Source organism: Thermobia domestica, chromosome 14 (assembly GCF_964235325.1).
Source record: "Thermobia domestica chromosome 14, izTheDome1.hap1.1, whole genome shotgun sequence".
NCBI lineage: Eukaryota > Metazoa > Arthropoda > Insecta > Zygentoma > Lepismatidae > Thermobia > Thermobia domestica.
The window spans coordinates 170,418,714-170,562,892 of record NC_137467.1 but is presented as its reverse complement, the minus strand read 5'-3'; the positions used below and the strand labels follow the sequence as shown (position 1 = coordinate 170,562,892).

Below are 144,179 nucleotides of genomic sequence, written 5' to 3'. Positions count from 1 at the left end.
CCTATTTCTAACATACACATTAAAAATAAGATGAATTATATGTAATATTCCATTAAATCAAAATCCAGACACAAACCAGTTCAGAATGCTACAAGAGCATTGCTAAAACAAACTTAAGAAGAATTAATTTCTCTTATTAACTTTATACCAGTTGTTCTCTGTAATTTATTATTATACTCATTAAACAATTTCTGTATTATATCTATCCATGTATAATTTCCTGGAGTACTAAATTTTTTCCAATTGTTTTTTTTAAAAGGTCTGTTAAAACGTTCTACTGTGTTGTTTCACGAAGACACATGCTCAAAATTGAAAAATTCATAAAATATCATCTCTCTATTACTTACGGTTCCCGAGATATGGCTCCTTCAATCTCCCGAAATCCGAACTTTTTGGGCCAATATCTCGGGAACGGTAAGAGTGATGCGAATAATTCGAGCACTTTCTCAGATAGTTTTTGATGCTCTATCGAATGCAGGGCTCAAAATTGAAAAATACGCAAATAAGAGACTCATACACACACACACACACACACAGAGAGAGAGAGAGACATAGATAAATCAGTAACGAGCTTTTTAAGTTCGTTGAAAATAACAAGATGACATATATGTAATATTCCATTAAATCAAAATCGAGATACAAAAATACGTACATTTAAATTTCACGATAAGGGCCAGAATACCTTATTCTCAGAAAGCCATAACGTCAGTATTTGTTAATACTTATTTTCACGAAAATAAGATGTTGGAATATGCTATGGGAAAGAGCTCATGGTAATATTTGTTGCAATTTCAGTGTTCAATCTTATTGGAAGAGCAGTGAAAGTAAAATTGTTCACAGAAAGAGATATTTTCTTGTCTTGTCTTAAAAATGAGACGAGATATACGTTTTTCAAATTGAAGATGAGACGAGAAAATTCACTGTTCTAGTAGTATATGATTCATTGTATCAAATATATAAAATGATAAAGTGGTTGTGGGAACTCAATGAAGAGCATTATGAACGTTTCAAAAACATGCAAGTCGTTACACAGTATACTTGAATAATAAAAATGTACAGTGGAAAATACATAGTTTCGTTTTCAATTTGTTTTGTTGGAAGAAAAGAGTGTGAACAAAATGGCATCAAGTCAGGGGTGGAAAATTTACCGGTTCTTGTGAAAACGCTCCGGACCGGTTTCTGAACCAGTTCTGCGTTGTTGTTCATTAGCCGCTTCAGAAACCATTCTATTTTTTATTTTTTTTTAGGAAGTGGTTTTCGAACCGGTTCTGAGATGTTAAGGGCAGAGAAGAGCGGTTCTTGAACCGGTTCTGAGACAGAAAATGAAGAACCGGTTCTGAGATGTTAGGAAAAAGGTCAAACCGGTTCTGGGACAGTGGCGACTTTAGCGCACAGGTTGGCTAGGCACGGGCCTATCCAAAAATTTTGAATAATATATGAACGGTAAAAGATACAATAAATATATTTTCTGTTATTTATATTAATTGTAGATAATTATTTAACAAATAACATCAGCCACTACTGTAAAAGTTATTTCCTACTGTCATTGATCAAGCAACTGTGTAGGCTATATGTATCCATAAGCGACGGAGCGGGCCTACCCAAAATTAAAATCCTAAAGCCTCCCCTGTTCTGGGAACGGTTCTGAGTTTCGGGTGTTGTTCAGGAACCGGTTCACGAACCGTTTCCATACGAAGTGATTCTCGGCTCAGCTCAGCGTAAAATACCTTAAAACTTTTTATTTAAATGTTAAAGAAACACTATCAAAACAGCATTTAGATACAAAGTAAAAAGGATGTTTACTACTATACGAGAATTAGTACATTGGGTAACTTTTGCTTCCTTAGCATGTAGCGATATTATTTTACTCTATAGATACCGGTATAAATTCATTCTTGTAGAACTCAAGAGTTCTACAATATTCAAGAATACTGCAAGAGTACTGCAATACACTGAAAAAAAAGTTACTCTTAGGAGTCGAGATTAAGATTACGCGTACTTAACGCTGCAACATTAACCGTTCAAGGATCCTCTTTTCATTTTATTTCTGTGTTATTCTCTCCGTCTGTTAGTCTTAAAAAATTTAATCACTAAACAATTCGAAATTTTTAACCTAATAGTAATAATGAGTGAAGAGTTATGTGTACTATTTCATCTTGGAGTTCCACATATGTTGTAACGAATAGCTTGTCTCTGCCCGAATGGTAAACAAGTCGCTATTTTTGAGTTGGTCTCAAAACGGATGTGCTGATTGACATTCGTTGTAAAATAAAGATAACAGATAACATGTTATTTGAAGGGTACGGGGAAAAAACAAGGAATGTCCATGTATGTGCTTTTTCGGGTCCTTTGTCCTATCTGTTGGTGACTCTTGGCACTATTTGACTATCTATGCCATGCATGCGTAGATGTAGAAATGTTCATGTAAAAAGTGGCAAAAGATTTCATAATCCTATTCTTTGTACGCGGTTTTCAATATTAAAACGCCGTTATCTCAAAAATGCAGTTTTGTGACATTCCTTGTTTTTTCCCCTTACCCTTCATTTGTTCTTTCAGTTTGTATACATATAATAATCTTAAGCACGCAGAGTTTCAGGTTTTCCAGAAAGTATATCCGACTTACTAGTTATTTACATGGAGCCTTATGCAGAGTCATTTTGACGTATGATTACCGTCATATTAAAGGCCTGACTACTGCAGGAAACATATGTTAGTCGAACTCTTCAGTATGGCACTAATCATGCGTCAAAACGACTCTGCATAAGGACTATAGTGTCTAAGTAAATTTCCTCCTCTAATCTCTGTGTTTCTCATCTGTTTCTATCTGTTCGCTAATATCTTTCGCAGCATTTTCCCAATTGTATTGGCACTTAGCTTCTAGTTATTTTATTTTATTTTATTTTATTTTATTTTATTTTATTTTACTAGCTGAAATACCCATTCTTGGCATGGATCAGATATAATATCTATGTAAGCAAACTGAACAACTAAAGGAAAAAAATATCGGTAATTTTCTACTACTTTTACATATCCCGGTAAACACCCTCTGAGACCTCCTGGTTTGAATTTTGATAAAGGACGAAATGCCTCTGGCCTCCAGCCGATGCAGGCTGTATTTGGAAGTCAACGCCTTTTGGAGTATCACCATTTATCTCACCGACCGGGAAAACTATGGATTTGACACTAATATCGGTCATTTTGGATTATTTTTACCTGTCTCGGTACTCCCCCACCCGCAAGTGACTCACGGCCAAGATAGAATGGTAGCTGAATTTGAAAGCCATCGCTAATGGAAGTGTCACCATTGATCTCAGCGACCGCGAAAACTATGAATTTAACACTAATATCAGTCATTTTCTAGTACTTTTACATGTCCCAGTAAACACCCCCCTGAGACCCCTCTGGTTCGAATTAAAAAAAAAACAGTTTGTCTTGGTCTGGAGCCTGAACCAAGCTACCCGTGGCCAAAATTTCGTAACTCTCTTTCCTTCCACTCATCTGGTTCCCAGGCGTCACACAGACACACAAACAAACTCCTTATTTTATTTATATTAAATTTATTTATTTATTTTTGAGACGAAATGTTCATCAGCATCACACACGAAGCATTTTATGAGTCTTTTTCAAAACTCTTTATTCAAGGAAAGATCATGGTGGCTCAGTGGTAGAGTATTCACCACTGGTGCCTGAGAGCTCCCTGGAGCTCGGGCCAGATGGACTTTGTGGTGGGGAAACACCGTGTCAGTGGGTTTCTTAGGGTTCTCCCGGTTATTCCCATTTGATTCATATCTCCATTTCATTCATTTCTCATTATCACTGTCTTTTTTAGTCTAACCGGCGTATCTGTGGGACGTAAAACTCAAAGGTTTCATTTCATTTCTTTTCTTTATTCAATGACCACAAAGTATACTTTTCTTCCTCCTAAATTCTTCTCAGCGCCCTGGAATATAGATCCTAAAATATTAGTTAATTACAGGTAAGTATAAAATGTCTTACTTTCCCAAATTATCATAGTGAATGCTATTTATTAAGTCATTTACAAGAAATAAGAAAAAGTTGTGTGCAGCGTAGTGAAGACACGTAAATGTCCATATTGAAATAACCGTAATAAATCTACTTAAATAATAAGGAAATATCATTAAGATGTTGTTGTTCCTGTCATCCACCTAAAGAATCTTATTTAATTCACTTTCTAATGTTTAAGATACGTGCAAACAAAAGTGAAACAAGTTGTCATTGACCCTTTCCATTTCATATCTCCCTCTTCCATGATTCATAACTAATAACACAACTAGAAAATAACGTTTGTTTAACTTGCAGATGTTAAACCAACACACAAGAAATTATTTTCTACTACTCGTGTTCTCGCTTTCCAATTGTGCTTAGCATAATAAGGTAAACACGATCTGTAAATAAAACTGTATGTATTCAAGGCCTTTTCAAGTATAAAATGTATTCTATGTGGTAGAAAATGAATTGTGTCTTGGCATAGTAGAAACGAATATCCTAAATCCTAACTATATATAAAATTACGTGAACTGATATAAAATAAAGGGGTACTTCGGTTGACGTGGAAAGCTGAAATTCGGTATGATTGTAGCTTTCCGGGACTAACCGAGAGGAAAATTGCCAAAAGTCTTAGGGGGTCTAAAGGAGGGATGAAAAACTTCCCCATATTATTTAAGTTTTTTTTTTTTTTTTTTTTTTACATATACTCTCATGTTTTAGGTACTTGGAATTAGAATAAAAACTTGAAATTCAGTGTGATTGCACGTTTTCGTTAGCATTACCTAAGTAAGTCAGTAAAAATAAAAATTTCCAACTTTAGAGTGGTTTTATGGAGAACTGAAAAATCTTCTTCATCTCATGTATATGGGAAACCTTTAAACCCCGAAATTATTAGGAACTATGAATCTTTTTTAATATTGCAGCCCCCTAGTTGGGGGGTGTAAGGAATTTATTTCCGCTGGGGTGTCCGAAAATTTTAGACGGTATTTGGGGCTGTAGATAAATCACTGGTTGGAAGTCATATAATTTAGTCACGTGATATCATGTCATGAATCAATGACCTCTTCATTTTGTCATGGATAGTTAAAACAGTTCTAATCGTAGAAAGGAGTTTCGGTTATTGTGTGGGTCCGGAAAACCATTTGACGTATGTAACTGGATAGGATTCTGTCTCGTGTTGGGGCGCTACATTATAATGGTAAGGTTCGTTTCCTGGCTGGTCTAGTTAGCTCGGGGACCCCTTCTATCAGCTTATAGGGTTATCTTCAATCTGTCCCTACCTGAAAGCGGATGCTAAGTTACAGGTTCAGTGGTCAATTTCTGTTCAGTGCGTGGTTACTGTAACAAGAATAATTGAATTCCAGGGCCACGTCTCGCTTATGGTTTCTTTAATCTTCTAATCTTACCTAAACTGGATTCGAATCTGGTACAATGACCATCAGTGATCGGCGCTTGGCACTCCTCTTGACTGGAATCTGGTGTTTCAGATCACTAGGTTATTTTTTAAGTTAACTAATTTAACGAACCTTCCTCAGTACCCTATGTTTCCTATTTTTACTCGTTTTACTTAATTTTACTCGTTTCACTCATTTTTACAGTTTTCCCAGTAACTCTTTAAGAACAGGGCCAAGAACACATTGAGGACAGTAAAAATCACAATACTCCTCGCGCGTTCTTCCCTTTCCTGAACTAAAACAACAAAATATGGTGAAAATGCAATTTTTGGTCTTCCATCTACTATGTGTTCTCAAATCTGTAAAACCAAATCAAACAAAGATCAATATTAATACACAAGACGCTCAATCTCTTAGCTACTCATGGCATGACAATTGAATGGATTCGAATAACTCTAGTATATACACCAATCATCATTTGTCATATTTTACCGAAATACGTCATGACTTTTCCGACAACCTGATACTTTAAATCAGTAAGTACGCCAGAAAGTTTTACTTGAGGGGGTGTTCAAAATAAAAAGGGGGGTGCTCTCAGAATAGTGATACACATTTTTTGAACAGTCAGTATATTTTGTTACACAACTATTGCAATACTACTACTACTACTACTACTACTACTACTACTACTACTACTACTACTACTACTACTACTACTACTACTACTAATAATAATAATAATAATAATAATAATAATAATAATAATAATAATATCAGTTCTTCGCAGTGATAGGTTCAGTAAAGGAAGTTCACACATTTGAGCATTTATTAAAATTATTTTTAAACTAAGTAATACAGTGAAACCTCTCAAAACGGACATCGGTGGAACCGATTTTGCCCGTAAATAAGAGGCGTCTCTAAAAGGAAGGGTTCTCTCTCATAACACCAAACCACACATGTTTATGGCATGGAAGAATAAGAAAGTTTGTCCTCTTATGAGGGTGTCTACTATTGAGAGGTGCCTGTTAAGAGTGGTTTCACTGTATTAGGAATTAACTACCACTATTTTAGCCAGTAATTACATGTGAATTGATCACATACGAATTATTGTATTTTTTTAAAAAAAATTCTGCCCTTATTTCAATATATTCACCCCCAGCAAGTTTTAGTAGGTGATTTTTTCCAAAAATATTAATTCCCTCTTCCCATGCTGAAATCACATTCGTTTAGTAATTAATACTATACATAGTTGCAATTCCATTATTTTAATATTCTAATCCTATTGTTAACGTTAATTATTGTAATATTATTTGATCTCTTAATCTCCGTTCCTGCCCCATCTTGGCTACGTTATTGGCTCTGAATATCTTTCATAAGAAAATTATTCATTGATTTAATTGTTTTCCAGAAATCCAGTTTTTCAATTTACAAATATTTTGTATCTTTCTGTTTTGTCTTTTTTAATATAACCTAATTTTAATAATAGGGGATGATAGGAGAACAGTAGAAATAAATGCAGAGATATTATTAAACGCTTGCAGGGATATGGGTTTAGAAGTAAATGCAGAGAAAACTAAATACATGGAAGTGCGTCGGGACCGTAATACGGCAAATTGTGGAGGCGTTAAAATATTAAATAATACTTTTGATAAAGTGGATACTTTCAAATATTTAGGATCAATATTAACAGACGAAAATCATATTCACGAAGAAATTAAATGTCGACTAAAAGCAGGGAATTCGTGTTACTATTCGGTTCAAAATCTCTTGTCGTCGCGAATTCTGTTGAGGAATTTGAAGCTTAAAATATATAAAACGATAATCATGCCTGTTGTTCTGTATGGTTGCGAAACATGGTCGCTTACTCTGAGGGAAGAACATAGACTGAAAGTATTTGAGAATAGGATCCTGAGAAGAATATTCGGACCCAAGAGGAACGAGAATGGGGAATGGCGAAAGCTTCATAACGAGGAACTACATACTTTATACGGTTTACCCAACATTGTTAGGGTCGTCAAGTCTAGGAGGCTTAGGTGGGCAGGTCATGTAGCTAGAATGGAAGAAAGTAGAAACGCTTTCAAAGTCTTGACTGGTAGACCCATAGGAAAACGACCATTAGGAAGACCTAGGCGCAGATGGGAGGATAATATTAAGATGGATCTCGCAGAGATAGGAATACAAAGTAGAAACTGGATGCAGTTAGCTAAGGATAGAAGTCAGTGGAGAGCTTTTGTGAACGCGGCACTGAACCTCCGGGTTCCATAGGCCATAGAGTTAGTTAGTTAGTTAGAGTTAGTTAATTTTAATAATCCCAGGGCTCATAGTGGTCTGGTCTCTTGTAAATAGTTGAAAAGCGACCAAAAGCACGTGAAAAAGTTACCAAAATCTCATCATGCCCCTTTTTTCCTTTATCAATTTCTCCATCACTTCTCTCTCTCTTTCTCTCTCTCTCTGTCTCTCTCTCTCTTTTTTTTTTTTTTTTTTTGAGCTTCCTTCTTTCTTAGGTTTTCTAAGTATGCTTTGTAGTTACGGTAAGCAAACTTAGCAGATGCAAAAAGCTTCTGAGTAAGTGGAACCAGGTTTGGCCTATTTCCGAATTTCTTCATCCCAGACATTATATTTAACTTAGCATTCCGAGTTCTCAAAAACGTGAAATATTCAAATTCATAACTTATACCTCACACATACAAGAAGCATAATACAAGACGAACATGATGAACCACACAATCACAAACACATACAACGTTGAGTGGAGCGTTAACTATTACGAGAGAAAACTAAAAGACTATTATGATAGAAGAAAGAATAGACACAAAAGAGTTTTCAACCTCACCTTGAGAGCTTAACCATCCACCAACCATCCACTGTGCTTTAGAAAGAATAAAAGCTGAAGTGAGAATAAAGCTGACTGTTTCAAATGTGGCAGTGAGTATTGAAGCTTTCAGAAGAGTAATGCGTAACAAGTTTCTGCCTTTTTCCATTTGTTTTTATATTTTTCTTAGAAAACTGCCAATGCAAAACATAAATCACATGAAAAAGTCACTTTACCTCTCAAACATGTAACTTTTAGTGACAAATTTGAAAAAAAAAAAAAAAACTTTTAGTGACCAACTTGAAAAAAGTAAATTTTAGTTTAAAAAAAGTGACTCGCTATGAGCCCTGTTACGCTCAATGAATTTACATGAATAAAAATATACTTTACAAAAAATTAAGCTAGCAACAAATGCGTTCCTGCATAACACTAGATTCAGTCTAAAATATATATAATTCTTACTTCGATCGATCTCTTAATTTCTAAAAACGTTTTGACTAGGCCTATATCCTTCTAATTTCTGTCCTTTGATACACCACTTCCAGAGCAGTCCCGAAACCAGCCACAGAGCTTTGGTGGGGAAGGGAAGCATGAATATGTTAGGAGGGGCTATAACGATAATGGTTCTTAATCACCTTAATTTTGAGCCATTAAAACACATCAATTATCTTTTATACACTTAGTTTAATAAATGTGATGGAGAAGTGTACATTTTACTTCTACACAAATTTTTAAGATGTCTGCTTAACTCACACATTAATTCTATTTATTTTTGTTGTCATGACGACGACATCGAGATTTAGATCACCTAAAAAAATTTGAATAATCTTTTTATATATTAACATCATAACTATATTATTTCATTTTTTCTTTCTCTTCTTCTATTAGCAGAACCTGCCTAGTATATATTTAAAATATTTAAAACACATTACAGCCCAAAATTACAAGTTAATAATTGTTACAAGTAAAAATATACTAAATACCGTTGTAGGGCCAAGTCATTAAAAATTCTCTTACAAATATCTAAATTGTGCATTTTGTATTGAGATCTGGAGGGGCCATGAAAAGTTTAGGGAGGGCCAGGCCCCATAGCCCCCCTGGTTGCGGGCCTGTTGTAGAGTAGCACTTACCAACTGAATCTGGTATAGGCTTATTACTATATTGTTACATTTTTCCTTATTGAGGAGGAGGTAGGTGCATGGACCGCTCAAGACGTCAATTTCAGTCATCTACATCTGTCTGTCAATCTCTTTTCTCGGGAACGACCGCGGAGCCCAGGAGGGTAGGTATGAGCGGTCTGTATTGTCAATTGTTTCGATCGAAAGACCGCCCAAAACAATGAGGTCATGTGGTTCTCGAAGCCGTACATGAGAACGAGGTCTCTTCGTATTTTCAAGTGAAATAAATAAATAAAAATATTACCTTCTTTCCTATACGCTAAACCTTTTTTAACTTGATGTAATAAATAACCTATATGATACTGATTGATACAATTGAATTTGGGGGGAGTACTCCTTTTCCATCTAGGGGTGTGTGTAAAGGAATTTTGAGGGGTGTTAGGGGGGGTGTTGGGGGTGTGTAGATTACTCCCTGCTTTAAATGTTGTTAATACGCGAAGTACATTGATCTCGTTACTTATTCACTTACTTTCTTATGCTCATCAAAACCATTAGGGTACTTCCAGTAGTTATGAAAGGTGAAATGTAGTATTCAACCTTAGTGCAGCGTACAAGTAACAAACAAACAAACAAACAAACAAAAAAAACATGATGGTATTTCCCTTCCCTAACCCCTTAGAATAGTGTGTGTTGATTCTTCAATAAAAAGACTTGAAATCCAATCAGAAACTTCTTAAAATATAAAATATGTAGCCAAGTCTCGACCTTGCAATAATAATAATAATAATAATAATAATAATAATAATAATAATAATAATAATAATAATAATAATAATAATAATAACAATAATAATAATAATCATCATCATCAAGGAATAACAGAATTACAATACCAATTAGGTAAAATACCTTCTAATTAAGAAAAAATAATTGCCACGGCGGGATTCGAACCCGGGTCTCTGCCATACGAGTTTCATGCTTTACCAATCTAGCAGAAATTCCTTATACAAAGATAAGAAAATAAACTAGTAGTTGCTTAAAATACAAATAGAACTTTCTATTTCTTTCTACACGTGTTGATACAATTTAAAGAATGCGAAAATAATGTCTGCCGTCTTTTCTTCTTTGGAAATTAAAAGTTAATTTGACGAAGAATAGTAATGTAAATCGGGACCATCGTTATAAACGATGAGGTAGCCTCAACTTGAAAAATGTTTTGTGATATTTTCCTCATTGACGCAGGTCTATATAACTTCTTTTTGAGTTAAAGAAGGAAATCTCGAGTAAGTCAATGTGACACTCACACAAGGAACGTCTCCTTATCTTTAGTATCTTGTGTATAATCTTACTTAAAACTATCTAACTAGCTAATAGTTTGACTGGAAGCTGAAGTGACGAGGTAGCTAAATGGTTTCCTATTTGAATTTCTATTCGGCGGCCCCGAGTTCAAATCCCGGCCAGGTTTAAACTTTTTTCAAATGTTTCAATTTCAATACGTATTCAGTGTGACAAGCAAGATCTCCTCTCCAGAAAGAAAAAGATGTTGGAATGAAGAAAACTGTAGAAGGTCTGTCAATGGAGACAGTAATTTACAAACTCATTTCCAGCAGTTGTTCTAGATTTGATATTTTCGTCTACTTTCAAGCATTTTCTGATTCATGTGTGATCAGTGTTTTTATTTCTTTCAATATACAGTATATAGTGAAATAATACATACACAGCAATATTGAGATTAACATATGATGTTCATTGGATAACACGCTCTGAACCAGAGAGGTTGATCTCAGAGTGGAAAATGTCTACTCACAATTTTACTTGCATAAAGACCTGACTCAGTGCTACCAACTGCTGTCTCTGCCGAGAGAAGTTACGTGTAAGTTGGGTTACATCTGCTCAGGCGTTCTTACAACTGCAAATTACCTGGACCCCACGTAACGGAATTAGAGCTATTAGGGGTGGAGATACTTTTGTGGTTCAGTGTACTATCAATAGAAAGTGTCTTCCCACTTGCGACAGTCCTATTAGCGACAGGAACTGTTAACTGTCCTATGAGCGACCGATTCGATCTGTTAACTGCTCTATGAGTCACCGATTCGTTCATACTAAGACAATGGAAGAAGATAAGGTTCTCCCTTCTTCAACTTGTTTCATGCTAATGTAATTTAGAACCTAACAAAATGTACTATGAAAACTTTCGCTCTACCTGAATTTAATACGTGAGAATGCTCTCAATACATTAACAATCTTTTATACGTTTTTCCTAATATTATATTTTTGAATTAATTTCTATGAATACATTGACTCTATCAAGGGGAAAACTAACTAAATACATTTAGAGTAGCTCCACCTTTGTCTAAGATTCTAATATAATTAAAAATTTCATGTTAAAATGATACGGAGCATAAGTTTAGATTGAATATGTTTATGGCATAAGAAAAGAAGTCAGAAAGAGGTAGGGGCGCCCGAAGAAAATTTTCTAGGGAGGGGCATCTCCATAGTTACTGTATCACGTCTGGTATATCTGGTATTTAATATACGTGGTTTGCTATATTACGTATACATTTTTGTTAGTCATGGGGGCGACCCCTGCCTTCCCATCGGGCGCCCATAGAGAAAAGGTGTTCACCACTTGAGGATATCAAAGAAATCTAAAATACGGTGTATTTGAAGAAATCATTACACAAGTTACAAATCTCTCGCAGGACTTAACAGTTCGTCTAGTTATAAGGGATTATTTCAGATTGCTACACGACAAGCTTTTATGTATAAGTCAAAACAAGGAAGGGAAGGCAAAGTAAACAATTAGTTTACGTTTTAGTAGCTTACAATAGGGGGGAAGGTAGTTTAAAGAGTTTGTTTACCTTTTGGATTGTTTAGAGTGAACTGCATTGTAATTGGTGGGATTGGTTGAGAATAGCCAATCAGATGTAAGGGATCTCAAAAGATGTCTTTTATCATTGACTTTTTTTTATTTTATTCATAGAGTCTTAGGAAGTCTAAAAAGTAGATAGTTGGCGAAACTGTTACACGTTTAAGTTTTTCAAAATAAAATATATTACTGTGCTTAGTATGTGATTAGATTTGAATCAAATTAAGTACAGAAAACAGCGCTTTCGAAGAAAGCGGATATTACAACTGGATTTTCAATAATTACATAGGAATATACTTTTCATGGAAATATCCCTCTTGTCTCGTTAAGTTATTTGATATGTTTTAAGTCAAATTTAACTCAAAATTAAAATAAGTTTTATTTGCACTCATAGTAGAGGAAAAATATATTTGACGAACAGTATCACTGGCACGTACATATTTCATACCAAGGTTGTTCGGGCGCTAATAACGCCAGATGCAAACATATTTTACGAGATGGAATCATATCATCTTCCATCATCTAAATGTAAATGAATCGGTCGCTCATAGGACAGATAACAGTTCCTGTCGCTAATAGGACTGTCGCTTCTGGGACTAATTCCTTAAAATACTATTAAAATACTTTAATAATATGGAACACCAACGTCATACCATCAGAATGGAAAAATGTATTAATCATCCCAATTCCAAAAACAAAACAGTCAATTGGCACAGTAAAAAATTATAGACTGATTTCATTGCTTCCTTGTGCATATAAAATCTTCGAAAATCTCATAGTCAACTGTTTAAATTGGTTTTTAGAATATAATCAAATCTTGCATAATAATATCACTGGATTCCGCAAACATACTTCAACCTATGATGCTTTAGCTTTAATAATATTGGATATTCACTACGCATTCTATACAAGAAAATACCTATTAGCAATTAGTGTTGATCTACAAAAAGCATATGATTCAGTAATTTTGGACATACTTATAAACAAATTATATGAGTTAAATATATATAATAAAATTATTAGGACAATACATAATACATTAATTAATAGGAAAATCTATATAAAAGTTGGCAATACTTATAATATGGCTCGTACTACATCAATAGGGCTACTTCAAGGTAGTAAATTAAGCCCTATACTTTTCAACATATATATATCAATGATCTAATTAAGTTTAATAATGAATCAACTCAATTAGTTTCGTTTGCGGATGACATATTAGGTACTACGGTGACAACAAACTTTTACATTGGGAAAAAGAGGATAGAAAACTTCCTTAAGTCAACTTATTGGACACAGCAAAATGGATTTCAAATAAATTGGCAAAAAATTTTATAATTTTTACACGACAAATATCTATACCTATAACAACAAATAATATACAAAATAACCAATTATCAAACGAACCTCGTATTAAATATTTAGGATTATTATTAGATAAAAATTAAACTGGAATAAGCATTTACGGTATCTTTCACAGGAAGCGATTAAAGTTTCAAGACTTTTTCAGTGCATAGCAACAAATTAGTATGGTATTAATCATTTCAGCTTATTATTTTTTCTACATATTTTAAAACAAACTGTAGTGGGTAAGTCTACTGTATGTATGGAGGAGTATTTGGATATAGTATACATGAAGCTGCATCAGTTCCCGAAGGAGCAGGACGTTCATACTTTTAGGGATTATTCATTGAGTATGTACGAACTTACAAAGAGGGTAACAAAGCGACTTTTATTTACTTATCTACTGATACGAAAATAAAAAAGAACGTAGCTGCACTTTATATCTGCATGTGTAGTGCCCTTGCACTTTATTTATGACTATGTGGGGGGGAAGGGAATTTAACACATATCGCATGTCTTGTGCACATGGATACTTCTTACTATTGCACTATGTAGAAAATTTATGGTATTTCATGTAGAAGTGGTAATAGAACACAGAAGAAACGCAGATCAGGGGGTTCTCATGTATACTATTACCGAGTATTTTATTCTAACAATACTAAACAATTTTATAAACGATTACAAAACATCATTTATGATTTACTTAAAATTATTTTCTCACAACCAAGCTTTTGTCCAAAACAAGCACTTTTAGCAGAAACCAACTCACCAACACTAACTATATTATTACAACGAGCGGCAGAAAGATTCATTATATCAAGATTTAGTCGTATTTCCTCATTAATAATCAATAAAATACAACACAGAGAAAATTTATTTCATAGAACAAAATAGATAATAGCAGACCATGGATCTACTTAGCATATAATGGTCTTAAATATTTAATGGAATATTCATAATGTTCCATTTCTTCTTTGCTTTACCTGGCAATATACAATTAATTTATTAAATATTAACGCTAATATCCCAAATTTCACCAAAATAGAAAATCTAGAATTACATATTAAACGATATAAAAATATTTGGGAAGAACAAATTCAAAAATTACGTTTAGATATTGTTTTAATTTATACAGGTGCATCCAAATACCCAGATTCTTCAGTGGGTGCTGCAATATTTATTCCATCAAAAAAAAACTAATTCTGAAATATAAATTATCATTATCATTATCAATCTTCGAAGCAGAAACGTTTGCCATTCGTCAGGCATTATTACAGATCAAAAAATATAACATACAAGGTCTGTATGATAAGTAATGAGACTCGCCGCGCCGCGGCGCGCGTGTCGCTGGAGCGGGTTTGTCGGTGGTGGAGGATGTAGGGGGGGGTCCGAGCAAAGCAACGCACCGCGCGTCAGTTGGCTCCGAGCCTTAGTGGAGCGCGGACAAGCCTTGGACAAAGCCCTTGTGAACATTCTTGTCACGGCGGAAAATCAACAAACATGGAGGGTTCCATCGAACAGCGTTATGCGATCAAATTTTGCGTTCGCCTGGGGAAAACGGCTACTCAGACGCTTTCTCTCATCACGGAGGCCTACAAAGAGGAAGCCCTATCCAAAGCCCAGGTGTTTCGTTGGCACAGTGCGTTCCGGAACGGCCGGGAAAGCGTTGAGGATCTGGAGAGGGCTGGACGCCCGACAACAGTGACTACGGACGAAACTGTGGCAAAAGTGAGGGATCTCCTGAACTCAGACCGTCGATTATCGTTGAGATTGATTGCTGATGAACTCGATATGAACCACACAACAGTGCACAAGATTGTGACGGAACAATTGGGAATGAGAAAAATCTGTGCGAAACTGGTGCCGCGAGTGTTGACTGACGAACAAAAGCAACGACGTGTTGATTGTTGTCAGGAACTGTTGAACCTCATGAACAGTGACCCTAACTTTGAAGATGACGTCATAACAGGTGACGAGTCGTGGGTGTTCCAGTACGACCCTGAAACGAAACGTCAAAGCGCGGAGTGGCACACTCCTGCGTCCCCGCGCCCCAAGAAGGCCAGAATGTCGAAGTCAAAGGTGAAAACAATGTTGATTGTTTTTTTTGACAATGTGGGGGTGGTCCACAAGGAGTTTGTACCCCAAGGACAAGCCGTCAACGCCGCCTTCTACAAACAAGTCCTTGAGAGACTGCACAGGAGCGTCAAGCGGAAAAGACCGGCGATCGCTAGCCGGTGGAAGTTGCATCACGACAATGCCCCTGCCCACACCGCCTTCTTAGTGACCTCCTTTTTGACCCGGATTGGGGTGGAAGTCCTTCCACAACCACCCTACAGCCCAGATGTGAGCCCGGCCGACTTCTTCCTCTTCCCGAAGCTGAAGCCACGCTTGAAAGGAACCCGTTTTGCAGACGTCACAGCCATCCAAGCAGCCGTGACCACATTTCTAAAGGACATGCCGGCTGCTGACTTCCAGGGGGCGTTTGCAGCGTGGAAACATCGATTGCAGAAGTGCATCGACGCAAGAGGAGAGTACTTCGAAAGCTTTTAAGTCCCTGTACAGATCAGATCAATAAAACAATGTTTCCAGACCTGGTCTCATTACTTATCATACAAACCCTGTATTAATTTCATGCATTTGCACCGATTCGCTCAGTGTTCTTCAAACATTGCAAAATACTCATTAGAATGCAAAGGTTACTTGGACAATTTTAAACATGAAATATCTTTTCAAACACTTCAAAATAAGAATTACATTGTACAGTTTTAATTTATGCCTTCTCACATTGGCTTAAAATATGGGGACATTATTGATAACACTGCAAAGTCAGCAAGTAAAAATGGAACATCATAGTATATAAAAATTACTTATAAAAGTTATTATTATATTATAGACAGGAGTTTTTCAATGGTAGTAACACAATGGCAACAAAGTAACAAACTTTTGCCTGGACATACTTACTGGGAAACACTCGAAAATCATTCCCATAAACCCAGAGAATTTATGGAACAATGGTCAAGAAAAAAAAATCATTACATATTGTAGAATCCTTTTAGGCACAGCACTTACCCCAGATAAATTATTTCAAATAAGAAAAAAAGATACTTACCACTCTTCATTTGATAAGGGTATAGGTACTCTTAATCACTTATTATTCGAATGTAGATATTTACAACACCAAAGATCTATATTTCTCCAAAAATTAAATTATTATATTGGAATAGGTCCATATTCTTACAAATATATCATGGCAACTTATAATTGGAAAGCAATTTGAAGTGTAATACAATTCATTCTCCTTAATGGTATAAATTTATTATATATGGTATAATGGTATAAAAAATTACTTTGGTAAAAAATACGAAGGAATATTTAAAAAATCTTGTTAAAATAAACAATCTTTAAGAAGATAATTTGGTATACATAGAACAAGAAAATTTGAATATGACAATTACAAGTATTACTCGAAATATTCCTTCTATAGAAGAAGATTGACATCTAAGTAGAAGCAATAAATAGAGATTACCTAGTAAACTTAACATTTATGGCCTACTAAGACTACATTTAAGTCGGAGGCACTTACATTAAAAACACTGATAATAGTTAAGAAGAAAGAAAGAAAGAAGACCGCAAAGTATCCTGGGAAAAATGAGAGCACAGTCTGAATCGAGAGTCCTCTGGGGGAACAAGATGGCGACGGACATCTTTACACCTGTAGTATCATGCTCTTTTAATTGTGCAAGTGTGAATTTGTACATAATTTTAAATTTTGACAAAATTTAGTTTCTTGACAATTTTTATATATTATTACATCTTTTTTATACGTAATGAGCCTCTAACCCCCAAATAATTTTACAAATTGTGTGAAAACAAATCTACTTAGAACAGGCCAATTCGTCCATGCTGGAATGCGCCATTTTATACAAATCTACGTTTTCAAAAACAATTAAAAATAAATTTAGTGAAGCAGTCCACTGGGCTATAAGGCCGGGACTTACTTTATAAATCTCCCAAAAGGGAGATAACTAGAACTTGAACTAGAGTCCTCTGAAGAAATCATAATTCGAAGTCTCTTACTGGTAATGTTAGAGACATACAATTTGCTATTTGGACTTACGAGGGAACCTATCCAAGTGTAACTCTGACTTCGAGTCGAGACTATGGCCGTTGGATACCTTGTCCCAAAGGAACATAACACGAAAAGGGATACATCCTCGATCGCAACCGTTGCGGAGATATAAGCGTGAAAAGTTAGAAATTGAGCTCTATACTATACATTACAAAGTCAGATTTCGGGTCAGATTTTTCGGAAACGGTCGAGTAAGGAAACTCAGCGAATACATATCAAATTAGTGTGGGGAGCACAACACCTTTAGAATGAAAAATTTGTGTTCCCGGGGAATTCGCAGGGTCCCAGGCGGGGTCCAACTCAAAATTTGCCAATGGAACCGGGGGTCAAGTAGCATATTGTATGAAAGCTATTGTTAAATAAAAGAATGTAGAACAAACCTCAACTCTCTACGATAACCCTGTCAAACGGGCAACTGGTCAAAATGTCAATACAATCTACATCAGAAAATCTATGGTCACGCTTCTAAATCCGTTAAGTTGCGACAATAACAAAACAGAAAAACACGTTTAAAAGTGCAAGATATTGAAGTAAAGCAAATTGCTGCAGAGTCTCTCTCTCAAAAGCACCCTCCGATATAAATTTCTGCACCATTATTCCAGTTTTCTTTAACCCCACTCCTCTCCAAGTTGCCTCACAGTTTCAAGGTTACTCCGTTTCGTCTTTACCATCATGTTTCTCGTTCAGCAAATCCCGCGATAGAAATTTCACAGTGCAATCTGTGAATTTGGGTGTCCGATGCGCGAAGCATATACCGTTACCTTTTTTACCTTCTCACCCTCCACGACGATTGCGTTTGACAATGTATCTTTTCTCTTCTAGGACACGAAATCCAATGGTCATGATTATTCTATGGTCCATTGGTCATTCGAAGTCAGACTTATACTTGGATAAGGTCCGTTGAGCGACTCTGTGAGAGACTCTGCAGCAATTTGCTTTACTTCAATACCTTGCACTTTCAAACGTGTTTTTCTGTTTTGTTATTGTAGCAACTTAACGGATTTAGGAGCGTGGCCGTAGATTTTCTGATGTAGGTTGTATTGACATTTTGACCAGTTGCCCGTTTGCACAGGGTTATCGTAGAGAGTTGAGTGTTCTACCTTCTTTTATTTAACAATAGCTTTCATACAACATGCTACTTGACCCCCGGTTCCATTGGCAAATTTTGAGTTGGACCCCGCCTGGGACCCTGCGAGTTCCCCGGGAACACAAATTTTTCATTCTAAAGGTGTTGTGCTCCCCACACTAATTTGATATGTATTCGCTGAGTTTCCTTACTCGACCGTTTCCGAAAAATCTGACCCGAAATCTGACTTTGTAATGTATAGTATAGAGCTCAATTTCTAACTTTTCACGCTTATATCTCCGCAACGGTTGCGATCGAGGATGTATCCCTTTTCGTGTTATGTTCTTTTGGGACAAGGTAACCAACGGCCATAGTCTCGACTCGAAGTCAGAGTTACACTTGGATAGGTTCCCTCGTTAGTAGAAATAATATGAAACGTATTTAAGCGTTTTTTTCTTATATTTGACCTAAAAGAGAAGAAAATGGGGTGGTTAAGGGAAAAAAGGGGCGGGATTTATTTTCGGAATGAGTTAACCACGCGTTAGCCATATCTCGGAATGCGATAACCAAACCAAACTACATAAAACAACTTCTAACAAATCTCCAGTACTAATAACATCTTTCCAATATGTCCATCATCTTGCCAATGTAGAAATGTTTTCAAAAGTTGCCTTTCCGAGTAATTTTTTTTCGGTTTTAAAAAGTGCATATTTTTCATAATAATTTAATGATAAATTTATATCGTCTATTATGCTTTAAAATAACTTGGGCTTCAATTTTATATTTTCAGAAGGAAATATTACAGTAAAGCAAGAGTTTATGTGTTATATATACGCACGAATACATATACACAGGAAAACCATATCGAAAGATGCAAATGAGAATTCCGTAATGACAATTCCTAAGGGAAGTGTTAATAAGAATACATTTCATTTCTTCGTTTATGCATGGGTAGCCAGGAGACATCTTGAGAGGTTACGTATCTTGTGTAACAGGTACGCTTCTTATGTTCAGTTATACATTATAGTTCTTATTTTACGACTTGACTTTATGTGTGATTCATAATTACCACAGAATATATCATAATAATCTGCACATTCTTCTTCTTCTTTCTTAAAAAGAACTACGTAACATGTTTAATGTAGCTATTTGTCATTGCAAAGATCATGCTACGGATATTGGATACACGCTGTGAGGAAGAAGTAATGGAGAAGTTACGGAGGAACTGTTTCCGTTTAGGATGAGTAAAGGCACAAAATGCGCTGTTGGGTTATCAAAGTTTTCGAAGGCAGATTTATAGAAAGGGGGTAAGAAAGTGAATGTAGTATATATTGTTTTAGAAAGCGATTTTGGCTGAATGAATGTTATGAGAATTCTAAAGAAGACTCTCTCTCTATCTATCTACACACACACACACACACACACACACATATATATATATATATATATATATATATATATATATATATATATATATATATATAAGAAGCCCTTTCCAACGGTACCACTCGCAGTTCCATATCGTATACCTGGAGCGGAGAAATCGGGAAAAACGAAATTTTTTTGAAAAAAAAAATCACCTCCTCCGAACACTTGCGCCCCTCGGGCCCGGCCCCAGTTTTACGTAGGGATAGCAGAAAAATTTGGGAAATACCGAGTGGAACACACAATCCGTATGCAAAGTTTCAATCTGATATCCTGAAAACTGAAGACATGAAATTTTTTTGAAATTTGCCTTAAGAAAAAATAAAAAAAAGTCACGTCTCTCCGCCCCAAGTTGACCATCCGGTTCCAAAACGCATCTGCGGTGTTCTTTGGTATATTCTTGACTAGACTAATAAAGAAAATCCGGCTTAAATACCTGTTATAGAACCTAAATATGTGGTGAAAGACAATACTACGCCATGGTAACAAAAGTTTAAAAAAAATCCTAAAAGGGTTAAAACATTTATCCTAAAAGAAACAAGGGGAGTTCAAAATTTATTTAACGATGCCAACGGCCAACTCCACCTATCCATTTTTCCATTATCATTCACTTGGTTCAATCATTGTCTCTCTTGGCCTAAAGGGTGTATTTGTTGGACGTTGAACTTGAAAGATTTCATTTCATATTTTTCTTTGACTTTACTGTGTACTATGGCCCTTCTAGTGCCATAATGAAAAGCTTGATGCTGTTATATACATCATCATCATCATCATCATCAGTTTCGTCTTAATAGATAGTGTAGTGATCGTAAAACATAAATTTTTAAATATATATGATTTTTTTTTTATTTTCTCGAAAACTACAAATAAGAAGTTACACTTGTATTTTTATATAATTTTACTTGTCTAAGAATGCTCTATCAATTGATGTAGTGGCTTCGGAAGGAGGGTGTTCGGGGTTTTAACCCCCAATGAACTACATTGAACTCTTTACATTTCCTAAATGGTCAATAAAAGACTACTAAACTCAAATATAAAACACAATTTTGTCTCTAACACTTCATTTCTATAAAGAGACTAAGATTATCAATACGAGATTAGTAAAATACGTCTCTTTATCATAATCATAGGTATGCTGCTATTACTTGCAGGTCACTAGCTGCAATTGACAAACTTCTATGCTCGACGGTCGTCCGATAACGTCTTCCCCTTCACGTATCATTTTCCTATTTTGATATCGTCCATTAATTGTAATTGTCTTAGTCCTCTCCCTCTTTTTCCTGCCACTATACCCTCTAGCACGTCCCTTATGATACAGTTCCTTCTTATCTAATGTCCCAACAAGTGTCTCTCCCTCTTCTTAATAATATCTAAAATTGTTTTTTTTTTTTATCTCGTACCATTTCTAACAGCCTCTCATTCGTTTTCCGCTCGATCCAGCTACTTCGCTCCATTCTTCTCCACATCCACATTTCGAAAGCTTCCAGTCGTTTTTCATCTTGCGTAATGTCCGTGTTTCTGACCCATACAGTACAATACTCGACACAAAGCATTTTATAAGTCTTTTTTCTCAACTTTTTATTCAAGGTACCACTAAATAGTATCTTCTTTCTCCTAAAGGCTTCTTTCGCCATTCCTATCCTTGCCTTTATTTTATGTTCACACTTCATATCATCACTAATAATACTACCCAGGTATCGAAAACTAGTCACATGTTCTATTTTCTCCCCTTCTATATTTGACACCGATCCCTTCGATCCATTCACCGTAGGTTTTGTCTTTCTAACAATTATTTTCATCCCATATTCTTCGCATCCCTTCCTCAAACATTTTTAACATCTTATTGATGCTTTCTTGAGATTCTGCAACAAGCGCCATATCATCTGCAAACTGTATACACCTAATCATTCTACCTCCTTCTGAAATACCAGCTTCATTATGTGGGCTCCTTTTCATTATCTCTTCTAGATAGATATTAAATAAGTTGGCGAGGGACAACACCTTTTTTCGAACTCTTCTTTCAATTGTACTCTCCTTTGTCATTTCCTTCCCTATTCTAACACTTACTTGTCGCTTCATATATAAGATTCTTACGAGTCTTCGATCTTTCCATTCCAACCCAACCTTCTTCACAACTTCCAACAACAATTCCCAATTCGCATGGTCAAAGATCTTTTGTATATCAATAAATACAAAATAAACCTCTTTCCCTTTCTCTATAAACCTTTCACCGATCAGCCTTAATAATCCAATTGCATCTCTTGTGCCCTTACCTCTCCTAAACCTGATAGCACTAAATCGTGTAGTATTTATGTTCTACGTTCATCCCTATAACACTGCCATTAAGGCATGTCGTCAATACTGTGCAAAAATAACCAGTTACCAGATTGAGATATTTACAGATATACAAACTCCTGAATTTATGTGAATTTCCGAGCTTAAACCCTTCTCTTTTAACGAACTTCTGTGTACGCCACTATTATGTTTCTAAAGTTTGGAGATTTTTTTTGTTTTTCGCTAATAAGATATTATTATTATTATTATTATTATTATTATTATTATTATTATTATTATTATTATTATTATTATTATTATTATTGTGGGACGATGTGGCTCAGTGGTAGAGCGTTCACCTCTGGTGCATGGGGGTCCTCGGTTCGATGCCAGCTCGCACCAAGTGAACTTTGTGGTGGACAAACACCGTATGCGTGGGTTTTCTCGGAGCTCTCCCGTTTCCTCTCACTTTCTTCATTCCACCATTACATTTATTTCTTATCATCACCGTCTCCTTTAGCCTAGCCGGCATGACCGTGGGATGTAAAACTTAAAGATTTCATTTCATTTATTATTATTATTATTATTATTATTATTATTATTATTATTATTATTATTATTATTATTATTATTATTATTATTATTATTACTGTGCGAGATGAAAAGTTCATTAAACTGAAATCTCATGTAAAAGAAAGAAAAGTGAAATTTTTATTTACTCCTGTAAATGAGCGAAAGAGTCGACAACATTTGTTAAAGACCTTTTATATAACACTATAGTCATGAGAAAGATTAACTGTATAGAAATGTGTATCTTGTGACAAGTCTTCTGTTCGGGAGCTTGGAAAGTTTTTTCACATGATTCGTTGATTTCCACTTAATACATTACATGTATACTTCTGTGTACTCAGCACACATACGACAAGATCAAACTCAAGAGACCATAATAAAAAAAAGGGTTATGAGTGAAAGTTTTCAGAGAACGGAGGGGCTCAGAGAGAAGGAGGGAGATTCTTTGCTTGACTATGACACGTGAGTGACTAACACGGTAGCGGTGATCAGTAGCGGTGATTTAGCCATTGGATTCGCCCGCAGAACCAATAATGGGGCCTTATTTAATGAAGGTCTGTTTTCTCTTATGCTCATATTATGACAAACATATTTTTTGGTATATTAATAATTATTATCATCAGAAGTACTCTGCCATTATTGACAGGTCACTTATGGCAAATAAAAGAGGATAAACGTATACGAATCAGGAACCTTAGTAACCTCTTTGTCTTAGCCAGGGCCGGCCTAGGGAATTTGCTACCCCGTACAATACCACCATTTGCCACCCCTTTCTTCAGAAAAGAAGTAATCTTAAAATCCACGATTTTAAGTATGCTACCCTATCTGAACAACGAAGGAGAGGGAAAGAGCACTCGTACTCAGAAAGACTTAAACACTACAAATACAATTTCCTTGTGTCTATTTTTTCTTTAAATAATCTATTATGTTTGTGAAATATAAAACAAAATACACCTTTAGAGGAAAGATAGTAGTCTGTCTTATTCACTTACAATTTATCTGTTTTAATACCGTCCATCAATTATGGTCTCTTTCGCTCCCTTCCTCTCTTTCCTGTCACCATACCCTCTAGCACATCCCTCATGATACAATCCCTTCGTAGCCAATGTCCATACCAGTTTTTCTTCCTCTTTTTAATAATATCTAAAATCGTTATTTTCTCCACCACCATTTATAATACCCTCTCATTAATCCAGCTATTCCTATCTATTCTTCTCCAAGCTCATATTTTAAATCTGCAAAATTGTCTGCATACTAGTGACATCTATTGCGATCAATCGAGCAACTACCCATTACCTTGACAGGTGTAGTTAAATTTACATTGAAGTTGCCACCTGACGTGACATTTTACTGTTGACAGATTGACATATTTTTGTATTACAATGATCTATGATATGATGAATTATCTATGGTAAAATTAAATGAATAAATAATTAAAAAAAAAACAGTGTAGAAATGTTTTTTAAAAACTCCCACTACATTTCACGCTATCTTGAAGCCTCGAAATTCTGCCTTTCTTTCTTTCTCGTTTCCAGCATGATAAGCACGACATCTACATACGTAACAGGCTGTGAAGCACGCAACTTGTCTTCTGTATTCGCCTCTGATCTGCCTTGAGATATAACAAGCAAAGATGTATCTTTCTTTGTGTTTGCCATCCGTAGGTTGCGTAGCAACCAACCCAATAATAAGCTTTGTTAAGATGCCGCGGTGCAATATTAAATTTTGGTAATTGAATTCCATAGAGACGAGAAGGAAAAAAAAAAAAAAGAGCTTCAACAGAGTCTCAGAGTTTGTACTTAGCACGCGTCTGCTCCTATTAACTGTACCTGCTACTAATTTATCATACGTTTCATTAGATAAAATATGGAGATTTCACATTGTACTAAGTAACATGAGAAAAGATGAGTCCCTTTGACTATCGGACTAAAACTACACCAAGCTAATAAGGGATAATAACCTGTGCTTTGAGTAAAGTATTTGAATAGACTAAAATACTCAGTAGCTATGAGTACAATTCTGGAAGAAAACACACGAACTTTGGTACAGTCATGTATTACTACAATTTATGTGAAATAAATTCCATTGAGTGAAATAAATTGTTGAAACATTCAAAGGAAAGTAAAAAATTATCAGTAAAATCGTACAACAATAAACTGTGCAGCACTGCCTTTCACCTTTTCATTTTATAAGATCATACTATTTTGGTAATGCTACGAAAGTTTGATTTTATTTGCTTCAATTTTTTCTTCTACCGTAAAGAGCATATGGCACAGCGTTGCCAAAGTGTGTGTAATTGCACAAAATGTGTGCAATTTTGGCTTGTTTGTGCATTTTGTGTGTAATGCCAATCTGTGTGCATTTTGTGTGTAATTTGGCATAATTAAAAATTTTGATCATTGATGATTTTTACGAAGTTCCTTTCATTAAAATATTCATTATTTCCACCATTTTTTTTCCCTGAAAATTGCCTTCTAAAAACTACGAGTTCCAATGCCTGACTCCAGGCCAGCGCAATAAAACCACAGAGAAAATAACAAGTTATTTGTTATTATTGTTAATCTCTTGTTATTTTCTCTACAGTATGATAAAACCTATCTTGCTTCCTTGGTACCTCACTTCTTGTTTTTCAGAGGCGGGTGTCATGACATCCCCAAGCAAAGACACTTTGTTCAAGCAAGCAATGTGAATGAATGTTGACCCTCAATGTTGGCCAAAACATGAGGCGGAGGTGGTAAGAAGTCTTGTTTTCTCACCACTTGTGAAGAAAATGCCATTTTGCAAACAGATGAACGACAGACTGGCCGATGTCCAATTAAAAACATTAAGTACGTTGAAAGCAATGGCGCAGACTTTCCAAGATTTATGTGGGTGCATATGAACGGCGGGTCATATTAGCCTATATGTTTTCAGGGAAGTCTCGATGTTTGATTGATTTAATTTTAGTTAAATATTTTATGAACATTGTCATAAAGGCCTGTGCTGTGAGAAAGTAAAATATATCGGTACTATAAGGACAAATTGGGGCTGCCCTAGCTCAGTCGGTAACACGACTGATTTAAACGCAAGAGAAACTGGTTCAAATCCGGGTTCAAGCTAAAAATCTTGTGGGTGCGCCGCACCTATAAGATTATTTATGTTGGTGCCGGAGCACTGGAGCACCCACGTAGTCGGCGCGCATGGTTGAAAGTAAAATGAAAGTGACAATGGGCGAGAATGTGACGGTTTTACAATACTAATAATACTAATAATACTAATACTAACACTACTACTACTACTACTACTACTACTACTACTACTACTACTACTACTACTACTAATAATAATAATAATAATAATAATAATAATAATAATAATAATAATAATATAAATCAAACGCTGAATCCTTAAATAATGGCTGGTCAATGTACACTCATGTTCAAAATGATTGTCGCATATCTATAACGGTCGTGTTGTGTTAATATAATTGGATAATAAACTCGCAAGGCACTTTTAGTACTGTTACTATGTGTATAATCGGGAAATGTATATTTGTGCTAAATTTCATAGAAAAAAAATTATAAATACGAAAATTAGAATGAGTAGGCCTATATCAAAATGTTGCTAAATGTACAAGAAAAGTTTTTTCGTTATATTGTTCTTATTTACAGATCTTTTGACATGCAATTTACCACATACATGTCTCTGCCGATTATACACATAGTAAGAGTGTTAAATGTACCCTCCGATATCATTATCCAAATATATTCGCTCAACAAGCCTGTTATAGATATGCGACAATCATTTTGGACATGAGTGTACGTATAGGTATGTACGTCATTAGACATAATATACATATAGATAGGTAGTTATGTATTGTGTAATGCTGTGTGCACTGTCTTACAGCTTGTGTGTAAAATTGTGCAATATGGACGGAAGGTGTGTGTAATTTTGCTTGTCGTGTCTGGCAACACTGAATGGCATCTCAGCTGGCAGTGAGCACCAACGAATTACCAGGGACGTTCAAGTTATAACCGGAATTCAGTTTTTACATAGAGAAGACAACATGGGGATCAATTAATTACTGGTCTTTCTCAAGGTATGATCTTTCCCCATGTACACGCATACACATGTCCCATCGGTATGACAATGCCCGTATCTCTGCGGCATAGAATTCTTTGGGACGATCTTTCAGCCATTTCAGGACACACCTTTTTGACTTCGTCGTTTCTGTGAAAATTTTGTCCTCGTGTATATAACGTGTATATAACCACACACTAAAAGTCCTGAAGTATGTGATGGCAGGTTTGGACGCATATTGAAAAATTGCCTTCGAATAATGGTTTTAAAAGGTATGACAGTTTCTGACTTTGATAACTTTAACTCACGTAGTATTTGCATTGTTGATGTTATATTCACTTCATTCGAATAACCAAGGGCTACGCTTACAGACCACGTATTACACTTACCAGTTTACTCGACACGCTGGAAGTAACGGAGGGGTTTCTTTCTTTCTTTCTCTCTTTCTTTCTTTCCTTTTTAAAAAAAATCCCTTCTGAACATTAGTTTTCATATACATTAACCCAGAAAAAATCATAAGGTGAAATTTTGCTCATACCTTTGGGAATATGTGTATAACAACATACTAAAAGTCCTTAAATATCCGGTAACGGGTTTGGCCGCCATATTGGAAAATTGCAAGGGCGCCGATTTCTCTGTAAATTGGGGGGGGCATTCAGATGCAGAAGGTATATGTAGGAGGATTTTAAGACAAATTGCATTCAAATTATGTCAAATATTGTATATTCATAAATGGGGACCCACATGAGCTTTGGGGGGGCCGGGTCCCCAGCCCCCCAGAATCGGCCCCCTTGGAAAATAACCGCCAAATAGTGGTTTTTAAAGGTAATAAAAAGTTCTCAGTTTAATGGCTATAACTCACATAGTATTTACACTATTGATGTTACTTTTAGTTCATTCGAATAACAAAGGACTATGCTTACAGACACTTACCAGCCTACTACACACATGAGAGAAGTTACAGAGGATTTTTTCTAAAATTCATAAATTTTTCTTCTTCAGATTCCTTTTTCTTAATCAGTTAACTATCTCTTCCTCTGAGAGTAGCAATTAATCTTACATTAAATACACAATAATACACACAATATAACATCCAAGTTTCATTCAAATCATAGTGATAGAATCGGAATTAACAAATAAAACTCCGTTAAGTACTACTCTGACTGCGCGTAGGCCGAATAAGACATTCAAGCTACATTCCTCAACTGTTATGTTTACTTCTTCAACGTTAGTTGTCACATCTCCAGAGAAGTTCTTTGTGAATCTGAAGAGCAAATCTAGATTTTTAAAAAATACTTTCTAACCATCTCATGGCTGCTGGCACCAGTGTTCTTCAGCCTCTGGAGATGCACATACCCAGATTTGCGTACAGCAATAGTACTCTCTCTCTCTCAAACAGCCATATCCAGTATCAATTACTGGGGAAGATATTGATCTGCTTGTACTTCAACTTGTCACTTAAAAAATCCTCACCGCCATAATGCTAGATTATTACGTCTTTTCATACCTGGTAAAGTCTGCTCAAACTTTTTATTCTTCTCCCCACATACATCTCCACTCTAACCAAGAAAGTTCTATCGCTTTTTCACCCACCACCTTCGAACATCGATATGTCACCTAAGACGTACCTGGAAGATCAAAAATAGTCCCCATCAGCATTGACGACCTTCTGCCAACGTTATGGAAGGCCATGGATTCCATCGCTTGGATAGAACTTGGTGGGACGTAAAGCGGAGAAGTATCAAGTGCATTTTGCAACTCTAATTGGGATTTTGAACTGGCGTTCCCTAAGGTGATTGTCCAAGGAATGGAACAAGTGATGAGCGGACGGTGCAATGTCCAAGGAGTATGGCAGATACAATAGTGTTTCACATCTAAGACATAGAATGGTGCCCCGCGTTATCCTCTCCACGTGGGACTTAGCGTTGTTCTGTAACAGGAGGACCTCTTTGTGATTCAGAAGTGCTGGCTTCAGAGTTTTGAGTTTCTTGAACACGGCTCAACTGCTGACAGTACACAGTTGCATTGATGCTTTGACCATCTGGTAGTAGTTCCCGATTCACGATGCCGCGAGCAGTCCACCAAACAAACAGAAGGACCTTGTTCTGGTGCAGTGTTGGCTTCGGCGTTTTAGAACCGGTTCATGGGATGCTAACTAATGACGACGGCGCCGTGGAGCTTCGTATAGGACCCATTTCTCATCACATGTCAACACGCTTTCAAGAAATGGCTACTTCCTCAGACGAAACAGCAAAGAAACACAGGTGTCTGCTCGCGTTGCCTTCTGGCCAGGAGTCAAATCATGTGGGACCCATAGACTCAACTTGTAGTGCATCCCAAGTTGATGGCGGCTGTGCCGAATGGTTTCTCCACTCACACTGAATTGCAGTCTCAGTTCCTAAGATATCTGGCCACTGTTCGCTCAATTGCTGCCTGAAGATAATTTTGTACATGTGCTGCTCTTCCGGCACGTGGTGCGTCTTCGAATGTTTCGTCACCGTCCTCAAAAGTTGTTAAACCGCTGCTGCACTGTTCAAGTAGTCACAACATACTCGCCAAAAGCCTAGCATATCTTCCGACCCGCTGCAGCGACATTTGACCCCAGTTTCAACTCGAACAGCATACATGCCCTTATGACGCTCTGCTGAGGTCTCATGTTCACTCCATCCTTACGCACGTTAACGGTGAACCTGAACTTCCACAACCAGGTAGTATGTTGGATATTCCCACACCAACAACTGACCTTCGCCTTATCTACATTCGCATTCAACAACTCGCGACAGAACTTTCTTGGTAAACTTAACAGTTGAGGAAGGTAGCTTGAGAGAGTGCCTTATTCGGCCTACGTGCAGTCAAGGAGTAGTACTTAACGGAGTTTTATTTGTTATTCCGATTCTATCACTATGATTTGAATGAAACTTGGATGTTATATTGTGTGTATTACGGTGTATTTAATGTAAGATTAATTGCTACTCTTAGAGGACGAGATTGTTAACTGATTAAGAAAAAGGAATCTGAAGAAGAAAAGTTTAGGGATTTTTTTTAGAAAAAAAAATCCTCTGTAACTTCTCTCATGTGTGTAGTAGGCTGGTAAGTGTCTGTAAACGTAGTCCTTTGTTATTCGAATGAACTAAAAGTAACATCAATAGTGCAAATACAATGTGAGTTATAGCTATTAAAGTGAGAACCTGTTATTATCTTTTAAAAAACCCTATTTGGCGGCCATTTTCCAATATAACGCCCAAACCGGATATTTCAGGATTTTTAGTATGTTGTTATACACACATTCCTAAAGGTATGTGCAAAATTTCACTTTGTTGTGATTTGTTTCTGGGTTAATGTATATGAAAACTAATGTTCAGAAGGGAAATTTGGGCAACTTTTAAAAAGAAACCCCTCCGTTACTTACCACGTGTCGAGTAAACTGGTCGGTGAAAGGGCGAAGTGGCGTATCTTGATTTTTATAATTTTACAGGAGAGCGATTTAAAATGTCTCGTTCAACGTTATATCTTGCTTTACATTTCAAAATACGCCATTTTTAGAACTTTTATACCTCTGTTAATATAAGGAATTCCGGTATGAAATTTATAGCTGATAGAGAAGGTTAAATGAGAATAGATGGTGGTCATAACTCAAAATCACGTTTTCAAGTTACGCCACTTCGCCCTTTCACCGAAGCGTAGCCATTTGTTATTCGAATGAAGTGAAAATAACATCAATAATGCAAATACTACGTGAGTTAAAGCTATCAAAGTTAGAAACTGTTATAACCTTTAAAAACCACTATTCGGCGGCCATTTTCCAATATGGCGTTCAAACCCTTCATCAGATACTTCAGGACTTTTAGTATGTTGTTATACACATCTTTCCAAAGGTACGTGCAAAATTTCAGGTTGTTATGATTTTTTCTGGGCTAATATATAAGAAAACTATTTTGAAGAAGGGAAATTTTAAAAAGGACATCCCTCCGTTACTTCCCGTATATGAAGTAAACTGATAAGTGTAATATGTGATCTCTAAGAATAGTCCTTTATTATTCGAATGAAGTAAAAATAACATCAATAGTGCGATCAATACAATGTGAGTTATAGCTATTAAAGTGAGAACCTGTCATTACGTTGAAAAACCACACTTTGTCGTCCATTTTCCAATGTGGCGGCCAAACCCTTCACCGAATATTTCAGGACTTTAGTATGTTGTTATATACACCTTCTCAAAGGTATGTGCAAAGTTTTAGCTTGTTATGATTTTTTCTGAGTCAATGTATAAGGAAACTTATCGAAAGACGGAAAATTTTGGGGATTTTAAAAAAGAAACCCCTCCATTACTTCCCGCATATATAGTAAACTGGTAAGTATGTTGCATGGTCTGTAAGCGTAGTCCTTTGTTGTTTGAAAGAAGTAAAAGTAACATCAATAGTTGAAATACAACATGAGTTATAGCTATTAAAGTGAGAACTAGTTATTACTATTTAAAAAGAAACACGGTTTGGCGGCCAGTTTTCACTACTACTACTACTACTTATACTTATACTATGGATTCGTATAGCAAAACTGCACGCGTAACGTAAGTAAAAAAACTTTTTAACCTCCTGAGACCCTGTGTATTGCATACAATACGTTTTTCGAACACCCGTCATGGCTACGAATATTTAAGAACATGCCCGAATCTCGGTTATTGTATTTGGAAAGTGACGAAATTACTGCAGAAAAGGCACCTGGTTTTTGTTTTTACCTACAGGTGGCTCTATTGTCTGCTGAAGGCGGGAAGAAGACAATTGGGGTTATGGACGCATCTGATCCAGGTATATTGATTGAATAATTTCTCAGTAAATAAAACATTGTGCAGTAAATTTCAAGTTTAATGATTTACATATTTTATGCTTATATTATGAAGGGAAATATACAATTTTCCTTGTGTATTGTATGCAATACATAGCAATTTGAGACCAAAAATACTGCATACAATTCGACCCATTGCCGATCAATAGGAAAGCAGTATGATAAAATTGTTTTTAAATATGTACTATTGGGTCTATTGTTACCTAATATACAAAATTTCATCAAAAGTTCTTGATAAATAAATGCTCGGATCTCAGGAAAGTATTATTTTCATCTTATTTTAATGAAAGAAAGTGTTATGATTTTTTTTTTTTTTTTAAGGAAATGAAAACTTCCCTTGCTCCGGGTTTGAATCCACGCCAAAAGCTATTATGATTACTAGCCTCTTGTGCTAACACGCTCGGCTACGAGTACCGTGAGCAACCGGTCGTCTTTGATTTCTGCTATATAAATGCTACGTGGAGAGAAACCGATAACTTCAACCAATCAGAACAGCGTATTTAGCTCCTATGGCTAGAGTCGAGCTTGATTTTAAAAATATGCCTTTCACTTCGGAATACAACTAACAAACTAAAATCACAGTGGAATTTGGGAATAAACTCGAAACTTTTTGTTACTAACCATGGGGGAGGAGTGAAGGAACAAGCATCTCCTACCGGGTCACTACTGTTTGTTTCTTTGGGTTGATCAAAATGTAATTAAGATGGAAAAAATCCCCATCATTTCCATCCCCTCGGTAATTAGGATCATGATGTGTATTGTAATTTAGTGCATAAACATCTCAGCTTTTCATTGCTAGTGTCATACTCGTAAAATGAAAAGACTGATAAGAACATATCACACAGATACCCAGAAATTTTCGTTGGGAGGAGTTGAAGCTTTACACAGATCCAATACTACTACTACATAATACTGGACGGGTATTATTCTGGAGCTGATAAGATGATAAACAAAGACCGGATTTTAAGGTGCAAAAATGTGGTAGGAAAAAGGGAATAAAAGGGGCTGAAAAATTGTTCAAAAAGGTGCAAAAAAAGTGCTAATAGGATATCTTTATTAAGTGCTATAGTATACAGTTACATGAATATTCTTTATTCATTACACCAACAGATATTGTTAAAGTCTTGGGTTAACATTGGACATAAATTGCAAAATTGTTTTATTTAATCCCAAACTTGTACAACATTCAACATTCTTGTAATAAAATTGTGGTTAAAACCAACTCGGTATTTTAAAAACTTTAATTTAGCAATATTGTGGCTTGAGAAACCGCCAAATACTACTGGGTCTTTAGAAACTGGTTATACTTGATTGTGCATAACATTTCTATACTTTCAAATGTTAGTTTCTGTCGCTTGCAGCTCATGAGATCCTTGTATGTAGAAAAACTTCGCTCGACATCAACGGAAACCAGTGGTTCACATCTTGTAACCGCATGGACAGGAAGTTCAGTTGACGTTGCAAAGGTTTCTATGTCCGGCTTGTTTCGCAAATTCAGTTCAAATTTATTCCTAGCAAATCCGTCAAGATTGCGTCTAAATTTATGTGTAAACTAGATTGAAAATAAAACATTGTTCTGTCCAAATTTTTAAAACAAGAGAGAAAAAAGGAACAATAAAGGTGCCAAAGGCAAAAAGAAGTAAGAAAAAGGGAAATTTTATGAATCTGGCAAAAAAAGGTGAAACATCCACGAAAAAGGTACAACAAAGTGCGTTCATTTCAGTTCGTTTTATGCCCGGAAATACATATTTTGAACTTCAGTTGTTATAACAACTACATTTTTAGAAAAGGTGTTGCACCTTAAAATCCGCTCTCTAATGATAAATAATTGTAAACAATTCCACCTATATTTCCAGGGAAAACAATGATAGGGCCTACAATTAAATTGTTTTTATAAGAGAGAGAGAGTACAGATGAAGCTTAAAATCAGACTTTCACGCTACATCAATCATTTCCCTGTTAAACAAGTATAGTTGTATTGAGAAATTGTATAAATGTATAATAACCCTGGAATACACAGACAAAGAAAGCTTACGTGAATACACAGGTGGGGTGCCAGCGCACCCCATATAATTAAACGCTACTAAAATTTTAATACTCGAACTTAAACATGTGTATTTCACTTTATCACTTACAAGAATACGCAATAGTAGTTTGTATGTATTTTTGAACAGACACAGCTATTCCTTACTGCAGGAAATGTAGATTTCCTTTCTGTGCTCAACACAAACAGCAACTTTGTATCTTATATAAAAGATTTAGTTTTCTGTCCTTATTCCTAAGGCATATTCGGCATCGTGCTTGCTTCGGAACACAAGGTGTTGAACCCATTACAGATTATGGTTCTTCTTGAATACCAAGGATATTTCTGATACCAGTAGACAAATCAGTCGGAAGATTCTTCTTGAGGCGCTCCAGCATGTAAGGTCTAGCTAACTGCATCCCCAGTTCTTTTAGAAACTCCGGGGGGGGTTGAGAACTCCATGTAAGATCACTTCTCCCTAATATAGAGGCTCCCCTTATAGCTGGGTCGTTTACGATGTTACCCTCCGTGTTACTCGTGTCACTTGCACTAATTTCTTTACCGACTTCCGATTATGCTTCAGTATTGTCATCAGACTCACTGAAATTACCTTCAGAATCAGAATCATCTTCTTCTAATGCATTTAGTACAAAGTCTGTAAACTTGCTTGAACCTGCACTCACTTTCGCCATCATGCAAGTAAACAAATATTCATGTAATGTATCTAAAACGAATTTCGTCATAAATTGAATTTCACATACGTAAATACACAGGTGGGGTGCTGCAGAACCCCACCCCTTGAATATATTATCTTCTGAAACGAGACAATTTACCTCACACCCACCATCGTGAGTGTCACGCTCCAAAATGAGAATACACGGAAGCACCAACCAATGTGCCTGAGAACAGCGTCACGGTGGCGATAAGTATAACGTCTGGGGTGCTCCAGCACCCCCCTGTGTATTCCAGGGTTAAGTTAGGACAGTGGCGTATTTAGGGGGGATTCCGAGCTTAAGCCCTCCCCGAAGTTTTATTTACTATATTAAAGTGAATTAAATATCTTGCAGAATTTTCACATTTCCAGGACTAAAGTTAGCGAAGCCCTCCCCCCCGAAACAAAATTGTAAATACACCACTGAGTTAGGATGTCTTGGGGGGAGAGGTCTGGACTCGGTGGATACATCGTGGGTGCGCCCGTGGTATACAATACCTCAATATCATATTTATCTAAATAGAGGCCGTAGTTAACGCACAGCACGATTTTTTAGGTTGACAAATGGCCTCTTTTCTGGATTTTCTCAATATCTAGAGGCTCATTCCGTAACAATTTGCGTCAAGGGAAAGCAAAGTATGTGTTTCAATTTCCAATAATATGCAAAGCAGTTATAATTGGTTTTTGAATGTTAGAGTATCTTCGAGTTTATTACGCTTCAGAAACTTTGCGAATATTGTTAGGGAACGGTCGCCTCTAGTCTCATCTTTGGACTATTTTTTTTCTCTTTAAACACCAATTTTCTAATTTAGAATTGTAGAAATTGGTAATTGTTAAGAACAGCTACTTCTCATCTCCGGTGCACGAGGATACTTCTTACTGTTGCACTAGCTACAAAATTGATTCTATTTGATGTACAAGTGGTAATGCAACACATAAGAAACCCAAATCATGTTGTATTCACACTCCAATATGAAGTGAGAATACAACGTGATCTGGGTTTCTTATGTGTTATATTACCACTTGTACATCAAATGAAATCAATTTTATAACTAGTGCAACACTAAGAAGTATCCACGTGCACGAAATATGCGATATGCGTTCAATTGCCCCCACACATACTCATACATTAAGTACAAGGGCACTAGACAAACATATATATTGAGTACAAGGGCACTACACAAACATATATATTAAGTACAAGGGCAACATTTAAAAATGCAACGAAAAGGAGAATAACGAGCAGGAAGCATTCATTTTCACATACCTCAAATGATTGAAGGGTTACAAGGGCACTACAGGGATACACATTTAAGTACAAGGGCCAAATTTAGAAATGCAACGAAAAAGAGTAAAAGGGCCAGGAAGCATTCATTTTCACATACCTCAAATTGTTGAAGGATTACAAAGGCACTACAAGGATACACATTTAAGTACAAGGGCCAAATTAAGAAATGCAACGAAGAACAGAAAAAAGGCAAAGAAGAATTCATTTTCACATACCTCAAATGCTTAAAGGATTATAAGAGCACTACAGGGATACACATTTAAGTACAAGGGCCAAATTAAGAATTACAACGAAAAAGAGAAAAAGGGCCACGAAGCATTCATTTTCATATACATCAAATGATTCAAGGATACAACCGAGCGACTTCAAACTGTCTTCTTTCCCTGAGGTAATTCTTATTTCAACAACACCACACTCAATAATATTCCATGAGTCACACACTCACATAACTATAATCACTGGTAATCACTCCCCCCGACATTTTTTTCTTAGCGTGTTCTCAACACATTCCACGTGCACCTCGTCGCCATATTACTCTGCCTCCTCCTTCACTCAGCTCCCGCCTATATCAATCTGCGCAGACGCACAGTTCCATTCATGACGTGGCATCGAACATTTGAAAAGCGCAAAACGCCTATGTAAATAAACAACGTTCAAAACACAACGAGAGCGGAATACACACACGTCTTCTTTAATTTCAAATCACTCATTAACTAATTAAAATTGGGTATATTACTAACTTTTTAAGTAGGTAGATATTCAATGAATAATTCCTGAAAGTATGGCGTTTCTACTCCATCCGTAACCGTAAAGTTCTTCTCCTTATATATAACCTAGAAATTTTCAATATTACTTTTTTTTCACTAACATTCACTAATAGTGGAATAATCTGTCTGATTCCCACAAGAAAAGTGGTAACATCCATATTTGAAACTTTATTTCTTAGACATCTAGTGCCTTGTTCCGTATCGGTTTTAGGAAATTTTGCAGATTGGAATTCAACACAAAAAAATACGATTAGCAATTATCAGTCTCACTTTACGTTGATTATTATCGTAGACTAAAATACTACGGCATGAGGCTTCTATCAGGACTAGCTCAGGAGAGTAATGCTCCGGGAAGTAGGAACGAAAAACACAGTTCTGATTGGTTGGCGTTATCTATGTCTTGTCACGTTGCATATAAATAACAGAATTCAGACAATTGTTGCTGTCGGTCTTCGTGGCCGAGTGCGCTAGCGCTAAAGGTTAGTAACAAAGATTTTCTTCGGCGTGAGTTCAAACCCGGCCCGCGGAAATTTTTTTTACATTTTATAACACTTTTTAAATTAAAATAATACGAAAATAATACTCAAAAATGTGATTTACTTACTTTTGTGCAGATAAGTAGTAGTAGCAGTAGGAACGGGTTATAAGCCCCGCAGGGCTCGTTTTGTTGCCCTTGTACTCCATGATATAAGGCTCGTTTTGTTCTCCTTGTACTAAATGATATAGATTTTGTGACCAACTTAAAACAATTCACTAGGATGGCGCGTAAAACAGCTGGCTAGAGTAGCGCGCGAAAAAACGTACTTCCGGGAGTATTACTCTCCCGAGCGGGTCGTCTTCTATCAGGCTATTGTTGTCTTTGCATATTAACTGACCGCATATCCTGGTATGCAAGTTGCAATGTGGAAATCAAGGAAGTTATCTATTGAGATCATTACTAGTATCAATTGAGGGGACACAAGTAACTTGCACACATTATTACGCGTTCTGAATAAATGACAAGGGAGGAGCAAGGAACAACATGATCATATATGGGGCATTCTGTGCACAAATGAATCGAGTCTTTTTTTTTTTTTTTTTTTTACGAAAAAAGGAAGAAAATTGATACGGTTCCTTTCAGTAGACTACATGACAAAGTTAATCTGTTTCAACTATAAAAGTTATTTACAATATTTGGATATGAGCCTTCCTAGCTCTGTAAGGACTTTCAGATAGAGATCTTAAAGATAAAATATGTACAAAAATGGCCAAAAGGGAACTTAGCTCTTTTGTTTGCTTAATGAGCCATATTGTCTCCCCTTTGTAGTAATTGATCTCATTTATTCATTAGTGCAAGTGTCTACACAAATCACTTTTGTTGCGAAGATGATGACTTCATGATGAGAAATGAACAATTAAATAATGACACCAATTTATAAGTCTTACCAACCCCAACCCGTCATTTCTTTTACAAGAGTTGTTCTTCTGTTGTGATGAAATAACGAGCGTGCTTTTTTATGATGCATTCTGGATTTGACTCTCGATCAGGGTGTTTACCCCGGAGAATATAATATTCATTCAGCCAGTAATAATGTCATTGAATCGTCTGAGCCATTCTCAATGTTTCAGTGCCATTTTATCTGGTCTTATTTCTACAAAATATTTTCCTGGCTAAATTCTTTTTAATGGTGAGTATCAAATGTTCGAAATATTTTTACTTTCAAAGTTTAGTGCTAACTATTGTGATAAAATTTTACTGCAGCTCAGCCTTCCCCTACTTCAATGTTTTCTTCGCTTTGCTTTAATTTGACTTTTAGTTTAATGTCCCTTTCAACAGTGTGTCTATATGAGACGCGGACTTACAGGTTAATGTGAAATCCGAACCACATCAGCTCTTGCTGGGATTCGAACCCTGGTGTCGTACGTAAAAGGCGCGTACGCTAACTGCTTAGCAGCAAGTAAGCTCAATATTTTCTTTGCGTCAGCGCTTAACCCTTGGGTACAAATGTCAGCAAATGTCACATTGAACAATAGCGATTGTCTTGTTTAGTCTCGATTGTGTAAAAAAAAAAAAAAGTTAAAGTTTAATGGCTTTTATGTAAACCAGAATACACTAAAATCTTTCTATCTCAAGTGTGCCTCTGCTGTCGATGTGTATTTTCCCGCACCTCTCTCGAAAGAGGAGGGACAAATTGGTGTGACCGAGGTCGTTCAATAGTTGGATGTGGACAGGTTGTCACATTAAATTATTTCACGAGTTTCGCTGTGCAGTGTCTCGTTAGCCATTCTAACAAGGAACGGACATGAACCAGTCATCCTGACATCCGAATCAAAGCTAGTCCATTCGATAAACATAACAAAGATATTTTCGTGCACGGACAACAGAGTAAGTCCCTGGGGCCCATTAACCCTGTTAGTATAAAGAAAAATCGTAGACTCACAGTGAAATAGCTATTGCATCAACATTGTTCATTGGAAATCATAGTTTATAGTTCATTCTCTTCGGCATGAGACAACCTTTCCAGAGGTCCTATGTATTGGGGCCCATAACGTACCTGAACAGGGAAAATTGGGAGAATGTCAGAAAAAATCCTTCCAGAAATCCCTTCCATCATCTTTGGACCCCCCAAATAAAAGCACACAATCCACATGTATCTCTAAAAATAATATAGGGGATAAGAAATGTGTATACTAAGTTTTGCATTGATAGATGGAATAAATATGAGGGAAAAGGTTGTATACCAGTACACGATTTCCCCTCATACATATTCTGTGTAGTAGTACAAAACTTGGTACACACATTTCTTATTCCCTATATTAGTTTTAGAGATACATTTGCATTATATGCTTTTACCCTAAGCCGCTCCAGAGGGATCCAAACTTGATGGGAGGGATTTTTGGAGGGAATTTCCCCGACATTCTCCCAATTTTCCCTGTTCATGTACGCTATAAGCCCCAATAGATAGCACTACTGGAAAGCTTGTTTCATGTTGAAGAGAATGAGCTATAAACCATGACTTTCCAATGAACAGTGTTGATGCGATAGTTATTTCACTGCGAGTCTACGATTTTCTTTATACTAACAGGGTTAATGGGCCCCAGGAACTTACTCCGTTGTCCATGGCACCTAATTTTTTTTGTGCATGAACATATCTTTGTAATGATTATCGAATGGACTAGGTTTGATTCGGACGTAAGGATGACAGGTTCATGTCCGTTCCTTGTAAGTAGCGTACGATCTTCACTCGCCAAGACAAAACGACTGAATGAAAAATTGGCAACACAGCCTGAGTCATTCACTTCTTCCCCCAAAGCAAAAGGGAAGGTTTCCTCTGTATAAGGGCGGCAGAAGTTTTGAAATATTTTCCGAGGGCACACTTGAAATGGAGAGCTTCTAATAACAGTGGTAAAGCCAACTTTTGAATTTGATGTAGAGGTCAGGATTAGTTAAGCAGTGGAGCTTTTGTGGTTAATATCCGATGTTATATCAGTAGTGATTTCTGATTTTCTCCGGAAGGTGAATCCTTTGTCTATAGTAATACTGAGAAAATAGTTGTAACACACATTGAGCACGCCCTGAGATAAGTTCCCGCATTGACGTAACTGGGATATTTTGATCTAGAGCTGAGGAGCATGGCCCCTTACGTCTGAAAAGTGCAAAACTCTTTTAGAAGACCTTTGTTATAATAACGTATTACCTTCTGAGCCTCATTCTCCGCTCACATTGTCATCATCTCCAATTCTTTCTTTCTTTCTGTCTCCTTTATTTCTGATTTTCTCATAGAATTCCTTTTAAATTGGTCTCGTTTATTGATACTTTTTTTTTATTTCCTCTTTCTTTTCAAAAATACAAGTTTTATTTGTTTTAACTCAACACTGTCATGTAATTTTCTATATCAATCAAAATGTAGTACTACATTAAAGATTTATTTTGAATTAGATATTTCCTATGTTCTCTTGCTAATAAATAACTACCTACAAATCTACTCTAATTATGAAAACTCATGATTTTCTATTATGAGGTGATATCTAAAAGTTCGTGCAATCACCTAAAAGAAATCAATTCTGGAGAACAGTGATGGTATTAGTCTTTCTCTACGTCAGCGTTTCCCAACCTTTTTCAATTTGCGGCACACTTCAGGGTAACTTGAATTCTCGCGGCACACTTATTATTATTATTATTATTATTTGAAAATATAAAATACTGTAGTATTTTTTTCTGATTACTGACATCCTTCTGACAGAGAAGAAAGCTCGATCACTGGTTTTTCCCCGTGGTAAATCACTATGCTTATTTTTCATTTTAATTTAAAAATAGAAAACAATTGCAATCAGATATAGGACTCAAGTTGTTAAAAATAAACTTTCTTTTTCGAAAACTGTATCCAACCTTTCATTAAGAAGGAGAATCAATAAATAACGAACGAACAAACAAATCTCTTTTACTTTTAAAACACAAATGTAGGTAATTCGTATGTATGTTTACTTTGCCGGAAGGATTGAATAATATTTTAAAATTTCAAGTTAGGAAATAGTTTGCAACATTAAAAAAGCAATAATGGTCATAACAATGATAACAAATACTTTTTTTCAAAATTAGAAGTGTGCAGAAAAACGTTCTACAGAAAATTAAAAATGTTCTACAAAAAAGTAACACAGTATGAAACTTTGAATTTTAGATTCATAGTAGTAATGTGAAATACAAATATACCTTTTTCTCTCTCTTGCAATTTGATTGCTATATAATTAATAATTTTGTTTCGATTTCCTCGCGGCACACCAGCGACCCATTCGCGGCACACCGGTTGGGAAACGCTGCTCTACGTAGTCACCGTGCCTGGTTACAACTTTTGCCAGCGGTTCTTCACTTTCTATAAGCCTGTTTTGTAAAAGTTTGCAGTTTGGCTTTGAAACTACAGTTCAATCTTAGGAATGAAGTCATCCCAACTGCCGAGATGCCGCCCTCTGAGTGGATGCTTCATTTCTGGTAAGAGAAAGAAGTAACTTGGTGCTAGGTCCGGTGAATGTGAGATGGGACAATACTTCATATCCTAATTCCACTGCCTTCATCATGGATGCATGGGGAAATGAGCTGGTGCATTGTCTGCCAACAGTACAACCCGTTTTGTAACCAATCGATGGGCCATATTTCGATTAATTTCAATTTAATTATCATATATAATTGTTTCCTTGTTGAATTACAGATACTTTTCAGTGGAAAATAGGATGAAATCTAAAAGTCTCAAATCAAGGTAAAGTAGGCAAAAGGTGTAAAATTTGACTGTATCTTGAAAGCCAAGTAGTAAACAATGTTTCTATTATTAAAATTACAAATATTAATATACAAAAGTTCCTGAATTTCTTTTTTCACTCTCTATTTATCCCAGGTAAGTAAATAGCAAAAAATGATAAAGGAAGAAAAAGGAGACCTTGAAAGTAAAATGTAGATAAATTCAAACGTGTTCAGAAAATGCTGTCTACAAAGCACTGAGCAGAGCGGGTCGGTGGGTCAGAGTAGGTTATGGTGGGTCGCAATGGGTCATGTCCTGTTGACTAACGACCCACTGACCACTCACAATTCTTCACTCACTTGACTCACGACCCACTGACTAACTCCCTATCTGGTACTGGGTAATAAAATGTTTTGTTTGGCGTCGCAGACCCGGGTTCGATTCCCGGCGGGAGCTCATGTAGTTCGGATCATGTTAATAAGTAGATCACCAGTCTCATATAGTCTCGGTGCTGAAAGGGACGTTAAACTCAAGTCAACTCAAAATGGTTTGTCAGTTCACATATTTACAAATAGAACAACATCGCTGCTCCCTATAGAAACGACCCTGTACCTGTTATTTCTTAACTGTAACTTTTGTTCTTAGAAAATATGTTCTGAATTAAGTTCGTTCTACTCAGTCTTTTATTTTATTTTTTATTTTTTAAGTAACAAGATCACCCTTAGTGAACTAACCTCTGGTGCATGGGGTTCTTGGTTTGTTTCCAGCATGCGCCAAGTGAACTTTGTGGTGGAGAAACACCGTGTGCGTGGAATTTCTCGGGGGTTCTCCCGTTTCCTCCCACTTTCTTCATTTCGCTATTTCATTCATTTCTCATCATCACCATCTCCTTTAGCCTAACTGGCATAACTGTGGGACGCAAAACTTCAATATTTCATTTCATTTTTTTTTCGATTACTTATATTCTAATTGGAACTACTGTACCTAGGTATTTACTATCTTCGGATTATGTCCCAATTCACCTACTGAAGGCTTATAGTAATTGACACAACTATGCTACATATTGTTTTCTTACTATTTTTTGAGTTTACTCCCTTTAATGGAATTATATTAGAAGTTTTGGAGCCTAATCTCTTAAATCTGATATGTAAGAGAGTATTTTTCCCGAAAGGAAGATTTGCCGAACGAATTCAAATTTCCCGAATGGTGCTCATGCGCCAGAGTTGTTGTTTTATATCGCATAACTTCTTACAGTTACGACCTTGTCCATGAAAGACTGTATTATTAAAACAGTGGAATACACAAAATTTCATACAGAGGGGCTTCGAGTTTTCAAGTTAAATATTTTCAGGATTTTTGTATGTTCCCTATATCTTAATATGCTAAATATTTATTTTTATCATAATTTCTTTTTAAAAGAAGAACGGTTATAATCTGAACCCCCCTCTGCGTACCTACTGTATTGAAACAAATAAGCAATATTGGGTTTCATGTCTTGCTCTGAATTAATTTAATTTTATTTTTAAAAGTAAAAACAACAGTGATTGTGTAAGGACTAGGCAGTGCGTATTGCGACATTCCAGCTACAAGTGTAAATCATGTGTGATTTCACTTATTTGGTTCTTATGCAAACATTAAAAGTCGCTCGGGAAAATCACGGCCACTTCAAAGAGGACCGAAAGTTCTTCTTTTTGCAGTCGTTACATTCTTTAGATATTTGCGCCCACTGGGTATTTAGCTAGGTGAAATTTTCAATTGGCAAAGGTATCATCATGCGCCTGTCAACATGCTATTGTCAGCAATTCTTGTTGGTAACCCTGCGTGGTTGGTACAACTGAAGTTGAGCTATCAAACAGCTGACGAGCAACTGCCGTGCGAATTGTTAACGGGATGGAGTAAGGCTGCTGTATGTTTACATATCAAGAAACAATTAACAGGTGCGTATTCAAAATATTTAATGTTATTATTTTCTTTATAAAGATTTGAGTGACATTGTTGCAGCTTTATGATGTTGTAAAGGGAAAGATAATGGCGTGGTTCTTGGCTCGAGTAACCTACTGATATTGCTCTGGCCTACATAACGTAACTTTTACCTTCCGCACTCCCTTCGCCAGTTCGCCTGCCAGAAGAGAGAAAACATTCAGCGAAGCCGGCCGTATGGGACGCTCGAAGAAGTACATACATTTTAACAGGTAGTGAAGGAATAACCAATTCTATGCTTTTGTTCTTTAAAAAAAAAGGATGTGAGAAAGAAACAATTAGTTGGAAGTGGTCGCACATGAAGAGTTCTGTTTATCCATCCATAGCTTTCAGAGTTAATAAGTCAAGGGCTTTTGAGTGAGGTAGGATTAAATAACATCCCATCGTTTTCAGTGTCAGAAAGTGTGTTTGTGAATAACATAACGTGTGGCTTATTCGCAGTTATTTGTTTGCTATACAGTGATATATTTATATTTTGTGTTACAACAAATTGCAATCTATTATTCAATTAATAATTGAATCAAACCGGAAAGACCTTCGTTGATTATTGCGGATAAGTTGAAAAAAAAGGGGGCCAGGAGTGAAAGTGAACGGATATTCTGCGATCAACAGCTGTGTTCAGTGTAGACGTGTCAGCTAATCCATTGTTCAACGCTGATGCCAGATATATTACAGTACGTAAATTATTTTATCTTTCAGAAAAACAAAAGAATAAGTATATATTGATGTTCGTATATGTTTTTATTTTAGAATATTTATACATTTTGTTCAACAAAAGTACGTACATTCCAAAATTATACAAACAGTTTTCGTTAATAATACTTGTATATAATGTACAGAAAATATTTTTTTTTTTTATTCTAGTGTGTAATGGAATATTATGTCATACAGCAGTTTCCGTTTGAAAGAAAGAAAAAAAATATCTAATGATCCACCACTTGTGGCTGTTCGTGCTCTTGTAGAAAGAGAAAGTTTAGACGAAGATGAAAAAAAGATAGCTGCATATAATGACTTTCTTCCTTGTCTTTGTCAGGTAGAAAGCAAAGGGTTATCGTAACCTTTGAATCACAGTAAATGTCAATGCAATTATTTTTGATAAAATATCAAAAAAGAAGGAATTATCGTTGTACCGGTACGTGTAATGTTAAATTTGATAATCTAAGATTAGAGGCAAATGTCAAAAGGATATATTTTTTCAATTAGGATGCATTTTTTTTCTTTTTTTTTAAAAATACATGTTAGAAGTCTTAATTTCGTCTCCGTTTCTTGTCTTTAATTTGCGTATTGGCTTATATTAAGGGCATTTCCTTCGTTGACAAAAATAGCCCTCTGTACAATGTGTATGCATTTGAAATTGCTTTTAAAATTTACACACCAGAAAGTTGATTTTTAAATCGTAAAAGAAAAGGTGTTATTTTGATTCTTAAGTACAACGAAATGCTTCCTGGGAAAATGACAGTGATCGTTAAGTATTGAGTCGATTCGCTTATATAAGCAACTTTCCTTTTTGAACAATAAAATGTTCTTGTTTCACAGTCAAAAGCGTTTTAACGTTGTAATATTAAATCCCACTTAATGTGTTTTGCAAACAGTTTCATTTTAAAGAAACTATTTTATCACCTATCTGCTTTTATAGGAAATTATTCTGTAATCTCATTCCTAACTTTTTTTTTTTTTAATGTAAGAAATAACATTAAAATGTAACATGGGATTGTATACTACCTGTTAATACATTCTACTGACAAAATAAACATGAAATATTTGCAAACATTGTTTTCTAAGTATGAAACTTTTGAATATAATAATTGTATGATTGAAAGAAGGAAAAAAGTAGATAGATCAGAGTTTTTCAGTGAGATTAATGAGCTGTTGAGACAGATTTGATAGTTGTACGGTTTAAATTTATTATTTCAAATTAGGGTGAAAAAATCAATGCTTTTTTAAAATTTAAATTACATCTTTCTTCTCGTATAATCCAAGTCGCGAACTGAATCAAAAATCATCAGGAATTAGCACTAAGTGTTAATTATACGGTTTAAGTGAAAGTATTGGGATTGAATTTTGAATTAATCTCCAATCGTTAATCTGTTCCAGTTTCAAACAATGTTTCTTAAGCATGGAGGAAAAAGTATTTCAGAAAAGTTATTGATATTTCTCAGGGACATATTTAAAACAAGTCAGGTGGTCCAGAACTAAATCGTGACACGAAATACATATAAAATACATAAATTTCATCTAAAGTTATGTAAAGTTATGTAAAATGTACAAGATGTGTAAGTTTCGGAGAGAGGATCGAAACCGCCCATATTATCTGGAAACAATTAAACAAACGCGCATACAGAAGATTTTTCGCCTTAAATGTCGAATGGTGATTTCCCCGGTAGAATAGTTAACAATTTACAAACCCTATGTTATGAAGAGAAGAGAACAGGATTGTCCTGTTACCCGTTCAAAACGGGATTTTTCCCTAATCATCTTTGAATGAAACACTCATTTTCATACTGTGCTGTACATACATTTGCGTCTCATGATTATTATCCTCCATAACCAAAATAACAGAACAGAAATGGGATTTCACTTCAAATTGATTGATTTCGGAATTTGATTTAAATCAATGATTTTCATTTTAAATATCAGATGATTTAAATCAATTCACTCTGTTTCAAATGAGGAGATTGAGGAGCAGGCGGTAGGGCGCCGCGGTGGTTGTGCAGTAGGATGCTCGCCTTTGATGTTAGTTGTTTTTTTTTTTTTTGCTCAATCCAAGACCATATGAGTGTGGTAGACAACTTGATATCCGTGGGTATTCTCAGGGCTCTCCCAAATTCTCATTCCGACACCAGTTTCATCATCATGCACTTTTATAAATAATCTATTTCGTGTATCCACAAGTTATACTGTGGGATGTAAAACTAGCAACTTTTCATTTCGTTGGCAGTTCTGCATGTGAACACATTTTACAGGAACACCATTACTACGGCAGCAAAAGTAATGAAATCTTGGTGCTGGTGTAGTTTTGTCGCACCATATATTCGAAGATTTATAGGTAAAATTCAATACCTTACATGAAAAGACATGTTTATAAGGGACAAATTTTTGTAGACGTCAGTATTAAACACAAAATAATACAGCGGTATTTTAGGTTTACAAGTGTAGGGTTACTAGTGTAAAATCATTACAAGTGCTTTACGACGGGTAAAATAAATAAGTGCATATAAAAGATGACTCTATTAGATGCTGTTTTCCATCGGCGGTACCATTCTGCACAGTGCACAGATCCTGTATTTTATGTTTATAAAAGTGAAGCGTTACTAGTATAAAACCATGACAATTGCTATTGAAACTCGTGTCATTGCCAAAAAAAACACTTCTTTTCACTACCCTCGGTTGCACACATACGCACCATTCATGACGCACCACAGCGCTACCGTGGAACTATGCCTTGATCGGTTAGATAGCATTCGTGCTTTTTAGTGGACACCTAGTACGGGTTGGTTTTTGTTTTTTGCTCTATACTTTTTATGCCACACATCGGGAAGCCGTATTTATATGAAAATCATAGGAGAATTGTAAATTTTTACAATTACCTCTGATGGTCCACTTGAATTTTATCTATGCCAAGTGATATATTTTTATGTCATCTCCAGGGGCGTCATTTCAGACTACGCTTTGGGTGGGGGGTCAAGAGTACCACCGACATAAGACTTTCACGTTTTGTATTAGTATATTAGTAGACAATCGATTAAAGTATATGTATTCCTCATACTCTGGGTGGGGGCAATTGCGCCCTCCTGCTCTCCCTAAATGACGCCCCTGGTCATCCTGCGAAAACCTTTTAGGGGACAATAAAAAGGATATTAATGAAAGAATTGAAATTTTTCAACAATTGTTTCTATTCTTAAAAAGTAAACCAGTACGGAAATATTTTTGGAAGCATTATTTAATTTTGAAAATTTTGAGATTCCTTGTACTGTTATTATTGCAACAATTATATTACTTAAAACTTAAGTACCGTAGCTATAATTATATTGAAGATAATAGAAATATGTGGAATAGGTAATTGAAAAACGAAGTTTTACCAACAATCAGTTTCTGTTCCAAATATTTTCGACGAATGAAGCTAATTACGGGTAATAATAGACGTTACTGTGCAAGTGTTACCTATAAACAGTAGAGAATAGTGGTCAAATAAAGAACAAAAAGTATTTCTTTGAGTGTAAATGGCGAAACAGACATTTAGTCTGCACCATATGATATATCTTCTAATGGAGATGGATAAGGTTGAGATAAGAAACATTTGTATGTAGATTAACAAGCGGGACAAATTTGTGCGGTTCAAATTTGATACTTTACTGGTGTCCAACCCTTTTATCGTGACACACTTTGTAGAAACTTACGAGCTTACGCAATTGTAATTAATATTATTATTAATAAGAAAATATATATCAAATAAGTGTGTTCGGACGTCGTTGGCCTTGGATAAAGTGTGTCGTCTGTCAAAAAAAGGTTTTGAACCACTGCTTTAAATGATAAAGGAATGTGCAAGAAAGTGGATGTGTTCAACAATCATCTGAACACAGTTTTTCTCCAAATTTAGTTGGTTAATCACTAATCACTACCAGTGCTGTCGAATTTTTGTGACATTTGCGGTTTTCGGTTTTTGAGAAAACCGATTTTCTTTTGCGGTTTTCAAAAGCGGATTTCCAAACGGAAACCGCAAAAGCTCTTTCCGATCGCGATTGAGATTGTCAGAGGTGTAGCGGTTTACGTTGAATATGCCTACAGTTTATCACCTAGGTCGTCTTAGATTTTTCTCCAACCCCAAAAAACGGGTGGTATTTCGTGATTAAAATATGTTTATGTACAACCTGAAAATCTGATGGTACCCGCTAAAATCGGGTAATATGGCAACACTAAGCTAAATAGAAAATAAGATATATCTCTATTTAAGATCACTACACATGCAACTCATGAAATTCAGTTTGAAATTTCATCCACTTAGACTGAGATCTTTTTTATTATTATTACTCTTTCCCCTTGTTTTTAAAAATAGTACTGCCACTCTTTCTTTTGTTAACAAGAAAGCACCACCTCCCTTTCTTTAAAAAAGAAAAGAAATGAAAGAAAGAAAAATCTAGATCGCAATACACAATTTTATTGTTGATTTATTGCCACTCCGATAAATGTGAGTGTTATGGTTTTGCATGTGCTGACTGGTTTCTAAACGGAAGTTCCAGACACCTGCAATAGTTTATAGTGAAGGAAACATCGATCATGTTTTATTCTTTATCTTTTTACTTCCCAATAACGATAGCCTTGCCTCTTTGTGAGAAATTGCAACTTATTATTATTATTATTATTATTATTATTTATTCTGCTAATTGTAAAAGTATACTCAACAAGAATTTCCGTACTCTTTAAGACATTTTAAGGAAAAATGCATTCTTTCCCCTCTGCAAATTTTGAGCACTTTTTCCCTACGCCGAGAGAAATTTCCCTCCATCTGGCAACTGTGAGCCGAAGTGGGGAAAGATTCTTTGCTGTTTTCTCGTCGTTACTTGGTATTAGTGCTGTCGAATTTTTGTGATATTTTTGGTTTTTGAGAAAACCGGTTTTCTGAAAACCAAAAACCGCATTTGCAGTTTTCAAAAGCGAAATCGCAAGAGCGGTTTTCAAAACCGACATTTCGGTTTTATGGAATTTCACTTATTTCAAAAACCGATTTCGACAGCACTAATCACTACCCACGAAAAGACGGATCAGTGTAACGTGAGCTTACTTTAGCTTCAAGTGTTGAGCTTATGTCTGCACTATACTATACTATAATTGTGATGTGTTCCTAACCTCAAACCATTCTAACCAACCTAAGCCCTTCCCTCTGGTTTAGTGGCTAATTCATGAGGTCCATATCTCATGTAGTCTCCGTGGTGAAAGAAAAGAACACTAAACTTCAACAGTCAAGCTATTGTAAGTTTCAAAACGTAGTGTAAGTTATTTAACATACTGTAAGCAGCCATATAGTAAGCTGATCTAAGTTTAACAAATGCTTACTCTAATATAAGTTATATGAAATGAAATGAAATATTTGAGTTTTACGTCCCACGGTTATGCCGGTTAGGCTAAAGGAGACGATGATGATGAGTAATGAATGAAATGGTGGAATGAAGAAACTGGGAGGAAACGGGAGAACCCTGAGGAAACACACGCACACGGTGTTTGTCCACCACAAAGTTAACTTGGCGGGGGCTGGGATCGAACCCGGGACCCCAAACACCAGAGGTGAATGCTCTACCACTGAGCTCTAATGTAAGTTATAGTGACTGCAAATAACGTCCACACTTGGAACTTCAGCGCTCAGCTCTACTCCTCAGCGCTCTGCCCGGGTTCGATTCCCGACCGGAGCTCCTGTGGTTTGGATTCCACGTTAATCAGTAGGTCCCATCTCATATAGCCTCGCTGCTGAAAGGGACGTTAAACTCAAAATCAACTTAGCTCAACCCCTTTGTGCTACTCCCCTGCTTTTGCTGTCTACAGCGTTTGCAATCTGCAGAATATTACGAAACAAATTACTTCGTACAAGCGTGCCTAGTAAGAGTGGGAAGTTGCTAATGGAATAAGAACTTTTGAGTCATTATATGTTATTGTGCAAATAGTCATGTAGTAATCGCTGTAAACTCAATATGCACACCTTGAACAATGTAAAAATCACCAGTCAAAAGATGTTTCTGTAGGTCACGAGATTCTTAATAAAAGAAATCTCAATATTTTTAGCCATTATCGTTGTGCACATCTATTTGCAAAATGCGCAACGGTAGGTGTAAAATGTATTATTGCTAGTTATTTGAATAGTTTAGTACTATTGTTGCATGAAATTAATTTTAAAAAGTTCGTAACCATTCTTGTGTGCAGATAGTTTATCGAAGAACTGTTAAGCCAATTTACTGAGGTAACCAACTAATTCAGCATTCTGAATATTTATTTGGAAATAGATTAAGACAGTAATTAACCCTAGTAAGCCCAAGGGATTCCACTGAATACTGTTAACGCTGCACGCTGTGTGGTTGTTTGCATGCATAGTTGTACTTTTTCCTTTCTCTAATTTTTATGCCCTGTCTAGTATTGAAATTGTCGTTATATGTCCTTTGTGCTGTTTTTAAAGCTAACAGTGTCAATGTAACTCGTGCAAAATTGAGCAACTATTGGGCCAAAATCCCTTAAACATTCCGTCATACTTAACATTCTCTCTCTTCCTCTCTCACCTTGTGTTTTCATCCGGAGACCTGGTTCGAATTTCGGTCCAGTTGTGCATTTTTTCACACTATGTATATCAGTACAATATTAACAAACGAAAATCATATTCACGAAGAAATTCATTGTCAATTAAAAGCAGGGAATTGTTATTATTCAGATCAAAATCTCTTGTCGCCGCAAATTCTGTCTAGGAATTTGAAGCTTAAAATATATAAAACGATAATCATATATGGTTGTGAAACATGGTCGCTTAATCCGAGGGAAGAGCGTAAACTGAAAGTATTTGAAAACAAGATCCTGAGACAAATATTCGGACCCAAGAGGAACTGGAATGGGGAATGGCGGGAACTTCATAACGAGGAACTACATAATTTATAAGGTTTACCAGATATTGTTGGGGTCATCAAATTTAGGAGACTCAGGTGGGCCGGTTATGTAGCCAGAATGGAAGAAAGTAGGAACGCTTTCGAAGTCTTAACTGGCAAGACCAATCGGAATTAGGAAGACTAGGCGCAAATGTTAGGACAATGTTGAAGATGGATCTCAGAGATAGGAATATGAAGTAGAAACTGGATCCAGTTGGCTAAAGATATAAGTCAGTAGAGAGCTTTTGTGAACGTGCATTGGACCTCTGGGTTCCATAGGCCATAGAGTTAGTTGTGTATATCAATACTCTGTTAGCTATATCTTGTTAACACAATTAACATTTATAGTAAAGAGATTTTGTATAAAGTCCAACGTAACAATAACAAGTGTAAGACCAACAGTGTACAGTTTTGTATGCTATATGATTTCTCTCATGGTTTATTTTCTTTATTTACCTAAAACCTTAACACTTTTTTTTCTACACATTTGTTTTGGTTCAAAGTCAGATCAAAGGTTGATTGCATTGAGTGTCTTAAGGATGGGTTTGAAAGAATCTGTATATATAAATCTTAAAATAGTCTTTGTCTACTACTAAAGAGAATATTATTTGAAATAACGACATTGATATAACCTTCATATACAAATCACATTTTAACATTTCAGCCCTAAAGAAACTTAAGATAATCCGATAAAGAAGCCATACGGGCTTAGTGTGTATATATATATATATACGAGGTGCGATACAAAAGAACCGCACCAGACTGTCGGTGGTGTCACCTTCAAAGTCGTCCCCCTCTGCTACAACACACTTCTTCATTCGCTGCTACCATTGTATGTAACATCCCTGGAAGCCAGTGGCGTATTTAGGGGGGAAGGGCTGCCGTGTCGTGACAAAACGCTGTAACTTTGGCGGAGAAGTTTTGCGAAAATGAGCCGTAAAGTTTTCATTCGAAAATGTGATCTCTATCGTGTAGAACCAGTGTAACTAGGCAATAATTGTCAATCAATCAGTTTTCACCAAATTTAATCACACAACATGCATTTACGTAACATTACATGTATCCACGTGTTTCCAAAGTCAAGATACACTGGTTCTACACGATACAGATCACATTTTCGAATGAAAACTTTAAGGCTCATTTTCGCAAAACTTCTCCGCCAAAGTTACAGCGTTTTGTCACGACACGGCAGAGGGCGTCCGGGCTTAAGCCCCCCCTGAAATCTTACTTAGTATAGTAAAGTATATGGAATATCTTGCAGAATTTTCAATTTTCACGCAAAGCCCCCTCCCCTAAAGTTAGCAAAGCCTACCCCGAAACAAAATCGTAAATACGCCACTGCTGGAAGCCATTGTTCTGTAAGGGTCTTTAGTACGTTTTCCGTTTTTTTCTAACCTCATTGACGGAGATAATATATGTTCCTTTCAGTTGAGATTTAATTTTCGAAAAAGAGAGAGAGAGAGAGAGAAAAAGAACAAGGTGTCAAATCAGGCGAGTACGACGGGTGTTCTAACACTGCAATGTTTTTTCGAGCCAAAAATTTCTTGATGTTTATCCTTTGTTCTACTTTCACGCTAGTCATTTTCCGCCAACACACATACACGTGTTCACTCTTCGTCGCTTATCTCGCCAATGGCTGGGCCGGGTGAGTCTAGTTCACTATACTAGGTAGGGAAGGTATGATAGTTTATCTTTGCAAATACAATATGCTAATTATTTACAGTAATACAGCTACAATCCGTTTTTTTTCGTGTCGCACCTCGTATATATACATAAACTGGGCCCGTGTGGGTTTATCTGCTGCAAACATCTTGTATGATGGTTGGCGTCTGTTAGGAAAACGCTCCTGATAGAGTCGTACTGCTTCACGTCTATTGCTATCTGCTCGACCGTACATGAATAGCATGGCGGCCTGTTCACGTTTGAAGAACGCAACATGTTTTAGTCGAGCATTACCGCTTGTTCTGTTCAACATTCGCAGCAAAATGACCACATTCCTATGCTATAGCGTCCTGGACACAGGCGCCACCCATATGTGTGAACCGAGCAAGTACATATTGACGTATTCAAAACATATTAAATATGTTTTTCATCAGTTTCAGCGATTTGACGCAATCTTATCCCAAAAGTAGTATCAAACTTTGAAATCATAAGATTGCGTCAAATCTGAAAAATCGTATAAAATTTTGAGACAAAATTGTGTCATATCGTTGAAATTGAGGGAATGCATATATACTGTATTGGAAGATAAATAGCAGGATATGTAGTTGTATCTATATCTCAAATGGGGACTCCACGTCTTTTCATTTATCAGTTATTAACAATTTAAGTGGTATATATATTTACAGGATGTTAATGAACTATACCGACAAACTGTAAGAGGTGATTCCTCACACAAAAATAAGGTGAAAAGTTCTTATGGATCTATGGGGAAAAGTGTATATTTTCAGAGCTATGACTGTCCAAAATCGCGAAAAAGTTAAATTTCAAGAGGCCCTATTTCGAATTATAGAAATCGCGGAGTGGTGGTCCTTATCAGCGTAAAGGAAGTTACGCATACACAATCCAAAAATGGATATTTCATTAATGTTCAATGGGTGTGCACAGTATTCCCTGCAGGGTGAAATTCTCTGACATGCCATCAACCGAAGTTTGAGATATGGTCTTATGATTGGTACGAAGTAGGCAAACATTAAGTCTTGACAGCAGTGAACACGGAATCCTTTGGTACGATGTCGGAAGTGTTAACCCTTTGGGGATCCTATGGTACAATTTGTACCATATGCACTTTTCATGGTACATTGCGTTATTTCTCTTCTATTTGAGCTTTTTCGTCCGGGTTTTTTTTGTTTTCCAAGTCCAGAGGCCTTGTAGAAGACATTACGTATGGTTTCAGACCGTCCTGCGTCCAGACACAGGAGGTGATGACGTCATAAGTCAAAAATTTCTCTTCTCATTTTCTAAGCCTATGTTCAATATTTTTTGGCGGGCTTATTTTTCTACGTAGAAGATTGAAATTTTGCACAAACATTCAGTCCACCGAGTAGTATTTACCAGATTTTTTGTTCCGATGTCAGTGCTAAAACAGGGGGGGAACCAGAGGGGCGAAGGGGTAAAAACAGGGATTTCTTTACCCCCAAAATCCCGTTTTTGGTCATTTTCCCGCCTTACATACATGATAGGACCACGTGAGTCATACCATCTGAAAGGCAGTTCCATTCTGAAGAGAATGACGGTCGAATTATTATTCTAGGGTAATTAGGGACGTCTCAGGGATTTTTTGAAAAATATACTTTTATATAGGGAAACATGGGGCATTGTCGGCATATATATTTTTTGGCGGGCTTATTTTTGAACGTAGAAGATTGAAATTTTGCACAAACATTCAGTCCACCGAGTAGTATTTACCAGATTTTTTGTTCCGATGTCAGTGTTAAAACAGGGGCGGAACCAGAGGGGCAAAAGTTGAAAAAAGGGAAATTTTGCCGCAAAAAATCCCGTTTTTTGTCATTTTCCCGCCACACATACATGATAGGACCACGTGAGTCATACCGTCTGAAAGGCAGTTCCATTCTGAAGAGAACGACGGTCGAATTATTATTCTAGGGTAATTAGGGCCGTCTCAGTGAATTTTTATCCAAATATACTTCTGTATAGGGTAAAAGTGGGGCAAAGTAGGGGAATTTTTTCTGGCGGGCCTATTTTTGAACGTACAAGATTGAAATTTTGCACAAACATTCAGTGCACCGAGTAGTATTTACCAGAAGTTTTTTTCCGATTTCTGCGTAAAAGCAGGGGGGGTCCAGAGGGGCAAAGTTTGAAAAACTGGAAATTTTGTCCCAAAAAATCCCTTTTTTGAGGAATTTCCCACCTTAGATACATGATGGAGACATGTGAATGGTACCGCCTGGAAGACAGTTCTATTCTGAAGAGAATGATTGGTGGATTATAGTCCTAGGGTAATTATGGATGTCTCAGGAATTTTTTTCCCTCAGATCATAGTGTTTTATGGTACGTTGGGGCACTGTGGGAATTTTTGATAAAAATTCTCCCTCCCTTACTATTCAAGATAGAAACTTGAAATTTGGCACACACATTCAGTACACCAAGTACTATTTATCAGATTTTTTTTAGATGGCTACGATCACACAGGGTGGGTCCAGGGGGGGCCAAAGTTCGAGAAAAAAATTTTTCCCTCCGAAATTTTCACTTTGACATTTTTTTCCCCGCTTCTGGTATATGGTATGAGCATGTAAGTGGTACCATTTGAAAGCCAGCTCTATTCTGAAGAGAACGAGGTATGAACCATGATCCTAGGATAAATAGTGACGAAACAGTAGCTGCTTGAATGAAAGTCTAAAAAATAGGCCAAAAAGCCAGGATCCCCAAAGGGTTAAGGATCGTCAACAGCACGGTCTCGCATACTCGGGAAAAATCATGCGGCGATGTTTTCTTTCATGCTTTATAAGTGAACAAAACGTGAAATATACCGTAACGAAATACATCAGATCACACGTTATTCCGAACATAAAAAACATGGAGCTCCCGGTTCTTAACACTTCCGACTCCCCTCCGAAGCACTGGAAATCGATTGTTGTCAAGGCTTACTTTGGACCCCCTTTGAAATCAGGGCATATCTAAAAAACTATTAAGAACATATTTAAGAATTATACCCTGTGCAGAATACCCTGCACATACGTTGGAAATTGATGTAATACGCATTTTTAGATTATGTATGCGTGACTTCCTTTACGCTGATAAGGACCACCATCCACAGTTTCTGGAATTCGAGATAGGGCCTGTTGAAATTTAGCTTTTTCGCAATTTTGGACAGCCCTCGGTCTGAAACTATGCACTTTTCGCCATAGGTCCATATGAACTTTTTCTCTTATTTTGATGTGAGGAATCACCTTTTACAATATATATACAGGACCGAATTACCATATGTGCAAGGCGTGCATTTGCACGGGCCGGCAGGGTTCGAGAGGCGGCAGAATCTGTCATAAGTATATTATTTAAAATAACTATTTCTTGTTGGAAACACTGTATGATGATGGTGATTAAATTTACTAAGCTGACCTTCTATTTAAATTCTACATTCATTAATTACGTTTAGGTCGCATTAGTTTAAGTAACATGGACAGTACTAAAGCAAATGGTCAAACATATCCTACTATGAAATGCTTGATACCAAGCACAAGAACTCAATTCTCAAACAGTAGCGAACACATGTTCTATTTAGTTAGTTATCACACTTTTGATATGAAAACTGCCCTTGTCTTTGTTAGAAACAAGTTCCTTATTATTGAAGGTGGAAACATTTTTTTTTTTTTTTTAACAGATGTAGAAGGAAAGTCAAGCAATAAAATAGCTAGTTGCGCTGGAATTACAAAGTGATATATTGAAATTGAAAACTGGATATTGAATTCTATAAAAATGATTAACATCTTTCATTTATAGGTGTGTTTGCCTTATCTGTCAGTAACATAATAGATTATTATTGAAAGAAAAAAAGAGACACAACGAGATAGTATTTGTAGTATTTAGGCCTTTCTGAGTGCGAGTACACACTCCCTCCTCTTCGTTGTTCATGATTGGGTAGCATACTTAAAATACTGGCTTTTAAGATTTGTTCTTTCTGGGGAAAGAGGGCGGCAAATGATGCCATTGCACTGAGCTGCATATTCTCTAGGGCCAACCCTGTATATACAGGGTGGCCCAAAAGTAGGTATACAGAACCGTAGTGATCAGCTCATTGCATTTTATATCATTTCATATTGTTATCTATCAGGTAGATTTAATTTCTTTATGATTTGTTCCTAATGTGTTATTACTTACATCTTTCGAAGAGCTGAAGCAAATAAACCCATAAACTAGAATGCAGGGGTGTATACCTACTTTTAGGCCACCCTGTATATGTGCTTTGCCATCGCAATTATTATTAGCTTCCTTTTCCTTTTCTGTAGGTTTTTTTTTTTTTTGGCAACGCGTTATCGCTTATTTTAATCCATTAACATAAATAAGATTATTGGGTGCAACTATGGAACACTGGAAATAACACATGGATGTTAATTTTTCGTAAAAATATTATATATATATATATATATCTTAGAGAATCGCGTAGGATTAATTGCGCAGAAAAATGCACTCAGCGGAAAGCAGTTGTTTTTTCAGTCGATGTGTATTCGTTTTTAATGCAGTAAACGTGTATGTTTTAGTTTATATACGCGCATGCGGTTGGAAAGGACTTGTAATACACTCATCTTTTTCAGAGAAAGTTTTTGAAAACGTTTTATACACGCCCAAGTTCTAATATTAAAGTGAAAGTAGTTATGTAGCTGATGTGATGCGTTTTGAATGCAGTCAATTATTCATTTATTATTATATAAAATGATCACGCGTAGCTGTTTCCGTGGTGAACACGCGTGGGAAGTGTTCCTTGTAATGCTTCCAGCTCAGGAATTGTTCTCTTCATAATTAAAAGAAAAGTAGCGTTTAAACTGGTGCAGCAGGATCTGAAGTGGAAGAATATTTTATGCAGTGTGTGCTCACGAATTAAAATAGCTTGGAGATGTCTGCAATGCAATTTACCACAATCATAGATAATGTTATTCTACAACACAAAATATGAACCTGAAGAATTGTTAGTGTTGCCATCCATAGAGATTACAGTGTTGCCAAAATAACAGTTCGCCCAAAATCTAAGCTAAAGCAGCGACTAGAGGAACGAACTCAACTGCATTTGATTGCGTATCATGTTGTATTGAAATCCTGTGAACTACTTTTTAAATAATAGTTGTGTTTAGTTTGTAATAAAGAAAATAGTTTTAACATGCAGTTATTAAAATTAAATAATAATATTATTTAAAAAGTAGTTCACAGGATTCCAAAACAACAAGATACGTAATCAAATGCAATTGAGTTCGTTCGTCTAGTCGCTGCCTTAACTTAGATTTTGGGAGAAATGTTATTCTGGCAACATTGTAATTTCTATGGTTGGCAACACTGAAAATTCTTAAGGTCCATATTTTCTGTTGTAGAGTAACATTATCTATGGTTGTAGTAAGTTGCATTTCATTATCTCCTTTTACTTACGAAAAACAAGCAAAAGAAAAATGATAAATGTTGTATTTTTTAAAAGTATATCAGGCTCTGAAGCTCTAATATTAGGTACAAATATTTAAGAAAAAAAGTTGCCAGTGTATAGTCAGTCATATACCCAATATACAGAATGTGAAGAGAAAATAAATAAGATGGTAGAAAACAGGGTTGGCTGGTTTAAACCAAGGTGGTTTAAACCAAAAAACAAAAAATGTTCGTAAAAGTGTAAGTGTTTGTAAAATCTTGATGAACACACATTTGTGGGTTATCACGTTTCACTCCCGTATATTATTCGTATTATATCCAGACCTAAATTCCCCATTCATTACTCAAAAAGATTATACTACAAGAGCAACTTTTTTTTTATAAGTTTATAAATGTTTATTTTGTGATTTTTTGTAGTTATTATTGTTATGTAATTGCAATCGAAGAAAAATTCTAAATATTGTTTCGTTTCAATGTTTACTATTGATAAAATCCATCGAAAATGCCGTACTTTTTGTGTTTGTGTGTGTGTGTGTAAGGGGGGGGTGTCATACAGACCTCACGAGAGGCCTTTAATGAAATAAGTATCTTTGGTATCTATTTATGTATAAATGAGTCTGAGCCAAAGTGGACTCAAATAATTCGTATCTTTATTCACTTTTCTTATTGATATGCAGATTAAGTCGGTGTATTTCTTTAATTTGGACCAATAAAAGTCGTTGTTAATTAACTTGAACTAAATTAGTTCTTCTGTACCACGTAGTACTTTGAAATTGTTCATACGTAATTCTGTGTAATGGTTTCACTTGTTCAACTGTTTATCTTTTTGTCCTTCTGAAATGACTTGACAGTTATATTAAGAAGCATGTAAAGATCAGTACAACGGTTTTTTTTTTTTTTTTTTTTATCAGAATTCCTTCGTGAGTGAGTCGGCAGACGTATCGCATTTGTGACCAATTAGTCCTGGTTCCGAGTTCAAATGGAGGACAATTTCTCTCGGATGTAACTCGAGAAGCGGTTTTTATTCCGTTTTAAGCTTATGTGACCCCTTCCAGCATAACTCGGTTGTCGCATAATAACATCAAGGCGAAACAAACTTATTTCTGTCCATATATGTTATAAATATATAGAGCAAATTATTTAAACCGTAAAAACCTGGTTTAAACCAAAAAAACCGGTTTATTTGGTTTTTAAATAAAAACCATGGTTTTTGCCAACCGTGGTAGAAAAGTTGAGGAAGGGCTGTGAAGAACATGGGATGGAAATAAGTATGAGAAAGACGAAAGCCATAGTGATTGGAACGAAGTGGTTGGTATAAAAGTAGGAGGGGAGAAAATAGAACAGGTGACTAGTTTTCGATACCTGGGTAGTAGGTGATGATATGAAGTGTGAACGTGAAATAAAAGCAAGGATAGGAATGGCGAAAAAAGCCTTTAGGAAAATACCATCTGTGGAACCTTGAATAAAAATTTGAGAAAAAGACTTAAATGCTTCGTTTGAAGTATTGTAACATATAGGCCAGAAACATGGACATTACGCAAAAATGATGAGAAACAGTTGAAGGCTTTTGAGATGTGGGTGTGGAGAAGAATGAAGAGAATTAGCTGGATCGAGCGGAAAACGAATGAGCGGGTGTTAGAAATGGTTGGAGAGGAAAGAACACTTTTAGATATTATTGAGAAGGGGGAGGAAAACTGGTTGCTGAGACGTTGACAAAGAAGGAACTATATTATGAGGAATGTGCTAGGGGGTATGGTAGAAGGAAAGAGAGGGAGGGGACGAAGGAGACTATAATTAATGAACGTTATCAAAACAGATTAGCGGAAGATCGTGGAGCATGGAAGCTTCTCAGCTTCGGCATAATACCATGATGTTGAGATAAAAAAATTATTTGCTTAACTTTACATACGTGGTTCAGCACAAATAATTCAAGTTATTTGAGAAATGAACAACAATTGTCACTGCCAACTCTAATTAAATTATTTTTTGATTGATTTTTTTTTCAGTTTATTCTGTAAATGAAATCAAATTTCTAGCTTTACGTCCTATGGTACTGCCTTTTGGGCTAAAGGAAACTGTTGAATTAAGGAAAGTGAATTGTGAAATAATTGGTGGAATGAAAATTGAGAGGAAACGGGAGAGCCTGAAGGAATGGCAAAGGCCACGGTCACGATATTGTCCACCTCAAACTTGCGTAGGCGGGGATCAAACCAGAGGCCTCTCGCAACAGAGGTAGGCGTCCTGGCACCGAACCATCGTGCCCCCCTCTCTCTCAATCGATTCTGTAAAAATCATTCGGTTACATAGTCATCAACATTAATTACACTTAAGAGTGTAATTTAAAACGGATGCTAAAACTAAGTAATAGTGAAAAGGCAACTAGCTTGTTTATCGCATGGAAGGATAATATTTTCGTTGTACATTGAAACAAGTATGCATTCAATTTCGATCGTCTCTAAAGGAAATTAATAATTTATTGCACCGTTCATTTTTGGTACTAAGGCATAGACTGACTGTTAAATGTAGACTCTGAATTACACGTGTTTCTGTCGAGAATATGAATGCGCACGAGACGGAGTGGAGACAGGATTTTTCTCACAAAATTCGAGTCGAGACACGGCTCTTCCAATAGAGAAAGATACATTTTTCGAGTCGAGACATACTTTTACAGCACATTTTCGAGACGAGACAGCCACAAATTTTGTCTCGTGTACATCCCTAATCGAGAATCGAACCCTGATATCCCATGCCGAAGACGCGTTTGCAAATCATACAGGTTACCAAATTTACTGAACTCCGTGCGTGTTGTCCGGCTTAATCCTATTATACATGACGTGACAATTGGCTATTTTCTACTAATTGCTATTTTGTAATGACTTATTTCAATTGCTAATGTAACACTTATATATTTGTGTGACTTCGTATTCTGCTTTCACAGTAGACTAACATTTCAATGGTAAATCTGTTTAGAATGTAGTTCAAGAATATATATCGATTAATGCTATATAAAATAAAAGTTACGTAAATATACATCAGGTATTATTAAACTCCGAAATTGTAAGGTACACTAAGAAAGAGTTCTTAGTTTTCCTTCCTAATAATTTGAATATGAGTGTCGCAAACAAACAATTCGAAATTCTACTGTAAATTCTTCTCATCTTTGATACGAGATGAGTATTTTGTGTATATATATATATATATATATATATATATATATATATATATATATATATATATATATATATATACGAGAAGCGAAACAAATCCATTGCAGTTCGCTTGGGTTCAGTGCGGTATCACAGCCTCAGAGCTTAGGCTGCCTCCTATTTTATCTTCTCCCACTATCCCGCCTATCAACTAAAGCGGATATTTTTCTTTCAGTCGTGAAAAAATGTGTGATTACATTAGACGTAAGGACAGGCGTTTAAAAGGATGTACTGTGAGGTAGGCGATCGTGAATGTTTTCATCACAAAACACAGTCAATGATTTAAACAACAGTTCAGTTTTTGTTAAACTCTACATCTTTATAAAGTGAAACAGTTTTTGGATCAAATAACCCGCAGAAATGGAACGTGCTTTAAGTTAAATAATAATTGAAGAATTTCACTTTTTCGTTTTCATTCGCATTTGTCGCAAGTAATGCCGAATTTCGCAAAAATTCCCGACAATATAAATGTGATTTCTGGCTCTGAAACGAAAAGTTTGAGGTTCCCTGAAACATATATGCATTTTTAAAAAACGTTTCGCACATAACGCATTAACGAAAACGTTTCGTCTCTACTAATGTGTAAACAAAGTTACAATAGATCCTCCAAATTCGTAGCTCCCAGACTAGAATTTAACAAATGAATTAAAGAAATAAGGAATAACAGTGAATGAACATACTGTAAATGTTGCAGAGTGTATTTCAGAGCCCACAAAATTGACTTGAGTAAACATATCCCCTTGAAAATTAGAAAAGTCCCCACATTTTATACTATCACCACCTTCCCAGTTCGTTACACAATACAGTTCTATTGCAGCTGACGGTCGTATGAAGTTTGCTCTAACATGCCACCGCTAACAGTCAGAAATTGCTATCGCCGCCTGACCATTGCTAAGTCAGATCTCTTACATTTTTATGTTTGGGCTACAAATAATTTAAATCTACTTTTCAAGCACAACCTCGCTACCTTTTAATCTTCAGATCTGGCAACACTGGTAGAAAGCGTAAGGAGTTTGGTTTACCAAACTCGTTAAAACGAGCGTACCCAGATATGTCCAGGAAAGTTCTGGCCACGGAGTCTCTTCCAAGAATATAATGAGTTAAGGGTCTTCACTACAGCGAAATTAAACTACCGCTAATCTTAGAGTTTTTCTGCAATATCTTCAAAACAAATTAAAATATTGGAAAAGCAGAAACGTAGTGAACTAGACAATATGATTTTGCATGTGATACCGTTATCACAATTCACCTATCTGTTTTTGGTATACCACTATTTACAGAATCCGCAAAAAATGCTAAATCTATCTTCAGTTCCAAATCGAAAACAGATACTGTAGGTGAGTTGTGATAACGGTATTACATGCAAAATCGTATTGTCTAGTTCACTACGTTTCTGCTTTTCCAATATTTTTTATTTGTTTTAAAGATATAGCAGAAAAACTCTAAAATTAGCGGTAGTTTAATTTCGCTGTAGTGAAGACCCTTAACGATCGTTGGCGAACGTAGTTTAATTTTGAGTTTCCTTATTATCACAGGCATCTCAATCAGTTGACATTACTATTTTTTTTATGAGGTGCTTTGGATTGCAGTTTTCTTTAATTTTTATTTATTTATTTATTTTTTTTAAGTATAGCTACCAACTGTTAGATACAAATAATACCTTAGCAGTGCTTATCTTCGTCTGATACTATCAAAATCCTGAAGCTAAATATAGTCTACAACAGGTGCTCGATTTTAAAAACAGTGTGGGTTGGAAGCTACTGCACATTTGTAAATGTTCGCAGTTATCGTTAAAAAAGTTTTATGGGATAATCTGATCTAAACTAGTTTTTATGCTTAGAGGATGCTCTACATTGTCATTGGTTTTCTCTGTACTTGGTAAGGAGAAATATGTTGTTTGCGACATACAATAAAAAACATTGCATCCGGGTTAAAATTGGTCCACCATTAGTTGCTTGCCTTTTTTTCGTGCCAATGATTTATGGATATTTACAATTACCAAACAAACGTATGTACTTTTAGTAACCTCTATTCAGAAACGATGGCACATACACATTTGTTTTCATGTTACGAGTGTGATTTGATAAGTTAACTTGAATCGATACAGAAGACAATTTGAGATTTTATTTAACGTACTTTATTTTTCGACATGTTTCTCCAGCTTCGCCGTTTCTTCGTGAAAATGAGTTTAATCGAGGCTTTCAAAATACTCATTTACTTCCTGTATGGGGAGGGGCCGCGGTGGCCCAGTGATAGAGCATTCACCTCTGGTGGGTGGGGTACGGGGTTCGATCCCAGCCGCCGCAGAGTGAACTTTGTGGTGGACAAACCCCGTGTGCGCGGGTTTTCTCGGGGTTCTCCAGTCTCCTCTCACTCTTCATTCTATCAATTCATTCATTGGTCATCATCACTTCTCCTTTAGTATAAACGTGGGACGTAAAACTCAAAGTTTTCATTTCATTTTTCCTGTATGGGCTCTTCATTTGACTCAGATTTTTACCTTGCCAGGAAAGTTTTGAGTTTCGCGAATAGATGATAGTCGGAGTTAGATCTGCTGAATATATATGATGCGGAAGCAGTTCAAGTCGCAGCTCAGCTAATGTTTGCTCAGTGACACGACTTTTTCTCTGTTTTGAGCATCCATCTTGTGCAAATTTTTCTCATGTGCTCTTACGCTCTCTTACAAACTCCTTTTTAATGAAGTCGGTCACAGTAAGAAGGATAGGCTTAAAGAAGTGATCATTCATGGGAATTTCACTGTATTAACATTTTGAATTAATTTTCTGTGCACTACCAAAGATTAACAGGAAATATCTGAAGATTAAAATCGCTGTATATTTTGTGCTGATTGTTATATCTTTCGAGTCGTCTTTTCTTTATATGGTCCTGAAACTACATCCATGATCTTCCTTCAACTGTCTCTTTCATTCTGACATCTGAAATTGAGGTAATTATAACTAGCAGAATGCCTTCTTCGTACAGGAAGAGTGAAGTTCATGAAAAATATTTAAGATATATGTATATTATATGCTTGTTTCAGATCCTTGTTAATGCAAATTAAAATTCACTAGAGTAACGTAGACGTTCGTTTCCGTTTCTTCCTTGAAGGGTCACTTTTTGTAAAACTATTGTATTATCACCTTGAATCACAGTTAGGAAAAAGCCTCATAAAATACTTCGTGTGGAGTATTGTATGAATCAGAAACATGGACGTTACGAAAAAGTTATGACGAACAACTGGAAGCTTTCGAAATGTGGATGTGGAGTAGAATGGACACAATTAGTTGGTCGAGCGGAAATCGAATGAGAGGCTGTTAGAAATGATAGTGGAGAAAATAACAGTTATAAGTGTTATTGAGAAGAAAAAGATAAAATGATTGGGACATTCGCTAAGAAGGAATTATATATCATGAGGAACGTGCTAGAGTGTATAGTAGCAGGAAAGAGAAGAAGAGAGCGAAGGAGACTTCAATTAATGGATGATATCAAAACAGCAAAATCGTACGTGAAGAATAGATTAGCTGCAGACCGTGGAGCATGGAAGCTTTTCAGTTGCGGCAAGTAACCTGCAGGGTTGATATGTTTAAAACAAGTGTTTAAAACGAGGGCTGTTGTTTTATTCAGTTTGTTTTAAACGTTTTAAACAAATTGTTTTAAACGTGTTTTTTTTTTTTTCGATGCTGGTTGGACATGTTTAAAACAACTAAAATATCAGATTGAAGAAGCTAATTTAATTTTCTAACAAACAACCAATCCTCCGCAGGATTTGTGCATGAAGTAAATTACAAGCAGAGTTATATTCTTATTATAACAAAAATTACTGAACGAAATTCTGCACATCAGTATGCGTATAACTAAACCATCAGAAATTCAAGTGAAGTATTTGAACATTTCTTAATTTCCAAGAATAACGGAGGCTAAACACACTATACACTATTCTAAGATCCAAATTCACAAATTCAAAACTTGTGTATTTTTGATCACTATCATTTCCATAATAATGAACAGTTCTCACATCATAAGCTAGAAGAAATGCTCTGACAAATACAGCTCATAGAAAAGAGCAGTGACTAGCCTACAAGGAGCAAATGACATATTTTAACTAAACAGTTTTTAAGATACAAGTACATCTCTATCTGCAACATGGGTAGCTGATAATGATTAGTGTCTACGGCATAACAACGCAATTAACTCTGGACACCCGCCAGGGATTTTAACAAAATGGTAGACTCTCACGTTCGGGGCTCTGGTGACCCCCCTAATTATCACAAAGTTATGAGTTATACACCATTGGAAAGCTTGTATACCAAAAATTCCAACGAAGTAATATTCGTGAAATTCCCGCCGTATTCGTAGATAAAGAACAGACAAAAATCATTAAAAATATGAAAATATTGACTTTGCGGGGCCTTGGCAACCCTTGCAGTCACCCTACGCTGACAAAATGATGCTAATGTGTAGGCCACATACTTGTGACAATAATATAAAAAATGGTAGACATCGCTGCCATTGCGTAATAAATTCGTGTTATGTAGGAAATATTTTTTAAAAAATATGCGCAGAAAAACATTCATTGAATTAGACATTCTCTCCCCTCCCCCACTATAGTACCACGTCCATATGCAAATCATTTTTGCTGCACACATCATGTATACGAACAAGAATTATGCTTCTATACCACTTCAGTAAAATATATCTTGTGTTATATGGGACCGTCCCGAAAATAAATGTAAATTAACCAAATTTGATCCTCTCTTCCTCTATAAACAACAAGTACACATACAGATTACTATCATGTAGGGGACTACTTCATTGCTTCACATACCAATTTTTATGGATGTACCACAAAGGAGGGAGGAATGCCCGACAAAACCTGATGAAAAAAATTTGATGAAAAATTAAAAGAAACAACTTCATCCTCCCTCTCTCGGCCGTACATACGTACCCCGTATATACATAAAATGCAACTGACGGAAAGCTTCATTTCTCAAAAATACTTTGGTACCAAATCATCTTTCTAGCTTAATTAAGGACTGAGTTATTGATGTTTGTTGTAAAAATAAATGTTATTTACGTCAAAAAACTTAAACTCCAAAAATTGACTAACCTTGCCCCATCCCTGCTACCCCATATAAGCAAGAAGTACAAATGCACGATATTACCATGTAGTGGCCTACTTCATTACTTCACGTAACAATTTTTATGAACCTATCCCTCAAGAGGGGGAATGGTCCCCAATAAAACTGTTGTAAAAAAAAAACAAACAAGAAAAAAAAAACACGATATTTACCCTCCTCCCACATACATGAAATGCACACCAGCAAAGCTGCATCTTTCAGGAATAAATTGGTACCAAAACCATCTTCCAGCCTTAATTTGAGGTTTAAGACTGACCCATTGAGGTTTAAAGCCCTGACACAGCAGTTGCGTCAATGGGCGTTTAAAGATTAATGATGCAGACGACCAGTAGAACGTAACACAAAGAAACTAAACTACATACCGGTATTCTGTGAACGGAGATCGGGAGATTTCTTTCTGCGGAATTGAACATTTGGACGGATCTAGATTAGGGAAGTTCCCGAAATTTGATCTAGCGGTTGAATATAGATGGCAAAGAATACGTAAGAGTGCAAAAATGTAATATATATGCCTATTTAGATTATTGTTTTAAACAAAATAAACATTTTAAACATTTTTTTTGTTTAAAACAGAGTACTTTGTTTAAAACGTTTTAAACAAAAAATGTTTTAAACATAAAAAAACGTTCTTTTTTTTAAAAAAAAAACATTTTTTTCAACCCTGGTAACCTGCCAATAATGGCAGAATAGTATAATGATGGTGATAATAATGATGATAATCACCAGCCTAGGGTACATGGGGAATACTTACAAAATTTCAAACTTCTATGTGTAATAGTTTCAGAGATCTGGAGAAAAAAAATTCAAAACCCACTTTTTCCCTTATGGTCCACACTTTGCAATATTCCGTACTAGTTGAATATACCCATGCTTCGCATGAGGGCTGTATTTGGAAGTCAACGGCTGTGAGAGTATCACCATTGATCTCAGCGACCGCGAAAACTATGGATTTGATACTAATATCGGTCATTTTGGGCTATTTTTTTTTACGTCTCGGTATCCTCCCCCTCCCCCCCGCTAACTCTCGGCCCGCATGCAATTGTAACTAAATTTGCAAGTCATCGCTAATGGAAGTGTCACCATTGATTTCAGCGACCGCGAAAAGTATGGATTTGATACTAATATCGGTCATTTTGGGCTATTTTTTTTTACGTCTCGGTATCCTCCCCCTCCCCCCCGTAACTCTCGGCCCGCATGCAATTGTAACTAAATTTGCAAGTCATCGCTAATGGAAGTGTCACCATTGACTTCAGCGACCGCGAAAAGTATGAATTCGACACTAATATCGGTCGTTTTCTACTACTTTTACATGTCCCGGTAAACGCCCCCCTGAGACCCCCTGGTTCGAATTTTGACAAAAACGTTTAAGTCTGGTCTGGAGCCTGGATCAAGGTATTCGTGACTAAAATTTGGTAACTCTCAGTCAATTTGTCTGGTTCCCAAGCCGGTTCCGGTAAACGTCCCCCTTGAGACCCCCCTGGTTTGAAATTTGAAAAAATTGCTTCGTCTTGATCTGTGGCCTAGGCCAAGGTACACCTGACCAAAATTTGGAAACTCTCGGTCCACTCGTCTGGTCCCCAGGCCGCACACAGACGAACACACAAACTCTTTATTTTATTTATGGTACTTGTACCGATTATGGCCCGGGTCCCTAATATGGCTCACAGACAATATCTCTGCAGATTTACGTTGGTGCTACTAGATGACAATGCAAACTATGTCCTCTGAGCCGCGCAAATATGTTTACGCTTGTCATGAATACATAGTTTATATTGTCATCTAATAGCACCAACGTAAATCTGCAGAGATGATGTCTGTGAGCCATATTAGGGACCCGGGCCATAATCGGTACAAGTACCATATATTAGGTTAAATGCAGCATGCAAGGAGCTTATTTATACAAAATTTCGAGCGCAGTGGCATACGCAAAAGAATTTCGGGGTTTCGATATCCTCCCTCTTGAGCAAATTGTACAAAAATAAACATTTACCGTATACAAACACCTTAAATTCTCTTAATTTGAGAACTTGAAATCCCCATTAACAAACTTGTGCGTACCCACTGTTCAAAGGTGCACGTCAAACCTAGTTTCAGAGATTTGGAGAACGGAAAAAAAAAAGTTGAAGCCCCCTTTTCCTTCCTTAGGGATCGGGTATTGCAAAACCCCTTTTTTGTCCGCAACTTAAGATCCAAGCGGAATAGTTTAACAAAATTTAGAAGTTTTTACGCCTAAACAGTTTTCGAAGATATGTTGAGTGAATCGATTAATTTACTCTTTTATTTATACTTAAACTAGTGTCAATTACCCGCTTCGCTGGTTTAAAATAAGAAATAATTAGTAATAGCGGTATGATCCGTTAGTCAGTCACTTTTTAATATTACTCAAATGCTCTCAAATCGATAGAAACAAACAAAATATAATGAAAAATCAGAACATAATATGTAATCTATACAAATAAAAAATTAAATATTACTATTGTGGGGTGAATTTAGATTTAAACGGCATCCGAAGTGTCGGTTACTGTTCATCTGAGCGACACCGAAAACTATGGATTCGACTCTAATATCGATCATTTATATATATATATATATATATATATATATATATATATATATATATATCCTCCCTCCGTCAAGTTGCGGGGCTGAATTTTAATTTAAACGGCATCAAAAGTGTCACTGTTCATCTCAGCGACCCCATAAAAAAAAAAAAAAAAACTGTATTCGACACTAATATCAGTCTTTTTCGATCTTTTTTTTTTATATACCTCCCCCTCCCCTAAGTTGGACTGTCAAAGTGAAATAATAAAAAACATCTCAGGCCTAAATTTCATGTATGTTCAAAATTTGATCGAGATCGGTCGAAGAGTTATTAAGTCACAAACATAGTCACTTTTATTTTATTTATATATAGACAAGGGCACCGATCCCGGGGGGCCGAGGGGGCCCGGGCCCCCGTAGCTCATGTGGGCCCCTATTGTATTTATGAATATACAATATTTGGCATAATTTGAGTGCAATTTGTCTTAAAATCTTCATATATATATATATATCTTCTGCATCTGAATGGGACCCCCCAAATTTACAGAAAAATCGGCGCCCTGGTATAGATTGTGCTTATAAGATTGCTTAGCGCAAGTGCTGAATTATTTATTCCATGTTGAATACTTGGACTCTGGAAAATAATATGGTTCATTATCAAGCCATATAGAAGATTCTGTAGTCATGCGAATCAATATGATATTTACAATGCAGATGATTTAACTGTTCTTCTGTCTTCTAAATGACTTTATTTATCAAATTCTTATTGTTATTAAGATTTTAAAAACATTTAGTTGTAGTAACAATGCATTTCATTAAGATCTTGTAGTAGCCCTGGAGACATATTGTGCTTACAAATGGACGAAAGAAGAATCCCAGGTTGATAATAATTTACATTATATTCAGATGATCCTAACGGGATTGGATGAGAGGTAAAAACGCCAACTTTCGCTTTTCTATATGCTCGTTTGAAGAAGTGTGAACGTTCCGATGAAATTTGTGGTTTAGTGATTTGTGAAGTTTATGGTGGTGTGTGGTTTCGTCATTTTCAACCGGACAAGCTCTTTTGAATATCATTATTGTAATTGTTGTGTAGTGTGCTTTTTTTTCTTTCTTTCTTATTTGACTTTCTTTGTGGCATTTTTGGAGAAATCATTTGTGTTGTTCTGTCAATGACACATTGGATTGTTATTTCTGGCCAAATTTTCTCGGATTTTTCAAATACTGGCTTCTCTACGGCTTGCAAAGTAAGGACATAAATACTTTTCTGGAAGGAAATCAGGTATGTTTTCTTTCTTACCGAATTTAACTTATATTTTCAGTTTGCAATTACTTTTCTGTCGTTAGATATTGTAGTAAATGCTCTTGTAATCTTTCATGCGAGATGTTAGCCAGTAGTTCATCCAGGTCTTAGATCTAAAAAAAATGTTTATGTTACATCACACACTCGGATAAAGTGCATTACAACAACAAAAACCAGTGTTTTAGTTTGTACTATACATTAAAACCGTTCCCTGGGATATTGGTATCACTGCCCTCTGCGGGTAAATTTTTGAGTTACTTTTAAGCCAATATACCGCAAGATGGAGCTCGTTTCGTTCTATCCAACGGTGCTCGTAACACAAAATTGTCATTGTTTGATTTGTAACATTCCTCCTTTGGCTGTGCGACATGATCCAGTGTAAAAACTATACATTGATAAAATCATAGTATGAACGTACTGAAAAGCATCCATTAATGTCTAAAGATACGCTATCATTACACAGTATACTCCAATAATATAGGGCCGCGTTGGCTCAGTGGTAGTGTTCACTTCCGGAACATGAGATTCTTGGTTCGATCCCAGCTCGCGTCGTCACTTTGTGGTGGACAAACACTGTGTGTGTGGGTTTTCTCGGGTTCTTCCGTTTCCTCCTACTTTCTTTATTCCACTCTTTCCTTCATTTCTTTTCATCATCATCTCCTACAGACTAGCCGGCATAACGTGGGACGTAGAACTTAAAGATTTCATTTCATTTACATGTTGCTATATCGCACCTTTCGTGGCCTTCTCGCAACGCAGAGGGACTTACTTGAATTTACTTATTTATTTACCAATGTATTATTATTATTATTACCACGATCATCTAAACTTTATTGAACAAGACTCTTAACATTGAAACTTTGATCCTGTTTTTTCTATCGCAAATGTGTTCAGCAATATTGGCCAAAGGAAAAAAAAAGAACCAGTGGTTGCTGAACAACCATTAAAAATTAAGTGGTGGGCACAAAAACCGGTTTTTCGGTTTTCAGAAAAACCGAAACCGGTTTTTTTTGAAAATTTTCAAAAAACCGGTTCGGTTTTCTTCGAAACCGGTTATCAGTTTTCTCCAAAACCGGTTCGGTTTTTCACCTGATCCGGTTTCGGTTTTCTTCAAAACCCATTCCATTTTTTTTCCAAACTTTGTTCTATTTCTGACCAGAATGGTGTTTCGTTGTTCTCCGGAAACCGAATCCATTTCCACAGAAATAGTTTTGTGTTTTTTCGAAAAGTTTTCACCGAAACCAGTTTCGGTGAAAAACCGAACCGGTTTTGGAGAAAACCGAAATGTCGGTTTTTCGGGTTGCGGTTTTTATAGAAACCGGTTTTCGGTTTTTATAAAAACCGGTTTTGCCCATCCCTATTAAAAATCTCGAATGGCTGCTTGAGCCCCGGAGGACCCATGTACCTTGGCGCCTATGATTATGACAACTTCTAGTTAAAATTAAGAAAGAAATCTCAGCCTAAATTTTGAACACAAATTTACAAACCCAGAAGAGGAAAGCTTTCCGAGAATGGAGACGAGACGAGAAAACATTGTTTTTTTTTGTCTCGTCTTGTGGCTAACACTTTTGACCAGTGCGAAATTCTCGAAATAATAGTACAGTTGTGGGAAGCGCATTAGTATGTGGGGAATGTGCCTCGATAGCAGCGTCCTCTCAGGATCTCGCGACTTATATTCTTCATAGTAATTTGTCGGGGTAATTTATTACGAATCAGTGGCGGCTTTTGAGAGAAGTTACCAGTAAAAATTTTAAACTGTATAGGTACAAATTAACTGAAGAAAACTTATCCAATATACTAAATGTTGTTGTATATATCTTTCTGATTTAGTTTTTAACTACCAAATTTGAATTCAAGTCGCATAGAATTATATACAGGGTGTCCGGCACCGCCACTATAATAATAATAACAATAATAATAATAATAATAATAATAATAATAATAATAATAATAATAATAATAATAAATTATACTTCACGAAGTAATAAGTGTATTTCAATGCGTTTTTTTCTTTCGAAAGTCAAAGTAGTTAAGCTTTTATGCTGATTAGTAAATCTCCATGTGTGCACAACGTGTTGCTCTACAGACGTCCAAACGAAATTCTGTCTATGTATTTCAAGCATTTGCGCTGTTGTGGTTTCACAATCACCAACAATCCCCCGCCGCCAGTCAACTAAATTCGATACTGGAGTTCTATAAACATTGTCCTTTATGTATCTCCAAAGAAAAAAATCCACTTCGGATAGATTAGGGGATCTTGAAGGCCATGCTGTGAGCCAGCTGCGTCCGATCCAGTGATTATTGAAGAGGAACCCTATCTTGTTGAAAAAAAAAAAAAAAATGCGGATATATCTGAGAAAAGACGTAATTCTCTAGCATATCCAAACAAACATTTCTGTTGATTGTTCACTGAAAACAAAAAGAATCAATCGTTCCTTGGACTGTAAGACCGCAACAGACAGAGACTTTCGAACTGTCTTGTTCAACTTTCCTCGCTTCAATTACGAACAATAGAGATGAAGACTTACAGTATTGCCAGCATACATTTTTTTGAGTTGCTTTGTCTTTAAAAGAAAGCATCGAAATAAACTTATTACTTGCTGAGATTCCATGGAGCTCTATGCATCGTCGCTACTTTCTAGGAAGCGAAGAAATCCCAGAGAGAAAAAATAGGCTTTGTCATGACCTGCAAACCAGTGGGAAACAGCCTGTTGGACCTCGTTGTCCGACGAAAAACGTTTTCCCACACAGGTGTTACTTAAGGTCTCGGAAGAGGAAATAGTCACTACGGGCCATGTCCAGACTGTAGGGAGGATGATTTAACACTTGGAAACCACAGCCAGCAATGGCAGCTTGAACCTTCCGGGCCGTGTGGACAAACATTTGCTACGCGGCGTTAACATAAACACTCCGCTTACGACCGTTGTGTAGCTCCGACTGACTGCAAATTGCGCAGTGGGGTTTCCCACAATGGACTTGGCATGCGTGTCAGGCGTGATCAACTCTGCTCCTTCCTTTCTGCCTACGCAGTCAACTTATTGGACGCCCCTCGTATATATATATATATATATATATATATATATATATATATATATATATATAAAATGTTACTTCCGGACCGCATGTACTGCTCGAACTTAGGTAGATTCTTTACCTTTGTGGAGAATTCGGCTTCTTAAAATTGTAAATGATTAGAAGACTCTATACCGCAATTTATGTATTTTTTGTTGTGTCCAAAATAAAGAGGAAAAGGTACCACATCTTTGATGTTACTTCAAAGCAGCCCCTAAATACAAAGTTAATCGAGGAAATTTTGTCGCTTTTTGTAGATTTAGGTGTTCAATTGGCCCTCGCATTGCGAATTGAGGAGGTACCATTTCGCATTAAAGTTGAATGCGAATGGAGATAAGGCGAAGGTCAGTTGTTGGTGTGGGTATATCCAGCGTACTACCAGATTGTGGCAATTCAGTTACACCGTGAACTTGCGTAAGGACAGAGTGAACATAGGACGCTCCACAGAGCGTCATGAGGACGTGTGGTCAAACGCCACTGCAGCGAGGCGGAAGTATGCTAGGCCTGTGATGAGGATGACGTGACTGCGCGGACAGTGCAAGGGTGGTTTAACAATATTAAGTACGGGGACGAAACACTCGAAGACTCACCACATACCGGAAGACCAGCACATGTACAAAATGAAGATCTCAGGTAGCAATTAAGTCGAACAGTGGCCAGACATGTAAGGAACTGGGACTACAATTCAGTATGAGTGGAGGAACCATTCGGCAGTACATCCATCAACTTGGGAAGCACTATAAGTTGGGTCGATGGGTCCCACATGATTTGACTCCGGCAACGCGAACAGGCACTTTTGTTTCTTTGCTGTCTTGTCTGAGGAAGGAGCCATTTCTGTACAGGATGTTGATATGTGATGATAAGTGGGTTCTGTACGAAGTTTGACGGCGCTATCATCATTGGTTAGCATCCCACGAACTGGTTCCGAAACAGCCGAAACCAGCATTACACCAGAAGAAGGTCCTCCCGTGTGTTCGGTGGACTGCTCGCGGCATCGTGCATCGGGAACTGCTACCAGCTGGTCAGAGCATCAATACAACTGTGTACTGTAAGCATTTGAGCCGTGTTGAAGAAACACTCAAAACTCTGGAGCCAGCACTTCTGATTCGTAAAGGGGTCCTGTTACAGGACAACTCTAAGCCCCACATGACTAGGATGGCGTGGGACACCATTCTGCGCCTTGGATGGGAAACACTCTATTACATCCGCCATACTCCCCGGACATAGCTGACATGTCGATGTTCGAAGGTGGTGGGTAAAATAGCGATAGAACTTTCTTGGTTACCTTTATATAATAGCCTTTGTTTGAAAGTGGCAGAGTTCCTAGCGATGATACAATACTCATGGGATAGTTTGTTGATGGAAATTCCAGTGCTAGCAATTACTATCTCATGCGTTTTCAAAGAAAAGTGGCATTGGGCGTTATAGCATCAAAGCTAAGTGCTAATTGCCCATGATTAATCGTAAGTGTTTGCTCAAGATAGCTTTTGAGGTTTTTACATTTCCACGATTCAATAGATAAGAAAAAGAAGGAAAGTAAAGATCGTGTGAAAACATTCTCAACATCTCTCCTACCGATATTTTGACAGATTATGAAATTTTGTATTCGTTAAGCGTAGAGATTTGTATGGGAGATAACTGAAAGCGTGGGAAATTCTTTTCAAGTCTTCAGAGATATTGTCAAGCTTTGGACGTCTTAATAAAGCAACGGCTGCGAAGGAATTGCTTGAGTAAAAACTTACTCGTAGAATTTCTGTTGCAAACTTAAAATTATTGGTTATGAGCACGAATTGCAGGCATAAAATTTGTGATCTAAAAAAGAATGTGGCAACAGAAGAAAGTAGTACATTGTGTTGCCAATATGAGGGAGTTCTTCAACGCTGGTGCGTAGGGGTCCCTGATTCGATCTCAGCTCACTCCAAGTTGGCTTTGTAGTAGACATCGGCGCAAATCTGTCTTCAACATTAACGGAGGGGGGAAGACCGTTCCCATATTTTTTTTTTAAAGCAAAAATTCAAAATGTTTTTGAAGTTGGAAACCAATACTGTGGAGGATGACGGGAGCAGAGTTATCTTCAACTTTGGAAGGCGGGTAGATTTGAGGTTTATTCTGGGGGTGGGTGGTGGAGAGATGAGACTCATATTACGGTAAATGAATATGATTTCTGAGGTGAACTTGTTGTATATTATACAGCATGGGACATCAATTTCATCCCACTTTCCTTTGTGGCAATCAGACACAAATCTTTACCTACACTTCTCCGTCAAAAACACATTTCAAATCGGATTATTGGGGGGGGGGGGGAAGTCCCCCAGTTCAAAGATTTGGGGAACATTGTCTCCCCCTCATGTCCCCGGGATTTTCACCAGTGGTGGTATACAAACACCATGTGTGTGGGTTTTCTCGGGGTTCTTCCGTTTCTTCTCCCTTTCTTCATTCCACCGCTTCTCTCGTTTCTTATCATCACTGTGCCTTTCAGCTTACACATCATAATCGTGGGTCGTAAAACGAAGATTTTATTTCATTAAAAAAAAAAAAAAAAAAAAGCTCTTGGTTCTGTGATACGTGGTCGACACATTGCAAGATTATTCACAGATAATATTAGGGCCATAATTTTATAACTCCCAAAATTTCCAAGATAACACTGAAAAAACTGCCATTTAAAAAAACTGCAACAAACTAAACTTATTTCTACAGTTACAAGGTGCCGATTCCCTCGAGAACTTTGACGTAACCGCTGAATTTGCTATTCTTCACCAAATTTTTATCATTTCCCTCCCAAATTTTGAGTAAACTATTTCCAGTGCAAAAATCGAATTCGGAATTTCAACGGATTTATACAATTCGTGGTCCATAGACACCGAAAAAGTGATTTTTGGACTGTCAGTCTGTTCACCCTGATGTCACACTCGCCTAGAGCCATACCATTCAACATATCTCAACCAGATTTTAAGATTTTAATGAGATTCTCCAGGTGGTTTCGAATTTTCTTTCTACTCCTAAAAATAAGGGTAGAAATAAAAAAAAGAAGTCGATTTTCTCAAAATATTTCTCAAAAAGAGCTCAGACTATTTGCTTTGTATTTCATAAATCAATTTTTTCGAAAACAATCCCATCACATGGTATAAGTAATCGAGGCGTAATAGTTTATTCTTGGGGTGAACTTTTTCGGACAATTTTCTCAAATACTACTCAGGTAATTTTGTTCATATTTCAAAAATATTTTATTAATAACTTACAACGTTGTGTAAGTTATTCCCCATGAAAAAATTCACAGCAGTTTACTCTTGTATTGGGGATGAGCTTCTTTACAGACTATTTTCTCAAAAACGACTCAGGCGATTTTCTTCATATTGTATAAATATTTCATTATTATTCCTAAATATTGTTAAATAACCTCCATGAGAATATCTACAGGGGGTAGTTTAGTCTTGGAGTGAGTTTTTTCAAACAGTTTTATAAAGTACAGCTCCTGCGATCTTGTCATTATTCTATAAACAGATATTTCAGTAATAACCCTACATATGGCAGATGGTTACATATGGTTACTTCTTATGGACAGATTTACAAAAGGTAGTTTACTTTTGTAGAAGTTTTTTTGGAGGGGGGGGGGTGAAGTTTTCCGAATTTTGTTCGTGTTTGAAATTATTCCATTAATAACAGCACAACATGATAGTTGTGCTGTTTAGTTTAAGAAAATAGTTGTGCTTTTAGTTTAAGAAAATAAAGCAAGAAAATTTAGTGGTTTGGTCTGTACTTTTTATTTAGTTTTAAATTAGATCTGTAACCTGGTATATATATATATACTTAGAGTTATATTGTCAGAGGTTTGGATATCCCTTTCAACAAACAAGCCATTTCAACAATGAAGAAAATTTAAAATAAAAAATCGGCACGGATTGTTGTCTTCGATAGGTTATGAAGTTCCTTCTCTAAAAGTTTGAAATCTCTAGTTTGAACTTTGTAAGAGAAATCGTGAATTATCGTGAAAGGTAAAAAATACATGAGAGATATACGAAGACTGTAGTGACATCTATCGGCAAAACTTGTCCCTTTAAAGTAACCTTAAGTTAGTTACTTTGCAGTTTCTGACCACAACAAATTCCGTAGAAGCTCTTTCTGCAATGCCATTAAAATTATTTGCTTTTATGAAGATTTGTCATTTTAATTTGTATGAATGTAATATTTTCTCTTAGTAACGTATTGATATCATTGCCTCTTGCAATCACTGTGCATCATGTAAGTTGTTTAAAGCATACAATTAATGTTACTATTACATACGTTGGGAATATTCATTACAGTAACTTATCCTCAAAACTTGAACTCGGGTTTGAACCTGTTTCTTTACGTTTAACTCAGTGTAACCTACCCTTATAGTACCGGTATATTTTACTTTATCACAGCACATCCCTTTATGACGGTGTTCATAAAAGATTTTAACTTAAAGGAAATCAATCAAAAATATCGAGACTCCCCTGGAAACAAATAACACGTCCCGCCATTGATATACACCCACATAAATTTTGGAAAGTCGACGCCGTTGAACTTCTGTCATAGGAATTGGATATTCAACCAACTATGGAAGATTTGGTAAGATAAGGAAAAATTTTATGTTAGGTGAGGCACGCAGGTAGCCAAGAGGGGGGTCCGGGCCCCCCTTCGAGACCAGAAATGAAAAAATTAAGGAAGGATGAAACAAAATGAAATGTGAAAAAGAAGGATCAGCGTTAAAAAAAAAAAAAAAAAAAAACTACAGGAAGCTTTTGGTTAATCTTTCTTATGAGGAGATTTGTATTACTTGCAAGTTGCAGAATTCTCAGAATTTCTACTACTAGTCAGGGAGATTTCAAGCTTCACAAAGTACAGCGCCGTGGAGTAACAGCGTGGACATTTTTTTATCATACTTTTTTGTCATCGCATCCTTCCAGAATCAAACATGTTATTTCAAAAACAATTTTCTACTGCTCCTTTAACCTGTCATTTGGAACCGACAGTAGTTGACGGAATAATAAAAACAAAAATTTATATGGAAAAGGAGTTCTATTAGCATTTGATTCAACAGAAAAAGGATCGCATATATTGTAAAATATTTTAAAAGACATTATCGAGTATATACTTTTTATAATAGTGAATATGCACTTTTCATAATAGTTGAGATCATAATGAAAGAAAAATTGTTATATTTGAATGAACAAAGAAAGGAGCGTAAATATTGTAAAATCTTTTTCAATAACTTTTTTTTTATTCTTTTATTACTCGAGATTTCTTCATAGTTTATTAAAATACTTATAAAATAAAAATATTAAAATACTCTTATTGTCCTAACAAACCAAAAGTAGTTTACATTGATCCAGCTCCTGAGCCTTCAGAATTTTATATCACGCCCCTCCTCCCCCGTTACGAAATCCTGGCTAAACGAATCAATATATGTTCCAGTAAAATAGTTTAGAATGATCGAGCCCCTGGTGTGATGATCACAGTATTTCATGTCACGCCCCCCCCCCTTCCTTCACGAAATCCTGGCTACGTGCCTGAGATGAAGGGGAAATTTTCGTAAGGAAACATACGAACATTGATACAGAGCAGGGTTTGGAAGTCTAGTCATAGCCATATCATCGCTTACTGCAGCCTCAGAATCATGTGCTTTATTCATCTCTTGTTACATTTGTTTTATGGTTAAGTTTGATCGTTACCCAAAGAAAATAAATTCCTGGAAATATTTCTGCTAACACGTAATAAAAAAAAATGCCGTAGTTGCATGATTTTACATATACATTGCATACCACAGAATTTCATAATGGAAAATTTATAGTTTGTGAATTGAAGTGTGTAGATCTTTCATATTCTGCGCCATCGTTATAGAACAAAAGAAACTTACGTCATTAGCCTCGTAAATGTCAATCTGTGACAAAATATTGTTATCATTATTTAAAACATGACGTGAGAAATATTTATTGATGATCCAAAAGACATTATTTTGTGGATCTTTTGGTTTTATGTTGTGAAATTGCGTCTGAAAATTTCTGATGTCGTTGCCAGTGAAACTAATAAGCATTTGTGGTTGATTTCTAAGGACAAAGACAAATTGAATGTTTTGTTCGTTACGTTTTTCATAGTTACTTGAGGTGGATTTGCAAGTGTATAGCTTACGTGACTTCTTCGCTAGAGCAAACATTTGTTCTTGTTTACTCGCGTAGGTTTGAACAGGGATGACCAGTTCTGTAATGTTTACTTTCCGGAATGCGGAAAGTAAAATTGGAAAAATCCCAGAATTTAGAAACTTCCAGATTTCGGAAAAAATCCGGAATTTAGAAAATTCTAGAATTCACACAATTTCAGATTTCGGAAAAAAGCCGGAATTTAGAAAACCCTTTGAATTTTTCAGGAATCCGGAAAGTGAAACTTCCGATTCTGGAAAATAAATTTTGCAAAATCCGGGATTCCGGAAAATTTAGGCCATCACTAAATTTATTATTGAAATAAATGATAATTTTTCATTGAAAATTACGGATATCCACTCCAAGCGTGCGACAGTGTTCGAGCATCTCCTAGAAATTTTGTGGGCGTGCTCAACATTGACACTTAAAAGAGAGTAAGAGAATTAGAAGAAGAAACAAGAGAAAAAAGAAAAACAAGAGAAAATTATAATATTCCATCGCATTCTTAAATCATACTAGAAACCAATATTATAAAGGTAGCCAAGAAAGTTCTGTCGCTTTTTGTAGAGGTCTTCGTTCAATTAGCCCTCACACCGTGAGTTGAATGCGAATGAAGATAAGGCGGAGGTTAGTTGTTGGTGTGGGTATATCCAACATTCTACCTGGTTGTGGCAGTTCAGTTACACCGTGAAGTTGCGTAAGCACAGAGTGAACATGGGACCTCCACATAGCGTCATAAGGGCGTTTATGCTGAACGAGTTCAAACTTGGGTCAAACGCTGCTGCAGCGGGGCAGAATATATGAGGGTGTCGTGACTACGCGGACAGTGCAGCGATGATTTAACAAGTTCAAGGACGGTGACGAAACATTCGAAGACGCTCCATGTGTCGGAAGAACAACATATGTACAAAATGAAGCTCTTTAGGCAGCAATTGAGGCGAACAGTGGCCAGACATATGAGGAACTGTGACTACAATTCAGTGTGAGTGGAGAAACCGTTCGGCAGCACCTCCATCAACTTGGGAAGCACTACAAGTTGGATCGATGGGTCCCACATGATGTGTACTGTCAGCAGTTGAGCCATGTTCAAGAAAAACTCCCTGGAGCCAGCATTTCTGAATCGCAAAGGGGACCTCCTGCTACAGGACAACGCGTAGCTAGGATGACCCGGGACACCATTCTGCGCCCTGGATGGGAAACATTGCATCCACCGTACTGCCCGGACGTTACACCATCCGATATGACCTATTCCATTCCTTGGACAAACACGTTAGAGGACGCCAGTTCAAATCCCTATTAGAGGTGCAAAATACACTTTTGATACCTTCTTCGCTTCACGGCCCACCAAGTTGGCAGAAGGTCGTCGATGCTAATGGGAAATTTATGATCTTCGTGGTACGTCTTAAGTGACATATCGACGTTCGAAGGTGGTGGGTGAAAATGCGACAGAACTTTCTTGGTTAGAGCGGAGATGGATGTGGGGAGGATATAAAGTTTGAGCAGGCTTTACCAGGGATGAAAAGACGTAAGAATCCAGCATTATGGCGCTAAGGATTTTTTAAGTGACAAGTTGAACAAGTTTTTCCATGATATTTTCAGCTAAAATCTTTCACACTTCATGTGTCAAAAGTGGTCTTCGTTAAGAATGGCGTGACCAGAACTTAGAAAGGTGATTAGCCTGGTTACGCCACCATATACTCATTCAGGAATACAATTTTCTACTGTATAAAAAAAAAAAAAGAAAGAAAAAGGAAAACGCACGAAGAAATTCCATTTTCATTCAAAAATACATAAAACTGCATTTTCATGAGGGTAAATTTTCAAAAATTTCAAAGGAGTACCTTCGGAACCCCCCTAACCCGGAGTTGTATTCCATATTCCGAGATCACCAATCATAAACTGTGAGGGCACCTGCACTAATTTCCAAAACCGATATGTTTAGAACAATGGTGGCTAATTAGTAGAGACGAAACTTTTTTGTTAATGCGATATGTGCGAAAGGTTAAAAGAATGCGCATATTTTTCAGGAAACCTCAAACTTTTCGTTTCAGACCCAGAAATCACGTTTATATTATCGCGATTTTTTGCGAAATTCGGCATTACTTGCGATAAATGTGAATGAAAACGAAAAAGTGGAATTCTTGCTAATTATTGCTAATACAGTAATAACTAAAAAACGCATTTACAATATCATTTAACTTTTAAAAAACGTTGTATTTACGATAAAAGCTGTGCAAGTTATTTGATCCAGAAACTGTTCACTTCATAAAAGATGTACCGCCTTATGCAGAGTCGTTTTGAAGAATGATTAACGTCATACTAAAGGCCTGACTACTACAGGAACCTTATGTTAGTCGAACTCTCTAGTATGGCACTAATCACGCGTCAAAATAACTCTGCATACGGCCCGTAGAGTTTAACAAAACTGAACTGTTGTTTAAATCATTGACTGTGTTTTGTGGTGAAAACGTTCATGATCTGTTGGTTGCTCACCGTGAATTTAAAAGTAGGGTTATTAAAGTTTTCAACAGTGAGAGTAAGGAAATTGACATTGTATCATTGTTAAACAGTTTAAAAGTTAACCACAGGTCTTTTGCTGTCAGCTCGTTACGTTCAATATGGTTGCCAGTTTCAAGTATTGAGAGGAGCAAACTTGAAAGGAGAATTGGTAATATCTTACTGCATGTTATCCTTGAACTAAAGATAAGGTTAGAAGAAGTGTTCAAATTTTTGCATCAATTTCTATATTTCAGCGAATACATTAGTTAGAATGTGCACCTAATTAAGGTATAAGCTCATTTTGTATTAGATATACACCTTACTACCAAAACTATACTGTTTACAACTTCCATATTAAAGAGAAAAAAAAAACGTGCTACATTAAAAAAAATAAATGCGAAAATTGTGATAATTAACGGTACAAAATATAAAAATTGTTACGAAAAAGTTTCGTCTCTATCAATTAGTAATGCATTGCGGTGCAGAATAAAATAAGAACCATACTTGGAGGTAATTTTCTATTTTCCTTGTCTCTACGTGACGAGATGGTTTTCAGAACTAGGAGTAATCACAGTTGAGCCGATAATACAGGGTTATTATAAATGATGGACCCATTTTTAAAGATGTGTATTTATTAAAGTACAAACCCAAAATGAACAATCTTTATACCAATGGAAAGTGGAAGTTTCAAAGTTTTTTTTTTTTTTTTTTTGCAATACCTTATAAATGTTCAATGTGTCCACCGTCTGCTGCACGGCAAACATCTATGCGGTAGCTGAACTCGTCGTCCCACACACGAGCAAGTGTATCTACTGTTACTGAGTGCACGGCAGCTGTGATACGGTTCCGCAGATCGTCCAGGGTTATTGGTAGAGATGGGACGTAAACAGCTTCCTTAACATAACCCCTTAACATTGTAGTGCCCGCTACACTACAATTTGTGACTCACTTCTTGCTAACTCAATAATGCAGAAAACCTTGTGCTCAACGGTAGCCATCTCACTCAGAAAGAAGAGGGAAACGAATGGCGGCCCATTTGCCGCGCGAACTCTATCGGCCGCTTCGGGAACCATCATTGCCCACCGAAACTTTCAACCTTCCTCTTTCCATTGGTATAAAGATTGTTCATTTTGGATTTGTACTTTAATTACTACGAATTTTTAAAAATGGGTCCATCATTTATAATAACCCTGTACTTTAGAGTGTAGGGTCAGAGAAGGAACGTGCCTCTTGGGAGTTAAAGCCATACTAAAAAGGTAAATTTCTCTATTACCATTTTTGCTGTGTGGAAATTCATATTAAAACTGTAAGTTTTAGTTTGTTTTTTATTTATTTTTTTTTTTTTACCAATTCCTGTTTTAATAGTTTAATTAGATTGGTGATGTCTATTGGTATGATGCTTAATTGATTTCAGAAAATCATGTCTCGCTATCTGTTAACCATTTTGCTATATAGTGACAAACGTTAAAACCGGAAATAGTTGACTTTATTGCTTCCAGTTTGAATTCAGGGTTAAGGGAGGATATGGAACCTATACTTCGGATACGAAACTGGTTCCGAGAAACCACTTTTCGATAACTCTTAACCATTCTTGTTTTACGTAGATTTTAATATTGAAAGCGGAAATGAATTTATTTCTCTTCCGGTTTGAATACAAAATGAATGGAGATAGTAGAACCTCTTCTTGGATCCCTGAATCTATTCCAGAAAAGCACTTCTCGATATCTGTTAGTGTCTTTGCTCTAATACCTGTCAACAGACAAGCTGATATACCGGTTGTATAAGACTTCCGATACTTCTACATAAGAAAGTTTGGAAGTCTAATAATATGTTGTAATAATGTGAGTATTAAGTGGGAAATTACTACAAGTTATTATTATGAGTGAAACTACGCAATTTTGTACGTTCGTAAAAGGAATGAAGAACGGAAGAATTCATAATTTAACTACACCTTGACCTCAAGAAGTAAAGTGCAAACTTGTATTTTGTTTTGTGGTTATTGTTTTGTTTGTTGAAGACGCTTTCACTCGATAACTAACTTGGTGGCAGAAAATTCAGCAAAAGATAAGAAGAAAAAACGAAAAACCTTGAAAATGGGTGAAATTCTATTGTGAAGGCCACTTCGCTTGAACGGTTGAGTGTTTTAGTTCCTTCATTACATCGTTTGTCGCCTCCTACACTTGTCATGCTGGTTGATCATCTGGCTCTTTGAAAGTAGTGAACTTGGAAAACCCGGTACTTTCTATGTTTTCGTAAATTTGTCAGCGACAATATGTAGTTTACGTGCATTTTTTTTCTGAAGTTATGGTTATTTTAAGGATCGTAGAAAGTTTGTTGTTTGTTTTGGATTGAATTTTCTTCTGGTTCATTCAAGTGGCAATATCGCATAGTGTTCGTAGAAATAGACCGATATCTTATCTAGTGATGTTTGTTTTTCTTTCCTTGTGAGTTGGATGTGTACTAAGAGGGAGCTCCGCTAATGTGCCAATGCATTTCTAAAGCTCAAGGTATGTTGACTAAGTATTTAGAGATTAGTGCACTAAAAATTATTCGAATACATATTTGAGTTTTCTTTTTGTCTCATTAGCCATTAAGAGTTGATCATAATTTTGGGCTATATCTCATTAAGAATTGATCATAATTTTGGGTTATATTTTATTAGCCATTGAGAGTTCATCATAATTTTGGTCGATTTCTCATTAGCCATTAAGTGTTGATTATAATTTTGGGCTATATCTATTAGCCATTAAGAATTAATCATAATTTTGGTCTATATCTCATTAGTAGGGCAACCCAAAAGCATAAAAAGCATAACAGCAATTTACACATATATGATTGGTACCTTGAACATAGTTTGGTTGTCTAATGGTCCGGAAGAAACTAATTTTGAAAGCATAATTTTAGAAAATAAAGCATAAAGCATGATTTAAAATATATAGCACAATTCTTGGGAAATTCTGTTTAATTTCAAGTTTAACATACTGTATTCATATTTTTTTAAAACCAATATTTACAATGCATAATCATTGAGAACATAACAATGCAACAATGAAAAACTTATTAGTTCTGTAAAATTTTCGGTGTAATCCTTTGATGTGGAGAAAAGAAAAAAGAAAAAGAAGAAAACTTTCCGCCAACAATGAATAATACACATTAACTCCATACTATATTGTTATGTGTACCTCTTAAACTTGAGCACTTTCTGTACTTTTTGGTGTCATCTTTTACTTTCCCTTTCTGTATATATGCACCTCTAAGGCGCACACGAGTGACAGAAAAAGCTGACTCGAGTAAAACATCTCTCTTTACAGTGCATTAAATAGAAAGTTCATTAAATATGAAAGAAACTTTTTACATAAAATATTAATAAATAGATCAAGATATTTAGAATATTTAATGTATATAGTCTAGGCAACTTGCCAAAAGTGCCCTCCTTTTCGAGTTTAAGGGCAAATCATGTAACAATTTGAAATCCGATATTTTTTGAATATATACCCATCACTAATCGCAAAAATGCCGGATGCCAGAAAAAAATCCTCCTGGGAGCGGAGGGGGAGGAGGAGAAAGCCGAAATTTTAGCCGTTTCTATTGTTCACTATAACTCCGTAACCATTGGAGCTAAAGCATCCAAACTTTTTTTCATTTTGTTTGCCTAATTGTCTTCTACAATTTGACTGTAGTGCATTTTTAAGCTAAATATAATGGTTTTCTTGTTATTTTCATTTTTACTCAGTATTGGTTGCGCGTGAAGTCAGATTTTTAGTCACAGATTCTTTACAAGATCGAATTTGGATAAATGATTCCTATGAAAGTTCTTCGCCATTTTATACTCTTTCAAAAAATGCATACTTATATTAGTGTAGGACTAATAGTGCCTGAGTTATAAGCGACTTTATTTTGTCGTGTGTGAAACTGATCACGGCGCGGCCCAAGAGTTACCTTCCCACAAACGGTAGATATTAGCAGCTGATGATGTGCCTGCATGTATATAATCCTAATGATTAAGTCTGTCTATAATCTAATTAAAAGCATCCATTTTTAATATCAATTGAGAGGCTTTTCGGAAAATAGCCCTTGTCAAAACAAAATTTCTCTGAAGAATGAAAAAAGAGCTTTCTCTAGTACAGAGTATAAGAAACTCTGCAAATTTGTTTCTTTATACGTCTCTCTGATGCCTTCTAAAACCTGAACAAACATGCAGCTTTCTGTACATTTTTGTGAAAAATTTTGTTTCGAAAAGGGCTGCTTTTGCTACAAGTCCTTCGATTTATATACTGCAATGCTACTGAGCGTAACAGAACAGGAAACAGATTTCAAAATTGCCTTCAAGAGAGAATCATGAACAATTTGCCATCCACGTTAAGAGTTAATTGCAATTTTGGTCTCTCTCTCTCTCTTTAACCACACAATATAATGTTGTCTTGTTACTGCAGTAATATGTCTGATTTTTGAACTTACTTTTGTTAAACACTAATAATATTGCATGATTACTCTGCATCCTTATGTAAAATTTGTCTACATTGAAATGATGTAGAAAATCAAGAGATGTCGATTTCAGTGCGTCTCGATTTGATTTAATTTCGAGTTTAGCGTCCCTTTCAGCAGCGAGACTATTATGAGACGTGGACCTATAGTTAACGTGGAATCCGAACCACATAAGCTTCCGCCAGGAATCGAACTCGGGCCTTCCACGCCAAAGGCGCGTATGTTGACCACTTAACCACGAGGGAACTCGATTAATGCATCTTGATCTTGTGATCTCGATCATTGTTCTTTGTTCTCACAAACCAGACTAAAGTATTGGCAATATAATTGTTCAAAATGTATAGGCACATAATGATCTTTATGCTATTTTTGATGACAAAATTTCTTTTTTCATGAACATATTGATATTGAAAAAAAAAAAAAAAGACATGCAAATGTTAGGAGTGTGCAGATTTACAGAAATTCAAAATTCGACAATAGTAGCTACTTATTACAAGCCCTTGATTTCTCCTGCCATGCAGTATTGTTCCTCTATCTGCTATCTATCTTGTTCCTCTATCCTACGACTTGTTCCACACATTTTCTAAGCTAGGCACTCTTTTCAGTTTCTTTTTTGCCTTGATTTGTCACAGATATCTAGAGCCACGTAGGTCGGTAATGAAACTATCATGAGAATATTTAATGTAATACGGTATACTACTCGTCACTCCAAAAAAATTTTTGTTTCTACATAAAATAGTAAATGGAAAATTAAAGTGTCGTTCTCTGCTTTTCGTATCTAATTTCAGAGTATCCATTCGCACAACACGGAATAACAATTTATTCTGTCGACACAAAAGACTCACAAAATGCTTCGTGTAGAGTATTGCATTGTATAGGTCAGAAAGATGGACATTACGCAAAAACGATGAGAAACTACTGGCAGCTTTCGAAATGTGGGTGTGGAAAAGAATGAACAGAATAAGGTGGATCGAGCGGAAAACGAGTGAGAGGGTCTTTGAAATGGTGAGGGAGAAAAGAGCAATTTTAGATATTATTAAGAAGAGGAAGAGAAACTGCTTGGGATATTGGTTAAGAAGGAACTGTATCATGAGGGTCATCCTAGAATCTACGGTGGCAGGGAAGAGAGGGAGGGGGCGAAGGAGACTACAACTAATGGACAATATCAAAATAGAACAATCGTACGTAAAAACTAAGATGTTAGCGGAATACCATGGGGAACGAAAGCTTCTCCGTTGCGGCAAGTGACCTCCCAATACTGGCAGAGTACCTTTGATGATGATGATGATTATGCTATATTTCGAAACCTAGATTTGCAATAGTCGAAAGGTACCTCATGTACAGTTTCCTTAATGATTTCAACAGACTTCTACCTACAATAGACATCTGTACCTGTGTTATCTCTGAAAAAAGTTCCCAATATATATTGTGGAAAATTAAGTTGTAAATATTTGTTAACTTTTTCTTGATATTCTGTAATTTTTTTCTTATTCTGTACACAATTCAGTAGTGCGTTTTTTAAAAAAAAAATCACTGTTATTGGCATAAACATTATCAATTCTTTCATATAAAGATTAACTTAGTTTCATATTTAAATATCTACGTTTCAGAAGCATGCGGCGTATATGAAACGAACCAAAGGAAGTTAAGTATCGAAGTATTTTCAAATAAATTACTGTAAGAAAAGTGAACAAATGGTATTAAATATTCATTCTGTAGTTACATTGGAAATTAAATAATTACGCGTTCTGTAATCAAATGTGGTCAAAATAGTGAGTTACAACCGCAAAAATCGGTACAATTCTGTAAAAAAAAAAAAAAAAAAAAAAAAAAAAGTAGTCATTCACTACTCGACTTAAAGGATTATGGAAATTTTTTCTTTTTTACTTCTTTCAATTATTTAGTTATAACTTGAAAACATTATAAACCAGGTAGAAATAAGCTTCGTAAGATAGGGCTGATCTTTTTATCTCCTTAGTTTGTGTTCGGAAATTGCTTTAAAAGTATTTCGAATTGACTGATCGTTTCTAAAAGGAGTTAAGTGAGCGGAATTATTTGTATGATTTTTCGTGGCAGTTGTGCGTAGTTTTTGGTTTTAAAACTTAGCTCTCTTCTTTTACCACTAAGTATTACGACTAAGCAAAGTGGATGCTTTCTCTGCGTTGTTCCCGGCTTCGATTATCGGTGGGGTTTCTTTGCCTTGAAGCAAGCCCTATAGTATAGTGTGGGCCCGTCATTAGTCAATAGGCCCTGTTTGCTTTGGCCGAACTAAAGAAACTTGAACCACAATCAACCACGTAAATCCCTGTCGTTAGAACCAAGGAAACCCTCTGACCAGGGTAGACGGTTGTTAATTGGGCGATGTTTGTCAATGCATCGGCTTCCATGGCTTTTATTCACCATCTCGTAATTCAGGTAGCTTCCTCACAATCCTGGGTTAGAGGCTGTGCTGGCTCAGTGGTAGAGCATTCACCTCTGGTGCATGGGGTCCGTGGTTCGATCTCAGCTCGCGCCAAGGGGCTTTGTGATGGACAAACGCCGTGTGCGTGCGTTTTCTCGGGGTTCTCCCGTTTTCTCCCACTTTATACATTTCACCATTTTATTCATTTTTCATCATAACCGTCTCCTCTAGCCTAACTGGCAAAATCTTAGTACGTAAAGCCGAAAGATTTCATTTTATTTTCACAATTTAGGGTCAGCACTGGAAATTTGGTGCCCGTACCGGGAAGCGAACCGACATCACACGCTTTTTTTTTTAGTTTAACATCCCACATTTGTGCACCGTTGCTAAGACACGATGATGATGGTCATCAATGAAATTGTGGAATGAAGAAAGTGGAAGGAAATGCGAGAATACCGAGAAGATCCACGCACACAGTGTTTGTGCAGCAGAAAATCCACTTGCGCGAGCTGAGATCGAACCAAGGACCATGCATCAGAGGTGAACGCTTTATCTCTGAGCCACCACGCGGCCTTACTTTGACTACACAGAGCAAATGTTTGCAGTGACGTTTGGTTTTAGTTTTACTCGAATCTTTCCTGTTTTCACACACGCTTAATAATTTCCCAGTAAATATTCACAGCAAATTTTCTCAGTAATTGCCTAAGATTGTATGTTTCAGAAGATTTAACATGTGTATATGTGTGGGCGGTACGAATGTTTCTTATATCAGAATTTATATAAACATAAAATAATAGGATATAAAATTTCAGGGTTATAAACGGAATGCCAACAGAATATATATAGGAAGAAACTCAGAAAGTATAATGAAATTCTGGTGTGAGTTATTTATTTTTTTATATAGCTCAAGGACACTACATTGGATACAATTTCCTTTTCCGCTGAAGGTCTAGTTATTACATATAACATGTTATAATCGATTATCTAACAAAATACACTTTCTTTTTTGTTGAACATGGTGTACGATATGATCCAAAAGTCTTGTCAGTTGGCCTATTTATGGTCTTGTTATGGGCAGACTTTTACGGAGAGAAATCTCCTCAATTTGTGTAAATGTAACACGAACAGCACCCGCAGGATTTTTTTTTCTAATGAGAAGGGAGGAAAAACACACACACTTCTATGCACGAATGTACGTAAGGTAAAAGGAGTGGTGTTACGCAGCCGGTTCACTAGAACCGGTTGTTTAAAATATTTACCTTCGAAACTGAGTTAATGCCAACTGAAACATCCTGTTCGCTTCAAGCAAGCAGCATATATATTGAGTGTTCTAAAAATGGCGCCCACGGACCACAGAGCACTATTCTAGAGGTCAAAATAAAGCGAAAATGTTATATGATGGTTTGTCCTACGGGGCCTCCTTCAATCGCTATGAGGAATCAAAACAATGTGGCAACGTTGCAGATTAACTTGGAATCATTAGCATCACTCTACAAATACATCAAGCAGTTGAATCGATTGCAACACTAGGCCTAATAAGTGATGCTAGTATCAATCTATGTCGATTTTGGCTGCCACGTGGAAAGAATCAATGCATCTATTTGATAGATTAATAGATCTATAGTACTCGCGCCGAGTCGTGAAGCTTGGGCTCTAAACCAATCATAGAAATATTTTGCTTGAGCTCCAACACATCGGAAAACTTCGGTACAATTCGTGGAGCCGCTTCCCGAGCGCACACTTGGGGAAACGTCGAACAGCTGAAATTCACCAACAATGTTGCCAAACTTTTAAGACATACTAAACGAGTATATAAAAAAGGCATTTAAAACAATAACTACTGTAACAACTATTCTAAAATGGTAACAGTAGCACAAATAGTAACAACGAAAATATAACGCAAGAAAATAGAATTAACAAAACGGAACTTCACGCCAATCCGACAATACTGTACTCTCAGGAGATGTTTTCCGTGTAGCGCGAGCGAAGATACTGACAAAATTTGATGGGTGGGGGTTGACGACTGGAACACACCCTCGCGTTCTATTGGGTGGTAAAATCGGTAGATCTAGGTCAAGCTTCACGACTCGGCGCGAATACTATAATCTATGGTTCTTTATTTGCGACGTTGCCACATAGTGCAATTCTTGTCTTCAGATAAGGTCCCGAGTGGGTGCCATTTTTAGAACACCCGACGCTTTCTTTTGCAGTTTTCAATATATTAGCTGTTGTTTCATCTATATCTGGTGCCGTTTCTGTTTTTAATTAGTTCATATAAAATGATATTTTTATTCAGTAATGGATGAACATCATATTTTTATTTCTTTTTTCTTAAATATTAATATATTTTGGTTGAATTTACATTTTTCTATACAAAGCTTTCACATATATCGCAGAAATATTTGAGTGCATCAAGTACTAAAATATTACCCTTAGTTGTTTGTATTTCTTTAATGCTCTATGCTTACACTTTTATTTTTGTCAACTATATTTGATATTACGTCCCGCAGTTTACTTCGATTGTTTTTACAGTTAGCAATATGTTTTATATAATACTCTTTTTTGACATTTTTTAAGTATTTCTTATAGTGCTCTTTTATTTCAAAGTAATCTTTATATTTTATTTAGAGTTTACTTGTTTCTTTCTCGGATATGCAATATTAAGTCATCTGTTAAGGAAATTTTGGAATAGTTTTTTTTTAATTTATTTTTTGTAGCGTTTTAATACTTTTTTGCAGCGTGGAAATAAATGCTAATATTGGTACATTTACATCAGAACTTTGATATACATTCAACCAACTACATTTTAGTACCTCTGTTCTTAATTTTTGGTAATCTATTACAGTTTGTTCTAATACATTACTTTGATTTTATTGTAATTGTTACTTTTCTATATTTACAGAATATTAACCCATAATGTTTCAAGAATTGAGCTTGTTAGCATGTTTGCTAACAGTAGTACAGTCCCTGGAAAATGGATTAGCGAGAACTCCACCGATGGGATGGCTAGCTTGGGAGAGGTTTAGGTGTAATACAGACTGCAAAAATGATCCAGATAATTGTATTAGGTAAGCTGTTTTCTAATGCTTTAAGTAAACAGTCTTCTACTCTTGTTTATTGGCTATTTGGAAATTGTTATGGGTATAAATATTTCAAAAGTACGAGGTATGATCAGAAAGTACGGTGAATCGTTCTATTAGAAACAAAGTAATAAGCTTACATGGAATTTGATTTAATCTCCTTCAGGTAAATAATTTTATTAGAAACAAAGTAATAAGCTTACATGGAATTTGATTTAATCTCCTTCAGGTGAATAATTTTATTAGAAACAAAGTAATAAGCTTACATGGAATTTGATTTAATCTCCTTCAGGTGAATAATTTTATTAGAAACAAAGTAATAAGCTTACATGGAATTTGATTTAATCTCCTTCAGGTGAATAATTTTATTAGAAACAAAGTAATAAGCTTACATGGAATTTGATTTAATCTCCTTCAGGTGAATAATTTTATTAGAAACAAAGTAATAAGCTTACATGGAATTTGATTTAATCTCCTTCAGGTGAATAATTTTATTAGAAACAAAGTAATAAGCTTACATGGAATTTGATTTAATCTCCTTCAGGTGAATAATTTTATTAGAAACAAAGTAATAAGCGTACATGGAATTTGATTTAATCTCCTTCAGGTGAATAATTTTATTAGAAACAAAGTAATAAGCTTACATGGAATTTGATTTAATCTCCTTCAGGTGAATAATTTTATTAGAAACAAAGTAATAAGCTTACATGGAATTTGATTTAATCTCCTTCAGGTGAATAATTTTATTAGAAACAAAGTAATAAGCTTACATGGAATTTGATTTAATCTCCTTCAGGTGAATAATTTTATTAGAAACAAAGTAATAAGCTTACATGGAATTGGATTTAATTTCTTTCAAAATACTGTCCTTGGCTAGCAATGCACTTACTCCAACATTGAATCTATGACTTTAAGCATTTGTCGAAGACTTTTGGAAATGCGGTCAGCTGCTCTTTCATGGTTCTGTCAATGTCAGGAATGGTGTCAAAACGTTTTCCATTAATCACGGTTTTAATTTTTGGGAAGAGACAGAAATCGCATGGTACTAAATCTGTTGAGTAAGATGGATGTAGACAGAGAGGAATACCGTCTTTTTTTTTCGGCCAAAAACTCACGAATCAAAAGCAAGGTGTGGCATGGCGCGTTTTCGTGGCAAATAAGGAAGCCATTTGTCCATTTAATCGGCTGTTAAAATGCTTTTCACGGACCAATACGAGATGCTTAGTTCTTCAGAAAGCTCTCGAATAGTCATTCGCCTTTTGAATCATCTGTGCCACTTTTTGCACGTTTTGATCTGTTTTTGACGTCGAAGGACGTCTCGATCGTTGCTCGTTTCCAACTGACTCCTTGCCGCTTTTGAATTGCTCATACCACTTATAAAGAGTCTTCAATGCCACTGCTTCATCGCCATACACTAATTTTGACATTTCGTGAGCTTTTTGGCACTTTTTTTTTTTTTCAGCTTAAAGCAAAACTTAATGTTGGCGCACGACAAACACTCTTAACACGTCTTTCGCCCTTCTGTCTCTAGAAGCTAACATGTCACAACTCGTTCAAACTCGACACTGACTGTACGAAAGGTTTAGGTTAACTGGCTTAGTTGAAATGGATGCACTGTGCAACTACATTCCCGTACTTTTTGATTACACCATGTATCTGTGCTTGATTATAAAGGATGGTCAAATGAAACCCTTTCAGCATCCCTGGTAGGAACAATTGATGATGTAGGATTCTATTGTTGTAGCAGTATGTATGCTTGTGGCATTAGTATAGAATCATTTTGAAACGTTTTCTGTCTTTGCAGGAATAAGGTCAGGGCCGGATTTCCCAATAGGCTCGGTAGGCCCGGGCCTATGGGCGCAAGCTCCCAGTGGGCGCACGGCTGAGAGAAAAAAATAAAAAATATCTAGAAATAAAAATAAATAGCCATAACTTAACATATTTTTTGAATTGATTTTAAAAAATCAGGCTAATAAAGCATTCTGATTTTGAAGTTCATTGGAACAAATAATTGTTGGTAAAGTTAAACTATTTTTCAACATTATGCATCAACTTCGTTACAACATTGATCTCAAACACGGGAGAACTGACTGTAATTTTTTAATAAAGGTTTTTAGGAAAGTAACTTTAACCAGACTAGGGGGCGGAAAAAATATTGGGCCTAGGGGCGCCAAAATGCTAAATCCGGCCCTGAATAAGGTTGACATTCACCATCCCAAATCTGCCCAAGTCGGATCAGCACACACTTTGTGGGACTCCAAGTCCTTAGCTATTGTTTGTGCTGTTTCGTAGCTCATTCAGTTCGGTGGCTATCACTCGAATACTCTCACGTCTACTGTTATAAACACACTGATTCACCGTAGTATGGTTGTAATAGTGACAACAACATGCGCCCGACCAAGACGCAGAAGATTGCTTGTTGTTATTCCACCCGTGGAAAATATTCGTGCCCAATCCACGCCGGTCGCCATCGAGATGTTCTTCATCCAACAGAACAGCTGAGCTGGTTCACATGACTCTGCACTTAGAAACTAGATTACTGCTCGCTAATCCAACTTGGTCGGATTTCGGATAAAAATGCCATAGTTTAAATCTTATTACTGCACAGACTGGAAATGTTTCACGATAACTATAATCTGTTCCACATAACCTGATAGGAAAAAGAAGATGTTTACCCTCACCACGCTCAAGTACAGGTGAACGTTGGTGTTCCGTCTTCTACCATCAGCCCCTCACACGGAGGTATAGAGTGTATCTAAATATCTCTAAGTAGTAAATTACAACTTTCACGATAACACGCCGTATTTTAACACTTAATTACAATTACTTGTACTAGTGAGGTAAATAACAGACGTGTTATTATAATTTACATTTTATTGAACAATTCCATTGTTTATTTTTCTTCTTTTGGCAGTACGGGTTCTGACATAATGTTGGAATGGCAAGTGATGGTAGGGTTGGTAATTGAATGAATAGTGACTGTATTGATACAATAATTTCATAATAATATAAAATCGAAACCCAAGTAGAATATGTATGGCTAAAGTATCAGAGAGTTAAGATGATAACAGTAGAACCTGAAATGATTAAACACACACACACACACACACACACACACACACACATATATATATATATATATATATATATATATATATATACTGAAAATAGTGTTCCAATAATAATATTTGTTTGCTGAGCCTCTCTTGGAGAAAAAAAGACTTATTATTGTCAGATTATTGGTGTCCATTAATAGGAATAATTATTTGCAGTAATTAACTTGCAAGAGAGAGACGATTATGGCCTACAGGGTAGTCTAATGTTGTAGGATTTTAGGATTTCGGATTTATATTTCTGGTCTTTCGGCATTTGTGGCCATTTAGCCCATCCTGTATGAGGGATGATGTCCCTCGGCGAGCACTCTATCCGGGGAAGGAAAGGAAGAAAGAACTGGGGAAAGATAGAAGCGGCCTGGGACCTATAAGTGAGGTACCACCCCGACATTTGCCTGGTGTCAATGAAGAAAATCCAGGAAAACCTCATTCAGGATAATTAGCCTGAAAAAGCTTTTATACTTTTTCGACCAAGTGCTCCCACCGGGAATCGAACCCGGGACTGCGAGAGCATTAGCGACTACTCTAATGTTGTAACAAGAGTTTATTAGTGTATAAGAAAGAAATAGTTCGTTCAATTATACAAAAATAACGAACGTTTTGGATTAAAGAGATGTAAGGCTCATCTCAGCAGAAACAAATTTTTCCATTAGATTTTAACCTGTGAAAAGTCAATGTACCATGTTTGCTATCCACTATCGTACCAAAATCCTGCCTTGCATTGTCCAGAAGCCTTCACCTTCGACTACCTAATAATCTCTTTCTCATAAGCTATTTGAATAGGACTTGGTGATTTAGTGCATATTTTCCATATGTATTAACTTTACTATTTCTATAATACTCGCTGACTTGTAGTTTTTGTGAAATAAAAGCTTGTTTAGCGTTTTAATTCACCTGAAGATTTGCCTTTTCCGATCCAAATATTTCTATTAACATTTTATTTTCGAAACTCTTCAGTTCCCGTTCTTCTATTCGTGTTAGGGATCCCAACTTCCACATTCATTCAAAATATGTGCGGATTGAGCTTATTGATTTTAATGTCTTCAATATTCGTTAAGACAATAAAATGTTTTACAGTAGGGTAAATTTTAGTAGATAAATAATAAGCAATACGTTTCTTAAATATAAACATTAAAAACAGTAATTATTTGTTACTTGGGGTTGATAGCTAAAAGTAACAGCGGTACTTTCTCAGCATCAGGTGCGAGCGAATTGACATACGAATTTAAAGTTTACACGATTGTGTCTGTTAGAAAAGCTTCCCTCCCTGTGAAGGTCAACAACTTGCTTTTCCCTTCTGAAGTGGTGGGAGGTAGGGGAGTTTCCTATCAGGTTACCTGAAACAGACTATAATATAACAGTGCCACAAATATACATACCATACAACAATACAATTATGCCATCAACTGGTTCTACCAGTAGTGCCGAATGGTGTACTTTAATTGTGATACATGACCTCTTGTGCAAACGTGTTATGTATTGTACAAATTTCAAAATATGTTATTTGTATCTTACTTACCACATATATAACATAGTGATGAGTAAGATATATTAGGAGCAGAAATTCATGACCAAAAAGATATAGATATATGGTTCATAAAATGCCCTAAAAAACGTGGAAAAATTATCAAAAATTGTAGAAAATGATGAATAAATTTGAAACTACAACTTTATAAGAATACAACAAACACACCAAATGAGGGACATCATATCCGCGATACCAGAAAAAAAGTGACGGAGTTTCTTCAATTGTAATTTGTAAGTTTGATTTTAAATGAAAATGACCAAAGAAAATATCAATGTAAGCAATTTAATGAATAAGATAAATCCAGTAAATTATTCATCGTAAAATTCACTAGCTTCCCGCATCTCTGCATACTATGTAGCATGTTGTTTGTGTGTCTTGTGCGTTACTGGAAAAGTAAAGAAATAGTGCCGCCACGTAAATCCTCTAATTATTGTTTAGAATTAAACAACTTGTATATGAAAAAATCGGAAAGAGAAAATCTGGGACACATTCGGGAGGGGGGAGGGGAGTTTTTAGGCACGTTACCTCTTTCCACCATAATACACGTCAAAAAAGAAACAAATTTAAGCGTCAGAAATTATTCTCTCTCTATATATATGTATGTAAATTAATTTTGGAAATATTTAATGAGAATGAAAATTCCAGCTTTTTCCACTTTGCAAGTGATTGGAGAACATTACCTTGTCTTGAAAACATAGGAACAAAAACTATTATCTGTAGTTCAGATCCTTTTTCTTTTGCTTATAAATTGCCATCCTATGAGAACATGTGAAAGTTTGGAGCATATTACCAGCATATTAGAAAAAAAAAAAGCAGCTTACCAAAAATTACGAAAAAATTACAGAAACTTAAAGAATATGTCAAAAAAATTAAATAAATAAATCAATAAAATTAAAAGAAAAAATGAAAAAAAATACTTAAAAGCTGAAAATTGGCAATTTATGCAAAGAATATGTGTTTTAAAAATTACCATTTTTTGTTTCAGAACGAAGTGTAATATTGTGTGTATTTGATGGACATTGTACCAGAAAAAAGATCAAATTTCATGAACTTTCGTCCCCTTATATTAGTATAATGCGGAATATAAGAAAAACCCAAGGCAATGCGTATGGTAAATCAGAAATACATGTAAACACGAAGTTGCACAGGGTCAAGAAACTTCAGTTTGTTTTATGCTTTCCCAATCTGTTAAGAACACGCTCTTTCCGTATGGATGGCTTCCACAAAATTCGAATTTGTGGAAGTATTTATGGTACGACAAATTAAATCGTATGGTACGGCATGATTTAGCCGCCGCCGAATCCCTGTTCCTTTAACATGAACTCCAAAAATCAAGACAAATAATCACTAGAATCCAGGTGCTGTGAATTTCTATTCGCTTTGTGGCAAGTTTAGCAATGTGAGACGTATGCGGTGATGCGTTGTTGTGTAGCTTATTTATCCAGTACTTGCTGTTAGTTTCTCTTTTTCTGTTTTCTCGTAAGTGTCTTGATACAGCTCAAAGTTCAAGGATACGATGCTATGCAGCGTTCGTTGTAGTGTTTGTGGGATAGAATGTTATAAGTAAAGAGTCCCCAAGAAAGTCTCTAACAGCTTCCATGTAAAATAGGGATGGCCACAAAGTTCCGGTCCTCGCGGCACCGGTTCTCGGAGATTCGGTTCTGGAACTAGTTCCAAACCTGGATCCGAAAACCCGGTTCCAGAACCGGATCTAAGGAACCGGTTCCAGATCTGGATCTGTAAACCCGGTTCCAGAACCGGATTTTATTAACCGGTTTCAGATCTGGATCTGAAAACCAGGTTCCAGAACCGGATCTTAGGAACCGGTTCCAGACCTTGATCCGAAAGCCCCCAAAGACCCGTAAAGGAGGCACAAAGTTAATCTTCAAAACACTGCAAAGAGGACCATGCGCTTGTGACCCCCCCCCCGCCCAGACCTGCTTGTGCACCCAGAAAAAAATTTCGTTCACCAGTGGGTGTTTAGCCAAATGAGTTGGCCAGTTACCCAGTTTATTTAGCCAAATAAGACAAGCGGCCGCCGCCTGGGCGCCTGTCTGTCGCTTCCACCATTTCATCTAGCACACTGTTCACAGCCTACCAGCAGCTCGGGTTTAGCTTAGGGATGGTCACAAATTTTCGGTTCCAGCGGAACCGGTTCCGCGAGAAACCGGTTCTTGAAGATCCGATTTTCAGAACAGGTTCCAGACCTGGATCTGAAGAACCGGTTCCAGACCTGGATCCGAAAAACCGGTCCCGGAACCGGATCCGTTCAGACCCGAAAACCGGATCCACCAGGAACCGATTCTGGGTATCCCTAATGTAAAATTTTGATCTTCCAGTCTTTTGGGCGCGGAGGAGAGTTTCTGCTTATACAGTAGTTAATCTATCTTTATTTAGGGTCCATAATTGAGGGGTAAATTTGGATAAGGGCGTAACTAGCAATTCTTCAATTTTTCAGGAGAGCAGATAAACAAACGCCCTTATACAACTAACCAACGTATTCACATACTATTTTTGGAGACAGGCGTTCGCTACGGAGCAGAGATATTACCTTAACACCACCTAGACATATGCGGACTTGCTTAAACTTGCAGAAAATATGTATATCTCATTTTACAGGAAATAGGTCGATACGCCCTTATTCAAATTACCCCTTCAATTATGCATCCTCATCTCTTCGCCAGTCACTGTGTTTTCTGATTTCTCAATAATTCTAAAAATTTCATTCAAAGTGTCAATATGATGATACTTTTAGTGATGTGATGCACTCTGGTAGCCATCATGCTAACACTTTTCTTAGGATCAAGCTTTCAGCTACGTAAGATGAAGTGTGTTTCGGAACATTTATTGTCTTCGATAAAGAGCCAATCTTCACTAGATTTTTTTTTTTTTTTTTTTTTTTTTTTTTTTTTTTTTTTTTTTTTTTTAAGAAAGGTTTTTCGTAGGTCGGAAATTTTAGACTCTGATGGAAGTGACAAATTAAGTAAAAACACATTTGTTAAGCCAAATACGACGAGATTCCAACATCCAATCTTTTAAAACATTCAAAATAGAATAACGATAAAGCCATTGTTGGAAAATTATTATTTTTTTTTTAATGTGGATAACTAACTGAAAACTAAAGTAAAAAGAAAAAAAATATTAAATTTAAAATAGTTGGATGAAAATAAAAATAAAAATATCAATTTTGACTATAATGAAATAAGAATTGTCTTCAGTTGTGCAAGTTAATCTAAAATGTAATGGATAAAATTAAGGGCAAAGGAAAATTAGTCGATTATTATCAAAAATTATAATTATATAAAAACAGATAAAAAAAAGTCATGAAATCGAGAAAATACATAAATGAAAATTCGTACATAAAAATATAAATTTTTATCTTCAGTAATGACGATTTCACCGTTACAAAATCCATGAACTCAGACCTTAACACAAGTTGGGCCACTTTGCGAAAAGGACCCTGAATTTATCTACTGGAACCACTAATTTTATGTTTTTTCAAATACTAAGAAGAAAGCAGAATAAATATTTTACGTTTTCAGCGAAAAGGTTTCTTTTTTCTTTTCTTTTCTTTTTTTTTCGATTATAAATTAAAAATTAAGTTACTCAATATGTGTTCTCATGGATATTTCCGGTATAATGCACGAGTGCTCTTCATCAGGATATTTACTAAGTTAAATTGCGAAGATATTTGGCTATTTACACTCTTGGGTTTAGCAGTTCAGTATTAATAACCAATTTGTAAGACTCAATGTGCTCTAATGTTTCACTAAATGACGAAAATAGTAACCAAGAGTATTTTCTTCATTTGCTGAAACACTTCTAATGGCCCTCTAGAATTTTATCTATGCCAAGTGAGATATTTTCATGTCGCCTAGCGCAAATAATTTAGGAGCCAATTAGAAAGAAATTAGTGAAAGAATTATAATTTTTCAACAGTTGTTTCTAGTAGTGCGCCAAAAGTAAGCCTGCACAAAAAAAAAAAAAAAAAAAAAAAAGCATAGCCATGCTTGCTGGTAATATGTTGAAAAAATTAAATAGTAAAAAGCATTACCTCAGTAAATAGTTTGTAATAATTAAAAATACTGATTTTACTGATTATGTTGATTGTTTATTTTTTTATTTTACTGATTATGTTGATTGTTTATTTTTTTAAATTTTTTTTTTTCTAGCGACCGATTGTTTCGGCTAATGGCAGACTTAGTAGTGTCTGAAGGCTATGCAGCTGCCGGGTATCGGTATATCAACGTTGATGATTGCTGGCTGGAAAAAGAGCGAGATATTCATGGCAGGTTGCAACCTGATAGAGAACGATTCCCTTTTGGGATGAAGGATTTAGCTAATTATGTAAGTACGCTGTTGTCTATTTTTAAAATATCAAATTATACTTTCGATAAAGTGGATACTTTTCAAATATCTAGGATCAGTATTAACAGATGAAAACCATATTCACGAAGAAATTAATTTTCGACTAAGAGGAGAGAATTCTTATTATTATTCAGTTCAAAATTTTTGTCATCGCGAAACCTATCGAGGACTTTGAAGCTTAAAATACATGAAACTGTAATTGTGCCGGTTGTTCTGTATTGTGAAATATGGTCGCTTACTCTAAGAGAAGAACTTAGACCAAAAGTATTTGAGAACAAGTTTCTGAGACGAATATTCGGACCGAAGAGGAACGGGAATTGGGAATGGCGGAAACTTCAAAAACGAGGAACCACATGATTTATACCGTTTACCAAACATTGTTAGTCATGAAGTCTAGGAGGGTCAGGAGTTGGGCAGGTCATGTAGCCAGAATGAAAGAAAATAGGAACGTTTTCAAAATTTTTGACTAGAAATTCAATCGGAAAACGAGCATTAGGAAGACCTAGGCGTAGGTGGGAGAACAATATGAAGATGGATCTCACAGAAATAGGAATACAAAGGAGAAACTGGCTTGAACTAGTGCGTTTAAACCAGATAATTGGCCCTCTACTTCCCTTCGAAAATCAAATAAAAATTGGCCTTCTATATCTTGGCAAAATTTCTATTATAATGATGGCTTAACATTTCCTACTTGAAAGGTACAGTGGCTGAGTGGTAGAGGACCACTTCTGGTACAAGGGATTCCTGGTTGGATCTCAGGTCATGAGAGTTCGTATATGACAACATTTTTGCCGTTTTTTTTTTTTCCGGGGTTCTCTCGTTTCATCCTATATTCTCATCCTGCGGAAAGGACACTGAGCCAACCCCACAGAACATAAATGACAAGCTCTATCCGAATCAACTTGAGGGTGCCCCTAAAGTTCGGAGCCCTCTCACACGAGGGGTCTACCGTTATCGCCGCCACTGTCTGTATGAAAAAGTGAACTGAGATTAAACTTTCCAGCTTTACGTCCCACGATTATATTCTTAAGATTAAAGGATATGGTTGATTAATGAAAGGGATTGATTATTAAATAATTGGAATTATAACGTGGGCTCAAATGGGAGAACCTCCGAGAAAACCCATTGATATTGATGTGAAATTTTTGTGTGTGTTTACTTGTTTGTAATCGAGCATGCATTTTTTAACGCTGAGGGTGTATGAGTGTAACATACTGTTTAACGTGACAACAGAATAGACAGCACTCGCCTCTTAGAAAGCTTTGGGGGTCAAGGGCTTGATATGACCATGGCATATCTAGTATGATAAAACCAATCGATTTATACTATACTAGTTCGTTTTTGAAGTGGAAGAGGCTGGAGATTACCGCTTAAAAAAAAAAAATCCCGTTTGATGAAATTAGTTTTGTAAATAACTTCAGAATGGAAGGATAATTTCAGTAAATTAAAAAGAATGTAATTTTCTCTACTTTCCAACCGTACTTCCGTTGTACGTTCCAACCATATCACTGTTACTCCCAAAATAAATTTTACCAAACTGAAAGAACTTTTGTCGCTGACTGTACAATGAATACGAATGACGTTAGATATCGAACTCATGAATTTTGCTGTCGGGTTCAATCGGCCTTAAACTGAATAGCTGAGCACTGTGAGAATGAATGCTGTAAGTCGATAGCAAGCCAGAGGCGAGTCTGAGCGAGGCGAACCCCATTGAGATTAGTGAGTGCCTGCGCAAGCCCAATGATGTAAATGGGCGAGAACCTCATCAAGGCTAGCGAGTCCGTGCTCGAGCATCGAGAAGTGTTTGAGTTAGCATGACTCTGACTGACAATAATGATCACATTGCCCCGTTGAAGTTTGCGAAGCTCAGCCCAATAAGGTAAATGAATATGCAAGGCTTATTGAGGCTAACAAGGCTAAGGTGGCATGATTCTCATTGATGTTCGTGAGTCCGTGTGCACTTTGGTTGCAAATGACCATTTAGAAAAAGATCAAGGTGTCCAGGGCATAAAGCAGTTTTAAGAGTTGCTTTTTATATTAAAACTTTCCACATTTATTCTGGTAAAATGGGAAGAATTAACGTGGGCAGTAGGTGAAACGCAAAGATCAACAGTAGTACAAGGTCAAGAGATCTTTCCAATGAAAGAATTGTCTCCACTGTGTCTCTCGTTTATAAACATGTTTTATGACTGTATGTCTAAAGGCTAAAATAAATTATTCATCCTCTTAATATTAGCAGTATAGGTATAATATGTATGGTCACTATAAGTGCTTTATTTTTATGCATATTTTTGTAAATGTGTTTTTTTCATTGCTCATGCCTGCTCAATATGTGTACCATATACACTGAGTGCTCACTGAATTGCGACGACCCCTCCACACAAGAAAGTGTGGCCAGCAGCTTACCTGATTACATACCACTCCGAATGGTTGTATTGCAGAGAAAGAACACACTCGAGGCTACATGTTGGCAGACAGCACACTGTTATAATGGGAAGTGGGCAGGATTTATCCACATTCCAATAGGACATGATTGTGGGTACCAGAGCAATAGATGCGTCAGTAACGCGGACATCAATAGTTGTTGGATGCATCCGTTCCTGTGTAGTGAAGATGTTCAAGAAGTGTGAAGAAAATTTGGTAACAAACTCCAAGAGATGGAACTCAGGGGCGTACGGAAGTTTAAAACATGGGGCGAGCGTCGCGTCAAATAGCTCGTGACAGCCAAACGAACCATCAGTGTCCGGGTATTACGTGACTAATACAGTGGTGGATGTGCAACACCCATATCTCACGCAACTATACAGCGTACATCGGCACGCATGAAGTTCCACAGCAGACGACACACTCGTCCACCGTCGACTTCATCGCGCTTGGGCACAGGAACACGCCAACTGGACCGTAGATGATGGGGAAAGGGTATTTTGGTCCGATAAATCATGGTTTGTGCTACTCCTCTCCGACGGGCGTGTGCAAATGTGCATGTAAGGCGTCAACAGCACGACTCTATGGACCTCTCGTGCATGGTGAGTACTGTACAGGCAGATGGGGGTGTCTGTATGGTTTGGGGATGCTTCTGTTTGGAACACCGATTGTGCCAGTTGGTGTGCATTAACCACAGTGTGACAGTTGGTGTGCTGGTGTTACAGGATCATGTACACCCTAAAATGCAACCTTCTACCTCACACGAACACTGCATTTTCCATGACGACAATGTACAGTGCCACCAACTCAGGACCGTACTTGCTTGGTTTAAGGAACATTCCTCGGAGCTGCATCATGTTGCGAATAACCACAACATACATAATTTAGTGCAACATGCAAACCTATACCTCGGTAAACCAGCCCTAGCTCCTACCTTCAAAACATTTTTTTTTTTTTTTTTTTAATATATATAAGGAGGAACCACTGGACAAATCCACCGAAATACAAGTTTACTTTTGCACTACGTGTAATGGAGCAATTGATACTTTCCATATAATACTACTTTAATTTCCTTTAGCCTTATTTCCAAAAATACTTTTTTTTCAAGAGTAGCAAATTAGTGGGGTAAGGATCTAATCTACTTTCTGAAAGGGGGTTTCATTTACAAATAGATTTTAATACAATGATAATAATTAATCGTAACAAGCAGAACCCCTTTAAGACACCGGATCTTAATCCTATAGAAGATTTATAGAATGATGTGGAACGAGCTCTTCGCACTATGACTACTGCACCGATATCTATGGGCTCATTGTGAGATGCTAATAGGAATATATTGTGTCAGATCCCCATGGAAACATATCAGCAACTATTAGAAATCATGTTACGCCGTGTCCAGGACGTCCTCTGAACTTTATAGACTGTTTTATACTTTGATAAGCTCCGCGCTATCAACATAAGTCTTTCTCAAAGACGGTCCACTTGGAACTCTTTGTTTTGCGTATTTCTCGAGAAAGTTTCTAAAGGATACTTTTTCTAGCCTCTAGAGGAATGTGCACGTTAATTAGAGCTTCAATTAGATTATGTGCAGAACTTTTGGTACGTGAAGCGAGATTCGTGAATGTTCCAAGAAGATACGTTCAGCTTTTTACTAGCTGATTTGCGTGTCCTTACAGATTTGTGTGTAGCAATGTTGTATTGTGTGGCAGAATAAGGCCTCTCAGCGAAAACCACAGTTTCATATAATTTGAAAAACTGTATAGAACCATCTGTTGGAAACACACTACAACCAAATTCACTCACAAATTTTTCCATCTTCTTTTTCCTAGAAATGCCTGCTTTCGGCATCTTGAAAGACTGAAATGAACACCAACAGCAGCTATGTATCACGCACGACAGCGACTCACAATAACTGCGCATACCTGGCAATTCTTTAAAGTAAGCATCTTCTTTTATCTTTGGCATTTAAAATTCAAAAAATTGAAAACACACTATCATCGCCCCTTCACTTGTCACATTCCAACGGCAATGGACTGCAGTTATTAACAGATACTGCGATTGCTTGACCAGATGAGAGCGAGCTAAATCTTTGATATACTGTAGACAATTCAAGACTAAAGTAAACTGAAGAATTTCTACTATATCTGAATGTTGTATTTCTGCTGGACTTAGAACATTCTGCCAAACACACTGAACTTGTATCTTGTTCGTTATAACTTTGGAAATATTCCACAGTATTAATGAAACAAAATTAACCAATTCATCAAATATAGTAATAGTACTTGTTATCGATGGAAGTTTTGTAGAAAAAGGGAAAGAGGTATTTATTGATCTAGAAAAGGCTTTTGATTGGGTGAATTGGGAATTATTATTGGAAGTTCTAAAGAAAGGTGGGTTTTAATGAAAAGATTGAAGACTCATGAGAAACTTACATATGAACGAACAAGTAAGTGTTAGAATAGGGGAGAAAATGATAGAGGAGGGTGCAATCGGAAAGGGAATTCGACAGGGATACTGTCTCACACCAGCATCGTTTAATGTCTACCCAGAGGAGATAATGAAAAGGAGTCCACATAATGAAGCTGGTATTTCAGAAGGAGGTAGAATGATTAGGTGTATACGGTTTACAGATAATATGGCGCTTGTTGCAGAATCTGAAGAGAAAATCAATAGGATGTTAGAAAACTTGTGGAAGAAATGTGAAGAATATGGGATGAAATAAATGTTAGAAAGACAAAAGCTATGGTGCTTGGAACGAAAGGGTCGATGTCAAATATAAAAGTAGGGGGGGGAGAAAATAGAACAAGTGACTAGTTTTCGATACCTGGGTAGTATTATTAGTGATGATATGAAGTGTGAACGTGAAATAAAAGCAAGGATAGAAATGGCAAAAGAAGCTCTTAGGAGAAAGAAAATACTATTTTCTGAGACCTTGAATAAAGAGTTGAGAAAAAGATTCATAAAATGCTTCGTTTGGATTATTGTACTGTATGGGTCAGAAACATGGACATTACGCAAAAGGATGAGAAACAACTAGAAGCTTTCAAAATGTGGGTGTGAAAAAGAATGAAGAGAATTAGCTGGGGTCGGGCGGAAAACGAGTGAGAGGGTATTTGAAATGGTAGGGGAGAAAATAATATTTGATATTATTAACAAGAGAATGAGAATCTGGTTCGGACATTGGCTAAGAAGGAACTGTATTATGAGGGACGTGCTAGAGGGTATGGTGGCAGGAAAGAGAGGGAGGGGGCAAAGGAGACTACAATTAATGGACGATATCAAAACAGAAAAATCGTACTTTAAGACGAAGAGGTTAACGGAAGACCGTGGAGCATGGAAGCTTCTCAGCTGCGGCAGGTGACCTACCAATAATGGCAGAATACCTATGATGGTGATGAATACTTGTGTAAAAATTTCAGCAATGTAACATAACCTTCATTAGATGGCGTGTCTAGTGAAGGCTAATTATCGCTGAGATGAATAGTGATACTTCTAATGCTGTTTAGATCCAAATTGAGCCCCGTAACTTGGGGGAAGGGGAGATATGTAAAAATGATTGAAAATGACCGATATTAGTGCCGAGTCCACAGTTTTCGGGGTCGCTGAGGTAAACAGTGACACTTTCGATCCCGTTTAAATCTAAATTCAATCCCGCAACTTGGGGAGGGAATTTATATATAAAAAATGATCGAAAATGACCGATATTAATGAAGATTATATAGTTTTCTGGGTCGCTTAGACGAACAGTGACACTTCATATGCCGTTTAATTCTAAATTCAACCCCCATTGCCCTTTATGTCCAAAATAAAACTATGCTCCCCGCGCGAAGAACGGGTAATCTGCTAGTTTCTTATAAAACTTACTCCGTTGATGGTCATAGATAACTGTAGAATAGTGCTTGTATGATTGTTATCGATGGCGTGATCGGAACTTATTGATGTCAGGTTACTAGAAGATAAGATGATTATGAGCTAAATGTTCTGTATGAAGTAGTTAGTCATGATAATGTCTGTATTAGTAGTATGGTTTAATATATAGTGAAGATCGTTGTATTGGTGTTTTCGTGTGTGTGAACCAATCATCGGTTCATGATTTGACGAGAGATTGTAAAGTAATAAAGAAGAGTAATATGATGACAAATACATTTGAAAGTAATTAGTTATTTAGTTATAGTTCAGGGTGGACATGGAGCCCCATCACGTGGGACGTAAAACTTAAAGATTTCATTTCATTTTCATTCCCATAACTATTCTTATTCAAATGTAATACAAGATCTTGAAATTTAAAATTTTTTGAGCCGCTTCGTACACGCATAGATTAAATGACGTTTGCACAACTAAAGGGCGTAGTAGTGATGAAGTTCATAGAATTAAGATTTCATAGATTTTCATGTTTACTTTGTCTCCTCTCACTTTTAATAACAAAATTTGGGAAGTTTATTAGTGTAAATCCGAATATTAGAAATGTAAGTACTGTTGTCAAATTATATTTTTCTACTGAATTTCGTTACAGATTCATTCCAAAGGTTTACTTTTCGGTATTTACGAAGATTTTGGCAACTACACATGTGCTGGCTATCCAGGAATCTTGGGTTATTTGCAGTTAGATGCCAACACCTTTGCGTCGTGGGATGTCGATTATGTCAAGCTTGATGGATGCTATTCTCATCCAAAGGATATGGATAGAGGTAACTTGTTCTTGTAAATAAGCTCTTAGGTGATCTATATGAACATCATGTCTTAACTTCATCTATCTTCACTCTGGAACTATTACCTAAATATTTAATACTTTTCTGACCAGAGTATGTACTCATTTATTAAAATTAAAATAAGGCGTAACAGTTTCAATAATTTAACGTTACCTTCATCAGGCGTTAACTAGCAGAAATATCTTCGCAACACTCAAGATTAGATAAAGTTTCCATTAGATAAAGTTCCCATAATTTTAGGTACGCAGCGAGAATACATGAAATTTTTTAGCACAACATGAGTTCACTTTAGTTGTTCTGTTTGAATAAGATATTTTCTCTGCTAAAGCTCACGTGATTTGATGATTCGGGACATCTTGTGCGATTATTTAAAGCTACAATGCACTTTTAATTTGTATATGACATTGTTGCATGTATCTTATGTTAGAACACGCTATTGCTATAGAAATATATAACAATAAAATGTGTGTGGTGTGTGATAAATTAATTTTTATAACCAAATTGGCAGTTAAGTAGATGTAAGTATTTAAGTATAGTAGTTTAGAATAACGAAGTAATTTTGTGAAGGTAGGTTAAAATTTTGTCTGAAACATGTGTAAACATAGAGACAGATGGGAGGACAATATTAAGATGGATCTCACAGAAATAGGAATACAAAGTAGAAACTAGCTAAGGACAGAAGTCAAATGGAGATCTTTTGTAAACGCGGCACTGGACCTCCGGCTTCCATAGACCATAGAGTTAGTTGGTTAACATGTGTAAAAAGGCTCCGCGGTGGCTCAGTGGTAGAGCGTTCACCTCTGGTGCATGGGATCCTTGGTTCGATCCGAGTTCACGCCAAGTTAACTTTGTGGTGGAAGAACAACGTGTGCATGGGTTTTTTCGGGGGTTCTCCCGTTTCCTCCCACTTTGTTCATTCCACCATTTTATTCATTTCTCATCATCGCCGTCTTCTTTAGGCTAGCCGGTTAACCGCGGGACCTAAAACTTAAAGATTTCATTTCGTTTTCATTTCAACATGTGTAAAAGAAAATTCGTCCAATTGCTTTTTGAAAATTTCCACAGTTCAGTCCCCAAACTTAGTTCCTTTATAAAACATAAGATGTTAAATTTGTAATAAAACTTACAATTATTCATAATTAACTATAATTATTTTGAAATTTCTATTACTTCAGGTTACCCTGAGTTCGGATATTACTTGAACAGGACAGGGAGACCAATGGTTTATTCTTGTAGTTGGCCTGTGTACCAAATATACGCAGGAATGAGGGTAAGTTTACATTGTCGTGCTAATTTTATTCACTTAAAATTCATTTCGGAAGATTAAAAGAAAAAGAAAATACTATTAATGTTGAGAAATAATGCCGTCATAGTATATTTTGTTTCCTTGTAACAGTGTCTGGAGATTAGGGATCTAAGTTTCTTTGTCAAGAGAAAGGAAATATCTTGAACCTCACGGGAAAAGACTTACAGTAATCTCAGTAAAAGTTACATATTTAAGTAAAAATATATCGAAAATGTAATCTCTGGTAGACAGTAAAAAGATCACGTACTAGAAGTTTCAATTTCGTCCGATAGATGTCAGCCACTGGATGACGTTTTTTGCCATCTAAGAGCAAGATGTGTAACTTCCACTACCTTTGCAGAAAACAGAATTGAAAAATTCACTTTCATTCAAGAGTTATCGTGTCGAGTAACGAACGGACGTAAGTCAGCGTTACTCGTTAAGGTGTTAACGGATTAACTTCATTAACGAACTCGGACAAGGTAATCGCTCCGCTTTCTTCAAGAGTTACCGTGCAGAATAACGGACGGACATAAGTGACCGTTACCCATTAAGATGTTAATGGATTAAATCTATTAATGAACTCGGCCGATATAATTGCTCTAGTTATCTATTGTAAAAATAAAATTAAAATACACACTTTCGTTCAACAGTTATTGTGTGGGATAACGGACGGACTAAGTCATCGTTATCCGTTAAGATATTAACGGATTGATTCCGTTAAACGAAGTCTGTCGAGATAATGCTCTAGCTATCTACTGCTGGAAGCAGAATTGAAGGATTCACTTTCATGCGAGGATTATTGTGTGCACTAACGGACAAATATAAATCGCCGTTACTCTTGATGTTAACGGATTGACTCAACTAATGAAGTCCGTCGAGATGATCACTCTTGTTATCAATTGGCAAAGGGGAATTCAAAAAATCTTTTCTGTTCAAAAGTTATCGTAAGAAGTTACGGACGTACTAACATAAGTCCTGCTTGTATGATATTAATAAAAATATTTTTCGCTAAGCAGTGTCGTCCTGTTTGTTCCGGAGAACCGGATCTAAAGTAGGAAATGATGTCGGAGTTTTAAAAGTCGTCGTGCACCCGCTGCTTGTGTTTATCATGAAATATTGTATACATGAAGAAGCGAAATATAGTAGAAAAATATTCCTTGACGTACCATAGAGATAAAAATATTTGCTGTTTTACATAAAGTTTAAAACTGTACTAAACAGTTTTTGACCTAAGATAGAGCAGGAAGCACGACTATAGCATAGTATTCACACTTATAATGATTTCAGTAGACATAAATCATCACAGTATATTAATAACACAAGGTCTACAGGGTGATCACAAAGTCCCGTGTCCACATACAGAGTGGCCTAAAAGTAGGTATACAGCCCTGTATTATTCAAATACGTCGTTTTACTTTTTTAAATAATGAATATTTCCTTCGATCTGTTTCGAGTTTAACATATAAGTGAAAACATATTAGAAACAAATAATAAGGAAACTAAGTCAATACCTGTATAAATAATAATAAGTAAATGATATAAAATATCATGAGCCGATCAATACGGCACTGTATATCTACTTTTGGGCAACCCTGTATTCATAGATGGTCTCACTGTATTAATGGGGATTATGGCAGAGGACAACTTTAAGGTAGTGTAACTATTCTTTACCAAGATGATAGATAAGGATTACGGGGTGGCCACTCCAAAGGTGCAAACAAGTGGACAGAACCACATCCAATCCATTAATCAGGAAATACCTCATTGAGATGTTCTCTAGCGGCAATAATATGATGGGCTTGTGCTCCATTCTGCTGGAACCATACCCGACCGAGCAGTCATCGATCTTGCAGCTATGGTATAAACCAATCACATAACATGATGAGATACGCATTGTGATTCACAGCACCGTCAAAGAAATATGGACCTACTAAATGGGTTGCAGACATTGCAACCCAGATCATAACATGTGGTCATAAGTATTTAAGTTTTTTTTTTTTTTTTTTTTTTTTTTTTTTTTTTTTTACTTCAGAAATAAACATTTTTGGCTTTTGTACCGCTGTATATTACATATTTGTCCGAGAAAACACTTTCCTTTTGAGAAAAAAAAAAAAAAAAAGTTGTAAAGACATCGTGCATTCGCCCACAAGCCTGCTGACGTTTTTGTATGTCATTATCACTCAATTAGTTTACAAACGAAGGTTTAAGTGCCTTTAACTGCAAATCCTTCGTCGTATGTTTTTGTAATGTCGAGTATAGAACACCCAATTCCTGCGACCACTTACGTATTAACTTTTTTTTTTTTCTTCGAATATTCGACAGGCCTCTACATACTTTTCCAGTCGTCCTAAGCGGAGCTTACCTTTTTATGCAACCAGTTGCAAAGAGCTTTTTCTTCTACCGTAAAATTGTTAGTTTTCGAAGGAAAGATTTCTGAAACCTTACAGTGAAATCATGCTAAATCTCTTTCATTGATTTTCGTGTGTGAGGTCGTTTGTGAACCCACGTGCTCATTATGATCCGTTCCTCCATGGTGTAAGTGGAGTCATCATCCATTATTTAGATGTATATCAGCACCGGCTACAATAAGAAACAACAATTCATTAACATCTATGTAATACATAGGGGGTAACGGGAGTTTGTGTCACTCTGTACAATCTAAAAAAAAAAATCCTAACTTATCATTGTATTTTCGGCGACCTGCAAACTATGCTTTATCAGTTTTCTTAAAGAGTAATTGATTCTTTTATAATCTAATTGTTAAAGAGACAAGTGAAACACTTTCTTCGTTGATTGCGTTTATGAGTTTTTCCTGTACAGTTTCACCGATTTATTTTGTGGTATTATTTATCAGGTTAAGTTACTTACATAAAGATCGAATAACTTTATAAACATATTTCGCACGTTTGGTGCAAGAGTTCTAATACTGAAATAAGACCTCTTCAGAAACTATTGTTTATATAGATCTTTCCTTTTTCAGGAGATTCCTTTATGAAAAAGTTGCACAGGAAACCCTTACAGACGTGATTCTTTTTCGTGATTTCTTTCTTTCATGCTTTCCGTGCTTTTTTTTCTTCCTTTCGTACTTTCATTCTTTGTTCCGTGCTTTCTTTCTTTCGTGCTTGCTTTCTTTCTTTTGTGTTTCTCGTGTTTTTTTTCTTTCGTGCTTTCTTTCATGCTTTCCGTGCTTTCTTTCTTTCGTACTTTCATTCTTTGTTCCGTGCTTGCTTTATTTCTTTCTTTTGTGCTTCTGGTGTTTTCCTTTCTTTCATGCTTTCCGTGCTTTTTTTTCTTTTGTGTTCTTTCTTTCTTTCTTCCGTGCTTTAAGTGCATTCTTTTTTTTCTTTCTTTCGTGCTTCCATTCTTTTGTGCTTTTTTGTGCTTTCTTTCGTGTTTTTCGTATTCTTTCATGCTTTTCGTACCACCTTCCTTTCTTTCGTGTTTCTTTCTTCCTCCCTTTCTTCTTGAACGCAGGTTCTATCCCCTTCACGTAACATAACTTCAAGGGGCCACTAAGTCAATAGAGCAATACAGACGTAGTCAATGAAATAATTATTCCACTTGTCTCTTTAACAGTGTGATATGATTCGTTTATTTGAATTGGATGTGTTTTCGTTCCACTCGTCTAAACTCTTGCGTCAACAGAAAATATGCAAACCTCTGTGCACATATTAAATCAGTCGATAGTCCAAAAAGATTTGGACCTAGTTTATTGGTAGCTCCGGAACAAAAAGTAATCACGTTTCAAATGATTGCATAATATTATGTTACAGTGAAGCTTTTGTTTTATAAATCTGTATAGTGTAAAAACATATCACTACTTTTCACTGATTGTGTAATTTAATATCGTTTTCGTATGCAGAGTAAAACTACGAGGGACAGTCAAAATGTTCGTGGAATGGTGTTCTGGTTTTGGCATTTATGATGCAATCACAGTGAATCTTGTACACTACAGTCCTTAGGTTGCCTAGTTATGAATACGACAAGAGTGAACAGGTTATAACAGTCAGTTTATGAGTTGTGTAGCTAAACGGAGGAGTATGTGGTGATGATCAGTTAGTGCAATGTTGCGGTTCAAACGATGCACAAACATCAAGTTCATGTGCAAATAGGGGACATCTGCTTTAGATACTTATTTGATAGTTTTTAAAATCAGTTTACAGTGTCAGTACTTTAAGGAAAACGGCACCAATACCCGTTTCGCTACCGTAGAAGACATCAGTACTTTAAGGAAAACGGCACCAATACCCGTTTCGCTACCGTAGAAGACATCAGTACTTTAAGGAAAACGGCACCAATACCCGTTTTGCTACCGTAGAAGACATCAGTATTTTAAGGAAAACGGTACCAATACCCGTTTCGCCACCGTAGAAGACATCGGTACTTTAAGAAAAACGGCACCAATACCCGTTTCGCCACCGTAGAAGACATCAGTACTTTAAGAAAAACGGCACCAATACCCGTTTCGCCACCGTAGAAGACATCGGTACTTTAAGAAAAACGGCACCAATACCCGTTTCGCCACCGTAGAAGACATCAGTACTTTAAGGAAAACGGCACCAATACCCGTTTCGCCACCGTAGAAGACATCAATACTTTAAGGAAAACGGCACCAATACCCGTTTCGCCACCGTAGAAGACATCAATACTTTAAGGAAAACGGCACCAATACCCGTTTCGCCACCGTGGAAGACATCCAAACCAACGTGAGAGGTGAACTTCGGAACATACCAAAACAGAACTTTCAGTGTTGTTTTCAGCGATGTCAGGAGCGGTAAAACAAGTGTGTGTGTGTTCTCAAGGACCCTATTTTGGAGGCGGTTAAGTGGTTGTGTACTTACAGTGTGGTAATAGATAGTTACAACGAAATTCTGGAAACTTGGTGACTGCTCCTCGTAGTATAGAACACTTTTTGTTTCATCTCTTATTTTTTTTTTATCTTACATTCTAGTTTCACAGCAGTAGTACCATTATTTCTCTTCAGTCTTCTAATAGACTATGGCTTCGAGGAAATCTAATTGCAGTATCCTCATTTAACGTCACGTCGTAATAAAATTCTAAACAACATAATTTTACGATATTACAACAAATAAAAAAGTGAATGACTTGAGCGGGACTCGTACCCAGGATCTTTGGCGTACCGTGCCTATACATTAACCCCTGTGCTACTCAGTCTGTTTCCCAGAACAAGCACACACTTTCTCACTCTTGAAGTCGGTGCTCTTCACAATCTAGCTGTTGTGCTTGGACAATCCAGTGTTCATATTTAGAACACCTCTGACGGTTGTATTATCATTATACACTAGACCCCCGAGTATCCGGCCTGGTTTTCTTTTATCGTAATTAAATCAGAAAGGCAAGGCGTTGCATTGGCAACATTGCTAAGGCATTGGAAGCGGGCTTCTGCTACGATCCTCCTACGTGTTGTGTGCAAAATACAGGTTGCAGGTTTTCCAGTGCTCCTATATTTCCTATATTTTAACGAAACCTCCTATATTTTTGTGACACTGCTACTTCCACTTGTGAAAATAATATAAGGAAATAAAGGTGTGGGTGATTGAAGGGCCTTAGTTTCCACAGTAGGGTAGTTAAGTGGAGAGTCTTCTGTGTTTCGTCCTTTCCTGCTTATTGTCAAAAAATTACACCAAACAGTATACAGTTAGCGCAAAAAGTATTCATACACCTACAAAATGGAACAAAAATTAAACTAGTTTCGTCATATTCATTAAAAAGTTCTATGGGGTAGTGATTTAAAGACATGAATAATTTATTCAGGTGTATCAATACTTTTTGCACTAACTATGGGCAAATAGTTGTAGAATATGTTACGCAGTCAAACCTTAAAAGCGCAAGCTGCAGAATGTTTACATTTCAGATAGTTGTTCCAAGAAAGGTGCAACGGTATTTCCACGTGTTCCCCGTAGCGTTTTCAGTATTCCATTGTCATTTCTGCATTTTCTCTTTGTCATTCCTGTTCTACCTATTGGATAATTTAAATGTTCCTTCGAATAGGTAGAAATATTGTTATTTGAGTTTCTTTGTTCATTGTTCTTTGAAAATGTTCCAAATGCACAAATGTTCTTTCAAAATGTTCCAGAAAACAATTGAAATATTCCTTTTTCACAGCTTCACGAAACCTCCTATATTTTTTCGTCGTGATTTCCTATATTTTTTCATTAGCATTGGAAAGCCTGAGGTTGTGACAGCGTTCTGCTCCATGTTCATTGTTTCGTGAGTGTGTAACGGACCTCAATACAGTACGCTTGCCGGTGTTCCTGATCATTACTGTACAGCACGTACAATACTGTATTCGTAAATTTTCTTGGGGTATGCGTAATGTTTGAGTCATTTTTTTTTTTTTTAAGAATTAGGCCTACGATTTACGTTAATGTTTTGTTTATGTTTCCTGCATTTAAGTTAGGCATTACAGAACTTATGTTAAAATGTGAACAGTTTACGTATACTGTACGTATTCTTTAACGTACTTTTTCTTTAATAATTTCTTGAAACGTCCAGCGCAGTACATAAACATTGATAAACTAACAGCACAGAGTCAAATAAGAAGTGAGAAAATGCGTGCTGTATTATAACAGGGAGTTTTGATTTAAAAACTTAGGTTTCTGGTATTGATGGGGCGAAGAAATGAGTTCATAGAACTCCGGCCTATCCGGTTTTTTTTTGTTACCTGGTCTGCTCTTCCGCCATTGTTAGGCTGGATCCCCGGAGTCTACTGTATATTAATTAAAGGAAGAAACAACCGGATATTTAACACACCAAATTCTCTGTAGGTGCCAGTTCAATGATATACAAATTCATTGATATTTACGTCTTTGATATCATTGAATTCGCAGTTACAGAGGATTTGGTGCCTTAAAAATCTGGTTGTTTTCTCCTTTCGTCAATATATAATTTTGTCTTTCTAAACAATAAAATTCAACAATGAAAAACTCATCAATCGACTAATACAACACAACAAATAAAAAGGAATGACAATAATGCAAGGTACAATACAGTGCTAACCAATAATCCATCATGGTACACGGAAAACAAGTAAAGCGTGTGTGCTAGTAGATCATATTTTTTTCTTGCTTTTTTGTGCCGTTTATTTTTGTCATTATTTTCTTTTTTTCATTTCATTTCAGCCTAATTACACATCTATTGTAGAGCACTGTAATCTCTGGCGAAATTACGACGACATTCAGGACTCCTGGGACAGTGTGCAGTCTATTATTGACTACTATGGCAATAACCAAGATATTATAATACCCAACGCTGGTCCAGGGCATTGGAATGACCCTGATATGGTGAGTATATATGTAAAGTTTTGTTCAATATTGAATATTAGACGTAGTTCCTGTTTAGTTTAAGGTTATTTAACAGTTCCTTTCTTAAAGTTTTCATCACGCTACTGATGCCCTAATGTCCCACCTTTGAACATTAATAACTTCTAAACTGTACAAGATAGGAACAAACAAATTACACCACTAAATTCCTGAGCTCAAGCTAGTGTTATTTGATGTGTCATACACCCCTTTTCCCATTTAAAAAAAATGACTTGAATCCAAAATGCCGGATTTCAAGATGGCGGCCATGAATGACATACACTCCAAAAGTTGCGGCCCCTCATCAAAACCTCTGTTCCCATCATCACTTTTTACTTTTCCCGTCGATTTTCAAACTTATGCAGGTGTCCAAGGACTTTTGACTCACCCTGTATAATCAACATGATTGTTTAAAAAGGAAAAAAAAAAAAATAATTGTAGAGGTTGACCGTAAGAATATGTACTATTCACAATACATTTACAAACTTAGTCAAAATGTCTTCAGACGTTCTGAAGCAGCACGGGCTTCTTTGGCAGGTGACAAGAATAAAAGGGAATGCTCGAAGAAACATAGTGTTGCTTCGATTTATAATAATAAAAAAGATTTTTTTTCTTAACTTACGTCTGGTGCGTGGGATTCTTGGTTCCATGTGTCCGTGGTTTTTCTCGGGGTACTCCCGTTTCCTCTCACTTTCTTATTCCATTAACTCTTATATCATCATTCACTTCCCTTGATCGTCGTCTCCCTTAGTAAAAAATGGCATATTCATGGGACGTTAAACTTTTTTTTTTTTTTTTTAACTTGGAGTGCTACGTGCGTTGTACAAAGTTTGGATAAATTTGACGCGACTTTTTAAATGAGAAAATAGTATTTTGAAGTGGAGGATTTTTCAGTTCATCATAAAACATTTAAAACATTTAGTTCTGATTTATCTGTAATAATAATTCTTGCAGTTTCAGCAATATATCATTACCTTCATCATACACATGGTTCTAGTTCCAAAACTAGAATGAACAGCATAGTCATTTTAGCATTAAAATAAACTAATTAACCAACTAGACTGTGGCTATTACTCACATAAACACAGCTTTTTAATAAAATAAGCTATGCTATAGTGCAGTGTTAGAAAAGTACTGATAAGAAGGGGAGTTCTTTGATTCTGCGTTCATCTATCATGGAGGTACTGACGAAGAGAGCAGGAACAGTTTGCTAATTCATTTATTCCATTGATCTTATTATGATGGGGAGAAATAGCCTAGGTTCTGACGTCGCTATTAAACCAAACTTATTACACCCAGGTAAATAGTACGAAAAAATAAGGTTAGTTATTGTGTTACATTAAGAAGAATGTCTCAGACGCTTTCTTTGCTACAATGTAAGTTGCGGCTACTTAAGTTTTTATAATTTGTGTTTTGGCTGAAGAGATACAAATTGAAGTTAACACTATTTTCTTTTGTTTTTATTTCAGTTGATCATTGGTAATTTTGGTTTGAGTTACGAACAGTGTAAGACGCAGATGGCCATATGGGCTATCCTTGCAGCTCCGTTACTTATGTCTGTGGATCTGAGAACGATACGACCAGAATATAAAGCCATTTTACAAAACAGGAAGATCATAGCTGTTAATCAAGATCCACTTGGCATTCAGGGACGAAGAATTTACAAGGTAATGTCACTCGTATATTTTGTGTCTTGTCTTTTCTTTCTTTCTTTTGTGCTTTCTTTTTCTTTCGTGTTTTTATTGCTTTCTTTCGTGCTTTCTTCCTTTCATGCTTTCCGTGCTTTCTTTTTCTTTCTTTTGTGCTTTCATTCTTTTGTGCTTTCATTCTTTCGTGCTTTCATTCTTTCTTTCGTGTTTTCTTTCTTTGTTTCGTGCTTGTCGTGCTTTCTTTCTTTATTTATTTCATGCTTTTGTGCTTTCTTTCTTTCGTACTTTCTTTTTCGTAAGTTCTTTCATGCTTTCATTCTTTGTTCCGTGCTTGCTTGCTTTCTTTCGTGCTTTCTTTCTTTCTTTCTTTCTTTCTTTTGTGCTTTTTCTTACGTTTGTGCTTCTCGTGTTTTGTCCTTTCTTTCATGCTTTCTTTCTTTCTTTTGTGCTTTTTCTTACGTTTGTGCTTCTCGTGTTTTGTCCTTTCTTTCATGCTTTCCGTGCTCTTTCTTTTTTCTTTCTTTCGTACTTTCATTCTTTGTTCTATGCTTTCTATCTTCCTTTCGTGTTTCTTTCATGCTTTCCGTGCTTTCTTTTGTGTTTTTCTCTCTTTCTTCTTTGCTTTCAGTGCATTCGTTTTCTTTTTTTCTTTTGTGCTTGCTTTCTTTCATGTTTTCCGTGCTTTCTTTTGTTTTTTTATTTCTTCCATGCTTTCAGTGCATTCGTTTTCTTTCTTTCTTTCGTGCTTCCATTCTTTTGTACTTTTTGTGCTTTCTTTCCTGCTTTTCGTATTCTTTCTTTCTTTCATGCTTTTCGTGCCACCTTCCTTTCTTTCGTGTTCCTTTCTTTCTTCCTCCCTTTCTTCTTGAACTCAGGTTCTATCCCCTTCACGTAACATAACTTCAAGGGGCCACTAAGTCAAAAGAGCAAGGTAAATGGCAAGGGCAGTATTTGAAAAATTTTCCTCCGACTTAAGTGCCAGTTCTTCAAACCAAACGCTCCAATAATAAAAATCTAATCTCTGTATATATCAAAGAAGTCCTGACTGAATGACTAATCAACGCGTAGGCGAAACCGTTAAACTAGTAACTTGAAATTTGGACAATACGTAGGATTTGTGACTTAAGGTACCACTAAGTAAGGGTTTTTCGAAGTTTGACGTGAAAGGGGAAAGAATGGAGGCTGCAGTTTGAAGAAAACGTCTGTATCTCGGAATCCTTTATGGTTTAGTGACATGAAATGAGGTATTTAGACTTTAAACGCGTATTTAAGCGTTTTCTGATATTGGACGTAGAAGAGAAGAAAGAGGTGGAAAGAGAAAGGGATGGAGCTGCAATTATTTTAATAACGTGTTCATATCTCGGATGCCCATAAAGGTGTTCGTTTTGGTGGGAGACATACAATACAGACGAATTGTGTATAAAAAACGCAGAAGGAGAAACGCAAAATATTGTCCGTAGTAATATATTGGGGCGTTTGCTAGTTTGACAACCCTACGTGTTTAAAATATAGTTACTGGTATAGAAAGCACAATTGGAACGGTAACGTTGTTCAATTCTGAAATGTCACCCCTCGCTTAATACTGGAACACTAGTCGTTTCTCTCTGACCGGCATTCTAAAATAATTCGTCAGTCAAGATTGCTTCAAATCCTACACCACCCAGTCCGCTTCCCAGAACCGTCATTCACTCTCGAGGTCGGAGCTCTCGTCTCGAACCACGTGGGTTGTACTACAGACCTCTGCTGGGATTGAATAATCTTGTGTCCATATACCGAGCACCTTATGACGATTTTGATTTCATATATGAAGGGTAAGGGGAAAAAACGAGGAATGTCCATGTGCGTGCTTTATCGGGTACTTTGTCCCATCTCTTGGTGACTCTTGGTACTATTTGACTGTATATGTAACCATGCATAGGTGTAAAAATATCCATGTATAAAGGGGCAAAAGTTTTGACTATCCCTATTCTTTTTTACGCGGCTTTCAATATTAAAACGCCGTTTTCTAGAAAATACAGTTTTGTGACATTCCTTCTTTTCCCTCCCTTACCCTTCATATACTAATGAAAGGGTAACTGATTGGACCGGTAAGCGGGTAATTGACCGGACCGAGCGGACAGGGTGACGTAGTGGTTAACGCATCGGCACGGTATGCGGGTGGTTCTGGGTTCGAGGCCTGGTGTAGTCAGTCATTTTTTCACTCTTTGTGTTAGAATTCGCATCTATAGAGGATTTGGTGTGTAAAATAAAAAAATAAAAAAACAGTTGTTTCCTTCTATCATTAGTATATAGAAGATTGACCGCAAGAATGAGTGTTTCTCTCTAATACATAGAAATAATTACGCACTTACCATCTACATTTTTCAAAATGTTGTCATAACTTTTCGAAACATATCAGTCTTCTTTGCCAAGTGACAGGAATAAAAGGAAAAATAAAGCTGCGAAATAAAGTCAGAGGAACAGGACTAAACTTGTGTTTATATGTGTACGATAGGATTGTAAAATATACGTATATAAATTTTTCAATTCTGAATGATTTTATCCAAAATGTTTGTCTTAGTTGTGTCTATCAATACCGATAGGTGAAGAAGAGAGATGGAGAGTGAGTGAATGTGTGTGGTGTGTGTGTGTTTATCTTTCAGTACTTGCTTGTATTACCCCATTTCGTTTAGCGTAAAGAGCGTTTTTAATGTGTTTGAAATGGGGTGAAATGCGTTTCGATGTTTTTTCTCTCTTTAATAAGTTTTATATCTGTTTCTTTCTCAGTAAGTTCTATATCAGTTGCTCTTTTACTAACTTTTATATCTATTTCCTTTTCATTAAGGTATATTTATTTCTTTTTCATTAGCTTATATAATACACGAGGGCTGTCCAAAAAATAACAGACGTTTTGAAATTTAAAAAAAAAAAAGGTATCAGAATGAACAAACCAAATTGTATTATATACATTTGAAAGCTACACCCTTAAGCTATTTTTCCACATAATCGACATACAAATTAAGGCACTTATCATATCGTAGCACGAGTTTTTCAATACTGTCCCGGTAGAAATGTGCCGCCTGCGATTTCAACCACTGGCTTATACCGGCATGCAGTTCGGCGTCAGTATCAAAGCGTTGTGTTGCGAGACATGTCTTCATCGCTGGAAAAAGGTGGTGGTTGCTTGGCGCGAAATCCGGGCTGTATGATGGGTGATCGAACACCTCCCATCCAAGAGCTCTCGGTACGCTTGGTCGTGTGTGAACGTGCGTTGTCGTGAAAAAACAACACCTTCGCGCTAAGTTTTCCCCGGCGCTTATTTTGAATCGCGCGCCTTAACTTTCTCAGTGTTTCACAATACCTCTCTGAGGTAAATGTTGTGCTGGTTCAAGAAAATCATCGAGAAGCACTCCCTGAGCCTCCCAGAACAGAGTGGCTGTGACAGTGTTTGCAAACTCTTCCTTGGTTTCTTGGGAGAATGATGTGTATCCCCATTCCATCGACTGGTGTTGTTTCACAATTGACATGCTTCACCCAAGTCTTGTCCCCAGTGACGATACTATGGATTACCTTGTTCCAATCTGCGTAATCTTCGAGGAAAGTCAGTGATGCAGCCATTCTCTGTTTTTATGGTCTTCCGTTAGGATTTTCGGAACCCACCTAGCACAAAATTTGTGGTAATCAAGCTTTTCCACTAGAATTTCATTCGCCAAACTCCGTGAAATTTGGGGAAAATGTTCTGCAAGTTCCGTAATCGCGAAACGACGATTTGCGCGAATTTCGTCGTCAATTTGCCTCACCAGTTCGTCAGACACAAGGTTAGGCCTATCACTCCGGTCCTCATCGTGAACATTGTAACGGCCATTTTTAAAATCAATGCACCACTGCTGGATGCGTACTGAGTGTGGCAACGTTCTGACACCTAACCAAGATGGCGACTCTAGCCCCGCCCACTGCCGCGATAAGCCAAAACGTCTGGTACTTTCTGGATAGCCCTCGCATTTCTCTTCTATTAAATTTTATATCTATTTCTTTTCATGGAGTTCCATATCTATTTCTTTCTCATTAAGTTTTATATTTATTTCTTTTTAGTAAGTTTTATACCTATTTCTCTTTTATTAATTTTGATGTCTTTTTCATTGAAGTTAAAAAAAGTACTTTTTTTTTTTGCTAAGAATCGCTAAAGGTAATTTCTGTTAATTCGTATGTACTTCCGTAAAATTTCACAGCATATGTGCTAAGGTATTTAAATAGTACTGTTGTTTTAAAATATCAGCTTCTAAATCTTACATTTTTTTGTTCTGCTATTGTTATTGCTGTACTTCTAGCAAAGTGGAATCGAGATTTGGGCTCGGCCAATAACCCCTGTATACCATAATACATTCTCCTATGCACTGGCTTTTGTAAATCGTCGTGTGGATGGAACGCCGTCAGATATAGCTGTAACGTTACAAGAGCTTGGATTGACGAGTCCTGCTGGATACCAGCTTGAGGTAAGATAATAATAGAAAGTATTTTAAAAAGTCCTAAGAATTTTATTTGCAGGAAAAATATCAATATCTAGCTTTTATTTCATTATTATTATGTTTATTATGTAAAATGGTGTCCAAAAACATCATACAGCTAACCTTTAGATGCCTGCCACTGATTTTAACAAAATCATAGACTCTCACGTGGGGGACTTCGGTGATCCCCCTAATTATCACAGTCATTGGTCATACACCGTTGGAAAGCCTATGGAACACAAATACCAACGAGATAGCATAAGAATATGTTTTTACACCAGTTCAGTGAAAAGATGTCTTATTTGGAACCGTTCAGAGAATAAATGTAATTTACGTCAAAAAACTGAGATTCCAAAAATTGGCCAACTTTGCCCCCCCCCCCCACTCCCATATAAGGAAGAAGTACAAATACAGGATATTGTTATCTAGTGACCTACTTCATTACTTTACATACGAATTATGAGTGTACTCCCAAGAAAGGGGGGAAAAATGGTCCCGTAAAGACCTGTTAAAAAAAGTAAAAACACGAGTTTTACCCTCTTCCCCCCGCCATGGTATCTCCACATACAGATGGTGATGGAAAATGGAAACACCTGAAAGAAATTGCAACTTCCCAGATTAATATGGTGTCGGGCCACTTTTCGCCTTCAGAACAGCCTTGATGCGACGTGGGATGGAGGCATAGAGGTCGTGAATGGTAGCAAGTGGAATTTTACACCATTCCTCGTGCAGGGCATCGGCCAGTTCTGTGAGATTGGATGGAGGTGGAAATCGTCGCTGGAGTCGTGTTTCCAAGACAGACCACAGATGTTCAATTATGTTGAGATCTGGGAATTGGGTGGGCCAGGGGAGGTGTTGAACTTAATCCCGATGTTCCTCAAACCACGCTGCAACAACGCCAGCTGTGTGAATGGGTGCATTATCATCCTAGAAGATAGCGTCATGGTCTGGGAACAACATCCCGACCATAGGATGCAAGTGGTCTCCTAAAATTGCGACATAATCGTTGGCAGTGATTCGTCCGCTAAGTGTGACCACAGGACCCAATGAAAACCATGATATGGCGGCCCACAGCATCACCGAGCCGCCGCCATGTTGCACAGTTGGGCGGAGACACTGCAGATCATAAGCTTCTTTGGGCGTTCTCTACACATAAACACGGCCTGTGGTTGGGAATAGGGTGAAGGATGACTCATCCGACCATATCACACGTTTCCAGTCCTCAACGGTCCAAGTTGCATGGTCGCGGCACCATTTGCGGCGTGCGAAAGCGTTATGGTCCCTGATGAGCGATTTGGCCCGTGCAACACGACCCCGTAAGTTCATGTCATGTAATTCGCAGCGGACTGTGATTGTCGAAACAGGGTGAGGGAGGTGCTGATTGAGTTCCTCCGTCACTTGCTCCGCAGTGCCACGACGGTTCTGCGTGAGAATGCGCTTTAATACCCGGCGTGACCTGTCACTCATGATTTTCTTCCGCCCACTGTTACGCTTCCCCGATGTGTTTTTCCCGTGTGTTGTGTAGGCCGTCATCACCTTCGACACTGTCCCACGCGACATACCTAACACAGTAGCCACTGCCGTCACATTCACTCCACATAACCGCGCACCAACAATTTGCCCTCTTTGAAACTCTGAGAAGTCTCCTATTTTACACTACCAGAGTCTGCTGTAGCCACTGGACACTGCTGTTCCACTGCGCCTGACGTAGTATGGAGACCGACCTAACACACCACCACCAGCGGTCCGGCGCTGCGGGCGCCACGACACCACTGCCAATCCATACATCTGACGTGTTGCCAACTACAGGTGTTTCCATTTTTCTGATCACCATCTGTACATAAAATACACACCAGCGAAAAGCTGCATCCTTCAGGAATGCATTGGTACCAAAAACATCTTCCTACCGTGATTGGGGCTGAGCTATTGAGGTTTAAAGCCCCGACGCAGCAATTGCGTCAATGGGTGTTCAAAGATTGATGCAATACATGCAAATTTGAACAGCCCCAGGCACCGCACAAAACATATACATGAAAGAGCATCGGGTGAAAAAAAAAAAAAAAAAGTGAAAAACAAATTAAAAAAAAAAAAAACTTTAGGACAAGACATTTGAGTTTAATGAGAAGCAACGCAACGCATTAATGCCATTTAGTATAATGGAGAAACTAGTCTGAGGTGGATATGGTGTGCGGTTACTCATAGCAAATATACAAGCCTCACAGCAATGTGGCATGGTTACAATAAGGGTGTTAACAAGGTCAGTTGAAGACATTCTCGAAGAGCAGCACAGAACCCTGGAATCGTTCATAGGGGCAGCTACCTGGTTGTGCTTCGCCATCTTAATGCATCCCACTCATGTTAGATTAGATTCAAATTCGGTGATCGCACCACAAACTCCATGCGTTAGAATCTTCCCCTGCTCGATGCCGTCGTATAAACAGTCTCAGTCGAATTACATATACTAAACTAAGTCCAGTTAACACGAATACTTACATTACACTTAATTTTAATTTGATATTATTTCTACTTACTTTACACTTACTTGAATATGTTAACGCCTGCTGATTTTACATTCATTTTTTTCTGAACTTTTTAATACTTGATTTTCTCTCTGTACATCTTAAATTGTCTGTGAATTTCTTCTGCCTTCTTACTGTAATTTTCTGGAAAAACTAGTCATGCAGTAGAGCAGAACAGCGCGTTCTTTATAACTTTAGACATCTTGTTGGAACGAAAATATTCACATATTACAACAATATATTACATAGCAACTGCTTTTCATTGTCAATGTCACACTGTTGCAACAAACAATAGGAATGTTAAAAGAAAAGTGCAATTCTTAACAGAAAAAGCGTCAAAGGTTAACAACAATAGAATGCACCACATCATTAGAAGCTAGTGACTCATCAAAGATAATTGTAGCTGAAAAGTATTAGGTTTTAACAGAAAACGGAAGAACTTGATACTAATAACAGTAAAACGTAAAGAACATTTTCTACAAAATGGCCTATCACATGAATAAATTAGTCAATCTGTACATTCACACTGCTAAACCTGTGAAGCCATCTGAGTAAATTCTTATGATTTATGTACACTTTGTTAGAATGTTTCTAATACTGTATTTAAACTCAATACACAGAGAAGGCAGTAATACTATATTTTTAAAGTCAATACACAGGAAAGGCAGTAATACTGTATTTTTAAACTCAATACACAGGGAAGGCAGTAATACTGTATTTTTAAACCCAATACTCAGAGACGGTAGTAATACTGTATTTTTAAACTCAATACACAGAAAAGGCAGTAATACTATATTTTTAAAGTCAATACACAGGGAAGGCAGTAATACTGTATTTTTAAACTCAATACACAGGGAAGGCAGTAATACTGTATTCTTAAACTCAATACTCAGAGACGGTAGTAATACTGTATTTTTAAACTCAATACACAGAAAAGGCAGTAATACTATATTTTTAAACTCAATACTCAGAAAAGGCAGTAATACTATATTTTTAAAATCAATACACAGGAAAGGCAGTAACACTGTATTTTTAAACTCAATACACAGGGAAGGCAGTAATACTGTATTTTTAAACCCAATACTCAGAGACGGTAGTAATACTGTATTTTTAAACTCAATACACAGAAAAGGCAGTAATACTATATTTTTAAACTCAATACTCAGAAAAGGCAGTAATACTATATTTTTAAAATCAATACACAGGGAAGGCAGTAACACTGTATTTTTAAACTCAATACACAGGGAAGGCAGTAATACTGTATTTTTAAACCCAATACTCAGAGACGGTAGTAATACTGTATTTTTAAACTCAATACACAGAAAAGGCAGTAATACTATATTTTTAAAGTCAATACACAGGAAAGGCAGTAATACTATATTTTTAAACTCAATACACAGAGAAGGCAGTAATACTATATTTTTAAAGTCAATACACAGGAAAGGCAGTAATACTGTATTTTTAAACTCAATACACAGGGAAGGCAGTAATACTGTATTTTTAAACCCAATACTCAGAGACGGTAGTAATACTGTATTTTTAAACTCAATACACAGAAAAGGCAGTAATACTATATTTTTAAAGTCAATACACAGGAAAGGCAGTAATACTGTATTTTTAAACTCAATACACAGGGAAGGCAGTAATACTGTATTTTTAAACCCAATACTCAGAGACGGTAGTAATACTGTATTTTTAAACTCAATACACAGAAAAGGCAGTAATACTATATTTTTAAAGTCAATACACAGGGAAGGCAGTAATACTGTATTTTTAAACTCAATACACAGGGAAGGCAGTAATACTGTATTTTTAAACTCAATACTCAGAGACGGTAGTAATACTGTATTTTTAAACTCAATACACAGGGAAGGCAGTAATACTGTATTTTTAAACCCAATACTCAGAGACGGTAGTAATACTGTATTTTTAAACTCAATACACAGAAAAGGCAGTAATACTATATTTTTAAAGTCAATACACAGGGAAGGCAGTAATACTGTATTTTTAAACTCAATACACAGGGAAGGCAGTAATACTGTATTCTTAAACTCAATACTCAGAGACGGTAGTAATACTGTATTTTTAAACTCAATACACAGAAAAGGCAGTAATACTATATTTTTAAACTCAATACTCAGAAAAGGCAGTAATACTATATTTTTAAAATCAATACACAGGAAAGGCAGTAACACTGTATTTTTAAACTCAATGCACAGAAAAGGCAATAATATATTGATGCTTACATTTCCTGCTTTCCTTGGAAGCAAGATAGTCTTGAAAGGTCTTTACTTTGAGGATTTATATTGCTTAATTATCTGTCAACTGCAACGAACTCAAGTGCTCGGTCGTGTGTTTAGAAGTTTAGCGCCTCACTTCAGCTACGAGGCTATAAAAGCTGAGGGCCTACAGTTACAGTTGGAATCCAGATCACCATAATGCGTTGAATTTCCTCTCATTGGGAATCGATCTCGGGACGACGTGCACCAAAGACGCACACGCTAGCCATTAGACCAGAGAGTACGCCTAACCGTCGGGTGTTGTTGACCTTCCTCATCGCTATATGGTTTGCGAACGCGGCTTTGGGTTGGGAGACCCAGGTTCGATTCGTAATTGGAGTCCATATGGTTCGGTTCCCGTGTAGTTCCACGTCTTATACAGAATGTTCCGGGAGAAAACCGATCAACTTCGCACACATTAGACAGGCACTTTTAGGCAATTAAATGATAATTACTCCAGTTTGACTACACTTCGACCATCAATAAACACACATCGTCAACGTGTTCCTTACTTCGAAACAAGGGAAAAGTTTATTTTGCACTTTGGTGAAATGTGCCTAGTTTCTGAAATACAAACATTTTTAGGCAATTTAGTGATAATGACACCACATTGGCTACACTGCGATCATTAACAAACTCATTCAACATGTTCTTTATATAGAAACAAGACAAATGTGTGTATTTATCTCAACAAAGTGCAAAATAAACTTTTCTCTTGTTTTTCGATATAAGAAAAACATTGAATTTGTTCGTTGATGGTCGCAGTGTAGCTACTATGGTATCATTATCACTAAATTGCCTAAAAATGTCTGTATTTCAGAAACTAGACACTTCTCAGCGAAGTGTAAAACAAACTTTTCTGTTGTTTTGGGTTAAGGAACATGGTGCGAAGTTCGTCGTTTTCGTGCCGGAACACTCTGTATAGCTTCTGCGCTGAGAGGGACGCCAAATTCCAATTCAACCGACCAACCAACTTTGGAGCCGTCGTTAATAGTAATCTTCCTTCATGACCTCGGTTGCATATGACTGTCATAGTTATACTTTACCTGTTCAAGCACTCATCTTGAGCTTTAATATCTTGATTCAACAGCATGCCTATATAAGACATAGACCTTAAGTTAATTGTGGGATTCTTACAACTATACCCTCACTAAGAATCGAGTGCAGAACCGGATGGACAAGCTATACGGATTGATAGGCCCTGAATACAGCGCAAGTCAAAATGATGAATCCGATTTCACATATTTATTGTGTGAAATCTAATGAACATATGTTATTGTGAGATATACGCTTGGAAATGTTAACTTTCAAAGTTTACTTTCCGCTTCAGGAGCGAGCAATTACGGAAAATGGAGTTGACTTTAGAACAGAGATACAAAAGGTTTACAGGAGATAATCACCTTGATGTGTCCCGTGTTACGCGAGGTGATAACATAGAACACGTGTGATGTGTAAGCACATGTCTCACAATAACATGTGTTTATTAGATTTCACACAATAAGTTTCTGAAATCGGGTCCATCATTTTAACTTGCCCTATGTTGAGAAACTTAGCAAGAAATAAATTCGAGAAATGTCCTTAATAAGCCTGGAGAATTGATAAACTATTTAAGGCAGTCGGTTTATAAAAATACTACGATCTAAAGATATATATATAAAATAAAAATAAAAAACCTTACTCATCAATCTCTGTTTTAAAGGCTTTATATTTCCACAACCGCATGTAAGAAATTTAAAGTAATTGACTTCAAATAAAGATCTCAATTGACCAAAGAAAATTCTCACCTTTGTTTGGTTGAGAAAAAAAAAAAAAAAAAAATGAAGATCCCAAATGACCAAAAGAAAATTCTCACTTTTGTTTAATTTAATTCATCTATGGTTAAGAATGCAAGGCTTTTCGATAGGTGATCAGTAATTTTTTTTTATTTTTATTTATTTATTTTATTTTATTTTATTTTATTTTTTTTTTTTTATTTTTTTGACCAAGACTGTATGTACATACATCATAGTATCAGTGCTGGCGTTATAATGTGAGTAAAATTTTTGTTGGTAACATTACTGAATTTTATTATTTCTTTATTCATAGGATTTATATGAAGACGTAAGCTACGGTGTTTTGACGCCAGATACAAAAATAAAAGTTAAAGTCAATCCTTCAGGTAAGATTTTTTAAAAAATATTATAATACGTAAAATATAGTTAATATCTTATATTTCATAGGAAAATCAATGTAAAATAAAAGGTACTTATATATACGAGGGAGAGTCAAATGAAAACCATAATTATTTATTGGTCACACAGGGTACAGAAGTAAATCACTTTTCAACATAGTCCCCTCCTCGTTCAATGAAGTCCGCCAGCGCTTCGAAGAGCCTGAATACCTGCAGAAAAAAAGTCTTTTGGGCGACGGCGCAACCACTCGTGCACCGCGTTGCGTACCTCTTCATCGGAGTGGAACTTCCTGCCGCCACTCCTTGCTCGCTCGCTTTGTTTCAGGCTGATGGTATTGCACCCATGTTTCGTCACCAGTGACGATTCGTGACAGGAAGGCATTACCGTCACGTTCAGCACGCCACAAAAGGTCTTCGCACGCATCAACACGTCGCTGTTTCAGTTCAGGCGTCAGTTGTCGGGGCACCCATCTTGCAGACACCTTATGAAACTGGAGAACATCATTCACAATATGATGTGCCGATCCATGACTCATGTGTACACATGCTGCAATTTCGTCTATTGTCACACGGCGGTTTTCCAAAACGATGGCTTCAACGGTGCATGTGGCTAGTGGGGCTGCCATTTTGGAACTGTTGTTGCGCCGGTGTTTGTGCATCTGCCGGCTGCTGCCACCTAGGAGACATCCGGCATACTATCGTAAACAGGCATGCCAACTTACAGCTCACTGGCGCCATATGCGGATTTTTATTTCTACTTTTATGGTTTTCAGTTGACTTACCCTCGTATATATATATATATATATATATATATATATATATATATATATATATATATATATATATATATAGTATATATATAGTAAATTCGGAGGAATGTTGAAACACTAGGTGCATTGTCCAGTAACTCGTTGGATTTTTTAATAGAGTGCTGCAGTAGTGAAATACTAGTCGTACTAAATAAATATTATTCATTAGATCACAATGAATAGAATTGATAACAAGACATTCAGAGTGTGAAACAAAATACTGACCATCCCTCGACACAAGAAAGTGTGACCAGTAACCGAGCTGATTACATGACCACCCCAACTGGTTGTGTTGCACAGAAAGAACGCACTCGAGGCTACATGTTGGCAGACTGCACACTCTTATAATGGGAGGTGGGCAGGATTTATCCACATTCCAATAGGACATGATAGTGAGTACCGGAACAATAGATGTATCAATAACCCAGACAGCGATACTTGTCGGATGCACCCGTTCCTGTGTAGTGAAGGTGTACAAGGAGTGGGACGGTCTCCAAGAGATGGAACTGCAGGGGCGTACGGAAGTTCAAAACATGGGGCGAGCGTAGCATCAAACGGCTCGTAACAGCCAAACGAACCATCAGTGTCCGGGAATTACGTAACCAATACAATGGTGAATGCTCAACACCCATATCCTATGCAACTATACAGCGTACACTGACACGTATGAAGTTCCACAGCAGACGACCCATTCATTACCCACTCCTTGCGACTTTTCACCCCAACTTCGTCGCGCTTAGGCATAGGAACACGCTATTCGGACCGTGGATGATTGCAAAAGGGTGTTTTGGTCCGATAAATAATGATTTGTGCTACTCTTCTCGGATGGGCGTGTGCATGTGTGGCGCCAACAGCATGAAGCTATGGACTTCTCGTGCATGGTGCGTATTGTACAGGCAGGTGGAGGCGGCTGTATGGTTTGAGGAAGCTTGTGTTGGCATGGACTGGGACCGTTGGTGTGCATGGACGACAGTGAGACATCCGTTGTGTATCTACATGTGTTAGAGGACTGACCATGTGTACCCTACAATACAAAACTTCTACCTACACGAAGACGGCATTTTCCAGGACGACAATCAATGGTGCCACCAAGCCAGGACTGCACTTTCTTGGTTTAAGGAACATTTCACGGAGCTGCAGTGTATGAATTGTCCCCCTAACTCACCATATTTTAATCCTATAGAACATTTATGGGATGTTGTGGAACGAGCTCTTCGCACCATGACTCCTGCACCGACATCTGTGGGATCATTGTGGGATCTCATCAGGAACATATGGTATCAGATCCCCGTGGAAACATATAAGCAACTATCAGAATCCGTGCCACACCGTGTCCAGGACGTCCTCTGAGCAAAAGGTGGAGCAACAAAGTATTAGATAGGTAGTCCAGGGTGTCTATCGGTAACGAAAGTCACGAATGTCACGAAAAAGTCACGAAATCAGAAAACGGTCATGAAAGTCACGAAATTTAGCTTTTGGGTTACGATTTTTTTAACTGTACAAATGTAAGTACAGATTGGAAAATTTTGTTCTATAAAATGTCAAAATTCACCATCAAAAATGTCTATGGTCGGCTTTAGACGCTACCAAATCGCAAGCAAAGTACGTTTCTATAGCATGGATGAAAATTCGGCCTAATTCTCACCCAAATTCACTCTTGAAAATGTTAGGAAGTCTTATGATTTGGTAAAGAAAAGGTCACGAAAAAGTCACGAAATTTCATTTTGGAATTTTAGTAGACACCCTGTAGTCGTAATTCAGTGAGTACAAGCCACAATTAACATTATGATCAATAGCCGAGCGTCTTTTTCATTACGCTAGAAGACATTTATTCACATTTATTTTTATATTATCTTATTATAAAGAAAAAGAAACATAAGTCTGTGAGTAGGGCTAATATATGTACAAACTTCAAAACATTTAATAGTTATGGTTTGCATAAACATCTAGGCGATATATATATATATATATATATATATATATATATATATATATATATATATATATATATCAGGGTTCACAGCGAGTCACTTTTTTAACTAAAAGTTACTTTTTTTTAAGTTGGTCACTAAAAGTTATTTTTTTTTTTCAAATTTGTCACTAAAAGTTACTTTTTTCGGAGGTAAAGTGATTTTCGTGTGATTTGCATTCGCAGTTTTCTAAGAAAAATATTATAAAAATAAATGGAAAAAGACAGAAACTTGTTACTTATTACTCTTCTGAAAGCTTCAGGACTTGCTACCACATGTGAAACAGTCAGCTTTATTCTCACTTCAGCTTTTATTCTTTCTAAAGCACAGTGGATGGTTGATGGATCCTTAAGCTCTGAAGGTGGGGTTGAGAACCCTTCTGTGTCTATTCTTTCTTCTATCATAATAGTCTTTGAGTTTTCTCTCGTAATAGTTAACGCTCCACTCAACGTTGTGTGTGTGTGTGTTCCTGTAGTTCATCATGTTCGTCTTGTATTATGCTTCTTGTATGTTCTTCTTAAGAGTAGGTGATGAATTTGAATATTTCATGACTTGGAGAACTCTCAATGCTAAGTTAAATATAATATCTATGATGAAGAAATTCGGAAATAGGCCAGAACTGGTTCCACTTACTCAGAAGCTTCTGACATCTGCTAAGTCTGATTACCGTAACTACAAAGCATACTTAGAAAACCTAAGAAAGGAAGCTCAAAAAGAAGAAGAAAAGATAAAACAAAACAACAAACAGAGAGGTGATGGAGAAATTGACAAAAGAAAAAAAAGGGCATGAAGAGATTTTGGTCACTTTTTCGTGTGCTTTTGGTCACTTTTCAACTATTTACAAAAGACCAGACCACTATGAGCCCTGGAATGGAGGAAACAACCGAATTTTTTACACACCAGATCCTCTGTAGGTGTCAATTCAATAACAGAGAGTGAAAAATTGAAAGACGACTCGGACTGAAACCCCGGGATCTCCGGCATACTGTGCCTATGCGTTAACTAATACCCACCCAGTCTGTTCCGAAGAACAGCCATACACACACTCCCTCCTGAAGTCGGTTCTCTCCACTCACACTACATGGCTTGTATCACAGCTTAGCTGCCGTGCTTGGACAATCCAGTGTCTATATATTGAGAACACCTTTTTATGAATTTCATATATACTAATGAAAGGTGGAAAGAACTTATTTTTTTTTCACACCAGATACTCTGTAAGTGCAAATTCAATAACACACAAACAGTGAAGAAATTGAATGACTGGACGGAGACTCGAACCCGGAATCCCAGTGTTATTGAATTCGCACCAGCAGAGGATCTGGTGCGTAAAAAAATCGGTTTTTTCTCCTTATTACTTATTTTTTTTTTTTTTGGGGGGGGGGGGTATTGAATAGTGTATATTCTTATATGTTCTAACGTATTTGACACTATACTCTTTCTTTTTAGGTGTAGTTTTATTGCGAGCAGATGTGAAGCCAGTATATCAGAGAAACTATGCGCCACAACAGACGTTTTTCGACCCGTATCAACATGTTTTCCAAGTACGGCGGCCGCAGTTTTAATGTGTCTACGGTAAATACAATTTACAATTCTAGTGTAGTGTATTATGACGTAGTTCCGTTTGTTGTAGAGTCTGTATGTGAAAGTTGGTCATTCATTATAAAGAGGAACATTGGCTGAGAATTTATGAAAAAGAAATGTCTTGGAAGAAGTGTGTGATGCAAAAAAGGAGAAACAAGTCAGAAAAAATATAGAATGCAGAAACGATGCACTTAATATTATATATATCGAATATTTCAACTAAAACGCCATGATTTCAAATGGCATTTTAAAATATTTATTACATACATTATATACAGGACTCTTCAAAATGATATTTCCGATAGCAAACTTTAATAACTCACGTTTATTAACACGCATATACATGAAAGTGATATCAAATGAAACAGAAACTCAAAGCTTTAGTATCCGGCAGGGTGGATTGATTTAAATCAGTCTGATTTAAATCACGATTTTAATCAAGATTTAAATCACTTGATTTTTTAAATAAAAATCGTTGATTTAAATCAAATTCCGAAATGAATTAATTGAAAGTGAAAGTAAGTAAAATCCCGTTTCTCTTCTGTTATTTCGATTATGGAAGATAATAATCATAATACAATGAGACTCAAATGTATGTAAGCACAGTATGAAAACGAGTATCATGTAGGGAACGATCAGGGAAAATCCCGTTTGAACGGGTTACGGGTGAACCCTGCTTTCTTCTCTTTGTAACACAGAGTTTTAAAATTTCTATTCCAACGGGGAAATCACCATGGACATTTAAGATGAAAAATCTTTTGTGTCCACGTCTATTTGTTTGTTTCCAGATAATAGGGGCGTATTTAGAGGGGTCCGATCCCGTCTCCGAAACAAAAAAAAAAAAAAAAAAAAGATTTTAAAATTTTGGGCGAAATTTATGTACTAAATACATAGAAGTTCCTCGGGGTCGTAATACCGACAAATTTTGGATGCGTTAAAATATCAAATAAGACTTTTGATAAAGTGGATACTTGACCCCATTGCAGAACATACCGCGATCTGCGATGTGATCGCAGACAATTTGCTGCGCCTGTGCAGGAAAAATTGTCAGAGGAAAGTATAAAAACGTGCCTGCTATGTATAGATGTCTTAAATGCACGGACAACTCGCATTTGAACTGTTTTTCACGTCACATAAAGCATATTTTTAACAATCACAAGTGTTTCTTCTTCTGAAACTGATTATCTTGATTTTTTTATTTTGGAATTCCTGCAAGGATTTCGTGTTATTATTCAGTTCAAAATCTCGTATCGTCGCGAATTGTGTCGAGGAATTTGAAGCTTTAAAATATATAAAACGATGATTATACCTGTTGTGCTGTATGGTTGTGAAACATGGTCGCTTACGCTGAGGGAAGAACGCAGACTGAAAGTAATTGAGAATAAAATCCTGAAACGAATATTCGGAACCAAAAGGAACGGAAATGAGGAATGGCGAAAACTTCATGATGAGGAACTGCATAATTTATACCATTCACCAAATATTGTTAGGGTCATCAAATCTTGGAGTCTCAGGTGGGCAGGACATGTAGCGAGAATTGAAGAAAATAAGAACGCCTTCGAAGTTTTAACTGGAAATCCAATCGGAAAACGACCATTAGGAAGGCCTAGGCGCAGATGTGAGGACAATATTAAGTTGCATCTCGCAGAAATAGGAATACAAAGTAAAAACTGGATCCAGTTGACTAAGGATAGAAGTTAGTGGAGCTTTTGTGAACATGGCATTGAACCTCCGGGTTCCATAGGTCATAGAGTGAATTAGTTAATTTTAGGCGAAATGTATGTACTTTATATGTATTTCGTGCCGCTAGCTAGTTCCAATTGTTTAAAAATATGCCCCTGCCAAACATCAGTAACTTTCGTAAAAAGAAAAGTGTTGTGTTGATATACATTGCTGTATTTTTCCTTAATGCTTAAGAAACATTGTTTGGGATTGAAATATGTTAACGGTTGGGAATTAATTCAAAATTAAAACCCAATACTTTCACTTAAACGACATAATTAACATTTAATACTAATTCCTAATGGTTTTTCTTCAGTTCGCGACTTGTATTATACGAAGAAAAAGATTTGATTTAAATCAAAAAAATCGATTTAAATCAAAAAAATCAACAAAAATGACTTTTTTGAAAAAAATCATGATTTTTTTTTAAAAAAATCATGATTTTTTTCCACCCTGGTATCCGGTAAAGGTGATGTATTAGTTGCGCATCTCGCTGCTAGGGCAAGATTAACACAAGATGGTAGCAAATTAAGACCGGAAAGCTTTTTGTGTGCTAAATTTTCATAGTAACCAGTCTCAAGGCTTGCAACAATGTCAACCGGTATGGATAAAATTTCAGTCACTTACAGATAATCCTTCACACAGTAGGCTGCAGTATCTGCAATTCTCTGCTTGCTTTCACCGTTTATTTCTCGTGAAACTGGCCTGAACACGCTCCATTGTTTCCGCACTTGGCGATGGGGAGCTGGGGCGATTTCTTCTTGCAGATGTATTCTCTTGCTTTAAAATTGAAGTATTATTTACGAATACTGTGCCCGCTAGGGGATTCTTCTCCAAACTTAGTTTTAAAACTTCTTTCGACACTAACAGACTGGTTACTCTGAAAATTTAGCACATAAAAAAAGCTTTCCTGTCTTCATTTGCTGCCATCTTGTGCTATTGTTGCCCTAGCGGCGAGCTGCGCAACTAATATATCAACTTTGCCAGATATTAAAACTTTCTGAGTTTCTCTTTCGTGTGATTTCACTTTCACGAATGTACGTGTTTGGAAGCGTGGATTATTAAAATTTGTAATCAGGAAGATCATTTTGAATAACCCTGTATATATATATATATATATATATATATATATATATATATATAATCTGATAGAGAAAAGTCAGAAGTTTAATGAAGAACAGCTGGTCAAAGGTCGCACGACTAACTTATACTGTTCGATGTTTGCTTTTAAATCATCTATCATTCACAGTCCTAGTTTGAAAACTTTTTGCTGTCTTATGAAATAAGGATTATCGGTTGCCCAACATCTGGTATTCTGTTTGTTCACTTGACTCGTAATGGGTCATCTGCAATGAACGCACTAAACCGGTTTGCAAAATATAGTTGGCATCTTTTTCCATGTGTTAAAGTTTGGAGAATTTGGATTTTGTAAGGAAGTATGTTTAGGTCTTTTCGAAGAATACATCAAGACGATGTTAAGGATATTTCGGATTCTGTAGTCATACGTCGCAGTGTTTTTTATTATTGGACTGTTCGGAATAGATCGTCGCACTGCGTCAATACATTCTTCTGCCTCCACTGTCAAATTGGGACCTCTTGTTGCTGTTCTGTAACATTCTTAATCTTCTTAAATTGATTGGTCAACATATCCCCAAATAGACTTAGTAGATGGTGCCCTTGTACACCTACTCTCCATCCGGAACCATTGTCGGACAGAAACAAGAGAGCGTGACTCAATAAACCAGACAACCAACTGAATCTTGTGCTGCAGTGAGTCTTCTGTCCTCCATTACGATAGTGCAAACATATTAAAACAGATAAAAATTAAATTTTAGACTTTGTCAATTGTAAAATATACAAAGTACTAATGATGCATTCCAAGCGAAATGAGTCAATTTTGAAAATGGCTGTAGTTGCACTATCTTCGATTATGCTCATGTTTTGGTATGTTATGAGGTATCAAGAGAGGTGTTGAAACGCAAAGTGACAGATGCTGATGGTTCTCCGCTTCCAAGATAGAGGGCACTGAACACGTGAAAAATACTCCAAACATGCTTTTGAGTGAGGAACATGAAACTTTGTCACAGCACACATAGTAATACAGAGGAACATACAAATAAATAAATAAATAAATAAATAAATAAATAAAAATAAGAAACCAATATCACCAATGGTGCCATCATAATGGCGGATCAAATGTAAAGGTCATTAACGCAAAAGTGACCCCAAGTTTGGTCATCTTTGTGGAGTAGAAGTGGAAAGAACCACTAACCGTTATTTCGTGACTGACAACCTTAAACCTTCCTCAGAACATCGGTGTATATTTCAGCTGTTGGTATGTTGCCCCTTCCTGAGTATGGATGTTATTGTAACTCAATATTGTCAATATCGGCCATATTTGGGCGGACATATTGCAAAAGGGCCTGGAGAAAAACTGTTCAACATGTGGGAAAATAACCTGCCATTGTATGTCTCCTTGCACAATAAATATGATTTGGTAGTTCACAGTATTGTCCGAGTTGTTAAAGGTGCAATATGGCTATGTTCAGGTAATGAAAAAAAAAAAAAAAAAGTCGAATAGTACTAATATAGTTGTCTATAATTACAACCCATAAAAGGCACATTATCATACCAATAGGTGGTTCATATGCAAAATTAATGGTTCACAAACAAAATTAATGGTTCACAAGCAAAATTAACGCTTACAATCTCATATTAAAGGAAAGAATGATAGTGATCCATATGCAATAGTGGCAAGAATCAGTGTCAGTCTGGCAATCCTGCCTGGTAGCAGAATTCATTCCAGAACATTGCATCTGCCATATTTGTTTTAGTGTATCGTGCTAGTTTGAATGTATTGAGTGGTGTGTAAGTCAAACATCATTTTAACTGTTGTTTTGTGCTCTGTTGCAGAAATGTGGTAGTCCTATCAGCGTCGTGCAGTGTTTTGTTGGAATTGTAATTGAAGACAGTTGCGATAACAGGTCATACCGCACGTCTTCACACACACACATGTCATCATTGCTTCATGTCGCACCGTCCGATAAATGTTGAGCATGTTTGATATGTCTCGTTACCAAGTCTCTTGGCATGCTATGTATGGACAACTTTTATGACATGTGGTGCGTATTGATTTACCAAGAATTGGTTTTATTTCCTGGGTGTTGTTTCTTCGCAAAAACAACAGTGATTTCCTTCAGGTTCTTTCTTAATTCCTTCTTGTGAACAGGTGTGGCATCACAGCACGTGCGTCCATACAAATGGTGGTAATTTGCAAGATACATCTGCTTGTGGTGCTCACACACAGTTGTAATGTCTGCAGACACTCTCATCTTCAGCAGTTGCTGCTGGTCCTCTTGCAGGTCTCCTATGTCATGTGTATGTGCAGACGAGCTGTATGACTTGTTGTCACAATTGCCTTCAGTTACAATTTCAACAGAGCGCTGCATGATGCTGGTAGGACTACCACATTTCTGCAACAGAGCACAAAACAAAAGTTACAATGATGTTTGACTTACACACCACTCAGCACATTCAAACTAGCATGATACGCTGAAACAAACATGGCAGATGCAATGTTCTGGAATGAATTCTACTACCAGACAGGATTGCCAGACTAACGCTGATTTTTGGCACTACTGCATATGGATCACTAACATGCTTTCCTTTTATATGAGATTGTAAGCATTAATTTTGTATGTGAACCACCTATTGGTATGATAATATGTCTTTTATGATAAACATATGGGTTGTAATTATAGACACCTATATTACAAGTACTATTCGACTATTTTTTTCATTATCTGAACATAGCCATATTGCACCTTTGATAACTCGGACAATACTGTGAACTACCAAATCATATTTGTTGTGCAAGGAGACATGCAATGGCAGGTTATTTTCCCGTATGCTAAACAATTTTTCTCGAGGTCCTTTTGCAATATGGCCGCCCAAATATGGCCGGTATTGACAACATTGAGTTACAATAACATTCATACTCAAGAAGGGGGCAACATACCATCAGCTGAAATATACAGTACACCGATATTCTGAGGAAGATTGTCAGTCACAAAATAACGGATAGTGGTTCTTTCCTCTTCTACACTATAAAGACGACCTAACTTGGGTTACTTTTGTGTTAATGACCTTTACCTTTGACCAGCCATTGTGATGGCAACATTGGTGATATTGGTTTCTTACTTTTTGTGTATATTCCTCTGTATTACTGTGTGTGCTGTGACAAAGTTTCAAGTTCCTCACTTTCACTAAACTGTAACTACAAATATTTTTAATATATGCATGTTTGGAGCATTTTTCACGTGTTCAGTGCCCTCTGTCTTGGAAATGGTGAACCATCAGCATCTGCTATTTTGCATTTCAGCACCTCTCTTGGTACTTCATAACATACTAAAACACGGGCAAAATCGAAGACGATGCAACTACACTCATGTGCCAATTTCGCTTGGAATACAACTAATGTAAATATTCTAAGTATGTTTTCAGTATCATTTGAAATCACGATGTTTTAAGTTGTTGAAACACCCTTTACCCTAATACATGGATAGATGAAACGAGAGTGTATACTTCATTTAGAGGCCCAGATGCTAAGTTATGATAATACTTCTAACTTGCGCAAGAGAAATCAAGTAAGGGTGGAAACTAACATCAACTGATTCGATAAATTCCGATTACTTCTTCTAGTTCTAAATGACTTACAGCTGTGATACTCTCTAAAGTTAAAATTTCCAACCTTAGCGCCCCAGCAATTTGTTTTCACATTCCATGTTCTTTGCAGCTTAAGGAAAGCCTTTCCCTTCTCACTAAAGATATTTTATGTAATTGTTGACAGTAATTTTCTCTCTCTATCAGTAAAATGTTTAATTATTGAGAATTCATGAAAATTAAATATTTAAATTTTGTGTTTTATTTTCCAGAATGATTTGCGATTGTGACACAGTGGGCCTATTCTGTGAGAGTGGAACCGAATTCGTATGATTGTGTGTTTGAAACTTGTGAATATACTATTCAGTGATGAAATACGTATTATAACAGTGAGAGTGATTCAGTTCTTCTGAAATAGTGAAGTGTTTCTAGAAACTCAAGAGACATTCTTTATACAGGAACTATTTTCGTAAAGAAACTTTTTCATATATATATATGTACGTATGTATATACGTATTTTACAGTTTTACGACAAAAGTTTCCTTCTTTTGCTTTCGGGTATGTATAGGTCTGTGGTTTTGGCTGACATTAAAGAAAACATCTCTTTATTTCATTAATAATTTGTGCATTGGTGCGTATTTCAATGCTTTTTTTCTGTATTTATCTGTGATGATAAAATTTTATTCACATGTGTTAAGTATTTTTGTTGTGTGAAACTTGACGTTATATATAATATATGCAATTATGTATATAACATATTTTATATGTTGAACATGTATGTTGCAAATGATTGATTGTGTTGGCAACTTTGTTTTATAATTTAATAATACGAGGAGCCGCTCAAAAAGTATACTTTTCTTTTTATGTATGTGTATGTGTGTCAGAAATTAGATTTATATCGTGTTATTCCTACCAGACAGAAAGCAGACTTTGGTCAGTGAAATACTGAATGCGAATATTTGATAGAAGTGGTACACAGATGGTATTAGTTCAGTATAAAGTACAAAAGTTACTAGTAATGGTCAGAGATGCCCAAATTCGCTAGCTCAAGAACGTGTGACCATGAGCTTTATAAGTGAATAGCGAGCTAGAGCTCTAGGCCGAGCGAGCGCAGGCCCCAGTGAGGCTATTCGGTGCAAGTACAAGCGAGTCTCATTCAATAAGGCTCGGATTCTGATGACCAAAAAATTTGAAAATACGCCTGCATTTTTTGCCCAAAAAGTGGCTATATATGACCTAAAATATAACCCAACATGAAAATATGCCTTCATTTGTGCCCTAAAAGCTAAATATGACCTAAAATGTAACCGAACAACAAGAAAATATGCTTGCATTTATGCCCTAAAATGGCTGAATGACCTAAAATATAACCCATGAAAATTTGCGTGCATTTATGCCCTGAAAATGGCTAAATATGACCTAAACTATAACCCTACAATATGAAAATATGCCTGCATTTATGCCCTAAAAATGACAAAGTATAACCCAAAAAATGGCGTCTTTGGAGCTAGAGGGGTGAGGTGCTCCTGACTGTAATATTCTCAAAGAGCACCATACTGAAAATTTCAAACTGTACCGTTTAAAATCAATATGCACAACCGTATATGGTAGCTAAGTTCCGCAAAGAAAATTTATTATTATAAAGTTCTTTGTCTTAGAATATATTGCAGTTCTTATTTATTACAAAAGAAAAAAGAATTTTTATTTTACAGACTTAAAATGGCTGAGTGTCAATAGGTAACTGTATGGCTAATGTGTTACTAACGTCATCTGTGCAATACTTCTCGCAAATATTTGAATCAGTAGATATTGGTTCCAAATACATTTTGTGCTATTAGATCATCCTAATATTAATATGCAGTTCCTCTGTTATTTTATCAGATCTTTTTTTTTATCAATTCTGATTATTTGCTTATAAGTTATTTTCGTCCTCAACCAGAATTGTTTTTCAATTTTTTAATAAAAAAATTAGTCGCCATTATTGTTAATACGTATAAATGTTTACGTATGTGTTGATAATTTTTTTTATTTGTATGTAAATTACTTTATATATATATATAGTATGTAACATTCCAAAGAATTGTTGCGTCTAACATCGTTTTGATTTAGAACCGAAAACGTAATTATCGTATATATAATTATGTGCAGTGTAAATATATGAATATATGTTCTAATGAACATGTAAAACAGTGCCTTACAATATGAATTTAGTAATAAAAAAATTAGATTGTATATATATATATTTTGCACAATTAATGTAGTGAATGGTTACCTAATACCAAAAGAAAAAAAGTTTGAATTAACATTAACATCACTGATAATCTATTTAAGTCATGTAATGTAATTCATTTTCTTGTTATGAACATTATAATTCATTTTATACATTCTGAGAGAAGTGTACCTGACAAAAATAATTTGAATCGCATTTTATATCACGCATTAATTTCGCAGTTCTAAATTTTTTTTTTTATTCAGTGTCAGACACATCATTTTTGAAAACAATAGAAAGATTCTGATTGTGAGTAGCGAAACAATTTTATTGCTTCTAATGATAGATTTTTTCGTCAAATTTCGGAATAAAAACAAAATCATCTGTATGACACTCTGGTTTGTTTTATTTTGTTCTGAGTCACAAATACGGAAATAATGTCTGTATAAAAGCACACTAGTGTCATCTGTACCATTTATTCTAAAAATAATCAGATCTCACGGATATTGAAAAGTCGTACTAAAGTCTACGTACATAACTTGACATGAAGCATAGAAGTAATTAAACGTCGTATATTTAAACAATGAATATACAATATAAGAAACAAAGCTGATAGAAATACAGGATGATTCTAAAATCACTATACATTTCTGTGAAATATTGTTATTTTTATTGTTATTGCAAGTAATGTGACAGAATACTAACGAATCGCCGTGATTTCTAGCAGTCTTGGGGAATGACATATGCACAGATGCAAAACGACTTCACCCGTAGATTTCGAAAATTCGGCCCACTAGAAGAATTATCAAGAATCTTGTCAATAAATTCTAGCATACTGGTAGTGTTGCAGACGAAGAACGTCTCGGAAGAGTGCCCATAACACCAGTCGTTCGTTATA

General features: G+C 36.4%; 1 protein-coding gene across 5 annotated transcripts; it reads left to right on the top strand.

The window, feature by feature from the left end:
* Positions 1-43,689: 43,689 nt before the first annotated feature.
* Positions 43,690-141,670, top strand: LOC145670463 (alpha-N-acetylgalactosaminidase). 5 transcript variants are annotated; one of them, XM_081739169.1, is made up of 11 exons: positions 43,690-43,847; positions 92,298-92,463; positions 101,289-101,463; positions 108,422-108,596; positions 109,793-109,887; positions 117,048-117,209; positions 118,697-118,894; positions 123,184-123,348; positions 130,244-130,316; positions 134,554-134,679; positions 141,345-141,670. In XM_081739169.1, exons 2-10 carry the CDS (start codon positions 92,312-92,314, stop codon positions 134,667-134,669), a joined length of 1,311 nt encoding a protein of 436 aa, XP_081595295.1. In that variant the 5' UTR covers positions 43,690-43,847; positions 92,298-92,311; the 3' UTR covers positions 134,670-134,679; positions 141,345-141,670. The 5 variants fall into 5 exon arrangements, with proteins under 5 accessions (XP_081595295.1, XP_081595298.1, XP_081595299.1 ...); XM_081739172.1 differs by lacking the exon at positions 43,690-43,847 and adding an exon at positions 43,984-44,102; XM_081739173.1 differs by lacking the exon at positions 43,690-43,847 and adding an exon at positions 44,113-44,252.
* The last annotated feature ends 2,509 nt before the right edge of the window (positions 141,671-144,179 follow it).

Excerpts from the sequence above, each read along its gene's own strand:
- LOC145670463 (XM_081739169.1), top strand. The coding sequence starts at position 92,312 with ATGTTTCAAGAATTGAGCTTGTTAGCATGTTTGCTAACAGTAGTACAG. Across the intron at positions 108,597-109,792 it reads TCCAAAGGATATGGATAGAG|GTTACCCTGAGTTCGGATAT; the intron begins GTAACTTGTTCT and ends CTATTACTTCAG. Across the intron at positions 109,888-117,047 it reads AAATATACGCAGGAATGAGG|CCTAATTACACATCTATTGT; the intron begins GTAAGTTTACAT and ends ATTTCATTTCAG.